At 32.4% G+C, this 144,179-nt stretch overlaps 5 protein-coding genes and 1 long non-coding RNA gene across 6 annotated transcripts; 2 read left to right on the top strand and 4 right to left on the bottom strand.

Annotated features, from left to right (window-relative positions):
- Positions 1 to 136: 136 nt before the first annotated feature.
- LOC127735167 (putative ammonium transporter 3) lies at positions 137 to 15,632 on the bottom strand. The gene is made up of 9 exons (XM_052245272.1): positions 15,219 to 15,632; positions 9,242 to 9,424; positions 8,854 to 8,934; positions 8,320 to 8,602; positions 7,390 to 7,461; positions 6,355 to 6,414; positions 3,094 to 3,170; positions 2,447 to 2,673; positions 137 to 1,002 (listed from the first exon to the last, which is right to left on the bottom strand). Exons 1-9 carry the CDS (start codon positions 15,325 to 15,327, stop codon positions 391 to 393), a joined length of 1,704 nt encoding a protein of 567 aa, XP_052101232.1. The 5' UTR covers positions 15,328 to 15,632; the 3' UTR covers positions 137 to 390.
- A 1,573-nt stretch (positions 15,633 to 17,205) lies between these two features.
- Positions 17,206 to 20,977, top strand: LOC127735157 (uncharacterized). Its single transcript, XM_052245258.1, has 2 exons — positions 17,206 to 17,257; positions 19,173 to 20,977. The coding sequence occupies exon 2, from the start codon at positions 19,180 to 19,182 to the stop codon at positions 20,836 to 20,838; it is 1,659 nt and encodes a 552-aa protein (XP_052101218.1). The 5' UTR covers positions 17,206 to 17,257; positions 19,173 to 19,179; the 3' UTR covers positions 20,839 to 20,977.
- Positions 20,978 to 24,024: 3,047 nt separating this feature from the next.
- Positions 24,025 to 43,376, bottom strand: LOC127735153 (peroxidase-like protein). The gene is made up of 12 exons (XM_052245250.1): positions 43,150 to 43,376; positions 40,718 to 40,953; positions 39,169 to 39,481; positions 37,357 to 37,568; positions 35,275 to 35,454; positions 34,854 to 34,893; positions 32,593 to 32,735; positions 31,381 to 31,485; positions 29,721 to 29,813; positions 27,885 to 28,593; positions 26,294 to 26,572; positions 24,025 to 25,978 (listed from the first exon to the last, which is right to left on the bottom strand). Exons 1-12 carry the CDS (start codon positions 43,152 to 43,154, stop codon positions 25,765 to 25,767), a joined length of 2,529 nt encoding a protein of 842 aa, XP_052101210.1. The 5' UTR covers positions 43,155 to 43,376; the 3' UTR covers positions 24,025 to 25,764.
- A 12,122-nt stretch (positions 43,377 to 55,498) lies between these two features.
- On the bottom strand, positions 55,499 to 86,192 carry LOC127735154 (peroxidasin homolog). The gene is made up of 12 exons (XM_052245251.1): positions 86,071 to 86,192; positions 76,186 to 76,421; positions 74,175 to 74,484; positions 72,588 to 72,799; positions 71,071 to 71,250; positions 69,934 to 69,973; positions 65,247 to 65,380; positions 64,237 to 64,341; positions 62,717 to 62,812; positions 58,565 to 59,273; positions 56,914 to 57,192; positions 55,499 to 56,580 (listed from the first exon to the last, which is right to left on the bottom strand). The coding sequence occupies exons 1-12, from the start codon at positions 86,073 to 86,075 to the stop codon at positions 56,385 to 56,387; spliced, it is 2,502 nt and encodes an 833-aa protein (XP_052101211.1). The 5' UTR covers positions 86,076 to 86,192; the 3' UTR covers positions 55,499 to 56,384.
- Positions 86,193 to 94,135: 7,943 nt separating this feature from the next.
- On the top strand, positions 94,136 to 107,678 carry LOC127735171 (uncharacterized). Its single transcript, XR_007998166.1, has 2 exons — positions 94,136 to 94,273; positions 107,478 to 107,678. It is a non-coding gene; the product is annotated as an uncharacterized LOC127735171 (long non-coding RNA).
- Positions 102,221 to 132,879, bottom strand: LOC127735164 (arrestin domain-containing protein 3-like). Its single transcript, XM_052245267.1, has 9 exons — positions 132,534 to 132,879; positions 127,199 to 127,271; positions 126,019 to 126,166; positions 122,015 to 122,117; positions 119,871 to 120,011; positions 115,870 to 115,985; positions 110,351 to 110,552; positions 106,595 to 106,749; positions 102,221 to 105,736 (listed from the first exon to the last, which is right to left on the bottom strand). The coding sequence occupies exons 1-9, from the start codon at positions 132,790 to 132,792 to the stop codon at positions 105,671 to 105,673; spliced, it is 1,263 nt and encodes a 420-aa protein (XP_052101227.1). The 5' UTR covers positions 132,793 to 132,879; the 3' UTR covers positions 102,221 to 105,670.
- Between the last annotated feature and the right edge of the window lie 11,300 nt (positions 132,880 to 144,179).

Here is a 144,179-nt window from a genome sequence, read left to right as displayed (position 1 = left end):
ATTTTTTCTACTGAAAGTTCACGGCCGAAGAAATTTAAATAACAACAAAAATTAAGAACCATAAACAAATTTTTATTCATAATAAATGACAATCATTGTAATATTTCCAACAATAGAAAACAATTCATTTCTTGGCTGACACATTAAACCTTTACTTTTATATTTGAAAAAAGAATGTAATGATAATAATACAACAAATAATAATATATCACTGTATTTACAGAAAAAGCAGTAATTTACATTCACAAAAAGAGAGAGAAAATATAAAAATTGATAATGTTTTAAAAAGCTATGAACCAATTAGTTTCCTTTAATAAGATGATAGTTTTTTCTAATGTACAACGTTAGATTCTTAACAGAATAACCCAAGACAAATAATAAAAAAAAATGTCATTCTTTGAATGCAGGATTGCACTGCCCACCCTCGACTTTCTTATCCCTATTCACGGATGCAAACACAACGGTTTTACGCGCTCTTTTCCTCGTATTTAGCTTAATATCTGCATCGTTCTTTCCATCCTTGTCAATACCTTTCAGACCATTGTTTTTTTGTAGACTTCCGTCTGCGTTTGTTCTACTATTTTGTTTCTGTTCGCATTTTTTGCGCACTTTATCGTCGTTATCAGTGGCCTCCTCGTCAGAACATTTGTTGATGTTTTCAAGAATAAGATCATCTGTGTCACGTGCAGGAATGTTGTCTGTAGGTTGATCAGGGGTTGAATTTACTTGATCTGCACGTGGGACGTTACCGTTACTTTTCTTAGCACGTTCTGATTTTTCCTTCAGTCTGCGCAATACTGATTCAGCATACTCTTTCACATCCGGCGGAAGTTCAACGTTGTGCTCACAATAATCAGCCCCATAAAGTTCTTCTTCTAAGGTAAGTCGTAACCCTATAGTCATGTCAATTAATTTGAGAACTATAAATGACGTCACCACTGACCATATGATGATTGTGACTGCAGCCATAGTCTGAACTCCAAGTAAGTAGAAACCACCTCCCTAGAATAGAATATATCATAAGGCACATTATAAATAGAGAATAACATTTGGCCTTTTCAATATGACGCTTGTATCCACTGTGCCCTTACTAACCCGAGACACTAATATACTAGTATTACAAAGAGCTCTGCTCGAGGGATTATATTGGTTAGTAATTTCGAAAAAAGCCATACATTATTCACGTTATTATATAAGAGATTATCATACGGCTTTTGTGATATCACATTCATATTAACCTGGCGTATTACAGGTTAGGGTTTGATAAAGGCCTGGCTAGATCATCACAGACGACAGATACAGCACAATTACCATCGACTGTATTACACATCCAAATTACTTGTATAAGTATATACTTCTGTGTATTAAATAGTGGACACCTTTTCATATATATAGACATAAAGTATATCTATACCTCTTGATATCTTTGGCTATTTATGTTGTATGGTTGATGACGACTCATTGACGCAATACCCACATCTTCTAGTCTTACAAATAAACGAAAGCGAAATAGTCTATCGTTGTTAGAAAAGAGTTATCATTAGTATTCACCAAGCAACAATAATTACATTACATGTATGTTTCATTATAATACGTTATTTCTATTGGCTTACAGCAATCTCGCGTCTTTCTGGAATTAACCTTCATTTCAAAATTTCAAAATGAAAAGTAACATTCATGATGACACGAGCTTCCATAATAAAGTGCACAGGTAAATAAAAGAAAAACTTGATAGAAATCGTGTTTTCATGATCCTAGCACAAAGAATTGAATGCTTCTTTTTGTAAATTTATTGGGTTGCAAAAGCGGAAACCGCGCTTCATACAAAATGTACTTCGATCAACGCTTTTACAACCCAATAAATTTACAAAAAGAAGCATAAGAATTGAATTTTCTCCGCTTTCTGAAGCTAGTGGTATATACCTGTAGTGATGAGAAATTCTAATAGTACCTCTAGTTATTTATCAATTAATGAATGGTTAGACGAACTTATGATGACTGTCCAGCAGTTAATATTACAAGCGTATTAAGGTTAAGCATATGTTATGGTTAATGGGTTACTTATGTGAACCATGATTTATGCTGGACCTTAAACCAGATTAAAAAAAAGTCCAGTAAAATAAAAACTAATTGTCTTTTTTTGTTATTTTTTTTTTTTTTTTTTTTTAATTTTTGTGTAGAAAATATTAAAAGTTATAAAACATATGTTTATGGAACATCAGCTGACTGTCGGATTCTGTATCTATTTCTTCATCATCAAATGTTAAATTTTGGTACCCGCAAAGTTAAGAAAATTACATGTAGATAATAACAATTATAAGGCCGATTTTTTTTCGCCGAACCTTAAGTGTAGTATAAAAGATCGTACAACTTAAAGAAAAACATTAAGATTTTAAAAGGACACATTTTAATTTTTTTATTAAGTTATTCAAATCCTTCACCTTACCCAGACTAGACCATCATGATGACTAAAACTGTGCTCAATATCATCTTTCAGTCCAAAGAGACCGCAACATAAAATTCCCCAAATGGAACCCATTAAATGAACTGCTACTGCGCCAACTGGGTCGTCTACTTTCATTTTGACTAGAGCTATTTGTCCAAAAGTTGTAACACATGCTCCAACTGCACCAATGAGGATAGCAGCCCATGTAGTTGTTACTGCGCATATACCTATAAAAAAGACATCAATTATTTGTTGTGAGTAATTGAAATTAACTTCAAGTGTCAACAAGAAATATTATAATACATTTTACTTAGTATATTTCGTTCCATACATTTTTTTAGACATCAATGAGAGGAAATTTTCAAACCCAAGGAGTAAGGCAATCTATATGTCACTCATTTTTCACACTTGCTAAAAACCGTTGATCAAAATCTTTCAAAACTAGATATTATATTTTGTAGAAAGTAAAAAGTTTAAAATAAATAATTGTTTTCATATACGAAATAAAAATGTTGACTAAAATTTTGAGACATAGAAGTTCAAAACTCCCAAGAATACTTTTATTTATTCAGTAAGAGATACCTCGGGGAAGGGAAATGGTAGTGGAGGGATACGTAGAGATTTTATCCAAGTTTGTCAAAATTTACCTGTTATACTGACAAGTGATCCAAGAATTCCATTCACTAACAATTGAACATCAAACTTTCTCTTGTGTAATAAGAAACTGTAATTAAACTGCGATGTTATTCTACTTAATATGATCAAAATCCAAAGTTATAATTATGCATCGAAATAAATCAACTTATAGTCAAAATCATTATATTATGCAGTGAAATGATATAAGTTATGACCAAATCATTATATATATACATATGTATGATCAAAACTCCGTTTCACACCCCACGAATTAAATGAATGGTGCATGTTTATTTCAAAGTCATATTGCTTGTTGTTTTGTGTTGTAAAAGTCCTACTGGCATGTAATGATAATGAAAATATAACCCAAGACAGTTTTAACGAAGAAATGTAATGGTATAATGTATTTTTTTGATAAAAAAATTCGCGTAATTATGAAGAAACATTTATTTCAAATTCTTTTCCTGACATACATTTCAATCGATATCTCAACAACAATTATGAAGCGGAAATATGGAAAGTGCAGCTGAATTAATAGAATCGGATAAATGCATTAAAAGAGCAGATATATATAAAGATCGAACTGAATGACACCAATTGATATATGTAAATACAACATAAATGGAATATTAATGGAGACATGCTTGTATCATTTCCAATCAAACTTTCAAAACAACGAATTCTTTGGAGAGACTGTGTATTGTGCTTAATCATAAAATTAACATTTAATTTTCCCTCTGCACTACTTTGTTCACTTTAATGCAAAAAAGTTTGCACCCTTGGAATTGCCAAATATAGTTTCTACAAACACCAGCATCAAAAGTAAAAAAGAACCCCTCCTAACAAAAAATAATTAAAAAACAAACAAACAAACAATGCTATTAAACAATAACAAAACAAAAAACAAGAACAAAAACAACAAGAAAACATTTTCTACAGTAATGCAGTACAGCTAGACGAAGTGGTATTTAGTTTGTGATAGCATTGGTGTTTTATTGATCAATTTCAGGATGAAGAATATGGTTAACGTGTTGAATCAAGAAACCAAAGTGTATTTTTTATGTTTTATAAAACAGTATCACACCTAATTTGTATATCATATATGCCCCTTATTAAAGAATAAACAATTTTCTGTCTATTTATTATATCTTAGATTTTAAAATAATGAAATATTCTTAAGTCAATTGTCTTGTTACACGAGAAAAATATATGACAAACACCTGAAGGAACTTTCTTCAATCAGTAATTTTGCATCAAATGAAGACAAGAAAATTCAGTATAACGTATGTAATTCTTGGTAATGAAATCCTTTTTTCTGCTGAAAATTGTTGAATATCTAATAGACAGACATTGTCTTCACAAAACTACAAATACATTTTTTGTACTTTATTACTTTTCGATAAGCGCAAAGAATGAGCTTTCGAATTTACACTAAAAATGTTTATATGTTTGCTGAGAAAAACAACACAAGATTTGTTTTTAGTGAACATTATTGTTATTGTAATTCTATGCTGAAAGCATTCTTCCTTTTTGTTATTTAATACTAGACACAACCTTTTCCTGTAGGTTCGATATCAGAACTCTGTGCTTTTTCATGCAAGCTGGACTACTACATGTATGTATTTGTCCTAGATGCAAGTTTTTATTTACCCATAGCTGTATTCATGGCTACTTGTCCTGTTTACAATTTTGCTGCAGGTAAATTAAATATAAATGATATTTAAAACCAATTAAAACAAATTTTAAAATTACTTATACGACATTGAAATGATAGTGTTTCGAGTCGGATCCAAACCGATAATTTTCCGCAATTTGATAAACATCCGAAATCGCTTGTTTTAAGGTATCTTCGTCAAATCTATGTCTCGCATCGGTAGGTCGATTAGTTAGCCTGGACTCCAGGCTACTTTAGAGAGCTTTCTTGATTATCTTTCACAATGAACGCTGGGAGCCTACGTTTTGAAGACTTAAAATGAGACGGAAGCCTGCATAATCAAACACAACCTAATGAAAATACTTAAATCGTCTGTGAAGTTAGAACATTCGATTTTGTTAAATTACAACAGTTATCAACGGAAAAAATATTAAAAAAAAAGAAATGAAAACAACACGTTATAAATTTCATGCGTCCGAGAAGCGCTTTTCTGGATCGGGATCGCTAAAAGCCAAATATTTGAAAGCCACGGATGTATAAAACCGAAACAATTGATGGGCTATATAACCAAAAGGACCTAAAAAATAGCAAAATTCATCCAAGGTCAACTTTGCCTGAGGGAGTTGAAGGCTTATTTTCTTCAAAATTTCAAATTTTATAAACGGACAATTTTAGAAAGGTTTGTTATAAAACATGTCAGTACCGAATTACCGACTACTGAGCTGATGATACCCTCGGGGACTGATAGTCCACCAGTAGCGGTATCGACCCAGTGCTGTAAAAAAATGAAAACAACACGTTATAAAGGTATCTTATAAACATGTTCAGTTTCAAAGTACAGACCACTGGGCATAAATACACATGAGATGATAACTTATGTGTATAAATGTATCAACAGTGGTGTAAAGACCTAGGTGTGAACAAAACCACCAACAAGATTGTGAAATACCTTTTGTAATTTTTCTTTTTTGTTCATTTGAAATTTGAAAAACCAACTCCATGTAGAAAAAGTTGAGATTTTAGCCCCATATCAATTTGCATTTAAGTGGTTTACGGAATATGCTTTTTACCACAAACGCAAAGCAGAGAAAATAACCGAAAGACGGAATATTATGACTCGAAATATGCATATCAATTTAAGATCATTTAATTCTGTTAACGAAAATGCTAAAATAAGTTTTATATTGGTTAAAAGCATGCATCTATTCTATTCTATTATGAAAGCATAGCAAAAGAAGCATAACATTTATATAATAAATGAAATGTCGTAATCTAGAAATCGATCAACCGTTTCGCATCATATATTTTAAGCAATGCAATTTTGTGATTGTGTAAACTTCCTTATAAAAATAAAATACAAAAGATAAATAAAAAAGAAAACAGTAATATAGTACAGAATCAAAATGCATATTATTGATAAAGTTCCTTTTTTATGTACACCGGGCAAAATATTGTGGAATTTTTCTTACACCACATATACTACACACTGTAATTTGCTTTTTAAAAGTTCGTTTTTAAATGATTAATATGCTTTTTAAAAAGTGCGTTTTCAAATGTTTAAAAGTTCATGCAAATGCAATCTACTCTGTAAACTAGTAGTAAATGAATGAACATTTACCTCAATAAGAAAGCCATAACGCCTCCACTACAAGATGATAAAATTGTCGTGGCAGCCGATCTGAAAGACAAATTGTAAAGAAAAGAAATATAAACTGTATGGAATTCTAATGTTAATTCTATTATTCTAAAAATCCGGATTAAACCCATTAGAATGAAAAGTTTGGTTTTTGAGGGGTGGAGGGGACTGATGCCTATATTCCCTAGCTCTGGCCTTGTTAGTGTAGGTAGTCTATCAAAAGGAAGGGATAAACAAATGTTTTGCGACGCTATACTATTTATTTAAGACATAGGTATATAAGAATAACCAAATTAATACGCAACGTCCTAGTTGTCATCCTACTGGCCTTCTAAATAGACACATAGGTTTATTCTACAATAAGCATATATCTGAATTGTGGTTGAAGGTGATTCTTCATATTGGTTTTTCAAATAAAATTTTAAAATTACGTAAAAAGAACAATTGTAATTGAATTGCAATGAAAGATAAGCTGGCTTAAATCATAGATACAAATGAATAAATACAATGACTTTATGATTGTTTGTTCTTAGAATATGGTAAAATGTATTGAAGTCGCTAGATTTCACCATTCTTATTAGTGCAGAACTTTGAAAATCGTGTTGCAGTAAAATGTAATATGTCAATAGAGCTTTCGAATTCTTTTGTGAAAAGAAAGACTTGTAAGCTACATTTCAAGTTAAAATATAAGCATTAATAAAGAAAAATAAAGAATAGTAGAAAAAACACCAACAAAGAAACAAGAAGAAAACACGGATTCATAAATTGTATAACATCATTTCTTTATTTTGATTGGTTGATAGCCAAAGTATTTGTCATGAATATCGTTTATAGTTTACCGCACCGTGGTAATGCACAAGGATGTGTTTTAATCCTATTTACAATCAGAATCATCGAGTTAATGTATTTTAGTTGAGTTTAACAAAGAAAAAAATATGCATAATAAGCACATTCTTTAACAATACATGGTTTTATGTTTTACTTTTCACTGATCTTTGGGTATGCATATGAAGTTACCTTGCAGCAATTTTCCACTTTCCTCCACTTATACCAAATGTACTACCACAGTTGAATCCTAACCAACCCCACCTAAAATAAAATAAACTTTTCTACAGGATTTTGTTTTCTATGAGAAGGACAAAAGGTACTGAGAAATGAGAAGAAAAGGCAAACTAGTTAAAAAGATTGTAGGTAATAAAAGACAAAGAATCTAAAATATGTTGTCATTTAATGTAATATTTAAACATGACACTGCACAAAAGATGATCACATTTTCAGATAAGCGCAATATCTCAGTAAACTTTGCACTTGCATGATGAACCTTTAATAATATGTAGTAATAGCTAAGTTGTTAAGTCATATGTACATACATAGTATTCTAAACACTAGGTATGGGTTTTTCTCATTGTCGATGGCTATATGGTGACCTTAACAGAGTTCTCGAAAAGTGTTGATCCGAAGTTTTAGACCACCAAAATTTTCAAAGGACCGACACAATTTTGGTATTTTGCAATAGCAATAATACTGAGGACAAGCATATTTTCTTCAAGGACCACAAGGGAAAAAAGATTTCGAGAACACTGGACCTACAATTGCTCCCATCACGTCATTTGGTGGATAGTTGTCTCATTGGAAATTATACTACGTCTCCGTATTTCATATAGTCCAACTGTATCATATGTTTATGTGTCTGTCCTAAATTATGAACTTTGAGTGTGGTCAGTTTTTGTCATACCTTCTTGTGCTTTTGTCATTTGTGGAAATTCGATGTTGATGGCAGATCTCAGATAGTCACTACTTTTCTAGATTCTGGGTGGTTGAGAGTTTGACATATTGTTTATTGTTGAAGACCGCTACTTGTCTTTCTTTTATTTTGATATGTCTTATTGACGTAAACATCCATTTTATTCAGATACATTTATTCTTTAATGAATGAAAAATTATCACCATAAAATAAACAATCCAAGAACAGCATTTACAGAGTTTCCATGTACAGTCACTTGGTCGTCCGAGAATCTTCCATATCTTGGTTTCACTATAATTGCCGCTACAAGTGCTGTCACACCTCCAACTAAATGAACCGGTCCAACACCTGCAACATCGACCACGTCCATTTGCTTCAACCACCCATTCTTTGACCATACCCAGTGAGCAGGGAAACTGTAAACAATTGTGTTCAGTAAGCAAAATGCAATGTAGGCAGTTAGTTTGGTTCTTTCTGCTATTGCTCCTGTTTTAAGAAAAAGATATAGAACAAATAAACATAAAAGCAAAATAAACAATGATAATACTTTATTGGTAATTTTTATGAGACTTGAAAAAACACAAACTATAAGGTTTTCACGTTGGTATATTCATAAATTATCATTATGTTTAGAAAGATATTCACGATTAAAGTTTGATTTACTCATATTTGATATGCGTAAAATAAAATATTCATAAAATTATAGCACGTGTTACACTGTCGCTGTGTAGCCTTACCTGATACTATAGTAGTAGCTGTTGTACAAAACGAGGCTTGAAATATGAATTTGGAAAACTCTGTTCCCATGGTTTCTTCGTCTAAAAATATATACCATAATAGCTAATGTTGGATATATAAATGTACTGTTTGAACATTCGTGGATTTTTTTCTGATTTAGTTTCCTTTTCAAATTATTTTTGTATAATAAATGTTATAACAACCACATTATGTAATATTTTAAAAACTTTAACCGTTACCCGAACGGAAGTAGTGCAAACTATTTCAATGTTAATAATTCCCATAAGAATATTACTTTACAAGGTAAAACAATCGCTTTTTACCACAACAAATTTTCCAGAATAAATTACAAGAAAAATACAACAGGAACAATGAAAATTGTCTTACCAGGGTCTAAAAAGAAGGACCCAACTCCTGTAAACCAATTAGCGCCTTTATCCGTCCCAAATGTCAGTCCATATCCTACGGCCCAATATGTCAGGGTGCCAAACACCACGTCTACCACATTCTTTATCATAATGTTTACCTCATTCTTTTTGCTGGACATACCACTTTCTAATAGTCCAAATCCTATCAAAATCAAAAATGGGTCTGAAATTCGATCTTATTGAAACATGTATATGTTGAGCTCAAAAAGTGGACTGAACGTGATGACTGGATAAAAAAATCTTTTATCATGTCTAATTAATTGGTGGTAACATATATTAAACATATTTGTCATACAGATTATGAAAATATTTTCGCCCCTTGTACCATGTAAAATGGCCGCATAAGTCTATTGTCTTCTAACCAGTATAAGAATTTATCAAAGATAACAAGAGTTAGCTTTGATTTACGCAATAACATCATCGATTTTTTTTTTATTGAACATTGAGTTTCAACAGTTTACTCTATAATGTGCTTATGAATTATTTATTCATAAGAACAAACCTGCCACTATGACCATTGCATTATTTTCCAATAAAGCCCGAGGACCTATAGAATGAAGACGGTTTAACTGAAATTAATGTAAAAGTTTGCCCCTTACCAAACATTTCGGAACCAGGATATCTGAAATAAATCCTAGCATAAAGTACCAATGACGTAAAAACTGTATCTCGACTACATATAACAAATGGATGTGTAAAAAGACGGGTAATGCTTCAAGCCATTCTGTTTGATTTGATTTGATTTTGATTTTGATTTTTGGTGTTTTAACGCCACTTTTATGCACCGCTTTTGGGCTATTTCTTGGCGGCCAGTTTTTATTGGTGGAGGTAGCCGGAGTGCCCGGAGAAAACCACCGACCTTCGATAGAAAAACTGACAATCCTAGTCAATTAAGATTGGAGTCGAGTGCACCCGCACGAGCGGGGTTCGAACTCACAACCTCAGTCATTCTGTTTGAATATATAAATACCAATGTAATAAACTCTGTGATTAAGATTATACACAATGTTGACTGCTGTACCCCTATTTTTGACATTTTTACCTATTATGTCTGTTTGTTTTGTTCACACATTGTTGTCAATACAATGGAATTTTATGCGACTGTCATACAAGTGAGAGGTTAAGCTAGCTATAAAACCAGGTTTAATCCACCATTTTCTACATAAGGAAATGCCTGTACCAAGTCAGGAATATAACAATTGTTTTTCATTCGTTTGATATGTTTGAGCTTTTGATTTTGCCATTTGATGGGGGATTTCCGATTTGAATTTTCTTTGGAGCTCGGTATTTTTGTTGTTTTACTTTTTTCTCCTAGCTATATCAGACAAAATATTTGTCCATTTATAGTGGCCAGCTTCGGGAAAAGATTTTTTTAAACGATTAGCAATATCTAGTATTTCTGACATAACCGTGTTTCAAATAGTGTATTCAAACTAATAAGTTCACCACACATTATATAAGATCGCAGTTGGGTTTTTTTCGCAATCTGAAAGATAACAAGCAATCCTTTCCTCTGACAAGTCTTGAATGTGTGAGTTTCATAAATTATATTGTTCTGGTTAAAATTGAAGATATGGAGTTTACGTCAACGAGACAATAATACGGAAGTGTCATACAATAAAGTTATTGTGAATTACTGATTACACAATAATACGGAAGCGTATTAGCGCCATATAATAAAGTTATTGCGAATTACACATTATAATACGTAATTCACAATCACTTTATTGTATGGCACTAATACGCTTCCGTATTATTTAGATCTTAAAACATAAAGTTACGGTATTTTTGATACATGTCTATTGATGAACAGCATACGTTGACCTTTATTTGTCTTCTTGTTTTATTGTGTTGTTGATTTGCTGTCTCGTTGACGTTAACTCAATATCTAAATAATATCGGCTCTATGTCAAGACGTACTTAAAATATAAATATCATACATAATACTTTATTTTTATAATTAAAGTACACCATTTCCTTAAACATAGCCATTTCTTAATTGATGTTTCTGAAACTTATTACTTTTTAATTTAAGTAGATGTTGGTTTCCAGTCATCATATAATATATCTAGATATAAATCTCTTTTTTCAATTTAATATGATATTAATAATTGATGGAATGATCAGATTTATCATGATGATCTCCTTTTGTGATTAAAAAATTAATTATAAACGAACTTAAAATCTTCGTTTCCCACAAGAGAAACATTAAATACTAAACATTGGATTGATATAAATTGAAATTAATTCAAAATTAAAATCACAATTTTAAGCTTCTTTTTCTAACGAAGGTCGACATACACTGTCAACCAGATATTTTCTTTTAATCTAATCAAGTAGAAAAAAACATTGGGATTTAGGAGGTTGACTAAAAAAGGAGTGGGGACGACCCAGGTCTAACATAAATGATAATAGACAGTAACTACACTGAGGTCTGATATGAATGATAATAGACAGTCACTACACTGAGTGAGGTCTGATATGAATGATAATAGACAGTCACTACACTAAGGTCTGATATGAATGATAATAGACAGTCACTACACTAAGGTCTGATATGAATGATAATAGACAGTCACTACACTAAGGTCTGATATGAATGATAATAGACAGTCACTACACTAAGGTCTGATATGAATGATAATAGACAGTCACTACACTGAGTATATCAATAGGTACTGACTGAATTGTGACACTTTGGTGACAATTGGCAAATTAATATGACCACAGCCCGGAACTTTATTTTTGAGGACCTCTGTACAGTACCAATGGAAACCTTTTAATCACGTGGGTTTCTTAAGAGGAATACCTTACATACGGGTTGTAACGTTGATGCTGATCAGCTGGCAAAATCATGGTCAAATGCGACTTAGTTATACTTTGAAGCATGTTTTTGCAGAAATTCACTAGTCCACTTTTCTATCCAAGTATGGTAGTATAGACTAGTGCTAGAAACATAAAATGAATGTTAATGTACCTACCAAACACACGCCTAAATTGTATATATACTAACTGTAAATATGAAATTGTGAACAATATATTCATATTTCTTTTCTTCTGGAGAACTGATAAACTATTTTTCTATTAGTACAGTACCTTGCTTCCAAAAACGATTTTTATAGACTTCCCACAGGCTTTATTGTGAAATGAAGTCCCTGGATGTGGTCATATTATTTTGACAGTTGACACCAAAGTGACACTGTTCAGTCACTACCTTAAGAGGAACATTTCTTCAGCCGGAACAATTCTCAAGACAAAACATTTTCAATACATTTGCCATAGGTGCCGATGTGAAGCTAAGTGTCTAGATATGTCTTGTCGGTGGTCATATTACTGTATCAAATGCCTTACAAGGACAATTTCTATGATTTTAGTTTCTTCTCACATCCACCCACTTTCAGTTTGAAAGAAGGTTCTCCGGAACAAAAAAAAATCAACATTTTTTCCAATGTTAACAGACCTCCATTGTTGATTACTGAGTAATGAACAGTGCAGCAACATGCAGTATAAGTATCACACTAAGCAACTGTCATTCTTATTTGGCTTTCGTTGTTGAAAGATTTGAATTTTATATATTTATACTCGTTTTTTTAATTTTATGTTCTTCCAAACTTTATCTTCCACAATCGCTGACTTATAAATAAACTAATCATTGATAGATAACAGGCTTAAAAGTGTGTACGCCAGACGCACGTTTCGTCTACAAAAGACTCATCAGTGATGCTCAAGTCAAACCTAGAGGCTCCAAAGAGCCTGTGTCGCTCATCTAGGTCTTTATGCATATTAAACAATGGACTCTCTCCAACATTTCAGACTAGAATATAATTCATGACAAAAATCTTTTTTTGTCGATCTTGTATTGCCGATATTTTTTTTTTCTGTTTTGTTTCTCTCCATCTTCTTTAGTTTTAAACCAAAAAACAAAAGAGGGTACACGATTTATTAGTTAAGGACAATCCCTCCCATAAAGAGTGTACTAACTGTATCGGCTAAATTTGACTTATTTGTAGATCTGGTCTTGTTGATCATTTTTGCGATTTACAGTGTCTATCCATCTATTTTAGTTTTCAAGATAATGGACACTAATTATTGTCACTAAAGGGCAAGAACTCCAACAATTAGTCGACTCACGATTTCACGATTTCAACCCTGTTGACTTGTATGTAGATCTTGTCTTGCTGATCATTTTTACCATTCAAAGTGTCTACCTATCTATTATCGTGTTCAAGTTGATAGGAAAAAAACATTAAAAATTGGCAAAAAGCGATATTAAGGAGCAATAACTCCAATAACGATTCGAATGAAGAATTCGGCACTCAAAATTACTTGTGTATCTTGTTATGCTGATAATTTTTGCTTTTTAAAGTAATATCTATCTATTGTAGTTTTTTAAAGATATCAGGCAAAACGCAAAAAAATGGTTAACATGGTTTATTAAAGGGCAACAACTCTAATAAGGAATCTTATGACGATATCTAAAATATTGGCTTATTTGTAGAGTAGTCTTGCTGAACATTTTTGCTATTCAAAGTTTTCGTTATTTAAGGGCAATAACTCCTATAAGACTATAAGAAGTCGTCCGATAGTTTTGACCGTAACAGACAAAAATTGTTCTTGGCTCAACATTCTGAACATTTCTGGCTCTGTCAGATTTTCTCTATCTAACACGGTTTTCAAAATAATAGACAAAACTTTGCATTTTGCCCCTATAAGCTACAGACAGGATCATCGGACAGATTTATTAACTAAATATCCCAATGATGACCAAGTTTGGTTATATTTTGCCAAGTAGGTTGAGAAGATTTTTGTAAAAATTAACGGACAACGGACGACGACGACAGACGAGGGACGATGGACGCCATTTGATGGGAAAAAATCGGTGAGCTCAAAAGCATAAAAGGCCAAATGAAATACGAAGGTGAAGAGCACTGAATTTCAATGACATCTTCCAGAGTTTTTAGTTGATACTGCATTTAAATTGTGCATCTGTTATTTCTAAAAAAAATTTTATCAAAGGGATATTTACAAAACATGAAGTTTGCCAAATACGCTAAAGAGGGAAATATTTTGCCTTCGCATCCCATCTTAAATCGTACGACTGCATTTCAATGAAAACTTACAGAGAATATTCTGTGCAGCCTCTATTTGTTTTTTAATTTCAATTTACGAAATTGCAATCGTCTTTCGCTTAAAACATCGAAGTATTATTATATATAATAACATCTCAGGGATTCAATTATATTTGCATTTAATTGGTCTTCTGCTTCTGAAAGGTTTTGATATATATATATATATATATATATATATTTCTCTTTAGGTGTAAAACTAGGTTTTCTGACCGTCATACTAGTTCAGTAATCAACACTAAGTTACATGTATCATTAATTCTATAGCACCATGTAAAATAACTATCTTGTCATATATTGCTTTGAATTGGTTGAACGGTATGTTTAAACCAGAAAAGTCTAAGTAAGCTATGATGGCTATCTTTTTCATTTAGTCTTTATTATAATCTAAAATATTTTAAGCTCTGTCTTATATTAGGACCATATCTTTAAAGTTGGGTATCATTTGCTTCAGAAATACTGGAGAAGAAGATTTGTGCGGAAGATGGACGGCATGGGATAATAGCTTTCGACCAAGTGATTAAATAATTCAAAAATTGTATTTATGTTACAAAGGAAGCGATAATAGAAAAATAAAAAACTAAACAAACAAGACACAAATTCATATGAAAAATCTTTACTTTAGAAACATTTGATAAAAAAGTGCATCGATAAAAACAGTCAAAGCATATATATACTACTTTATAAACATTCAGCCCATAATATAAAATTGACTATAAAGTTTATTTTAAAATAGACTCGTATCAGGTTTTTTTCTTTTAAGAATAAATATGTTGAATCTTGAATATGTTAAATCACACAATTACTAACCTGACTGCATTGTAAATATTATAAAAGAACTTGTTAAGATCCATGTTGCGTCATCAATCCAAGCTTCTATCTGTTCGTCGTGTTTATATACTAATGTTCCATTTGTCATTTTGTTTTTTGGTATTTGGATGTTCAAATATTTTCAAAAAACTTCAAATCATTATTACAGTCACATATATATTGCTGATTTACTACTTAACTGTATATAGATTAGTCGAGTTTTTCCAGATTTAATTTTTATTTTCTTCAGAAATATATCTGCAGTTCAGAGACGAGAATCGTTGATCTGTTATAGTTTAATTTGTAATCGATATGTGTTCAATAAGCAATAGATTTTCAAAGATAACCATCTTGTTATTATGAATTTTTAACACAATGAAACAGCATGATATAGCATGCAAGTCTTCAATTGATTTTATCTTTAAACGCTAAAGGGTACTTTCAAATAGTTCAGATGTTTCAACGGCCAGGAAAACGGTTTTAAAACTGGAAGACATTAAACTACAATAACGGCTCAAGTAATTCATTAAAGAGATATAAACATGCAATTCTAATTGAGTTTAAAAGTTATTATATATATATATAAACCTATAAATAATCTGAAAAATCGGACAGTTTCAATCCTCCAGCATTTCAGGACTTTGATTGGAAACACTTTAAAGGGTTTTTTATTTGTAGTGACAGAATTTGTTTTTCAACTTTGATGAAAAGCAAAGTATATTTTCATTGAAGTATAGGGACAATTTAATACTATCTCAATCGATATTGTTATATCAATTCATCTACTAATTTACCATAGAAACAACTATATTTTTATACTTCTCTTGTGAAACAACTCAGTTTACGAAAAACAAATATGGCAGACATGAACCAACGACAACCACTGAACAACAGGCTCCTGACTTGGGACATCATGCACATAAGAAATGTGGTGGGGTTAAACATGTCTGTCAGCGCTGAATTCCTCCTCTTACCTGGGACAGTGGTGTAACAGAGCAACATAAGAACAAACTGTAAAAATCAGACACAAAGCACCGATACAAGAGTTCTCGTAGTTACTGTAAGCTAGTTCAAAGCCAATTACAACTAATAAACAAATCATGTTTTCCCAAAGTATCTAGTAAAGTATCAATCAATACACATCCAGCAGATTTAGTATAAAGACGTCATAAACACCCTGAGAAACGCATGACCTTATGGAATGCCAAAAATATAAACTTATAAACAGTATCGACAGGATGTAGGATCATGAGTTCTCGTAACTGTACATATATAGCAATATATATGTAGTGATGTCTTTTTTTTTCAAAAACAAAATCAATGTTAGTACCGATACAAACAATATTTAAAGATTAAACTACTGTGTTAAATTGACAACCTTTAAGAATAAGTTTATTCAAAAGATCAATTATTTACGCCTATATTGATAATAACGAGTGGGTATAGAATAAATTGGTGTTAACGTAATAATTTGTAAAAAAAAAATGGAAATAAGAATATGAAATAAAAGAAAAATCCATTTTTTTAAAGATGTTTCCAATAAAAATTATATTGTATTTTAGGCCTTTTCGAAACATGTAGTAAATAACAAGTAGTTTTAAGTGTATTGTACTACGGTTATACTGATGTTAGAAAATGAAGGAAAAACCCTGGTGAACAAAAGGCCAGTAAATGCACATTATAAAGTAAAAACATTGATCCCAATGACATTCCTTAATGAAAAAGAAACAAAGCATCGTAATGAATTTTTCATCTCATGACGTCTGCTTAAGAGCGAATGCATCTTTTTTCTTTTAAAAAATACCGATTCAATCTTGTTAACTAAAACTGAATGACACTATAAAGAAGACAATTAAAATCGTTATATAGCTTATGTTACTTGTATCTTTTTAAACCGACTTTATTGAAATTTGTATGTCTATAACAATCTTCTGTATTTCTCAAAGAGAATCAATAAAATCGACATTATATAAACTTTCACAAGTTATTTCCCTTGGATATGCTTAACTGTACACACTGAGGTGTCCACCATCTAAAAGGTACTTTTATCCAGATTATTTTATAGATTCAGCCTTTCTGTTTGATATGATTTGCATTACATTGAAAAGTTCTTAATTTATTAACAGATAATGTTTGAATTATATATGAAATTATATTACATGTAAATGAAATGTTATTGATTATCCTTGTCACTGACCCAAATATGCAGTGTTTATACAATCTATTTATAACTCTACATAAACAATAACAATAACAAATCTGTTACGTAGAAATTATATACATAAGTAAACAAATAGTTTAAAAGGAATAGTCGCTAAATAAATCAAACTAAAGCATGTAAAGAAAGGTTAAAAGACAACTCTTTCTTGGCTTCAGTGAATAATAATACATGTATTAAGACAATTATTTTTTAGCAATGGGACTTGTGTCCCGGCTTAGATAATAGATGTTTGCTTTAGATATGCAAAAACGTTTTGAAACATTCTCCAGAAAAAAAATGATAGGCCAATGATTTTGACTATAATTAAAAGCAGGAGAAGAAATTCGCCCATAAACAACTGTTGAAGAACAAACACAAACATTGGCATGCAAATTATATGTAATTTACATGTTACTATCATTTTTATAAATAAATTGAAATACATGCTTTTTGGAACTTCATGAAAACAATGGTTGATTATGTCATTGGTTCCCCATACACAGCTGATTGGGGTTGGTCGTTGCATTATATCCAATTAAGAAACATACATGAATATTAGCAACCATTTAATCCCCTAAATGCATGAATCCCCCGCCCCCTTTTTCACCTTTTAGAACTCCGAGCAGGAAAATACGTAGGAAATTATAAAATTTATTTGTACGAGCTTGAGAAAAGAGAAAGCGAGGCTAGCCTTACTTTTTTTCCTGTTTCGTAGCGCAAATACATTTTCTTACAATGTAGTGTTTTATCCTGCAATTTAACATTGACGCTTAATAGTTGAGTTTTTTTTTCACTTCCTAACAATTGAATTTGTTTTTGAGTGAAATCAACGCGGACCGCAATGAGGACCCCAAATTGAACTGTAATTTATATATTATCGTTAGCTCACAACAGAAGCAGGATACCAGAAGACGATGAACTTCTACTATACTTTTATCGATTCATTATACCCGCAACCTATATTTGTACAGTAGAAAGGCCGATTGCAGGATAAAATATAATCTTCGAGCAGAGTTCTTGGGATTATATTGTTGTTTCGGGTTGATACGGATGTGATATTGAAAAAAAACATATGATATTGTCTATTTGTATTAGGTACTCACTATTTTTCTATAGTGCCCATCTTTCAAAAATGGTAGAAATACATTTTGCATATTAAGGTGCCCTAATTGATTTTAAACATTTGTTTGAATCACAGTCAGGATTAAAATATGTGTACTTGTTTTTTTTTTAAATGTAAGAATCTACCGACACCCCATCCCTCCACCAAAATTTCTAGCCCCTCCCTGATAAAATAACCGTAAATATCTGGCAATGACATACTTGCATTAGAAATAAACAATTATGTTATATACACAGAATTTAACTTCCCTCAGATACATGAAACGTTAGAATTTCCAAGGGATAAGTTTTAGTTAACTAATTTTGTTACTATAATCTGAGAAGAAAAATCTCATTTCACTTATCGGGTATTAAGGTTTTTTTGCGTCACTTTAAAGGGATCACAAATTTTCTTTTGTTCGAGATTGCTGTCACGTCTAATATGCCTTTTTGAGGGAGGGGACTTAAAGGATCATGTGCGTCGACCCATTTATGGCCATGTTGACTTTATATAGAACACATAATATATACCATTGTTATTTGATTTTAAAATTCAACATTATCTTATTCAAATGTCTGCTTTATAACTTCTTTCTTTCTTATAAGTTATAAGCTTCATTTATATCAATTCCAATGTTTTCTTTCCTTTGTAGAACTGCCATGGCAACATCAGCGTCGTCGTCATGTGAACCATGTTCCCAAAGAAATAAAATAACAAAGGCATTAAAATGGTGTAGTGATTGTGAAGAATCGATGTGCCAAACGTGCACCGATTGTCATTTGTCAATGAAAGCAACCAAACGTCATCACATTATAGATTTACAGGTCGCCCATTCCTGCCATTCAAATCCACTGACAGGGATTCAGTTTTGCGAGAAGCACGAAGGTCATCCTTTCGAATATTTTTGTAAAGACCACAATGCTTTATGTTGTCACGAATGTATGGCAACTAATCTGCATAGAGCCTGTAAGATACACACAATCAAAACATGTTCTAAACATTTTAAGACATCACAAACATTTAAGAATGTAGAAACTGTGATTGATCATTTTATCGAAACTCTAACAAGTATATCAGAAGATAGGGCATCTAATGCAGCCTCCATTAAAGGAGATGTCGAAGATGTAAAAAAGTCGATAACGAGGTTCAAGGCCAATATAGTACAACAATTAGACACGCTTGAAGTATCCATATTTGAGGACTTAGATCGTATGCAGGAAGAAATGTCAGTGAAATTAAATACTGAAAAAGACCAAGCAGAAACTGACAAGGAAGTAGTCAGTGTTTATAAGAAACAATTCCAATTCATGAGCCTCCATGGCTCCGACAGACAAGCATTCCTTTTCATGCACAAATTGAAAATGGCATTGCATGACTTGACTAATCAGCAGATAGGAAAAATTGCGCGGATGAGATCGCTATCCATAGAACATAAGATGCCAAAGGAACTCTTATCATGCTTGTCTCTTGGGTCTGTCATTCCAAAAGATAACCTTTGTACCGAAAAATTTAAACTTCATGTAGAAGATTTCAAATTTTACAAAAACTTTCATTTGCACAAGAAAGTAGACATGACCGGAATAGACAAAAAGGCGTTTATTACCGGTATGGCAGTGTCAGGTGATAAGCTGTTACTCTGCAATTGCGACTGGAATCATCACATGCCTCAAGTTCTTGTTTTCAAGAAAAGCGGAGAATATCTTGCCAACATAGAAGTTAAAGGAGCACCATGGGATATTGCTGTCCTACCACGAAGCGATCAAGCTGTAGTCGTTCTACCCAGCACTAACTCCATTCAGTTCATTGATACAATGAAACAGGTTTCTGGTAGGGAAATCAAAATGGCGGGAAGTGATGAAAAACGTGGCATAGCTGTAACAGACGACAAAATATTTGTGGGTGGAATGGATCGAATTGTATACATTTTAGACCACGATGGCAATTTGATGTCAACAATATTTAGCAGAGGTGAGAAATTTTGCTATCTCCTATCAGTCAGTAATTGCGATTTAGTGTATTCCGATTTTTCAAGTATTCACCGCATTAAACTTGATGGGTCAGAAGTCTATAGTTATAAGTCTCCAAATCTTAGAAACCCAAAGAAAATTGCAACAGACCAGCTTGGAAACTTATACGTTGCTGGAAAAGACAGCAATAATATACATCGCATAACACCTGATGGAACATTTTTGGACATTGTATTGACAGAAGAAGATGGCATTCATCATCCACGAGCTATATATTTTGACAACAGTAGCAACATGCTGTTCATGTCAAATCAATGTGGAAAAGAACTTCTGATTTTTAGTTGTACTTGACCTTGTTACTAACCTAATTGTTTATGGATTTTTTTTCTTTCTTGCATTATACTTTTACGTTATTGGATTTTTTTTGATTTTAGAATTGGTGCAATGAGAAACATATAACAGGAATAATAAAATGATATTAAATAATGGACTCTCGTCTTTTTTAAAAACAGCTTGTTCCTTTTTTACCTTCATACATTTTTGTTTTAGACATAAAGACTTGAAAATGGGTATTTGCGTGTACTCCGCTAAGCACGCGGCATTAAGGAGTAAGAGCAAAAACTAGTTGGGTCGGAGTCGGAATAATGTGTCCGGGTAGGATGACATGTCTTCCTGCGGACTGTTACCTTGTGAACTAGCATGTTAAAAATCCGTCTCAGCGTGTCGGTCTTGTACAAAGCAGGGATTAAACTCATACCACATTATCATGCTCTCAACCAGAATATGCATTTGATTTACCACTGGACGTTAAACAGCCATTCATCAATCCATCTTTTTTTTAGTTTGATCAAGATGTTCTATTGTTAGTTAGTTGTCGTTATCCCACAATTCTTTTTTTCAGTTTTCAGATTTTTTTCCCAGTAGAATGTTAGTTCACTCGTACAAGGCAAAATCTCATCAAACTCCTTAGACATTATGATTTGCGAGAAAGCTTTGTTTCGAACTGATCGGGTGATTTTCTTTGCGGCCTGCAAGGTTGATCCCTAGGCAACGTTATTCTTTAATGGTGTTCGCTTCTTTTAAGTCTCATTTGGTTATATACTAGCTCTGGTGTTTACTCATCTTTGGCTATCCAAATTGTTTCTTTTCAATTGTTCTTAATGAGTATTTCTCCAGAAAAGAGCTCTGAAAAATGGACACCAGTTTATTGTTGAAGACTGTAGGTTGCCCTCTAGATGTATTAAGTGAAGAAGGCAGGGGATGCCAAACAGAGTTCCACGATCGGAGGGTTAAACAGCAGGAGACTGTCTACCATTATACTATTTTTTTACAACTGCAAAATGCTCGGTTAAGAAGGGTCTATATTGGGAGTTCTCTTGTATCGATAATATCGCCTTACTTTTATGGAGCCTTAAGAATGTTGCCACATAGAGATTTAACTAAAAATAAATTCCCCATACATCCTACAAAAACTAGGGCATCTGTATACGTATATACAGAGAAATATAGAGTTTATGCTAATAAGACAGGAACCCAAAAAACCGAAGAAACCCAGTAATGATCTAAAGGATCTTACAGTCAACAACAATAAAATACACACACATATATATATATATACATGTATGCATTGAAACTAGGAAATTTAGATATCTCACCCTAAAATTGGTTCGTTGGTACTTGTCTTTTGCACTTTGTGTGAAATGAAACCGTAATTAAAATAGATGATTGCTCTTGGAACTTTTTATGCATTAGTCATTAGTCATAACTTGTATGCGCATCACTTATGTTATCAACCGAATGGATACCGCCTCAGTGGTCTCTTGCTCGCATCGTGTGTGGGAGTTCATGGGTTAGATCCCCGACTGGGCCGAACCAACGATTTCAAAATTAAAATGTTGTTGCTTCTCAGCCAACCACGCGGCATTTATGAGTAAGAACAAAGATTGGACGGCTTGGAGTTTTTACCGTTTGAGCTAGCACATCATAATCTTAGTCGGCCGAAAATAACACAGGGTATATATATATGTAGGACTCTGAACCGCGATGATACTCAGAGACGCGATGGTCACGCTGAGGTGCAATGGTTTGACGCTGAAGTGCGTTTTTTATCACGCTGAAGTGCGATGGTGGCATTGTGACGCTATCTTCTTGATAGCTACGCCGAAGTGCGATGGTGGTAACGCTGAAGTGCGATGGTCTACATAAACTACATTTTCAATGCTTTTCATGTCGATGTAGAAGTCAATTTGTATGTTAGAAGCAGTTTTCCAGGTTTTTAAGTTGGTAAGGTGCTTATAAATTTTAAATACTACGAGAAACGGGGAGGATTGGTGGATAGGGGAAAGTTAACCTTCTGTAGCGATTGTTTTAGAAATCTACAAAAGGTTTCTTTTTTATGTGCGGTGGAGTGTGACATTCTCTTAATACATACGGGTTCGCAGACAGACTCTCCGTATTATAATATTACGGTAAACCTGGAACTCACGAGAGGTACCAAGTAAAGATCAAATGTTAACGCAGAATTATGCAGATAATCAAAGAGGGCGATCTCTCATTTAGTGTGCAATTCAACTGTAATGAAGGACAGACATAGACAATAATGAATGTAAATTTATATACTAACTATTTACAAAATATACATGTACTTCTCATATGCATAATAATTGCACATCTGTAGATTTTGAACTAGCCATCATGGTCAAATAGACCATCGCACATCAGCGAACGGACCATCACACTTCGGCACAGAACATCGCACTTCAGCGTGACCATCGCACTTCGGCGTCCCCATCGCACCTCCGAGTCCTACATATGTATATATATATTCATATCTCATTAACAAAATATCGTCCTTGTAATATTTGCAGCTGAACGTTTAGGAGGCAGTAATGACTGAATCAGTCGACTGATCATTATCATTGAAACGCAAAGAGCAACAACAAAAATTTTAAAGTACAAAAGTAATATTTATTATTTTATCTTTTGAGAACACTTTTGAGGTCGTGAGAAAACATCGTCATGCCACAGCCAATTTTGGGATAAGAATGTTCTGGTCTTTGTAAATATTGTAAATCTTCTTACTAAAGTTTAATTGTCCTTTAAATGCAATTTGCTATATTAAAATGAATTTGATATAAACTTTACAACAATTGTAAACCATGTACAATACTACATATTATAGCACAGCGTTTCCTTGAAGACGAAAGCTATCCAGAAGAAAAGATGAGTATTGATATTTAAATTTTGTGGCGAAGTAAAAAAAAAACAACAATATATTCCTTTGAAAAACAATATACCAAATAGGCAATACAAAACTATAGTTCGAAGAAAGACGTGTAGCACAATGGCCAAAAGACTAAAGACTAACAGCAGTCCACAAAATATTTAAAAAAAAAATTTAGATTGAGCAACACGAATCAAACCAGTAAACGGGTTTGAACTCTATTGCTTCCGAATGTTCAGCAGTTCCTGTTTCACACAAGGGTGAAAGACATTGGAGGATTATCACAATCATGTTATCTCGGAAATATCAAGAAATATCTTTGTACAGTTTTAATATTTCATACAGTTTATCTTTTTTAAAAACGAAAATATTAGAAGTTTGTTAAGTAATATTCATTACAATAATTAATCGTACTGAAATAAGAAATCAGCAAAAGAAGAATCGAAAAACATGACTAAGCATACACAAAGAAAAATAATTGACAAATCGAATAGGTATGTTACGCAAATCATGATATAAAACACTGTAAAATATAGGTAAAAATTTTAGACTAAAACATTCAATTTGATTTTAACATATTCAAAACGTTTAGATTAGACCGACACAATTACTAAAGTTAGTTAAATAATGCTCATACATTTGAAATGCCACCCATCGTGATGCTCAAAGCAATCAAAAACCGGTTATCATGATGCCATAACTTTGAGAAGACAGCGTTGTGGATACAATTAAACATCCTTGGCCAAATGCGAAACAAATATTCCATGACTGTGGCGTCAGAAAAATGTGTTGCCGAAAAATTTACAATAAGAACCCCTGGTTTTGCAACTCCATTGGAAACAGTAAATCTATTTCATGAATTTTAATGAGAAAAATAAGCTGTTGAATATATATATAAACTGGGAGATATGTACTCCATATTATGGTGCCTTAATAATGTTTCAATACAGAAATGGAATGATTACAATGTGCAAATAAAAATCAGCTCGTTTGTCATAGCCATTCTGTCAAATATCTATAAGTCAAGATAAGAAACAGACTTCACTATATATTTGGTATAGTTTATTTCAAGTTGAAAGGGATAGTTGCGATCAACATACTCACCAAACTTTAGTTATTTAGTGAGAGACCCGTTTAAGTATAGGGGTAAAAGTGAAATCAAAAGATAATGCAGCTAGTTTCATTTTGCATTCTTTTTTTAAAGCCTCCGTATGAATTAAATCTGCGTCATACAACACGTCGACCAAACGTAACAAATGTGTTTTCAATGAAAACGGGATCTTAATAATGTCAGTTTTAGTGGTATCTATTATACATGTGTCTGTCCCTTGCTAACCGATATTTGTATCAACATTGTATCTTTTATCACAAATTGTACATTTTATCTTCTTATTAATTGTTTTGGTAAAAAATTTAGTGAGGCAATGAGGCAATGAAAGTTACGCTTCTGGTTTCGCTTTCAGCCCAGGAATTGAGACCCATTCAGTCACATTGAAAACAGTTTAATATTCATTGGTTAGCTAAAATAAGGTTTTTCTATGTCATATGTTTCAGTCTGGTTCACACAAAGCTGTCAGGTCACAAAAGGTTTCCAAAAAATCTAAGAGGAACCAAATGATATGATTTCCTTGCAACCAACACGTGTTTCTAGAATAATCTTTATCAGTTACGTGCTTGACTCAAAGATTGAAAAGTCAAAAATATAATACGTCAGGGAGCTTAAAAACCAAAGAGGTGTAAAAAGAAAAACCAAAATTATCTATGGTCAGCTTTGCTTGATAGAGTTACAAACCTAGTTTTAGCACAATTACATAATTCCTATTTCCCAAAATGTGACTTTATATCGTTACCTGTCTAAAATTATGAAAATTATAGTTTAAAATGAAAGTGGTTAAAATTAACAAATGATATATAAAGTGTTTAATCTTACTATAGATTTTTGAAAATAATTATCTCAATCTACTGTTTACAAGATGAAGAAACTAATGGCCATCGTGATGGTTATGAAAATGATAGCTTCCTCCATCTTAATGACCACCACCGTATTGACAGCATCATCCATTTCCTTCGCCATAGGGACACGTGTTTTGGTATCTGAAATCGTATCCTTCACATGGTTTCCCGCATTCATTTGTCGGAGGATTGTCACATGATCGGTATTGTTGTCTGGTACAACAGTTACTACAACAACTATCTTTCCAGTCGCTCCATCCACCATTCTTAGGGAAACAGATATCGAGAAGATCGGAGCAATTTCGAAATGGATTGCTGAAAATAGATTGAATTTTATTGGCTTAGAAAGAAAGGAATTTACTTTGCTATACACACGTGATTTCACATTGGGAATCCTAGTTTAAAAGAATAAATCAAATCAATACACAGTTTAGAAATAGGTTTTCTATACTGAAAACAATGCATGAACATTTTTTGAACATTATCACTTGATAACTACAAATATAAGGAAAGGTCAGAAACGTTTTCAAGATCATTTCAGCTGTTTAGTTTTTTTGTTGTCTTGTTGTGTTTTATAATGGGGTGGGGATTCGTGCTATTGTTAAATACGAACACTAAAAACTAACTAACCTTTCTGAAGGTTCTAAAAATACATCTTGTGGTATTTGTTCAATATTAGTATTTTCACATATTATCTTTGCCATTGTTATTGGGCGGAAACCTTCAAGTTCTTGTGGTGTAAATGGATGCGGATTCAGTGGAGTATTCCCCTCATAGAAGAATCTATCACCATATTTAAGAGCTCTAAACTGTAAAGCTAGTATACATGTAAATGTTGGCCCTAATCTGCTGCCTGGTAAAGGATCTTCCGATATACCTCCAGGAAACAAATCTATATCACAAGTGTATCTACAAAGAAGGTCATACATCATTTTGAGTTGTTTTTGATTATCAGGTATAAAAAAGTAAGATAGCAACGACAAAGAGATGTACAATTCTCCCGTTAAGAAAATAAAATGCTGACTAATTCATCATATGGGTAATTGTTATGATTTAATAAAGTATCAATTGTATCAACAATGATGTAGAAAATCCTATTTCTACACAATAACTGTCTTTTGTATAACCAAAGACACATCCAAACACAAAATCGATTTTGACCAAAGACACATATAAATTCCAAATTGATTATATAAACCAAAGACACATACAAATTCAAAATTCATTATAGCCAACAACACATATGCATGCGAATCAAATTTTGTATAATTGAATTAAAACAGACTGTGTATTATACATGTAGTCGTAATTTTTGATAACAATTGCACAAAAAGTATCGTGGGTGACAGTAACTTAAGGTATATACATTTTTTTAAATTTCCTATGAATTGATTTGTTCCTCTTTAGTGTGAAGTGTCATTCTATTTTGTACATGTGTGTGCATGAGTTCTTTATAATATAGTTGGTATGTTCAAAGGGATTATTTTGCTATTTAAAAAAAAAATACCATAGATATCTTCATTGTCTGGGCTTCTATTAGTTCGTGCTGCGTCCTTGTGTACGTTTTTGTAAGCGCTTTCACGTGTACAATTTTTGTGAAATTTAAATCAAAAGTTAATATCAGCAATGTCTTGGAAAAGTAAAAAAATCAGTGCCAAATACTATTTTTAAAGGAGTTATGTCCCTTGGAAATATAAATGATATGAAAATTGCATCGTAAGCGCTCTAAAGCCTACATTTTTGTAAAATTGATCTGAAATGTATATCATAGGTTTATATCAGCAATGTCTTAGTTAAAAGAATTCGAAAATCAGCGTTTATCTATTATTTAGACTTGAGTTATGTCTCTTTTTTAATGTAATTTATATTAAACATTACATTGTAAGTGTAAGTACTCTCATGCCTACATTTTTGTCAAATTTTTATGAAGTTTATATCAAAGGCATAAATCAGCAAGGTCATGGAAGAGTTTCAACCAACTATTTTACAGGAGTTATGCCCCTTGAAAAAAGAAATAGAATGAAAATAACATTGTTAAAGATCTCATGCCTACATTTCTTGTAAGATGTTTATAAAAAGTTTAGAATATTTATTTTTTTGGTTATTGCCCATGGGCAGATTAAATATCTGCAAAGCGGGTACAATGAAATACTAAGTGACTGTTCTTTTATTGGTTTAGAATTTCCAGCTTAGTTAATTTTATTACCGATGGTATACTTACGCATAAGCTTTATTCAGTTTTTTCGCGGCATTTAAACTATGATAAAAAAGACCACCTTCTACACCTGGGTTAAAATTGTCAGCTTTGACCGTTTTCCCTGTGCACCAGTGTAGCCACGTAGTGTATGGCGGAAGTCCATGATCACGACCTCGCTGAATATTGAAAGATGCCAAATCCCCGCCATTTCCTGCCATTGTTTCAAACAGTTTCCAAGTGATTTCTCTCGTCATCTTCTCGTCTATTTTTTGTGCGTGATTTTCATACATACCTCGTGTACAACGTTCTATTCCACTCGGTTCGTATAATAAGTCCGGTTTGTTCAAATGCACGTGAAGGTCAAACTCACTGTTGGGAAAGATAAACTTATCCCTTATTAAACTATGTCCCATTCTATATGCTGCCGTTGAAAATGAATTTCGGATCATTGGCCGCACGGTTGGGTCATAGTCAGTGAAATGCCCATCCCATAATGGTACCAAACCAAACTGTTCACGGATTTCCTCACTTAGTAGTTTTGGTAAAAATTCATTATAGGTGATGTGTTGAATTTCAGCCGCAACGTAGCGTCTAGTTTCCTCGAAAATTTGTTGTCCAGTCCAATTGTAACATTCGGGGCTATTTTTGAAATGCTGGGCAATTCGGTTGTGCTCTCGTACCCAGATAGTGTGTAGGGAACTGAGCGCGGGTTGTGTATTGGCCCGTACATCACCTGTGTTGTAGAGAAGAAAAAAAAATATTCAAAACGCTAAAGGGACTAGTTTTCTTGTTTTGCTTCAATTGTTATTATGTTCTAGCTTGATCTCAAGTAATCCACTTTGCATTTCAAATGTTATATAAATACCGACCTTATTAAATGAGCAACGCTAATTTTTAAATAGAAAATAAATTAAACTTAATACCATTTCATTATATAGATTTTTCAGCAAATTCAAATTATAATTTCCTGCAGAATTCACAATTATACTATTAAGTTTAAGACTTTCATAAAGAATCTTTTTCTCAATTGTGAATTGCCTATATCTGTGTAGCCTTAACTAAAACAGCATATTTTTAAATTCAAAGATTTTCTGTTTGGTAAAACAAAGGGAATCTTATAACTGAATTTAGATTTTCTTTTCTATGTTTTCCTCTTCAAATAAAGGCTATTTTCCGTTTTCTAATTAAGATGTATTATTTCTACATATGAACTTCATTACTTCTTTGTCAACCTTTACTTTTTAATTACCAGTTAGTTAATATATTAGCTTTTAATGTCCATTCTAATACTGTTTTCCATAGTCAAGTATTCTTACCAATATCTTGTTGATGCTCTGTGATTATCTAAATGTGTGTTATTTTTATAATACTAATGCATTGCCCATCAACCAATAACAATATTTGCAGTAGCGCCTAGCTAGTTTGTTAATTGTTTTTGTGTCCACTCCCGCATATGTCCATATCTGTACCTTCTAGTGCATTTAAAATATAAAAAGGGAACACTGAAGTTGACACTAGGGACCGTCTTATTCTGTTTTAAGATGCAATAACTTAGGGGCATGGATCATAAAGGTCGACTTTCCAGTAACTAACAAGATGAAAAACAGAAATAAAAAGCTGTATTTTGATACAAGTATATCTGGGTACTTTTGTCTCATACACATTGTCAATATCAGTTTTCCAATCATAACAAACAAAAGGTTAATATACTGATTGTTCTCTTTTTTAAATGTTTAATTCGGAGTTCGAACTCACATCCGCAGTGTTTGACAGGCTAGTAATTACTGTGAATGAATTACTTAGACCACTAATTAAGGCCCCTCATTTGAACATAAACATGTATTTATCGGTATAAAGTACCTGCTCTAAAGCATGCCTTATTCATATCCGAGGTACAACTAGGATCATTGAAGTCAAGTGGCAGCTTATCATCCGACGAAACCAACATCATTCCTGTAATCATAAAAATGTTTCATATAAAGTGAGCAAAGATATATTACTGGGCGACCTACATTTGCGCGAATTTTAATATGAAAGGCATCACGTTTGCGCGAAGAAATTGTATTAAGTTTGCGCGAATTTACCTGTAATTTACCTGAGTTTTTGCATGTTATCTCGTTGGTTGTTGTCTATCATATTTGTTTTTCGTTTATTGTTTTAAACATACATTGGAAATCATACCACATCTTCTTTTTTTCTATATTGATAAATATTTATTAGAGAAATCTTTATTCGTTTATATAAACACTACTTTTATGTGAAAGAAAAGTTTTGAATACAATGCAGTGAGTACATCGGTTTAAAAGAATAATTAAAAATCATAACTCGATGATAAGTCACATTCGTTAATGTTTACGCAATATTGCAGATTTCGGTCGCTAAAATCCATTCACTGGTTAAGTACAGCTTTTTTTTTCATTAAATCTTTCCTGTTATTACCTCAGTTTATATTTTGTTATCTTTTACAAAGGTTAAAATCCCCAATTCCCTTGATGAAGTGGACCTTAGACTTTTTTTGGTATTATTTGTTACAACTTTAAAATTCCACACTTTGGGTTCTGAGTGAATCGAACGAAAAACATGAAAAACGTAGAAAATTAATTCATCATGACAAATATCTCTATGAATACGATCAAGTGTCTGAAAGTTGCATTGAATTTCATTGGATAGTTAAGAAGGTAGATATTCTATACAATACTCCCTTTACTATATGTTAAAAAGCATTATTTAAAATGAAACGAAGGATCGTGGAAAGGCTTGGAAAAGTTAGTATTCTTCTTCAAGGGTACTTGCAAGATAGGAATTACTATCATCCCTGGTAAAGAAGAAAATATGAATGGTGATGGCACTCAAGCAGATAAATCACAACTAGACACAATGAAAATTCTGTTCTTTTGTATTTGAGAACCCTTCAAACAATTCAAAAAAAATAATCAAAATGAAAGGTGCATGCTGAAGTTTTATTCATAAATTTACAACTAAAAGGCAGTCGTTGGGAAACGGACAATGGATGCTTCACTATATCTTTGATTCTGTAATTGAATGACGACGTCTACTACTGTGTCTTGCGATATGTGCTAAGTCATTAAATTTTTTTTTCTGTTCAAACTTCTGTACCAACAGCATAAAGACCAAAAATGTACGGTACATTCGACTTCATTATTGTTGTTGTACTTAGCCTCTTTTTCAAACGAGATTTCCCCCAGCATGTGAACTACGTGAAAGAACAAGTGCAATCTGAAATTCGTTCATGCATTTTGAATTATACACATTTTACTTATATTACGAAAGTGTAGCTGCATAATGTATGTTTACATTTTATAGAAAAACCCTTTGTAATGTCAATAGAACAGACCGCAGACTTCACTACGGATACATACACATATTGTTATGAGCAATACCTGGAAACAAGGTACACCATCTGCAACGTCAATTACTGTTTTTTTTCAAATCTTTGTTGCTCCTGTTTAAACATGTATTCCAAATATTTCTATTAAGAGGGCACTTATTTATACTTAACCATTATCATTAGGGTCTTTCAATGTATTTAACTCTGCAACAGTAGAACCATAAACACCAGAACCATCGATGTAATGTGTCAGTTCATTAAACTGTTCTCGATAACCTGAAATATCAATATAATGTGTCAGTTCACTAAACTGTTCTCGATGTGTGTGTCCAGTCAGTCACTTCTTATATCTAGATACTATCTAACTGGTCTCCTTTTATATACATGTATATATACTTAAAAAGATTATTCTTCAGTTAACAAGAAATTACGAAATTGTTGTATGTTACGTTTAGCGGTTCAAATTGGTTTGACTCGGCCGGGGTTCGATTTCACGACCACCCGCACTCAAGTTGCTCAATAGATAAAAAAAAAACATTAATTCTACAGACATATGATATGAAAAAATCTAAATACATTGTTTACATCAGAAAAGTTTGTTTCAATTTTCATATGACATATATTATGATGAAATTACAACGTTAATATTAGAAAATTAACATTTACTCAGCTTTTTGTCTCTGGCTTTAAGATTATCCAAAAGCTTAGTTACTCTTATGGAACTGTTAAATGAAGTACTTTCACAAATCTATATAAATAAACATAGATTTTTATGCCCCACCTAGGGGCATTATGTTTTTCGGTCTGTGCGTCCGTTCGTTCGTTCGTCCGTCCATTCGTCCGTCTGTCCCACTTCAGGTTAATTATTTTGGTCAAGGTAATTTTTGATGAAGTTGAATTCCAATCAACTTGAAACTTAGTACACATGTTCCCTATGATATGATCTTTCTAATTTTAATGCCAAATTAGAGTTTTGACCCCAATTTCACGGTCCACTGAACATAGAAAATGACAGCGTGAGTGGGCATCCGTGTACTATGGACACATTCTTGTTTGAAACTACAATAAATAGAATTGTGGGTTGATTAAACGAATGATACTGACAAAATTATTGTCAATGAATATAACACTTATAAATTTCGTGCTTCCGAAGCGCTTTTCTGGTTTTAGCTTCATCAGGCGCTCAGACCTTAATATTTGAAAACCAAAGATGTATGAATAAGTAGAACGTTAAGAGCCAGAAGACCAAAAAGGGACCGAAAAAGAATGGTCAAATTCGTCTACGGTCAATTTTGAGATGGGTGTGTTATCAATGTAAAATAAAGATACCTTTCTCCTGTCTATGTCTTATTTTGCACGACAAGATTAAATCTACAAACTTACCAAAATTACAACCAAGGTCACATGCCGCTTGAGACCTGACAAAATTCATGCATCTTCTATTGTTTCCGAGTATATCCCGATGGTAAGGATCGTCACCAGGTATAGTAAACGTGAAGCAATCTGGGTTCCTGGGATTCTGTTGTCTACAATGCATAACGATAATAAAGGCAACATTCAAGTTAACTTTCGTCCAAAAACTTTTTTAAAGACTAATCATATGTTGTTGTTTTTCAAGGGTTAAACAAGTAAATTTACAGTTCTGAAGCGTTCAAATTTCGACAATTTCAAGGACATTACCCGACCTTGACAACCCTAAAAACATTGGACCTGCTTTGATAGTACTATAACTGCCCTTGAATTTTGCTAGATAACATTTTTGTTCGATATGGAGATTCCGTATATCGTCAAGTTATCGGAATTCCAATGGGGACTAACTGTGCACCACTTATTGCGGACCTGTTTCTGTATTGTTATGAGTTACAATTTATGACTAAAATCAGCAAAAATCCATCGAAACAACATCTGATACAAAAATTTAATAGCACTTTTAGATATTTGGATGATATATTGGCTCTCAATAATGACGACTTCAGTATGTACACTAAAGAGATTTATCCTGCTGAACTGACTTTAAATAAAGCTAATACTAACAATGAACACTGCCCTTTCCTGGATCTTGATATCTATATCTTTAACGGGAAGCTTAATACCAAAATTTATGATAAAAGAGATGATTTTTCATTTCCTATTGTTAATTATCCATTTTTAGATGGTGACGTTCCCTTGTCACCATCTTATGGTGTTTATATATCTCAACTTGTTCGATTCGCTCGTGTATGTAACAACGTATTTGATTTTAACGAAAGAAATCTCTGTATTACTGAAAAATTATTACACCAGGGTTTTCTATATCATAAACTAGTCAAAACGTTTACTAAATTTTATCATCGATACAAGGACATCATTTGTAAATATAAATCAACATGCAGACATCTTATACGTTCAGGTATTTCGCATCCAATCTTTTATTGTAATATTCTTTACAAAGCACAAAAATGTCGGCATTCACCACAAAAGCTAAAAAAACCTTTAAACAGACTTATTCAGAAGGGATATAGTTACGATACTGTTGTCATGATGGCATATTTTGGTATTAATATTGATTCACTCATAGAGTCTTTGCATCGGAAATAAACACATTTGTTCTAAAACCAGTTGTTGGCATGATACGGGTTATGTTCTTCTCATATATTTTATGATGGTATGATACTAAACCCCTAACGGGAGGGATTGTGCTTTATTTTCATATGATTAAGATATAATCTTTCAATCAGTTTAATTGAGGTCTGGAGCTGGCATGTCAGTAACTGCTAGTAGTCTTTTGTTAATTTATGTATCATTGTCATTTTGCTTAGTTTCTTTTGTTACCTATTCTGTCGTGACATCGGACTAAGACTTCTTTTAAACTGAGTTTTACTGTGCGTATTGCTGTGTCTTTGTTTTTTCAACATTGGCTAGAGGTATAGGGGGAGAGTTGAGATCTCACAAAACATGTTAAACCCCGCCGCATTTTTGCGCCTGTCCCAAGTCAGGAGCCTCTGGCCTTTGTTAGTCATGTATGGGTTATTCTAATTTTAGTTCATTTATATGTTTTGGAGTTTAGTATGACGTCCATTTTTGATGAACTAGTACACATTTTTATTTAGGGGCCAGCTGAAGCCCGACTCCGGGTGCGGGATTTTCTCGCTGTATTGAAGACCCATTGGTGGCGTTCGGCTGTTTTCTGCTCTTTGGTCGGGTTGTTGTCTCTTTGACATATTCCCCATTTCCATTTTCAATTTTATTGTTAATTTGTATATGCAATTTATTTTGCGTTTTTGTACTTTGTAAGCAGTGTTTTATGCTAAAAAAAACTATCTACTGTAATCTAAACCAGTACACAGCCATATTAAAAAAACCTGTGCTTTTTGTGGTTTAAATATAGTTGCGAAATTTTTCGAATAGAAATTTGCATTCTTTCAAATCTAGCTGTATATCTTAAAAATCTAATTACGTGTTGTGAATTTTGAATTATATTTTTGAAATCAAGTTGTGTAACTTGTTCAAATCTGAAAGAGTATCTTCCTGGTTTTTGGTTATTAATTAAGGAGGTTGTTTATTATATATTTTTCTCAAACTGAAGATAGATAGACAAGTATTTCAAATTAATTTATAGGTACCCCTCTAGAACCACTTGCTTTTGTGATTGCCTTAACACTTACCTATTAGGATTACAACAGTCTAAATTAAAAGGATATGCTCCTGTAATTGAAAGAATAAGAAAGTAATCAATGATAATTCGTAGTATGAAATTGAAGAATTATAGAATAGCGAATTCAATATAACCAGTGCATTTCAGCCCCCCCCCCCCCCCCCCAATAAAGACTAATCCAGAATCCCGACACATAGCACTGTTAGCACATACATATAATTATTTACAATCTAAAGCCATTATGGTATCTTACTAGAGGTTTATTGGCACCTAAAACGGCATGAAATATCTGCATCTTTTAAAAATTTTCAATGCTCTTCAACTTTGTTTATAACTGTTATGATTTGAACGCCGCTTGTGAGTTTCATGTTGACGAAACGATCTAATTTAAAGATAGTTAAATATAATACTGTTTAGGCAATTCACAATACCTTTAGATAAAGCTGTTTTTGTTATATCATGGTCCAGGAATTGCCCAAATGTCATCATATAGGAGCTAATTGGTGGATCCAGATCGGCAAGTGTGCTTGTGGTGTGTACAAAGTTACTAATCTCACGTGGACCCTCTAATGGTACATTCAGTTTGCCATATTTTCTTGGTTCTTGTGCTCCTACAAAAGAAAATGAACGGGATGCGTATTTTTAAATTTGCAATCATATTCTTATTTGTACAAAATGTTTTACTATATGACACCTATAATGGCCTTTTTTGTCTAAAATACAAGGCAAACTTTAGTTCACTTTTATGAATTTAAAAAGGTCTATCCCCTAGCCATGCATGTTAATGAGGATATAGTCTGTCTATGATCAGAATTGTATCAGGCTCAAGTCATCCATTCAAAATAAAAATAATAAGTCAGTTCGACACTGCTATTCGATTTGTAATATAAATATTATAAGATGTGGTCTAATGGTCAGCGTACGGCCTTCACCAATGAGCAAAATATATATCGCCGAGCAGCTAAAAGCATGCTAAACGTGCTTACACGATGGCTAAGGGTAGTACTACGTTCTTTTTTCAATACAAATTGAATAAAAACTTGTGGCCGGTTGATGGACTAAATTTATTTTAACTTGCATGTTTGTTTTTCTTTTTCTTTCGATACTGATTTATTTTTATATATATTATAATTTTGCCGTAAAAGAAATACTTATTTAGACGGATACACGATTTACAAAGCTGTTTCGGTTTTTAATTTGTTTCCTTTTTAATTCTTGTATTTTTTGCCAACAATGCAACAGTAATACCATCATTTAGCATTTTTTTCAAAGAGATCGAAATTTTAAAAACGTTTTTTTCGCTGAACCATATAAAAATAAGGAGATGTGGTATGATTGCCAATGAGACAACTATCCAACAAAGTTCAAATAAAGTGGATGTAAGCAATTATAGGCAACCGTGCGGCCTTCGACAACCCCATACCGTAAAGTCGACTATAAAAGGCCCCGACATGAAAAATATGAAACATTCAATTGAGAAATCTAACGGCCTAATTTATAACAAAACAATTTACGAAAAACAAATATTACAGACATGAACCAACGACAACCACTGAACTACAGGCTCCTGACTTGGGACAAGCGCATACAGAATGTGGCAGGGCTAAACATGTTTGTGAGCGTTCAACCCTCCCCTAACCTGGGACAGTGGTGTAACAGCACAACAAAACAACAAACTATAAAAATCAGTTGAAAAAGGCTTAACTCATCAAAGCAGAAAAGCATTAAACAAAAACACACATAGGACGTGGCAGGGTATTTATCCATCTCTCATTCCTATCAACAAAAAGGACACTAAGTACAGATCTGAGAGTACTTGCAGTTACTGACAGCTAGTTCAAAGCCAATAACAGATAAAAAAAATCATGTATCTAAGACTAAAATATCAATCAGTACACATTCAACATCCAATGGATTTAGTGTAAAGACGTCATTAACATTCAGAGAAAAACATGACCTTGTGCAATGCCAAAATAAAGGTGTCGACAGATTGTAGTACCGTTAAAGTGGATATGTGTATAACAAAGCTATTTAGTATGATTGTAATTTACTGATAACAAAATCAATATTTATACCAAAAGAAACAATATTCAAAGATCTAATTACAGTGTTGAATTGGTAACCTTTTAGAATAAGTTTATTTAAAGGATTGATAAGTTTACCCGGATCGTATATACATTTCCGGGCTCGGTAAACAACATCACCGTAAAATTTAGGATGTGCTATTCTATCTGAAATAAGTTTTTTACAGGTACAGCTAAACTTGCAAATCAAATCTTTGTATGTATGGAAGAATTTAGTAAAGGTTTTAAGTAATTTGTGGTAACGAAATCCCAGTGTTGAAGACTCATTGGTGGCCTTGTGCTGTTTTCTGCTCTTTGGTCGGGTTGTTGTCTCTTTGACGCATTCCCCGTTCCCATTCTCAATTTTATTGTGCAAGCACTATTTCCACTAAAGTAATATAAATAATAGAAACTATTTGATTGAAAACTAGCATATAAAAATTTGTGTACCATCAGCAAATTCGGGTTTTAAGAATCTGTCAAATGGAGTGAATGATTTCCCCCAATACGGATGGTCCAGGTTATTACACGATCCATCAATAGTCCGGTATTTCGCAGATGCGCTACATTCAATGAAACTAAAAGGACAGGGAAGATCTAAGAGTCTTGGATCTGGGAGTTCTGATATGAACCGATCTATCTGTGCCCTGTCTGTTTCTGACCTGCAAAAAAGGAAATTATATGTAAAATAAAGCGGTTCAAAAATTCTACTGTCTTTGTAGAGATCTGCTTACTGGTCTCCTTTGGGTCAACTTGTTAAGTATTATCTTTTTGTCAATCATTAAAACGATACCAAAATATTAGGAAAGAAAATATAAGCCCATAGGACATCATGCTCCTCGCGCACTATCACATTTTAATGCTCAGTAAACCGCAAAATCTTGGTCAAATATTTTACTGGCATATATATATCAACCTATTCACTTCATAACAAATACGTGTATGAAGGTTCAAGTTGATGTAACCACAAACTATCTTAGATTTTTAACTGATTTGGAAGGGAAGGCCGGGCGGACGGATGCACAGACCAGAAAACACAAACTACTATTATCTTTTTCTGGTTTGGTATCCAATATGTATTCTTGAAAAACTAAAAATGTATAATCGTGATTAATGTTTACTTATTTTTTCTGTTATTCATGTATTTATTGAAGAAGAGAGTTAAGAATAAAGACAGACCAATTTTTATGACTTTAAAATTTTGAGATAATGATGAGCATATATCTACAATTCATTATGTACTGTCTATAAACCCCGGATTAAGCCGCAAAAAAAAGCACCACCGGACTATAGGAAATAAGATTTTTTTTTAAATCCATAGGTGCTCAAGTGTTCTGAGGAGTTCAACACAATGAAGACTGTGTAGATTTTGATGTCTCAACGCTGAAAAAATTTTAAGTTTCAAGTTCAAGTCGAAAAACATATATATGTGTACAGATAAACTCGTTATCGTTGGCCACCGTAACTAGAAGTTGCACGCGTTGCCGTATTTAGACTAAGCATATCCCTATCGTTTTTCAAAGTATATCGAAAAATAGGAAGAAGGTTTCTGAAAAGCCCCCACATGTTACAATTCATCCCTGTCAACATGCCGTCCAAATAAAACATAAACTCATCTTAGTTACCATATCAATAAAAATTCATGTCAACACAGAAGTGCTGACTACTGTGCTGGTGATACTCTCGGTGAGGAAACCTCTACCAGCAGTGACAGCTACCCAGTGGTTGTAAATAAACTCATCATAGATGCCAGGCATAAATGTTATTACGCCAGACGCGCGATTCGAAGTAATTCCGTTCGGAGGTATTGTAGAAATGTGTGTCGAAAATATTAAGTTCATTCAAAACATTGAAGCGTATAGATACTAATTGATTCCTAGAAAATTATTCTTGGCATTGAATCTTTTAATCAAATTTGAACAAAGCCCAGGGGACATATTATACTACAGTGCCGAATTTACTGTAAAACTCGCTTGTTACAACTCATCCTGTCAATTTGCTGACCAAATGATATAAAGTCATTCTGTTCTGTACCTGAGAAAAGTGTGACGAAAATATGTGTTGGACGGACTGACGGACAAGATGATTGCAATATAAACCCCTTCTTTATAGTTGAGGTATAATTTTACATATTAAAATCTAATTATATCAATGGTATTTAACAGAGTTGAATTCGTTGCCGTTGATAAACTTGCTTTCAAATTTAGAAATTTAATTTAACATAAATGGTATTTTGTCTTTTGATATAGTTTTAATACTTACAATAATACTTTTGTACTTCGCTTGCCTCGTTGTAATTCTTTCTCCGTTGTTGGAATGGTATTTTGCGATGGAGTTGTCGCCTTTTCTTTTTCAGATGTAGTCATAGTTACCGTAGTATCTTTTCCAGATGTAGTCGTAGTTACCGGTTCTTGGTGTCTAGTGGTGATAATGTAATCTCCAGTTGCATATTCTATCGCACGATGCACAATGTCTCCATAAAAAAATCCTTGTTGGTGTACAACAACTGATTCCTTTCGTGTAATTAGATGTGGTCCAAACATTGAAGTCGTGTTACCGTCCGGCGTATCGATGCCTAAAAAATAGGATGCTTTCATATCGTCTGTATATAATGGTTGCATTTTTACTGTATCGACGAATTAATTCATGTATTATTTTTCAATAAAGATTTCTGACCTCAAATGCAGCAACAGCAATACTAATGCAAAGGTTTCTTAAATATTGATTATAAAAGTAATATAGATTATAACAAAGTTTATACTAAGTTTTTTTTTCAGAGATAAATAAAGACATTTTAAGAACAGCACAAAACTTAAAAGCTTGTTGTTTTGTACATAAGCCAAGACGTTAGTTTTCTCATTTCAACTGTTTTAAATTTTTCTTATATCGGGGACCCTTAATAGCTTATTTTACTCGTTGTTGAAGGCCGTACGGAGACCTATAGTTACATACATCTACGTCAACTGGTCATGGTGGATAGTTGTCTCATTGACAATCATACCATATCTCGATATTTGATATTAATCTTTTATGCAGTAAAATCATTTTTTAGACTTGGAAACAGAGATGTTTTACTGCATTCTTTTAAAAGTTAAAATATGGAGATGTGGTATGATATCCACGAAGAAACAAAGAACAACTACTTACATGTCTTTGTATGGCCCTTAAGAATGACAAAATCTCATACTTATAGTAAGCTTTAAAAGGTCCCGGGAAAACGAATTGTAAAACAAAAAGAGAAAAAAAGAAAACCAAAGTCCTGATTTAAGCTTCTTTTGGCAGACAAATGGCAACAACTGGACTACAGACTCCTTGCTTAAAACAGGTACATAAAGAATGTAACCAGGTTGATATAAAAATAAGAAGATATGATATGATTAAAAAAGAGACAGCTATCCACTAGAGACCAAATGACGTAGTTGTTAAAGAGAGGCGAAAGATACCAAAGGGACATTCAAACTGATAATTCGAAAACAAACTGACAACGCCATTACTAAAAAAGAAAAAGACCAACAGACAAACAACAGCACACAAAACACAACAAAGAAAACAAAAGACCAAGCAACACGAACCCCACCAAAAACTAGGGGTGATCTCAGGTGCTCCAGAAGGGTAAGCAGATCCTGCTCCACATGTGACACCCGTCGTGTTGCTCATGTTAGTACAATCCCGCTGATAAGTCTAAATCTACATGGAAAATGACAAAAGACAAAACAATTTGGGTTTTTGTTTCAATGGGTTGCTGTTTCTATTGGATTAAACCATGTGTTCTTTTATTCAGCCAAAAGAAATTTTGATATATAAAACTTACCTCTTTTTTGGGCATCTAAATTTCCTTCCATTATTAAATTCATTTCATTTTCCGAATCTTTTTTAAGTATCTTGATTATTGAAAGAGATGGTACTTTAAATGGTTCAAATCTCGTTGTTTCTTGTAAAAAGTGTCTCACAGGACCAATAGTAATTGCTTTCTGGATGCCATATTTCTCATTCAATATGTTTCCATTGGACAAAGAAAAGACAAGAATGGTCACAAAAACGGATTTCCTACAAACATTGTTAATAAGAATGTACATCTAATTCATTTTATTGATATTAATGAAAACGAAAACAAGTTCGATTACAAAATTAATTTAGCCTATAGAATGAACAACTCTGGTTTGGTGTCCTGCGAGAAAATGATTTTTCCCCGAGAAGTCTAATTTTTTTCGAGATGTTTGTTTACATTGCATGACTTTTATCCCCTGATGATATAAGTATTTATTATACATGATATTTTGTACTTGCAACCTTCCAATGTCGCAAATAAGTAAAGATAAGCAATTGTTTTTGAGGAACAAGATGTTTTAAGATATCTCAGCGTCAGTCCGAGTATCCCTGAACATCCAGGAATGTTCATCTGTGCATAGATAAATATAAATAAAAAGAACAAAATTGCAATAGACTACATTTAGTAAAACTCACAATAAATATTACATAATATATTTATAAAAAAATCAGATTTAACTTTGGGTTTAAGGGAAAAAAAAGATTTTTACTGCCAAATCACAATCTTTTGTACATTCTAGATATTCTTTCTTTATAATGACTGTAGAAAATACTTTTTTCTTATTCAACAACAAATTGCACTTCTGCTGTTAACAATGTTCTTCACTAGTCCAGCATTCTAGTACAACTATAGAAAGTACTATTGTAGAAACATAACGGCCCAAATGTTTTTTAAAATGTTCCCAAGTTCTGACATTTGCCAACTTTAGATATGTCAAAAAATATGAGTAAATTGTACGCAATAAGTATAAAGATGTGATTGATCATTTTGATATGTTGGCGAATAATTACCAAATTCGTGCTTGCAATCAGCAACACAACAGGTGTCACTGGTAGAGTAGAAACTGCTTACTATCTCGGAGCACCTGAGTTCAGACTCGGATTTTATTAGTTTGCGCCCCTCAAACATTAGTTTTCTGCTTTTTTTTATTGTTTTGAAAGTCGTCTGGTGTGTTAATTTGGCCACCTCCACCTCCACATCTGACCTTTTTGATATATTGAATAACTGAGAGCATAAAACAGGGTAAACAACTATATTGTTTGTTGGGTGAATGATAGATTTTAGGCCATACCAAAAAAAATCTCTACTTATCAATGTCAAACGTTGGAATTATTTGCCAATTCTATATTGTCTACTGTCCAGATTTTCAATCTTCAACCCTTGGGTGAAATATTAATGCACTCAAACTTCTAAATGTGCAATGATTTTGTATATGTCTTACCTTATTATCTTTTGTCTTTTTTTATTACACCAAACACTTAATTTGGCCAGAATTCACCTTGGTATCCATTTTTTAAAGGAACTTTTAACATAATAAAATACAAGAATGTGGGCATTGCTTTACCTCTTATGAACTGTTACATCTTTACAGATTAAAAGAAAAAAGATATTAACAATCTCAAAGACTATAAGTTCCACAGATATTTTATACATTATAGATTTAGAAATAGCCATTATTTTCCGGCGTTTACATGGAAAATATCACAGGAAGCTCAAATTCATGAAAAAAATATTTTGTATTGCTTGTTAGTCCAATGGTAGGCGTAAAAATTCCAATCTAAGTAATTGTTGCAAGAATAAGAAGAAGGCTTCTTTTTGAAAAGACGCAAAGAAATATTGACAATTTTCAATTTTTGTCGCCAATCCCCTACATACGTCTGAGCTATATATTTGTAAAAAAATACAGGAGCTTATTTTTGATAGCTAATATCCCAAATATTTGGAGATCAGTTTGAACAGGTATTTTATTGCACGTGGCATTTTTATATTTAATTAATTAAACCAGATATTGAACAATTTCTTAGATACTGTATATTCGTGGAAGTTGTTCGAAACATCAAAACATTATATACATTTCTTTTTATTATATTTTGTGCGTACCTTTCTTTTTTAAATTTCTTTTTGTTTTGTTTTGTTTTGTTTTGTTTTGTTTTGTTTTGTTTTGTTTTTTGTTTTGTTTTTTGTTTTGTTTGTTTGTAGAAAAAAACGAAACCAATGATCTTTTGATGTAGACAATCGTACACATCAACAAACTAACAAAACAGTTAAAGAATAGAACCCTTTGAATCCTGCATACTTACAGAACAAACAAATCATTCGGATTATTAATAAAACTACTTTAAAAAGAAATAACTATAATCATAATAATAATGATCTTGATATCAATAATAATTTTAAAGTCAAACATAACTTACCACATGTTCACGTTTTATATAAGACCGTTTGGACCGTTTTAACTCTATTTGAAATTCAAAACCATTTATACAGCGGCCAATTTATACTTATCTATTTATAAAACTGTAACGTCAAGGAATATGGCAGCCAGGCAGCACGAAATGTATTAATGCATCCTTGATAACTTCCTTGTAGGTTTCGGGCGACACCCTGTTTAATTCACCAGTCTTAGACCTAATTCTTTCATCAACTGTCGATTATACCCTTCTACCAAATGAGATTTTGAGTTCCTTACTTATTATATTCATATATATGTATATTTAAAAGTCATTACATAAAAGAGGATAAATGAACACGTAATTATTAATAAAAAAATATTAAGAATTCCTTTCCGGTACATTTGTGATCAGAACTGCATTAATGTTCGTTGACTGTAACATTGCAAATGGATATAATTCTTTTTTCCTTATTAATTTTGCATTTTATGTATATTTGTTTTCCCCAAATAGTTTTATATCTTAAAGAGCATATATTCTTCCATTATTGCAACATTATAGTTGAGATACAACAGCTTCATACTTCAAACTGTTGTATGGCATATCTGTCCTAGACTGTCTATGATGTCTTTCCACTAACTCCATTGGATGTGTACTGATGGATATTTGGTCCTGGATACAATTTTTTTTTATTAGTTTTTATTTGACTGGAATTAGCTTTCAGTAATTGCGAGTACTCTGAAATCGATATATATAAGCAAGGTCTTGCATGACCCGAAACAATAAATTTGTATTTAAGATTCTCATTTTTGTAGAAAAAACCATATTGAGACGATGTTTGCGATCCTATAATTCAGTATTGGGAAAAGTAGTGTAATACGTAGAAAAATAAAAAGTTTTTTTTATATCTTCAGAATGTTAAAGAATCCACATCTAATTGACACCTCTGGTTGAATATACCTCATTACAATATTTCTGAAAGCCATCTTTTACTGTATAAAGAATGCTCGTACGAACTTTATCCAGGTATCCAGTAAAAAGGCGGCAGATTTTCGTCATTCTTTTTTTATAATAAAACCAAAGGAGAAAAGGACGGATTTGTGATATTCTAAAATCTCCTCTTTCGTGAGTGATGTAGGGGTATATGTGTGTTTTCTAGTTTTGCTGTGAATTCTGAGTTCGTTGGTAAGACATACCAAATAAGTATTAAAAAGTAAAGATATTCAACTGGATTATTCTTAACATTTTAAGTTAGGAAAAAGCAGTGGCATCGACCTAAACTAAATATGGCCGACCATATTTTAATATATGGAAATGTTTAGTAAATTAATAAGACGGACACCAAACAAAACAAGTTCACCACAAGTAGACTTGTAATATACTATAAACAGAAATATACTAGATGGAAGACAAAATTGATGAAATAGTCTTGAAGCATTGAAAACCATATGTTCAAGAAAGTTGATTAAAACCTGGTTATGGCCATATATGCCATGGGGTAGAAACAAATCAGTGTTTTGCATGGTTTTAAAAATTCTTATGAACAGTAAATTTACAGAACATGACTGCAACAATAATATTCCCTGTCAGCACGGGACAGGTTGTGACTGGTTTAAGCAAAAATGGTCAATATATGAAATATCTGATAACAACGCCAATATTTCAAAGAGACTATAAAAAAATACTTGTCATGAATCTTTCGTAACGACAGAAGAAATGGTAGAATACACAATGGAAACGGGGAATGTGCCAAAGAGACAACAACCCGACCAAAGAGCAAAAAAAAGCCCAAAGCCACCAATTGGTCTTCAACGCAGTGAGAAAATCCTACACCCGGAGATGCTTCATCCGGTCCCTTAACAATAATGTATACTCCCGCTAACATGTTTAACCCCGCCACATTCTGTTTGTATGTGCCTGTCCCAAGTCAGGAGCCTGTAATTCAGTGGTTGTCGTTTGTTGATGTGTTACATATTTGTTTTTCGTTCATTTTTTTGTACAAAAATTAGGCCGTTAGTTTTCTCGTTTGACTTGTTTTACATTTGTCATTTCGGGGCCTTTTATAGCTGACTATGCGGTATGGGCTTTGCTCATTGTTGAAGGCCGTACGGTGACCTATAGTTGCTAATTTCTGTGTCATTTGGTCTCTTGTGAAGAGTTGTCTCATTGGCAATCATACCACATGTTCTTTTTTAATAGTTCAGAGAAATGGACGCCACACTAAACTCCGAAACAATACAAATAAACCAAAGCACACACGACTAACAAAGCCTAGAGATTAGAGATAGAGATATAGATATCAAGATCCAAGAAAGGACAGTGTTCATTGTTCTACAAGTTTTATTTAAAGTAAGTTCAGCAGGATAAATCTCTTTAGTGTATATGCTGAAGTCGTCATTATTGAGAGCTAAAATATCTTCCAAATATCTAAAAGTGTTATTAAATTTATGTATGTTGTTTCGATGGGTCTTTGCTGATTTTGGACATGAATTGTTATTCATAACAATATAGAAACAGGTCTGCAATAAGTGGTGCACAGTTAGACCCTATTGAATTTTCGATAACTTGGCGATATACGAAATTTCCATATGAAACAAAAATGTTATCTGGTAAAATATCGAGTGCTGTTATCATATCAAAGCAGGTCTAATTTTACATATTTTGTTTGTTTGTCTTACCAAAAATGACCTAAAAGAGTTCGAGAATATATATAATCACATTCTAAATTTTGAAATGCCCAGTCAATTAGGTATGTGATTTTTCTTAATGAGATTATGAGGCAAACTGGTATAAAGGTTAGTTAAATCAAAACTTTGAACAGACTCGGAAGCACAAATATGAACATGCAATTATTCAATTACTTCCAATAATTTTTGACTATTCAAAATTAATTAATTTCCACTATTTTCGCAGACCTTATTTGAAAATTAAATTACTAGGATTTTGATTTAACCAAGTATTCTTATAAGTCGAATAGACAGTTATGTAGTGGAACAATGGCTTGAAGATTAAAAAATCTATATTTGAAAGGTGTTTTGTGTAGCTTTGTAAATGTATCCATTTCACTTTTTTTGTAGCGTCAAGTCAGTAGCGTGTGCATATGGAGTTTTTATCTCTCAATTTGATAGTGTATTCCAGAGTTTGCGTTGCCTCTCATGATTTCCTTAAAGAGGGTTTCTACTTAAAATATGAAACTCTTGAACAAAGAGTTCCAAATGGTCAATTTGATGTCTATCCTTTGAAGTTTTTATGGACGTTATCACAAGTTGGTTGACCGTTATGGAATATCTATTTCACAGATGACGATTGATATGTTCCAATCGTCGGAGCCACAATTCCATCCTCTTTTTCCCCGAACGTGACCTACCAAATCAGACTTGTCACCGGGTTTGTACTTGAATGAACTACTCGACGGGTGCCACATGTGGAGCAGGATCTGCTAACCCTTCCGGAGCACCTGAGATCACCCCCGGTTTTTGGTGGAGTTCGTGTTGCCCAGTCTATTGTTTTCTATGTTGTGTTTTGTGTGCTGTTGTTTGTCTTTTGTTTTTTTTTTTTGCCATGGCGTTGACAGTTTATTTTCGACTTATGACTTTGAATGTCTCTTTGAAATCTTTTGCCTATCTTTTACGGAAGCCATCATGATTTGGTTGACTCTGTTTTAGGAAAACAATGAACGAGTAAAATTCACAATAAAAACTAACATGGGAATAGTGCTGAATTCTGTAAAGTAGGTATTACATACCAAAATTATATATCATTTAATGCTGTATCAAAAAATGCTCGCAGTATCTGAAAGCAAGGTTAGTGTTTCTTTCTATTCATGGTGAAATCGTGCTGAAAATAAAAAAAAGTGTCACAACATGGCGCTTTTGGCAGGTACGCATAGCTAAATAAAAAATACAACTCAATATTGTATTGACCGCAATATAATTACAAGTAAATATTGGTATGGTCAGGTCAAACACAATAGACTTCACAAGGAGATATATGATTTTATGCATCCTGAGCAAACTGATATAGGCATAGAGAAGTACAAATAAATAGTATCAATTACTTCACTTTACAATTTTCTATAATTTTGTCTAGGTATGTTACATCCATATTCACTAGGAAATGCACTACATCTTAATTAATGTTTCCTTATACTATTTCAGCAATAACTGTTTGCCGTATGAAGTCAACTTTAAAGAAGCGATAGCATAACAACTCATATTTTGTAAAAGTAAGAACAGAACTATCTGTAGCTATATTATAAAAAAAATGGTTAAAACTTCAGAATTTTGACCCAGACAATCTTTTGCTAATTTGATCAATGAGGGTAAATTATCGTTGAGTGATCAATTTGAAAATTGATTGTTTACAGAGAACATGTTATCTAATACACTTCAGGTTTAATTATCTATCAGGTGGTGATTCATCCATTCTGTTAAACTATATATTACTTTCTTCATTTCCTTCTATTGGTCTTGATGGTATAATGAGATATGTACCAATGTACGTTTCCCGGATATGAAATTTAAAATGCATTAACTTTTGTCTTGACGCAATCATATATATCTATATATGAATATTTGCCAACCATATAGGTAAATCGAGAATTTATATGACAAATAAGAGTGACAAAGGCTACTGTAATATTTGTTTCATATATATTGATATTGATGAAAATCCTAAACTGTTCATTAATTTGATTAGTAATATGTACTGCAAACCAAGCATTCCAGTTCTGTATTTTATATCCATGAAAGGGGAAAGAAGACTTCGACAGTGATGATGAAAAAAGACTTTAAAACATAATATTGTCAAGAGATGTCTTTTCTTTGTATCTTCATGTTATATATAATTAAGGAGGTGTGGTATGATTGCCAATGAGAGAATTATCCACCAAAGTTCAAATGAAGTGGATGTTAGCAATTATAGGCAACCATAAGGCCTTCTTTTAAGAATAAGTTATTGATGGAATATGTTGCCTTCATTTTACTAGATTCGAGGCGATTTACCGCTTGAAATATTGTACAGATACTGAATATTGCAAGATGTCCTTTAAGGTTGTTTGCTGCTGTCTCTTTGACATGAATCTTTCATCTTCATCTGCTCATTTGACATGCAAAGAAGAACATAACAAGCTGCTTTTTCAAATATCAAGCAATATGTTTTCATCAAGAAGTTAGACCATGCCACCAATAAATTGAGTCATTCGGCTCATTAGAAGATCAAAAATTTTGATAAAAACGGCTTATGTAAAACTTTTTAAAAACTTTTCAAATCTAGAGTAAATTTTGAATTATTAATGTCGGCGATACGTTAGAGATTACAATTACAGCTTGCATTTTCATTATCAGTTCGTCTATTCTTCGTTATTGGTGCGCAATTAACCCTTTCAACATAAGAGATATCGTATCAAAACTATAATAGTACGAGTTTTTCCCTTTATTTCAAAATTCAAAGTAAGATTATGCATTATAAAATATTACCTACTTTTTCAATAAAGTGTGTTGTTCAAGATGTTTTTTAGCTATTTTAGAAAAAAACGTTTTATGAAACCAACAGATAATAAAACAGAAAAGTTAAAACATCCTGCTTATGTTCTTTGTCTTGGCAGTAGATTTATAATGCTACTTATCAAAGATCCAGTATGTAACTTTGTCAAAACAATATTTTTTTAAATTCATTTTTAATATATCATGTAAACATGGTAAAGAAAAATGTTAAAATATAGCAATTAATTTATGTTAAAAATGAGTATGCGTGAATTAATTCATCGCTTCCTTAACTTGTGAAAAACAGACAAATATTATATTATAAGCATATTTTTCGGTCTGTAAAGAATGATAATCAAAGTAAAGGAAAACGTGATAGCATTAAAAAATAGAAAGAAGTTTAATATTTACAAATCCGGTATAAGAACAGGCAGAGAGCCAATATCCAATTCTTTGCAGACAAATACAAAGTAGGTATAGTTTCCGGCAGTGATCGTGTTTTTTCGAGTGAATCGATCCACTTTTTTCCAGAGAACATCAGGTTTTTTCGAGTGATATTACATGCGATCAGATCAATTTACTGCTATTTCGCGTATATAATAGTTTTATTCATGACTATTCATCTTATTCTGAATACTAAACATGTTTTGAGCACAAACGACTCACAATTTCCTTGAGCAACATTTCGAACTTTTTCTACTTTGTAACTGTAATTTAGCGAAAGGTAATATTATATATTCCTAATTCATAAGTAACAAAACATATTACCATGTTGATCAAATTTAACTTTTCAATTTAATGATAATTTTCTGTTCTGAAAACATTTAACCATAACCTTGCAGTGTTAAGATAAATTAGACATTACTGGATTCTTTGTAAAACTGTCTTTAGAACCGAAAACAGGGGACTCATAATCTTTAATATGCTTTAATATGATCCTTTTGAAATAATAATAAGAAAGATTTGTATACAATAGTGTTCCTCTCGTGTATTTAGTTCATGTATTTCACGGAGTCCCGTAGATGTACATTGGTAATTGTAATGTCTAGATAGAGATCCGCATTTTCATATTTTAAAGCACTGCATACTGATGGAAATGAAACTATCATGGTGTTTTATTGCTGTGTGACCAATTATGACAAACGCTTGATCATACTCCTCATCACAGTAGTAGCATTTGAAAATTGTTTTGTTTTCCATTCATTGAACAATGAAACAAACTATCATCAAGACAAATAGTCAATAAAACATTTAGGATGTATTTTCTGTTAAAAAAAAATACACATACCCGCTTAACACACGCAATGTACGTACGTCTCAATTCATTGTACTGCTTGATACTTTAGTCTGGGAAAACATGATTTATTTATTAGTTGAAACTGGCTTTGAACTAGCTTTCAGTAACCGAGAGTACTCTTATATCGATACTTTGTATCTATTGTTTTATGTTAGTATGAGGACCAAAAATTCCTAAAAGTTTTGCCAAATACAGCTAAGGTTATCTATTCCTGAGGTAGAAAAGCCTTAGTATTTCAAAAATGTAAAGTTTTGTAAACAGTTAATTTATAATTATGACCATGTCAGTGATAATTCATGTCAACACAGAAGTAAACCTCATTTTAAAAGAAGTCCGAGTCCGATGTCAGAATAGGTAACAGAAGAAACTAAGCAAAATGACAATGATACATAAATTAACAAAGGACTACTAGCAGTTACTGACATGCCAGCTCCAGACCTCAATTAAACTGATTGAAAGATTATGTTATTTGGAAAGATCAAACATGTCCAAGCCCGTGTAAATATGGTGGAACTATCCAAAAAGTCAACGCCCAGGTACACATGTTGTATCGATCCAAACATACGTATATCAATGACGATTCAACCAAATATTGATATCATACATTTAATATTCGTATTGTAAACAATATTAATGTGAGCACAGTCATATATATAATATATATATATATATATATATATATATAAAGAAAAGGAGATGTGGTATGAATGCCAATGAGACAATGACGAAGATAAAAGTAGATATAGGTCACCGTAAACCAACGACAACCACTGAATTACAGGCTCTTGACTTGGGACAGGCATTTAAAGATTGTGGCTGGGGTTAAACATGTTTGTAAGCCCTCAACCCCAATTAACTTTAAACAGTAGTGTTACAGCACAAAATAAGAACAAACTGCAGAAATCAGTTACAAATGTCTTTACTCAATAGATCGGTACGAAGCACAAACAAACTAACTAACATAAAACAATAGATACAAACTATCGATATAAGAGTACTCTCGGTTACTGAAAGCTAGTTCAAAGCCAGTTTCAACTAATAAATAAATCATGTTTTCCAAGACTAAAATATCAAGCAGTATAATGGATTGAGACGTACGTACATTGCGTATGTTAAGCGGGTATGTGTATTTTTTTTAACAGAAAATACATTCTAAATGTTTTATTTACTATTTGTCTTGATGGTAATTTGTTTCATCGTTCAATGAATGGAAAACAAAACAATTTTTAAATGCTACTACTGTGATGAGGAGTATGATCAAGCGTTTGTTATAATTGGTCACACAGCAATAAAACACCATGATAGTTTCATTTCCATCAGTATGCAGTGCTTTAAAATATGAAAAATGCGGATCTCTATCTAGACATTACAATTACCAATGTACATCTACGGGACTCTGTGAAATACATGAATTAAATACACGAGGTGTACGCTATTGTATACAAACATTTATTCTAAAACCAGTTGTTGGCATGACACGGGTTATGTTCTTCTCATATATTTTATGATGGTATAATACTAAAGCCCTAACATGAGGGATTGTGCCTGATATTCATATGATGAAGACATAATCTTTCAATCAGTTTAATTGAGGTATGGAGCTGGCATGTCAATAACTGCTAGTAGTCTGTTGTTATTTATGTATTATTGTCATTTTGTTTATTTTCTTTTGTTTCCTATTCTTACATCGGAATCGGACTTCTTTTAAACTGAGTTTTACTGTGCGTACTGTTGTGCGTTTTTTTTTCTACATTGGCTAGAGGTATAGGGGGAGGGTTGAGATCTCAAAAAACATGTTTAACCCCGCCGCAGGAGGCTCTGGTCTTTGTTAGTCTTGTATCATTTTTAATTTTAGTTTCTTGTGTATAATTTGGTGTTTAGTATGACGTCCATTATCACTGAACTAGTATACATATTTGTTTAGGGGCCAGCTGAAGGACGCCTCCGGGTATTGGAGTTTCTCGCTGCATTGAAGACGCATTGGTGGCCTTCGGCTGTTGTCTGCTCTATGGTCGGGTTGTTGTCTCTTTGACACATTCCCCATTTCCATTCTCAATTTTAAATCTTTCTTATTATTATTTCAAAAGGATCATATTAAAGCTTATAGATTGTTTATATCATTGTTTATTATATATTCCATTCAATTCAAAATTTATTGTCAATCGAAAATAGTACAGGGGCGGATTAAGTGATTTTGTTGGGGCCAGGGGGGGGGGGGGGGCTTGGCTGGTCCAAATCCTCTCTTAGTAGAATATTTGTGGTATATTGCATTTAACTTCTGTCCTTTTCTTTTCTTAACCCTATTTTTAAAACTTCAGGTCTCGCCACTGTAATATATATAAATCATAAACTATTATTTACTGTAAAAAATATTGTAGCATGAAATGATGTTGAAAAGATTATGAGTCCTCTGTTCTCGGTTCAAAAGACTGTTTTACAAAGAAAATTAAATTGAAAAGTTAAATTTGACCAACATAGTAATATGTTTTGATACTTATGAATTAGGAATATTTTATATAATATTGCCTTTCGCTAAATTACAGTTACAAACTAGAAAAAAAATCGTTTTTAAGCCCAAAAATGCTTTCTTTCTTATTCACATTTTCTTTGAAAAACCAGGACGTTTTAAATGTTAATCTCGAAAAAACACAGACAATGTAAAACACTGAATTATTAGTGAACTTCAAGGAAATTGTGAGTCGTTTGTGCTCAAAACATGTTTAGTATTCAGAATAAGATGAATAGTCATTAATAAAACTATGATATACGCGAAATAGCAGTAAACTGATCTGATCGCATGTAATATCACTCGGAAAAAACCTGATCTACACTCGAAAAAAGTGGATCGATTCATTCGAAAAACACGATCTTCGCCAGACACTATACCTACCTATGCATTTGTCTGCAAAGGATTGGATATTGGCTCTCTGCCTGTTCTTATGCCGGATTCGTAAATATTAAACTTCTTTTAATTTTTTAATGCTATTACGTTTTCCTTTACTTTGATTATCATTCTTTACAGATCGAAAAAAAACATGCTTATAATATATAATATTTATCTGTTTTTCACAAGTTAAGGAAGCGATGAATTAATTCACGCATACTCATTTTTAACATAAATTAATTGCTATATTTTAACACTTTTCTTTACCATGTGTACATGAAATATTAAAAATGAATTTAAAAAAATATTGTTTTGACAAAGTTACATACTGGATCTTAGCATTATAAATCTACTGCCAAGACAAAGAACATAAGCAGGATGTTTTAACTTTTCTGTTTTATAATCTGTTGGATTTTATAACACGTTTCTAAAATAGCTAAAAAAAATCCATCTTGTACTACTCACTTTATCAAAACAAATTTAGGTAATATTTTATAATGCATAATCTTACTTTAAATTTTGAAATAAAGGAAAAAACTCGTACTATTATAGTTTTGATACGATAGCGCACCAACAACGAAGAATATATGAACTGATAATGCAAATGCAAGCTGTAATTGTAATCTCTAACGTATTGCCGACATTAATAATTCAAAATTTTAAAAGTTCGAAAAAAGTTTTACATAAGCCGTTTTTATCAAAATATTTGATCTTCTAATGAGCCGAATGACTCAATTTATGGGTGGCATGGTCTGACTTCTTGATGCTTACATATTGCTTGATATTTGAAAAAGCAGCTTGTTATGTTCTTCTTTGCATGTAAAATAAGCAGATGAAGATGAAAGATACATGCCAAAGAGACAACAGCAAACAACCTTAAAGGACATCTAGCAATATAACCAAAACGGATGTCTGTGGATAAAGGCTCATCGTTGATTTTTTCGTAGCAAAGAACATTACAACCAGGGGCATTAGCTTCTTTTTCGCTTTGAGAGCACGGCTTTCTGCTGACTTGATTTTTTTCATCGTCGGTATCTGATGTGAGATCGTCTGAAAAAATATTTCTTGCCTATTCCACATCTGTGTTTGATCCTAGATATATCGTGGTGAATGTCAGAATTAAATTCAAACTGAACTTCGTACCCTTCAAACTTAAATTTATAAGAATGATCTGCTTTTAGCTTTTTCAAAATTTTATTAAATTTGCTTGCCGCTTCTTCTTTCAACTCGCGCTTTAAAATTCATATTCTGTTTTCTAAATAGTCCTTAAAAAGACCTAAAGTTGATTGAGCAACCTCTTTGGCTTGTTAATGCTCTTCATGAACTACTCATGATTCTCTACTGGTATTTGAAATAGTCTCTTCACTTTAAGAGTTTTCCATGCTAGATTGATTATACCAAAACGCAAGAAATTCCAAAAACCTCTTGCACACTTGACTGCAATGACTCGAATGCTTTTCACGACTTCTAAACAATCCGTGCATGAAATTCTACCCGTATTCTTTTATATCTGTCTGGGATAACATGATTTATTAATTAGTTGTAACTGGCTTTGAACTAGCTTTCAGTAACTAGATTAGAGTGCTTTGATTGCGTTGCTTTGTGTCTATTGTTTTAGGTTAGTTGTTTTGTGCCTCGTACGGTCACTACCGATCTTTTCAGTTAAGCCAATTACAACTGATGTTTACAGTTTGTTCATTTGTTACGCTGTTACACAATTGACCTAGGTTAGGGGAGGATTGAGCGCTCACACACATGTTTTAGCCCGCCACATTCTTTCTGTGCCTTTCCCAAGACCGGCGCTTGTAGTTCAGTGGTAGTCATTGGTACATGTCTGTCATATTTTTTTGGCGTAAATTATTTTGTTATATATTAGTCGTTAGTGTTCTCATTTGAATTGTTTCACATTTTTCATGTCCGGGGGGCTTTTATATCCGATTATACGGTATGGATTTTGCTCATTATTGAATAGCATGCGGTTGCCTTTGATTGCTAACATCCACTTTATTTGAACTCTGGTGGATAGTTGTTTATTGGCAATCACACCACATCTCCTTATTTCTATATATATCCAACCAAACAGACTTATCTATAAATACTATAAAAACACAACAAACTTGTATCAGTATATGTACAACTCTGATACATAAAGGTGTCTTATAATAAAGTAAGTTCCAACATATTACACGCTATCCATCTGTATATAAAATGTATTTTAATTATGTAATATTATGGATTTAAATAATATAGCTATATTTTAGAGGAATTTAGAATAAAAATTTAGTCAAAATTTCCCCGATCTTCACCCAGGACGGCCTCTATCACAGTACACTCCTAATGCATTTATTGGTAATTTGTTCTCGTCGTGAACATGCATGAAATATTTGCCACTAGACTTTAAGCAACCAACAATTAATTAATCAACTCTCTTGTAACACTTTATGTGTATGAGAGTTTACAATAAAGATTTAGAACTTGAAAAAAAAAAACTTGAACTTATAGGATAAAGACAAACAACAGTCCAAAGAACACTACATAGAAAACCAGACTTTGAGGAACACGAATCAAACCAGGAAATGTCTTAAACTCGGTTGCTTCGGAAGGGTCAGCAGTTCCTGTTTCTTACAATGTACACTGTACAACAGTGAAAGGCACTGAATGATTATCACAATCATGTTATCTCGGAAGTAACAAGAAAAATAAAATTACAGTTTTCATCATTTATACAGTTGATTTTATTTTTTAAATTGTTTGTTAAGTAATGTTCATAAAAATGAAATTAAGTGTACTTTGATAAGAAATAAGCTAAAGAAGAACTGAAAAAATTACTTAGCATACGAAAAAAAAAACAATTGACACAATACAAAACGAATAGGTATGTTACATAAATCATGATATCAAGCACTATGAAATAAAGTTTGGATTAAAACATTCAATTTGATTTATACTAGTAACAATTTTGAAACGTTTAGACTGATATAATTACTAAAGTTAAGTAGTATCACTCTTACATTTCGCTGTCAATCCAGCAATTGAGACCTACTCACACAACAGGCTAATATTCATTGTTAAGCATTTTTAAGGTTTTTCCTTGTCAAATCTTTCAGTGTGTTTCAAATATATCGGTCAGGTCACAATATGTTACCTGATAAATCTAACAAAGACCAAATGATATTTCCTTGCAAACAATACGTGTTCCTAGAATAATTTTTATCAATTACGTTCTTGACTAAAAGTTTAAAAAGTAAAAAATATATAAAACGTCAGAGAGCTTACAAACAAGAAGGGTTTTAATAGACCAATCAAAATTGTCTATGGTCAGCTTTTCCTGATGGAGTTACAATCATGTTTTAGCATACTTACATACTTTTAAAGTTTCACGTTAAAAAAATAACGTTTTAACGTTACACTTCTACAATTATGAAAATGGGTAACATTACCAAATGATTTACTTTACTAGAATTTTTTTAGAAGGGTTATCCTATTCTACTGTTTACAAGATGAAGAACCTAATGGCCATCTTGATGGTCATGAAAGTGATAGCATCCCCCATGTCAATGGCCACCGTAGTGACAGCAGCCTCCGTGTCCTTCGCCTAGTGACACTTGTTTTTGTATCTGAAATTGCATCCGTCACATTGTTTTCCGCATTCATTTGGTGGAGGATTATCACATGATCGGTATTGTTGTCTGGTACAACAATTACTGCAACAACTATCTTTCCAATCGCCCCATCCACCATTCTTAGGGAAACAGATATCGGGAAGGTCCGTGCAATTCATAAGCGGATTGCTGAAAATAGAAATTAAATGTCATTGGTTTCGATAGAAAGGAATTTACTTTGAGATATGCGCATGTGATCCCACATTTTATATTCTAGTATAACGAATGAATCTAATTAATGCACAGTGTTTGCAAAAAACCGAAAACAGTGAACATTGTCACTTAATAACTACAAATATGAGGAGATGCTAGAAACGTAATCAAGATCATTTCATTCAGCCATGTGTGGTTTTTCCTTCCTTTCTTTTTCTTTTATTTGTTAGTTTGTTAGTTTGTTTTCGTTTTTAGTTCAGGCGGGGTTCTATGCTTTTTTTTAAATACGAACTCTGAAGACTAACTTACCTTTCTGAAGGTTCTAAAAATACATCTAGTGGTATTTGTTCAATATTAGTATTTTCACATATTATCTTTGCCATTGTTATTGGACGGAAACCAACAAGTTCTTGTGGTGTAAATGGATGCGGATTCAGTGGAGTATTCCCCTCATAGAAGAATCTATCACCATATTTAAGAGCTCTAAACTGCAAAGCTAGTATACATGTAAATGTTGGTCCTAGTCTGCTGCCTGGTAAAGGATCTTCCGATATACCTCCAGGAAACAATTCTATATCACAAGTGAACCTATAAAAGGTAATATATATGTTGGTTGTTGATTATCAGGTACAAACAGAAGATATGGCATCAACGACAAAAGGTGTACAATATAGATAAGCAGCTGCTTGTACCAAAAACACGTGATACGCCCTTATAGTGTATATTTAAGCTCTTGTAATAACACAATGTGGTAAATAAAAGACATTTAAGGAGAAGCAAATGAAATGACGCTGTAGAAAAACATGTCTGAAGGTAGATGCTCTTAGGTGTATAAATATTTTGTCAAATACGACTATTAAAAGTTCCATAACTCTGGAATGACAAACCACAAAATTTTCAAAATCAAAAGCGAGTCAACAATAACAGTGTTAAGTTCAAAGCATACTAGTGCATGATATTTTAAAGAAAACCTTTTATTTATCTGAGCCAAAGTCGTACAACTCTAGAATGAAATTTCGGAATATTTTTGTTTTTATCACTTTTTTGTTATGTTCACCAATTATGTCAAATTTCAATCCAGGAACACTGAAGTGAGTGTGCGATATGTGAAAAAATGCCTTTATTTAAACGGTTAAAGTCCCAGTTTTCTGACGCATCAACGCCATTTTTTTCAAATTACAAAGGAGCTTTTCTCCATCAATCATAATGTTGTGTTAAATTACATGAAAATGGGTAAAAAATATTTGATTTATCGAACGAAGTGTTGACAGACGGACGGACAGACAATTATAAGCCATAATATGTCCTTCTTTGACGGGCGAATAAAAATACTAGCTATTATACTATAAGGGTAATTTGTAGTATCAATTGTATACATATATATATTTAAGTTCGTCTGAACCAGTGACAACTCTACGACAGATTTTATCCATCGGATCACCAGTGATGGTGATACAAGGCTGAAAACACATTCTGTATAATTCGTCTGAATAACAGCCCAACAATGTTAGATCTTTTTTCCGCAAATTTTTGTTCTTCCCTTGCCGGGATTTATAAATGATTATGTACACCATTCAATTTCCTTCGCAATTATAAGTCATCGTCATTTGTTTGATCAATGACACATGCAAATTCAAAATGGATTATAACCAACTGGAATCTTGCATAATTGGATCAATAAACAGAAATTTGTATTACAGTTGTATTTTTGATTATAACTGCACAAAAAGAATCCTGGTTGACAGTAAATTAAGGTATAATGTTTTAGTATCTTTTGTTCCTCTATAGGTAGTTTTTAACTACATTGTAATGCTTTGTCTTAGCTACCACTTCAGTCTTATGTTAGACGGATTTTTTATTTTTTTATTCTATTTGAATAAAACAGTTTACAATGATACCTTTATCAGGTTATTATTTTTCAGTTTTGAAAAATTTTGTTACTAATGGTTTAATTACTTACGCATAAGCTCTATTCAGCTTTGACGAGGCTCCTGCACTGTGATAAAAAAGACCCCCTTCTACACCTGGGTTAAAATTATTAGTTTCGACTGATTTCCCTGTGCACCAGTGTAGCCACGTTGTGTATGACGGAAGTCCATGATCACGACCACGCTGAATATTGAAAGCCGCCAAGTCCCCACCATTTCCTGCTATTGTTTCAAACAGTTTCCAAGTGACTTCTCTCGTTATCTTCTCGTCTATTTTTTGTGCTTTATTTTCATACATACCTCGTGTACAACGCTCTATACCATTAGGTTCGTATAATAAATCAGGTTTGTTCAAATGGACGTGAAGATCAAAAGCACTGTTAGGAAAGAAAAACTTATCTCTTATTAAACTATGTCCCATTCTATATGCTGCCGTTGAAAATGAACTTCGGATCATTGGTCGCACGCTTGGGTCATAGTCTGTGAAATATCCATCCGATAATGGTACCAGACCAAACTGTTCACGGATTTCTTCACTTAACAGTTTTGGTAAAAATTCATTATAGGTGATGTGTTGAATTTCTGCAGCAACGTAGCGTCTAGTTTCCTCAAAAATTTTTTGTCCAGTCCAGTTGTAACATTCGGGGCTATTTTTGAAATGCTGGGCAATTCGGTTGTGCTCTCTTACCCATATATTGTGTAGGGAACTAAGCGCGGGTTGTGTATTAACCCGCACATCACCTGTGACGTAGAGAAAAAAATAATATAAAAAGCTTGCGGAAAGAGTATTTTTTTTTGCATCAAGATAATCATTTTCTAGTACTCGATCATGTGCAATGTCTCATTGATTTAACCTGATATATTACAAATTAGAAAATGATAATTTTAAATTAGAAAATAAAATGAAATTTACTATTTCATTACATAAATATTTTATAATTGCATGCAGAATTCAGAATGCGAATGTATGCTTGTAGTTTTATAAGGATTTTGTGTATATATAAAAAAAAATATGGTATGATTGCCAATGAGACAAATCTCCACAAGATAGCCTTTATGTTTATACAAAGCCTTAATTACAAACAGAGAATCTTTTTACTGAATATAAATTTCCATTTCTATGGATTACTTTTCATATTCATATTGCGGAAAATCATACTAAAATAATACACGAAAAACCAATTTGACATCAACCATCGACAGCCGTTGAATTACAGGCTACTGCCTTAGAACAAACAAAGAACAAAGAATAAAGAATTGACCGGAGTTAAACATGTTTGTGAGGGCTCAACCCTTCCCTAACCTTGGGTAGTGGTGTAACACAAACTGTAAACATTAGAATTGAATTGGCTTGCTTAATCAAATTGACAAGAAGCACAAAACAACTAACACAAATATATAAGACACAAAGCACCTATCATTCGTAGCTACTGAAAGCTATAGATAAATCATGTTTTCCTAGACTTAAGTATCAATCAATACACATCCAACAAAACTTGGTATAATGACGACTTAAACAGTCAGAGAAAAGCATGACCTTGTGCAATGCCAAAATATAAATACATAGTATCGACAGGATGAAGACTATTCATGATAACAGAACATATTTTGTTACTAGTATGTTTTAATTTATGAAAATCATAGGATACTTCAAATTTGAAACAGAAGTTGAACATATATAATATACTAGTACTTGAATGGCCAATTTATACTAAAACAAAACACGTGTACATGGACTTTCTTTTAAAAAAATCCTTTATCTAATCAAAATTTTCAGAAATGTACTGCTATTGAATTATTGTCTTCCCGTACTCTAATTCCTCGATTGCTTTTCCGTATGCAGTGACCTTAACCACAAGACTTCTCGTTAGTATTTTGGGAACCGCAAAGCGCAAATGCGAGGGAAACCCATGATGAAAGAAAAGGTAAACAAACGTGAAAGTTAGATAGTGTAAATTTATTCTTAAAGAAAAAAAATTAATACACCAAATAATTTAACAACTGTTATGACAAAGTTTAATTAACAAATAGAAACGCAAGGAAAATAAAGAAACATCACTCTTTGCATGTCGATCCTCTCGCTTATTTCTCACGTGGTGCATGATTATTATTATGTGTTGATTTTTTTATTAAGGTGACGTTCGGTAAACGTCGGCAATCAAAGCAATTTAATTAGCAGGGAAAGTATTCACTTAATGAAATATTTTTGTCGTGTATATGAAATGGATTCGTAATAAATGTAAAAATTCGTGCAAAAAGGGCTTAGTTTAGCATATATACATACTTTTGTTCAATAATTTCCTTAACATTATAATTTTAAAAACTGGTTCCATATGACTTGAAAACAAATCAGTACCGATGCAGACAAAGACCTTATTACAGCTAAATTGATATCCTTTAAGAATAAGTTTATTTAAAGGATCAATGAGTTTACGTGGATCGTATCTAAATTGATGGGTTCTTTAAGAAAATCTTTGTAAAGATCAAAATGTGATATCCCATTTGTTGTAAAGTTTCTACAGGTTCATTCAAACTATAAATACAATCTTTGTATCTATTAAAGTTTTTAGTCATTTGTAGTAACGGAATTCAGGATTTAATCATTAATCTGGTATACAAGGATTACGTTTATTGAATTCTAAAACGTCAGTGCAGACACGGGCATAACGAATGAGTTTGAAAATATACACACAGTAAGAAGGGCAAAAGGAACATCACCGTCCAAATATAGGATAATAAAACATAGGGAACGCAAAATCGTCTGTTTTGTCGTAATTATTTTATATAGAGTTTCCCATGTGAAACTGAAATATCCAAATCTAGAAAAGGGACAGTTGTAGCTGTTTATTACTTAGATTTGTTTAAAATAAGTTATCTTTGGTAAATTTCCACAGTATAGTTAGAAAATTATTGAACATTAAAAGCAATATATAATTTAGCTAACGGTAAGTGTTATTAAATTTATCAATTAAATGAAATTTAGACATATCTTCAATGATTTTGCCAATTTTTAAGCATTTAATTTACCTTTGTGGTGCTTTATGATTGTCTTACTATTTTTATAATTATACCGCATTGTAGGCAACACAAAGAGTATTTGTAGTAGCGCCTCACCAGTTATTCAATTGGTTTTGTGGCAACTCCTGCATATGCCCATGAACCTTTAAATACATTTATAGTGGTATTCGGCGAATATCTAAAATGGACCGATGAAGGTGACACAAGGTGCCGTTTTATTGAGTTGAAAGAAACAAGTCATTCATGTAAAGGATAAAGACCTGATAGTAACTAGTAAGATAGGGGAAAAAACAGCAATACAAACTCTGTTCTTTTCATACAAGTATATCTCGGGACTATCATATCTTGCACATTTACCCAACACACAAAAGATTAATAAACTGTTTGGTTTTTTCAAACAAATTTTAAAGACAAATATACTAAGCTTTAAAGTATTCAGATCACAGTATCCACATACACTGTCAAATTATGGCATACATAAACAATTATACGTGGGATGATTGGTAGTTCCAGCTTTCTACACACACTGATTACAGTTAAAGAGTCTCGAATGTATGGAACAAAGAAGCAAAATACACTTCACAAACTCATGCAACAACAAAAATCTCAGACTATTAGATATTTTGAACTATGAAGAAAAGAAAAGTGTACGTTGTGAAAACTGGATTATTTGAAGAATAATAATTGATATTCAATAATAATGTTCGATATTAGAGATGTTATTGTTTTGAAATGATGTTGAAGTCGAATAGAAAGAGAATAACAAATGTATAGAACTTCAAGGTATGTTCACAAAAAAAATCCATTTTTTCATTTATACTTTTAGAAACAAGCTTATGTTTAACTATTTCTATTCAACACAACGTCAATTGACTGATATTCGCTTGTCTTGATGCATTCTCTTCGAAAAAAAATAGTTGGTTTGAACCAAATCTTACGACTTCAGACCCCACAATTGCGTACATGTTTAATATTTTCTATAGCTGCTCTTCAAAACACATAAATAAACAAAACATACAATTTTGAAATTATTCAAACTATTGATTCCTGGTAACAAGCCGCAATTTTTCACAGAGTGTATACCAGTGTTGCGACTTTTAAGATCAGTTCTGGTGTCTATTTGGACATGTATACAAATGCATGTTCGATAAAAAACTAAAACGTACCTGCTCTGAAACATGTCTGACCTACATCCGAGGTACAACTCAGAGTATTGTCGTCATCAAGAGGCAGCATATCATCCATCGAAACCATCATCATTCCTGTAATCATAAAAAAATGTTTCATATAAGTGAGCAAAGATATATCCCTTCACCCTCATACACTGACTGTATTTTAAGAGAAGGTTATCACATGCTAATGTGAATTCTAATCAGCACTCTGAAAATGAAAATTTATAACATATATACAATAGGTAAATCCTGCAATAGTGGTCGACTGGGATGAAGAGCTGGAAATTTGGTAGGCCACCGGGAAATGAGGATATTTACACATTCTGCACAGCCAAACTGAAGCTCCACTTTGGCAAGGGTTGTACTGCCGGTCGGAAGATGGCAGCGGTGTCCATATTTCTATACCCCTTGGGGTCCGCATCTGGTTAATTAAAAGCTGTGAATGGATATTGTCCATAAAACCCTTTCCTGATTTTACATTAGTTCAACTTTGTTTAAAAAGGATAATGACCCTATTCCTTTATTTATAAAGTGGGCCTAAAACGATTTTGATATTATCTGTAAATTATATCTTTACTGAAAGATTATGATAGAAGATCACCGACGAAAAAGCATTAAAAACGTAGAAAATCCTTTTATGCTTTACTTTAAGATTCATCTAATAACATCGAATTGTTTACTTTATACGTTTATAAAGGATTCCATCCGAAATAATATGCCGAATTCCTACATATATATCATCAAATGTCAGTGAGTATCATTGTTCATTGGCTTGTTAAGAAGGAGTATTACAATTAATGTTTGTTTTGCTCACACATTGTTGTCAATAAAATGGAAATCTATATGTTTGTCACACAAGTGAGAGGTTTAGCTAGCTATAAAACAGGTTTAAGCTACCATTTTTTACATAAGCAAATGACTGTACCAAGTAAGGAATATGACAGTTGTTTTCCATTCGGTTGATATGTTTGAGCTTTTGATTTTGCCATTTGATAAAAGACTTTCCGTTTTGAATTTTCCTTGGAGTTCGGTATTTTTGTTATTTTACTTTTTTATATACAATACCCGCTCTACTATGTGTTATGAAACTAGGAATTTTCTAATATTTAAAATTAATTTCAGCATGGTTGAAAGGTTTAGAGAAATTAATATATTTCCTCAAGGGGACCTGCAATTTCGGATATACTTTAATCCCTGGTTAAGAAGAAAATATGGATGGTAATGGAACCCAAGTAGATAAATCGCAAGTAGACAAGATAAAATTAAAGGTGCATAATGAAGTTTAAAACACAGTTATTGAGAGACGGAGAAGGAAAGATATACAACATATTTACTTCTGTATTAAAATTACATGTCTACTATGTGTATTACAGTCTATGCTAAGTCATTTTCGTTCACTGTTGGCAGGGATAATTATTATTTTTGCAAACCTCTGTTTATCCTGCTTGTTGGAAACACGGCTTAAACATGCTTTCAAAATATTTTTAAATGTATAACATTTATTCATATTTTACCATTATCAGTAGGGTCTTTCAATTCATTCAGTTCTTCAACAGTAGAACCATAAACACTAGAACCATCAATATAATGTGTCAGTTCATTAATCTGCTCACGATAACCTAAAATATTGCGTTAGTACTAAAGTAGGTACTTTTTCTGCAATCTCCTTTAATTTATTTAGTCTTCAACTACCAAGAATTGACTGCAATGCAGTATGATATGGTTTTTTTTTATCAGAGTCCATATTCATATGTTTAAGTATATCTCCATCTCAGTCACAACCCAGCATGAAAAAAGTTCTTTTGATAAATTGCCAATTGGTGAATATGTGACATAGCTGCAGATGGTACAATGGCACTGCATGGCAAGGTTGGTTAAATTTTGTTATTATTGACGAATGTTCTAAATGTTGTGTTTTTTGTATTGTTGACAGTTGTTTCTGAGTAGTGTATATAATTGTTGTTGACAGTTTTGACGAATATAATTGTCATTTTTGAAAGTTGTTGCTCAGTAAAGAGTTGGATGTGTTATTATTGCCAGTGTTTAAGAGTAGTTTATGATTGTTGATCTGTTAGCCTGTTTATATTATATTTTAGGTATTTATACGTCTTGAAAGAAAAATGTATTTGCTTAGAGGTAAGCATCTAAGTGTTGCTTATTAGCTAACGGGCATTTGAAGAAAAATCTAGATATATTGTTTACATCAGAAACGTCATTATTGAATGAATTAACATTTTTTTAGATGATTGGGCTCCATGCCATTTTTTGTCTCCGGCTTGACGATAATGCAGAAGCTTTCTTACTCCTATGAAAGTGTTAAATACTTAAACGAGTGTGTAAAGATGAACAGAGAAAAATGTTACACTACAATTCATTGATATGTGTATTAATGGATCAATTCTAATAATTATTTGACATCAATTGATTTTTCACAAATAATGCATTGTCACAATACTGTTAAATATAGATATTTTTCTCTTCTCAAGGTTTGATTTGCAGGATTAATATTATTATACAAACTTACCTAAATTGCAACCAAGGTCACATGCCGCTACAGATCTGACAAAATTTATGCATCTCCTATTAGTTCCTAATATTACCCGATGGTAAGGGTCGTCACCAGGTATAGTGAATGGAAAGCAATCTGAATTGTTTTGTCTACAATGCATAATGGTTGTAAGGATTACTTTATAAAAAATAACTATTTAGTTTTTTTTAATGATAAACAAGTAGATGTACAGTACTGAAACGATTACAGTTTCGAAAACTTGAGGACAATATCTGACCTTGACAACCCTAAAAACGACAAACAGATGTGTATGTGTAGTTTAAAATATAAGCATACGTGTCATCTTTAATTTCTTACTGCGTTGGATGGATATTGTGGATTAAGCTTCACCAGGAATCCTCAGAGACAAAGTCTTAACAGCAAAGTGCAGGATATATATTTTGAGTTATATAAATTACATGATGACTGTAAAGATCTGGAATAGTCAAAACCATTTAAGTCAACTTTTTATTAAAGAGGGGTTAGTCTCTTAGCGTTTGTACGATTCACCGAATTTTTCTGCTAAGAATGATAGAAAAAAAACCCATTTATTCTATGTGCATATTATCCCTTAATTCGTAAAGAAAACAAAATCAAAATAAAGCCAGTCACTATATAAATAACACATAGCTGAGAGGGTGATAGAGCAGATTGTTACCCCGAGAAAACATTGTCAACTGAAGATATCTGTCTCTTGTTATTTTTTGCTTGAAGATTTGAATGAAGGTCAATTTTGATATTAACATTCGAAATAAAAAAGAACAATATACCTTCATGACTTACTTTGTGGGATATTTAAATTAAAGTTTGTCATGTTATAGGTAAAATCACAAAATGTCTCATTTCAATACTTTTTGAATTTTCAAACGAAAACAGATAGTTTCGATCGACTTTTTTTGTAAGGCGATCCTCAGTACATAGGCATTTGAGTTAGTCCCTTTTTCAATTTTTTCTTCTAAGTTTGAGATAACATTCTTGAAGCAGTACACACTCGATTGCAAAAAACAAAAATGGGGTTCCATGTGCTTATATTTCAACTAAAAGCAATAACCCTACTGTTTAAAAATTAATACTTGAGGTCACATTTTTCATGTTGGTGCTAACTAACGTCGCGACTATATTCTTGATGCAACATCGTCATACAGTCATTCCCGCCATGTATCATATAATTTACGAATCATTTTCTTTAATTGGTATTTATTGATGATTTAAAAGATATCCTGTAAATATTTGCCCTCAGCTAAATGTCCGATGCCGTGATCGCAATTATTTGTAAGCTATTATTCCATGAGAAAAAAGTTAAACAACGGAAAAATAAAGTTGATTGCATTCATTTTACAAAATAACAAAAATGTGAATGTAATTACATTTATAGAACTAAAATATAAAGTAAAAATAGGTAATAAGGCTGACTCAAATATGTATTGATTAGTTTCCTAGTACTTTGAGATATTGTTTTCTCGTATGGGTTTTCACGAAACCTCGTAATAATGTTTACATCAATTATCATTAGCAATCAAAACAATGTTTCAGAGTTACTGTGAAGCTACCTAAAATAGCTGTAGTGTGAATTAGAGGGTGATGCACAAAAAATCCAAGGATCTGTTACAGTACATCCCATCTAAGTCGCTCTCCCTTTTGATTTTTACACTTTACATCAGTATTACTCAAAACTCATTCCTCGGCACCGGAGTTCACTCCAGTTTTTAGTGGGGTTCGTGTTGCACAGTCTTTAATTTTCAATGTGGTGTTTTGGGGACTTGTTTGTCTTTTCGTCGTTTTCTTTTTTTACCATGACTTTGTCAGTAATCGTCGACTTATGAGTTTTTAAAGTTTTGAATGTCCCTATGGTTACTTCCACCTCTTTTTTATATTAACATATATAAAGAATTGGTCGGACTTTGGCTTTTTGAAAAAAAGGCCAACATGAATACAAGTATATTGTTTAATGAATGGACAAAAAATGAAAACAACACTTAATAAATTTTATGCGTCCGAAGCGCTTTCCTGGATTTATCTCCTCGGGGGGTTGTGTCTGAGGTGCGTTGGAATGGTAAGCAGATTCCTCGCTCTGCATGTGGCACCCGTTGTGTTGCTCATGTAAGTACAAATTTGGTGATAAGTTTCATTCAGTGATGTCACATTTGAGAAAAAGAGGTCAGATTGTGGTAACGAAAACTGGAACATACTCATCGTCATATGTGTATCCGATATTCCATAACAGCCAACCAACACAAGATGGCGTTCGTAAGATTTTTAAAAGAATGACTTCAACTTCACCACTTGGAACCCTTGGTGTAATAGCTTACCTCTTATCTGCAACCATATACCCTACCGTTGACAAATTCAAAGTCTGGAAACCGTTGATAGCATCTGCTCCATTGGATTTGGAATAAAAGACATCACAGATACAGTTCTAGTACTTTGAATACTGGGGAGTAATTTACCATTAAAGTACGATCTTTAAATGTTGTCTGTATCGCTACTAACATTAATATTATATCCAATCCTAAATAATGGTCCTCCATCCTGTCGAAAATTATATTTTTGACTTTGCACAAGGTCATGCTTTTCTCAAACTGTTTATGAGGTCAATGTTGTAATGTGACTCTAAAATCCCCGGTTATTGGAGGGTTAAGCGCCTAGGAATTTGTTTAACCACAACAAATTATTTATGTGCCTGTCCCAAGAAGCCTATATTCTTGTGGTTGTCGTTGGTTGTTGTGTGCCATTATTGCTATATGTTTAATGAGATAAGCTCAAATCAGTAAATTTTGTCTTCGAATTGATTCACATTTTTCTTTGCCCGACCCTCTAATAGCTTACAGTATGCTTTGGGTTTGATCATTACTGAAGGCTGAACGGTGACCTGTAGTTTTTACATCCTTGTTCTTTTTATTGATATTTGTCTCTTTGGCAATCATACCACATCTAATTATTTTCGTCAACTATTAATTTCATCCTTAAACTTACCGACTATTTTCTCATCGTGAACTTTGCATTTCTATGCAACAAATTTCAACGCATCTGCAAACGGAGTTAATATCTCTCAGTTGATACGATATTCCAGGGCTCGTATTTTCATCAGCACCTATATATGGAGTATGTTTCTCCCATTTGATACGATATTCCAGGATTTGCGTTTCCAGTATCAACATAAAAATAAGGAGATGTGGTATGATAGCCGATGAGACAACTATCCATTAAAGTTCAAATGAAGTTGGTGAAAGCAATTATAGACAACCGTACGACCTTCAACAATGAGAAAAGCCCATAACGTATAGTCGGCTATAAAGGCCCCGACATTAGGAATATGAAATAATTCAATTGAGAAAGCTAACGGTCTAATTTATAACAAAACAATTAACGAAAAATAAATATGACAGACATGAACCAACGACAACCACTGAACTACAGGCTCTTGGTTTGGGACAGGCACATACAGAATGTGGCGGGGTTAAACATTTTGTGAGCGCTCAACCCTCTCCTAACTTGGGACAGTGACTTTACGACACAAGGGCTTCATCAAGATTACTTTGAAGGAAGTGTACTGCTTACAAGGAAGCCATTGTACTAAAAGTTATTCATAGTAAAATTGAAGTCATATCTTCGAAAGTTTTACGGATGCCTAAATGATTTAGTTGCCCACTACGGAATATCTCTGCCAAAGATGATCACCGATATTGTCCACGTGCTATAGCCACAATCCCGTCCTCTTTTCCTTAATTATGACACCACAGAACGCGACTTACATGTATCACCAAATTGCCATGAGCAACATGAAAAAATAGTTCAGGGATATCAAAATTGTGTATATTGTAGAAAATTATTGGAGTCTTATCTATTTGTAAAATTATCATCATCAATTTACTAACTATTTGATATTTTGAGAATACGCATTTTTCATTTGTTTCTGCGGAAATTTATTTTCATTTTTGTACACATTTGTATCATTTTGTGTTACAGAATATTCATTCTCATCAGGTCTTGTGCAAAGTTATTTATTTTCAGTTCTTACCAGGCCAAGTTATTCATTTTCAAAAATCTGTCCCTCTATTCCGACATTTTTTTTATATACATGGACTGGAAGCATTGATGCAAAAATGAGTTTGATTGAAATCCTGCATTTACTCTTAATTTATGTTTAAATGCTTTTCACCATCAAAATGATTTCAACCTCTGAATTGTGTCAATCTTGGCAACTAGATCTGAATGGAAAATTATACAACTCCACAACTATATTTTTTTTAAATTATGTGTGCCCGGCTGTTGTGACTTTTAAATCTATCTGGGTAATATTCAAGATCGACTTTTTCAAATCTAGCTGTGTATCTGAAAAATCTAATGGCGTGTTTTGAATTTTGAATTATATTTTTGAAAATCAAGTTGTGTGTTTTGTTCAAATCTGAAATCATATCATTCTCGTTGAGTTATCAGTGGCGTAGGAGCAAAATGAAAAGTGTGTGTGTGTGTGCGTGTGTGTGTGTGTGTGTGGTGATGGCAATAATAATATTCAATTATTTTGTCGGCTCATAAGTTGGGGGCGGGGGCATTGCCATTTTGCCCCTTGACTTCCACCCAGGTCTCTCAATTCAAATGTTCCTAAATAATTTAAGATTACCCGTGTATAACCTCTTACCATTGTGAGTGCCTGAACACTTACCTATCAGTATTACAACAATCTAAATTAAAAGGATATGCTCCTGTAATTGAAACAACAAGAAAGTGTTATTAGATGTTTCTTCACTTCGTGTTGAAGCTTAATCACTTGAGTTTTCCTCAATGCATAACATAACAAGAGTGATAGGCTATATATATTATTAAATAAAAAGGCTATGATAAAATTGTAAAAAATAGACTATGATAAAATTGTAATAAAATAGGCAACAATAAAATTAAAAAAGAAATAGGCTGTAATAAAATTTTAAGATAAATAGGATATAATAAAATTATAAAATGAATAGGCTTTTCAAAGAAAAGGAATATAGAAAAATATTCAACGAGTGACCGAACAACACATTAATCCACGAATGTGCGTAGCCCATCTGTTAAAATAAATTATTAGCGTTGATCGGTCATGAGTTAAACATTTCTCGATAGTTGAACTCTTGGATAAGTTTTTTTTTTTATTTCATTGACATCAAAACGAATTGAGTTTGAGTAGAAAAAATAAAATTCCTTGCATTTTCTACTTTATTTCAATTTTAAACTCCATAATCATAATCAATGTAATAAAAAAAAATAACTGGTCTTAAGTGCAAAGGAAATTTTTTTCCATCCGTTTTTGTCCGATACATTTTTAGTAATTACTCTTACCAGATATTTAAAATGTTCAAAGGACCAACAAACATCAATATTTACCATGAAAACATGGCGGCTTACCTCTTTCTTTATATGTCCATTAGTTCAGATAAAAGGGCTTTCACCCCGCTCATTGAAATTTTAAGAATATATATATTTTCATTGTTTAATCATCGCCTTCAATTACATTTTGATTAATAATATTCCGTGTCTTATACATCGATTTGTTTTCGGTTTGGTTTGTTTTTTATTGATACTTCGTCAGAAATGATAGTTTTCAGTTAAGATACTTCTTACATTGAAAATAAAGATAAGGAGATGCATATGGCAGTTAATGACGAACAGTAAATCATGTAAAGACCTTATGCAGTTCAGTTATTCGAGAGAAACCATGGTAAAAGCAAACAGAAGATTTGATATACCTGGGAGTCAAACCATTTAACAGTTAGGGTTTAAAGATCATTACACAAATTGTTAAGGTAAATCATAAGATTATTACCTTTGGCTAAAGCTGTTTTTGTTATATCGTGATCCAGGAACTGCCCAAATGTCATCATATAGGAACTAATTGGTGGATCAAGATCGGCAAGTGTACTTGTGGTGTGTACAAAGTTACTTATCTCACGTGGACCCTCTAATGCTACACCAAGTTTGCCATATATTCTAGGTGCTTGTGATCCTTTAAAGGAAAATGAACATGATGCATGTGTTTGAATTTGCAATCATATTTTTATATGTCTTAAATGTGTTTTTTTTTTAAATGACAACTTTAAATGGCTATGTGTCGAAGGTTAATAGCATAACTGAGTTTGACATTTACTGCATATAAAAATACTATCCCCTAGCCATGTCTGCATATTTTTTTTGTTATCAGAGTTGTAAAGACTCAACTCTTACATTCGATATTAAAGCGCATTCAAGTCATTGCAGCCATTTGATATCTGAGCATGTTAAACATGAATACAGGCATGGGTACGATGTTTTTAAATATAATTTATGTAAATGTGTATGACGGATAGATCGCGACTAATATTATTCCGATGTGTATCTTTCATTTATATCATCTAAGTATCAAACGATTAAAAGTGATATTGAAATATATAAGATTTTTTTATTTCTATATTGGTAACATTACTTGTTACTAACAAATTTATTGCTATTAACATTGATCTTTTTCCCAATTTTATTATGTTCTCCATCCTGTTGAAACTTATATTTTGACTTTGCACAAAGTCATGCTACTCTGAGACTGCTTGTGACGTCACTGTTTGTATAAGGTTTTGGAATTTCAAATATTTTGGCCTCGAGCATCACTAAAGAGACATTCATTGTATAAATACGCATCTAGTGGAACACAATTGGTACCGTTAGTGTTCTCACTGTTAGCATTCTAAAGTAGATAGCAAAGTATATTTGTTTTTATTTTGTAGGTGGATTGACTCATTGAAGTATACCATACACATCCGTTTATCTTTTTAGTACTACCGTCTATTTGTATTCACTTATTCTACTTAAAAGAGGTAAAAATACTATGTACTTATTTTACATATTTTAAATGCTAAAGTCATGAACAAACATCGTTTCTTTTACTTTTAAATACTTGATGGTCGCGTTTGCCTTGCATCACGATTCGAAGCTATAGGTTTCATTCAATCTGTTACGAAAGAAAGTAAAATTGCCACACGTTTAACCTTTCTAAAAAGGTATGGAGTGCCTCGCAGTATCATAATTTAATGAAGCAATAATTGTTGATTGGGTCTGGAATACCCATACTGCTATTTCATTCCTTTTTTTCCGTATTTGATATCTTCTCCTGTCAGGGGCATGTTCCCAATTCTATATCTTATCTAGCCAATAAAACTATAGGCACATCATAAGACAACCAATTAGAACCAATATTTGTTAAGTAATTATTTCAAGATGGCATGAATATCATTTGAAACTAATAGTTTCGCACAGTGATGCGATGCAAATATAAAGCATTTGCTTAAAAATGCAATTCAAGATATTGTGTACCATCCTGATATTCTGCTTTTAAAAATCTGTCAAATGGAGTAAATGATTTCCCCCAATACGGATGTTCCAGGTTATTGCAGGATCCATCAATAGTCCGGTATTTTGCAGTTTCGTCACACTTTGTAAAACTGAATGGACATGGAAGATCTAAGAGGTTAGCGTCTGGGAGGTCTGAGATGAACTGATCTATTTGTTCTATGTCTGTTTCTGACCTGCAACAAAGAAAATTCTAAGAAAAAAAAAACGATCAAAAATGTCTTATCGTTTTTTAGAGAGCAGTTCTCTATTGGTCGATTTGTTAAAAAAAATCTTTGTGTCAATCATTAAAACGAAATTAAAACTAAAATCAAAACATCGTATAGTTATTAGGCAATCCTGTCAAGTTGTTGATACCAAGTCGTCATTTTGTTCAGTAGTACAAACAATGTACTTGAGAAATGATTGACCAAAGTATTTATTTAAAACAACATGTGATATGATTACCAATGAGAAAACTATCCGCCAGAGTTCAAATGACAATAGGTCTACGTACGGCCTTCAACAAATAAGAAAAAGCCATATCGGTTGGTAAGATATAGAAGACCCCGACATGACAAAATGTAAAACAATTCAAACGAAATTTTATGTACAAAATAATTAACGAAAAACAAGTGTGTTAAACAGCAACCAACAAAAACCACTGAATTACACGATTTTGGCTTGTCCATGCTTACTTAATATTTAACTAGTGTTTTAGTTCAATTTCAGTTAGAAAAGTTCACAGATTTATAGGTCATCGATTTTTTCTAGAATAAAATCCTTGTCCTGAAATAATCATTAAGCTGCATAAAAAAATTAAATGTTTTATAGGTAAGGTTGAATATTTAGTTTTTGGTAAGTGTACATTAATCTTATTATTTTCAACAATTAAACAAAACATTGATGAAAACAATATCAATTTTATCTTATAATAAGATTTGAGTAGATAAGGTAGGTTTTGTATAAAGAAAAAATCGCAAAAATATCCAATATTAAAATCTAAAATAAAGAGGACTTTCTATAAGAGAAATTAATCTATACATCAGACTTATTTACTTTTCTATCAAAGTTGATAAAATTGTCATTCATAACTAGGCAACTTGAGTTCTTGATTCATTTTCAAAAAGTCTTGACTTATCAGATCGACACAAAGCACACAAAAACAACTAACAAAAAAAATAAAGATACAAGACAAACAGACAAACAGACAAACACGAAGAGTTTAAAGATATGTTTAAATTATAATTTAATATCATAGTTATTGTAAAAAAAATTTATTGTTTTAATCTAGCCGCTTTTGGTACCAAAGTTGAAAAAGTCCATGTTCTAAATTTGCCAGATAATGAAGCATCTGAATAGTTTTCCTAGGGGAAAATAATGCTAGATATATTTTACTAATTCTGGACTCATTTCCATAAGAAAAGTGTTCTTGACACTTACTTTTTTTTTCATTCTGAACAAGAAGTTATTTACCTAGGAAGCAAAGTTCAAATTTAAATTCACATTTTAAAATATAATTAAAGTAAATGTTATTTTGTGTTTTGCTATAAACTGAATACTAGTACTTACAATACTTGTTCGACACTTCGCTTTTTTCTTCGATGACTTATCTGCGTTGTTGTTGTCACGGTGGTACCTGGTGTTGACGTAATTTCCGTTGTGTCTGTTACCATATTTGTTGGACTCATTTCAGGTGAAGTTGTAAATACCGATGTTTGGTGTCCAGTTGTGAGAGGGAAATCTCCCTTGGCATATTCTAGCGCACGATGCACAATGTCTCCATAAATAAATCCTTGTTCATGTATTGAAACTGATTCCATTTTTGTAATAAGATGTGGTCCAAACATTGAAGTCATGTTGCCATCGGGTGTGTCGATGCCTAGAAAAAAAATGTAGATGCGTTTCTATTAAATCGACTAATTCATGTATCACTATTTAGTAAAGATTTCTGAATCCAAATGTAGCAATAGCAATAAAAATACAAAGGTTCTTTAAGTATTGGTTAGAAAAGTAGCATGATATATAGCAAGTTTATTAACTAGTATGACCACTAGAAATCTGAAGTCAGAATACATTGTAAACATGCTCCTGAGAAATGAACAAATCGACACGTTGAACTGCAACACATTTGGGTGGGGGCTACTACGAGTTTACTATCAATTTTTAAAAGAACACGTAGATTATGGTTGAAAGTGTCATTATATCTTGGAATCCTATGTGGAATGTTTATCGTATGTAATACATATAATCTATAGAGCATAATCTTCAATTTGAATGCTCAGATTTAAAAAAAAAAGAAAAAAAATGTTTACCCGCAATAACCATGATAACATTCGACTTGTTTTTTGCATAGAAAAAACGGACCTGATATTTACCTAGATATTAAGCATAACAGGTTCCAAAGCGCTTTGAGTTTATATCTCCGCTAGATGCGTTGACTTTTAAGCTTGACCTGCTATTAAAGTTATTAGGGGACGAACATTTAAATTTTTGGGGTTGGAGGATTTTTTGTCGATTGACTTTTCATTTTCATCTGTTGCTACGTATGTTTTTTTTCTCAAGCGGCTTTAACACGTCCTGGGAAAAACATAATGTGAATCATTTCAAAAGTGAAAGGACTGATTTAAGCTACTTATGGCAGTCAATGACAACCACTGCACTACAGAATCCTTGTATGGAACAAATACATATTGAAGAATGTGGCAGGATTAAACACTTTTGTAAGCACACAACCATCACCTGAACATGAGACAGCAGTGAAACAGCACAACATAATAGCAAACTGTAAAAACCAGATCGGTACTAATCACAAAAACAACTAAAAAAATGACAAAACACACAATTACCGATCTGCTCTCAGTCACTGAAAGCGTGTTCTAAGCCCAATGTCAATATATTAATACACCATGTTTCCATGACTTAAAAATCAATCAGTACACATCCAACGAACTTGGAATGTAAAGACGTCATAATCATTATGAAAAAAGAATGACCTTGTACACTGCCAACATATAAGTATCGACAGGATGCAGCACTAGAAGTGTTAACAACTGGAAAGCAACTGTATAAGTATACATTAAACCATAGAAAATCAATGTAAGTATCGATAAAGACAATATTTAAAGATATTACTACAATTTTAAATTGAAACCATTAAGAATAAACTTATCCAAGACCAATAAGTCTACATGGATAGTACTTCAATTTACGAACAACGTAACCGAAAGAAATTAGAATTTGACATCCTTTTTTTAATTAGATCGCTATAGTTTAAACCAAATCTTTGTGTCAAAAAATTAAGAAAAGGTTTATTGCAATTTATTGTTACAAAATCCCTGACTTAATAGTCTTTCGGCTTTACATATCTTACGTTCTTTGGAATCAATGACATCACTTTAAGGTAAATCCAGGAAAGCGCTTCGGACGCATGAACTTTATAACGTTTTATTTCTGTTTTCATTTTTATAGACACGGTCGTGAATACCGAAGGCTGAATTCTGAATAACTGTACCGTCGGGTTGATCTCTCTTTTGTGTGTTCTTTTAATCACCTAAAAGCAATTTTTATATATAAAACTTACCTCTTTTTTTCGCATCTGAATTTCCTTCCAATTCTAACTTGTGATCATTTTCCAATTCTATTTTAAGTTCTCTGATTATAGAAAGAGATGGTACTTTTATTGGTTCAAATGACGTTATTTCTTGTAAGAAGTGTCTCACTGGACCAACCGTCATTGCGTCCAGCATGCCATTTGTCTCATTCAATATTTTTCCATAGGACAATCCCAAAATTAGAATGGTTATACAAACGGATTTCCTACAAAATTTGTAATTGAAATGTGCATTTAATTTATTAAACTACAAAACCAATAAAAGTACGAAAAATAACCGCCGATTACTAAACCTGTAGTAATAACAAAGTTGGTGTGGTATCTTGAGAGAAATTGATTTTTTCCAGAGAATTTTGTATTTCTCGATGTCTGTTAAGGTTGCATGTCTCTATTCAAAATATCACTTTTTTTTATCTTGTGACATTTATAAATAAATTTATTGGAAATAAAAACTTTTTTGACTACACAGTAGATAATCATTGAGGATTAAGTAATATCTACTGTGTAGTAATTTTATCTGGGGATTAGACTTTGCCAGAGCTGATTTCCAACTACGTGTTAAATTTTAAAGATCTGAGGAAGGTCCATTTTTGTTGAAAGTACAGCTATATTTCAGTCAGAATGCCAAAGCAAAGAACAAAAAGGAAAGCTGCTCCCGGAAATTTGACTGAGGCGACAATTGGGGATGTTTTTGAGATTGAGACTACTGCTTTGCCGCCATTAAATAGATCCAGGGCAAAGAAACGAAGGAATACAAGGACGCAACCGCAACGAGCTGATTTGCCGGACAATATTATTATGAGTTCTTCCAACAATAATCATCATACCAGTCCATCCGCTAATGACATTGCTGAAGCATTATATGCAAATTGCACAGTTCCGGCATTCAACTAGTAAAGGACAATAACGTGATGCCGACCAGTGAGATTTCAGCCATACTGAATCCTTCATCACAAACTGGTCATGCAAGCTCAGCACAGTCTATGCAGATTCCATTTATTACAAGTATACCACCATTGGCAACTATACAACATGACAACAGTGATGACCATGACTCATCATTAGCATTATTTCAGCCACCCTTATCATCGGATCCGAATGTAATACCTGGTGAGCAGTTCCACTCAAGCTCTGCTAATGTAGACACTCCCTATGCATGTCGTATGTCAAAACATTCTATACCAATAGATTTTCATGTTAGTTGTAAGCTAAAAGATGATGTTTGGGCAGACAATTATGTGAACTTTGCCTTTTTGCTGCCGTCTAATATTGAGGAAGATTCCTCAACTTTGTTTGAAAATTTTAACATCACTATTTCAAATAGGAAAAGCAAAAGGGAGCTCCAATAAATTCATCAGTGGATGAATGCTTTTGACATATTTATGTCCATTTATTTAGGAAATTCTTTGAATTCTGCTTTGGCCTTGATAAAGTATGGTTATACTATTCATACTATTACACTATTCCCCTATGTAAATCATTGGGGTTTCAAGCAGCTAAAACATATGATGAGAAATTTAGAAGGGTTAGAAAAATTCTACATTTGAGATGGGATACCATAAATGACGAGTTATGGAGGTCTGTATCTCTGACTAAACGGTCTAACAGTGTTACGTCTCAGGAAAGGAGCTCCTTTATGAATACCTCCAACAACAATTTCAGTTCCCCATCGGCTATTGTTGGGACTTCTGTAAGTCAGGGGAGTGTACCTAAAAAAAGCTGTAAACTTAAACACCAGTGTGTCCATTGCAGCAATAAACATTGTACCCTCACTTGTACATAGGACCAAGTTAAACGAGCAACCTCTGCCAAACCTTCCTTCTCCGGTAAAAGTTCATGAATTGAATAAATATTTATCGGGTTACAATCAACAGTTGAAAGAGAAATTGATACATGGTTTTACACATGGGTTTTCAATAAATTCTTCTTTTTCAAGATCTGAATTAAATTTTCCTCGAAATCATAATAGCGCCAGAGAAAAATCCAGTTGCAGTACAATCAAGAATTTAAAAAGAATTAAAGTTGGGAAGTATTAAAGGTCCCTTCAAAGATGCACCTTTCCCTAATTTTGTCTGTTCCCCTTTAGGGTTAGTTCCAAAGAAAGAGCCAAATTCATTTAGATTAATTCATGATTTGTCCTACCCTCAAGGAAATTCAGTTAATTCTGGTATTTCTCCAGAATTTCAGCAGTGCAATACCAAAATATTGAGACAGTTATAGAATAAGTCCAGTTGTATGGTTCACGGTGTCTAATGGCTAAAAGTGACATTAAAGACTCATTTCACTTAATTCCTATTTCAGAAAAGGATCATCATTTATTAGGATTTCAGTGGGATAGTAAATATTATTATGACGCATCTCTACCAATGGGGGCATCCTCGTCCTGTCAGTTATTTGAAGCTTTTTCATTGGCACTTCAATGGATTTTAAATGAGAAATTTCACATTCATGGGGTATCTCACTTACTTGATGATTTTTTCTTTGTAGGAAAGTTTGGTACTAATAATTGTTTGACAGCATTGCACACTTTTATGAGCCTTGCTGAGAAAGTGGGGGTTCCCATAAAATGGAAAAAAAACAGAACTCCCAACAACCTGTCTTGTAATATATGGGATTGAAATTGATTCCGTACAGATGGTTGCTCGTTTACCTGATGAAAATATTCAAAAAAATTCACTATTACTCAATAAATACAAATGTAAACGTAGTGTTACTTTAAGAGAGTTTCAGTCATTATTGAGTCTTTTGAATTTTGCCTGTGGGGTCATTGTTCCAGGTAGAGCGTTCTTACGCAGATTATTTGATTTGACTATAGGCCATACATCTCCACATTATAGAATAAAGTTAAATTCTGAAGCAAGACTATATCTTAAATTATGGGATTTATTTATTAAAGATTTTAATGTCAAATCATGTTTTTATATGACAAATGGATTTCCTAAGATGTTGCGAAACTTTATTCAGATGCTGCTGGGACAAATGGTGGATTTGCTGCTGTTTTTGGCAGTAAATGGTTTGCAGGTGAATGGAGATAAGAAATTAACCCATTACAATAAAAGAACTTTTTCCAATTGTTTTGGCAATTGATATTTGGGGTTCATTTTTAGCCAACCATAAAATTTAGTTTTTAACCAATAATGCAGCGGTTGGTGCAATTATAAATAAAACATCTTCTAAAGAAAAGAATATTATGAAATTGGTCCGGAGATTGGTACTAGCTGCTTTAAAATTCAATATTCATTTTCGAGCTAAGCATATTCCTGGAAAGACCAATGTAATTTTTGACCTGTTGTCTCGTTTTTTTTTTTTCTCAAAAAGTTCATCGGATAGCTCCATGGCTAAATCCTTCTCCTGTGTACATTCCACCTCAATTTTTGAATCTGTAACTGCATGAACTGATAAACTCATTTATTTTTATTTTGTCGAACATGCTGGACTTACTAGTAGAGGTCAACATGGTTTGGTCTGCAGTCCATTGTACATTTTAGTATATTTGGGTAGAGGTCAACATGGCTTGCTCTACATTTGTTTTTCATTCAACATGTCCAATACATGGTGTTTTGTGAAATAAATATATTTTGCTCGTTTTTTCTATGTTCTCGAATTTTTAGTGAACATTTTTACATGACTATTATTAACAATTTGTTTTTATTTTCACATGTATTTTCGTCTATATGGACAGTAGAGTTCAACATGGCTTGCTCTGCATTTAAGTGGTCAGTAATGGCTTATTTTCCTTAGCTTTATATACTGTCTTCCCTAGTTCTGGACAGGGAGTTCTCCTGTGGGGATCCCCTTTGGGGATTTTTGACATTTTTTAAACCCCACCTTAGCTTTTTAATGTCATTGTCATTTATTTGCTACTATTGATATTGTTAATATGTCATTCTCAATTAATGATAAATTTTGAATAAATGACATTTTGCTCAACTTGAGTTTTATAGTAACAGCAAACTTAGCTCGGCCTTCCTATAGGTTTGTTGAACATCATCTTGAGGAACCTTGGCTGTCAAAAATAAATTTATTTGAAATAAAAACATTTTTGTCTGCAAGTTCAGATAATCATTGAGGATTAAGTAATATCTACTGTTTAGTAATTTTATCTGGGGATTAGCCATCTGGGGTCTAGGGCATTATTGTACATCATGAGTGTAGAAACTTTATCTCCCGCCTGAGGCCAAAGTATGCTATGGTCAAATAACGAAGTGGATTAGCCAGTTATTGGGAGGGACATTAAGATCAGATTATTGCATGAACTTGGACTTGCAGTCATTCAGCTAATTTCTCTGAAAGAAGAAACATCTTTTATTTGAAACTTGGAAAATATTTTGTAATTTTCTCTATTCAAAATATCACTTTTTTTATCTTGTGTTATTTTTAAATGATATTTTGTAATTTTGGTCACTGACGAATTTGCTTATTATTATGTATTCTCAACATTGCAAAGTTGACAACACGTAAAAAAGAAGCAAATCCTTCAGAGACTTAAATGTTTTAAAATTACAAAAAGAAGCATTCAATTCTTAAAAAGTGCTACATTCATATTGACATGGACTGGATTTGACCTCATTAGCAACGCTCAAAAAGTCGAAAGCTAAGGTTGACAAACCAGACAATTGGAAAAGAAACAAAGTCAACAATCAAGAGATATTGTATATTCATGGAAGGTTTAATTGAAACTTAAAATCAGTATATACCTTTACATATATACACCATGTATATCTGATTATTTTTTATTTTTTGTTTGTTTGTGTTTTGTATTTGACTTTAGTTTTGTTTATTCATTTTCTTTTGTTTAAGTATTTGTTTTTTTCTTTTGCTTTCTTATTTTCAGAACAACAAATCTTCGGATTATTTATAAATCTACGGAAGCCTTTTAGGGCCATGCTAATTTACTTTTTCCAATTTGATATAACAAATTACTAACTTGATATAACAGATTATCAATTTGATATAACAGATTATCAATTTGATATAACAAATTATCAATCTGATATAACAAATTATTAATTTGATATAACAGATTATCAATTTGATATAAAAAATTATGATAATTTGATATATCAAATTACTTATGAATGGATTGTGGTTTTCCCCTTTTTTATTTGACATAAAGGATATATAAGTGAAATGCTAAAACTATTCAGAGATAGAGACCTGAATATTTTTGCATTGCTCTTGATATGCGATCCTAAATCTATAACAAGTTTGAGCTTTCTAGAAAGCTGTGGACTGCTTCGCTCTATCTTAATTTAAGGTAATATATGTGCATGTGGTTGTTGGTTTAGCATTGGAAATGTGGTATTTTTAAATATTGATTTTGTGCGTTATACACCCATGCTTTTAAAATTTTGTTCACTTTACTTGTTGAAAATTAAAAAAGTTAAAAATCGACACGACTCTGGAGGTGTGCCTCTCTGTAGGTGTGCCTAGATTGGCAGAAGTTATAAAATACAGATAATGCATTTTTGTAAACATTGTATAGGAACATTGTTTAGCAAAACAAATCGTGCATATTGCAAAATTAACAAAGCAAATAAACACGTATTACTAATTGATATTTTAATATTGAATTTCAGTGTGCAATATATGCATTATAAAAAGAACATGAATTAATGACAGTTGATCGGAACTGAAATACACATAGTTAATTTTCCGACATTTGATGTCTTATCCTGAGACGAGAAAATTCCGTAATTCTTTATCTCATTTAAGCCAATAGCTGTTGCTGTATCTCAACCGCATCATAAAGCAACCAATCAGATTCTATATGTGATAAGTAATTATTTCAAGATGGCGTGTATGTCGACTGAAACTAATAGCTCCGCACCGTGATGCGAAGCAAATACACAGTTATTAAGATTATACACGTGTGATTTGTTCAACGGAAATAAAAACTCCAGACGTATATATCCGAGCATCACGGGACGACACAGTCAGCTATAAAAGGCCCCGAAATGACAATGTAAAACAATTCAAACGAGAAAACTAACGGCCTAATTTATGTACAAAAAATGAACGAAAAACAAATATGTAACACATAAACAAACGACAACCACTGAATTACAGGCTCCTGACTTAGGACAGTCACATACATACAGAATGTGGCGGGGTTAAACATGTTAGCGGGATCCCAACCCTCCCCCTAACCTGGGACAGTGGTGTAACAGTACAACATAAGAACGAACTATAAAAATCAGTTGAAAGAGGCTTAACTCATCAGATGGATAAAAATACAAATACTACAAATACAAGTGGACGTGGCCGGGTACTTGTACATCGAAACAACAAAAATTAAGACACTAGGTACAGATCTGAGAGTACTCGCAGTTTCTGACAACTAGTTCAAAGCCACTAACAACTAATAAAAAAAATCATGCATCTAAGACTAAATTATCAATCCGTACACATCCAAAATCCAATGGATTTAGTGTAAACACGTCATTAACAGTCAGAGAAAAACATGACCTTGTGCAATGCCAAGATACAGGTATCGACAGATTGTAGATCCATGAATGTGTATATGTATGTAACAATAATATTTAGTTTGCTTTTAATTTACTGATAACAAAATCAATATTAGTACCAATAAAAACAATATTTAATGATCTAATTACAGTGTTGAATTGGTAACCTTTTAGAATAATTTCATTGAAAGGATCGACAAGTTTACCAGTATCGTTTCTAAATTTCCGGGCACGGTAAACAATATTGCCGTAAAAATGAGGTGTGCAATCCCATTTGAAAGAAGTTTTCTACAGGTACAACCAAACTTCAAAACCAGATCTTTATATCTGTGGAAGAATTGAGTAAAGGTTTTAAGTAATTTGTGGTAACGAAATCCCTGGCTTAATAATTTACCAGTAATACATAGATTACGTTCGTTAAAATCAAAAACGTCACAAGAGACACGGGCATAGCGAACGAGTTGTGAAATATAAACACCGTAAGATGGTGCCAAAGGAACATCACCATCCCAAAAGGAAAAATTAACAATAGGGAACGAAAAATCGTCCCTTTTGTCGTAAATTTTAGTGTGGAGTTTCCCGTGTAAAACCGAAATATCTAAATCTAGGAAAGGACAGTTGTTACCGTTTAGATTTGATTTATTTAAATAAAGTTCCTTTGTGTAAATTTCGGTAGTATATTGAGAAAATTCTTGATTATTTAACGAAAAAATATCATCAAGATAACGGTAAGTGTTGTTGAATTTATCAATAAAATGCAATTTAGACGGGTCTTTACTGAGTTTGGTCATAAACTGTGATTCATTACAGTACAAAAAACCAGTCTGCTATTAAAGGGGTGCAATAAGTGCCCATAGGAATACCTACAACCTGTCGATAAACTTTGCTGCCGAAACGTACATAAATATTATCAAGGAGAAAATGAACAGCTTCAATCATCTCATCACACCTCCAGTAAGTATATCTAGCACATTTACCTTTCTCATTAGAGAAGAAGGCTTTATATATTTGCATTCAGATTTACCAAACGACCATTTAATTAAATAGTCAAATTTTTGTTTGATAAGATTGCGGGGAAGTGTAGTGTAAAGAGTAGAAAAGTCAAAACTGTCAACAGAATCAATAGGACCATCAAAAGCACGTAATTTATCTAAAACATCCAAAGAATTTTTTACACTCCAAAAATAGTTAATTGCACTATTTTCATATATTTTATTACACTAGTTTATGATAAGCTCTTTGATAGAAGTTAAGGAACTTGTTTAAAGCACTGAAAGATTAGTTGTAGAACACTTACTAGAGGCCGAGATGAAACGATATTTTACTGTTTTTTTGTGTAGTTTAGGTAACCAATACATAGTAGGAACCTTCAAATGTTCAGCAGAAGCCTTAAGCTGTGATGTGGTTATGATATGTTTGTTAACTATATGACTCTCTGTGGGGTGCATGGACTTGAATGTAGATGAATTTACTATTTCATTCTTAAGAATGTCCGTGTCGTCCGTGTAGTATTTACGGCATACCACCACCACATTGTTGGCTGCTTTGTTGGCCGGTACAAACGCAAACCGCTTTGAAAGTTCTTGAAGTTTATTTCTTATTCTGGAAATAGGCGTATTATGTACTCTATTATTTACTTCTAAATTATTTTCAAAATGTGATTTTCTATTATCTACCACATTCATACATTTATTTAGATAAGAATCAAGAGATGTTTTGTCAGATTTTTCCCGTTTACACCAATTTTTACAAAACGAGGAAAGAGCATCTTTGGTGACCTGACGACACTGTTTCCAATCTATTTTAGATGGAGGACGATATTTTGGTCCTTTTTTCATAAAGTGTTTAACCTCTCTGTCCTGGACGATTTTGAAGTCACCCGTAATAACATGGCCATAGGGAACATATCTAAACTTCGACGATTCACAGTTTCAGTTAAAGGAGCATTATTTTCTACATTGACGTCTGATGTTACCGGCGTATAATTAAAAATTAAACTTCTGCTGGGTTTTTTGTATGTGTATAAAATAATAGGTGGTTCTGTGTTATCAAAATAGGGAGGTATGAAGTTTTGAACGGTAGTCATTAAATATACTAGATAAGTTGATAAAATCAATACCTCTGCTTATATATTTAATTTTTAGAAAATGACGTTTATGATCTTCAGGTTTGTCGATACGCGGGAACAGCCTATGGTGGCAAAAAGCTGTAATTATACGCGAATATTCATACAGCGGGCTGAAGAAAGAGATGGTGTCACACTCCTTGAAAATATCATGTAATTTACTAATTGGTGTTTGACCCAGTTTACATAATAATTGATGTCTACCATTGTTTTTAAATATAGATAGGAGATTACCAAGTGTATAATTTATACGATGTTTAATTCGTTGATTTCGATTGATACGTTTGATACGAGACCTATTATTTCGTTGTCTTTAATCCATAATATTCATGATATCAATAGAAGTTGTAGATATGTTCCCTTGTCCAAGTATATTGTCATTTAGACCCAGGGGATATGCTGTTTGAAGTCGTTCAATCCAAGACAGTTCGATAATTTTACGGGAATCTTCAAATTGTTTATGCGATTGCCCTTGTTGTTTCTGGATCGTTTCGAGCGGTAGAAATCTAATAAATTTAGTATTGTGGTTGTGTTTACCTAAATGTTGATAAATTATTTATCCTTGCGTGTTCCTATGTTCCTAGAAACACCAATATCTCAATAGAACTATTCATTTCGTTCTGACTTGAAAATGTGCAATATAAATTAATTCTTTTTCTCTATAATATTCGTTCGGTCTTAGACATCAGGTCCCATGTACTAAAGAGAAAACTAGTCCTCAAAACTGCCTCAAATAAATGATAAAAGGGGAGAAGGAGGGTTTCAGAAACATTAAACCTGTTAATAGAGTTTGAATATGCATTCAATGAGATATTTGTTACTGGACATCAGATAAACAATCAATCAATATAAAAATGCGCAATCTTCCAATCAATCATTATAATGATTAAATCATACTATTGGTAGAGAAATTCACAATCTGTTATATCCAATTGATAATTTGTTATATCTAATTGATAATCTGTTATATCAAATTAAAAAAATGTTATATCAACTTATTAATTTGTTATATCAACTTATTAATTTGTTATATAAAATTGATAATCTGTTATATCAAATTAATAATTTGTTATATGAGATTGATAATTTGTTATATCAAATTGATAATCTGTTATATCAAATTAATAATTTGTTATATCAAATTAGAAAAAGTAAATTAACTTGGCCCTAAAAGGGTTCCGTATAAATCTACTTAAAAAAGAAAAAGTAGTAGTAATAATTTTAATACTATTATTTTCAATTTAAAAACCAAACATTACTTACCACATATTCACGTTTTATGTAGCACCGTTTGGACCGTTTTAACACTATTTTGAAATACAAGAAAATTTATAATGCAGCCAAATTTATACTTATTTATTTATAAACTGCAACGTCGGGAAAATCCCATGCAGCACCAAGTTAATGCATGCACCCTTAATAACTTCCTTGTAGGTTTTGGGTGACACCCTGGTTAAGTAATTGGTTGATTATACCCCACTATCAAAATAGATTTCCTAAATTATTAAATTCATATACTTACATTTATATTCAAAAGAAATTATACAAAAGGGAATAAATGTACATGTACTATTAATCACATAGAATATTTACGCATAAAGATTCTTGTTTTCTCTTTAACTGTCTATTTCATTTAACGTTTAATTGTTTTCATCGCGTAGTTATGTCTTAGAGAGCGAACATTATTCCATTACTGCAACATTACAGTGGAGATATCAAAGGCCCATCAGTTCAAGTTCATACTTCACACTTTTTTTTTACAATGAAAACAATTTAATTACTTAGAATAACAATATACATATTTTTTTGTATTAAGTTTCCCATGTGATATCAGGCTTATAATACGGTACGCCAGATGAGTGTTTCGTCTACAGATGACTCACCAGTGCCGCTCGAATCATAACAGATGAAAAGTTAAATCAAATAGAGGTTGAAGAGCACTAAAATCCAAGTATCGAAAAGTTGTGCCAAAAACGGCTAAGTTTATTTATGACTGGGGTGTAGTAAAAATCTTAGTATTTCGAGTAAATGGTAATAAACAGTATGCAGGTTTACTTAAAATCTACATATCCATGATATTATAAAGTGCTGACTACTGTGATAGTTTTGATTTCTAACAAAAGATCGCTCTATTTAACCTTAATTTGTAGTTTTGATTAAAGATGACTTATTGCTTCATTAACGTATAATACCGAATTCAGTACAAACGACACGATTCGGTGCACGGTATATAATAGGAAATTTCCATCATTTGATATTCATAAAAAAAAAATGTAATTTGTCATAACATAGGATTTTTTTTTTGGGGAGGGGGGGGGGGGGTGTTCGGTTGAGAACAAACCTTTTCGTCAACATTCCAGCAGCGCAGAATAAGACACAAGTATTATTTTTGTTGGGAAATCACACTCAATAAACAGAACGATAAGCAAATGAGGATTTACATTTAATTTGGAAATTATACATATACTCCAACAGCATTTACATTGCAGGACATTAAGATCAATTATAGATGTGTTTTATGGTACTTCAGAAGTGTTACCAAAAGTGAAAAACTAGATTTTCTGTCAATCTACTGGATAGCCAGAGGCAAGTAACATAACTAACATTGTTATATTGCTGGGTTTGGTATCGATAAACTGTCTGTATGAGATATTTGAACATTGGTAAACTACTGTTGCTTAATTGTAAATTTGATAAATGCCCCTCGTTAAAAAATGACCTTACACTCAGCGTTTTATTGCTATGTATGGCAAATGTTGTACGAAGCTATTTTCCAACATTGCTACCATATATTATATAAGCAGTCGATCCTGGTTTTTCTGCAAATGTGGAAAAACCCTTTCTATGCAATCGTGGAAACTAAAATATTCCAAGCCTAATTGAAATATGATTTTACTTTTCCACCTCTTACACTAGTATTTGTCATTCTTAAGTCTTGAAGTATAGATTCTCGGTACTGATGTTGTTTATCATCTTAATTACGTGTTATAGTGTTCTTTTCATTTGTCCTTGTACATTTGTAACCTTTACTGTTTAGTCCATTTTTGGTAATATACTTTTGGCGTGGCTCGGTACTTGTACATCCCGCCATTGTGTTATCGTGCTATGGTCAATTTTGTATTCTTGTCTTTCATTTTTGTACTTTGTCTATAGAGTGTCTATGTGCCATTTTGTTATTCTTTTTTTCAAATAGTTATTTGTTTTTATAGTGATTAAGATTATATTACAATGTTGACGGCTGTACTCCAGTTTTTTACATTTTTACATATTATGTCTGTTTGTTTTGCTCACACATTTATGTCAATATAATGGAATTATATGCGACTGTCATACAAGTGAGAGGTTTAGCTAGCTATTAAACCAAGTTTTATCCACCGTTTTCTACATAAGGAAATGCCTGTACCAAGTCAGGAATATGACAGTTATTTTCCATTCGTTTGATGTGTTTGATCTTTTGATTTTGCCATTTGATAAAGGAATTTCCGTTTTGAATTTTCCTTTGAGATCAGTATTTTTGTTCTTTTTACTTTCTAACTTATGTAGTATCGATTTCAGTCGTTCTTCCTTGTGATTCAGGTTTTGCGTATGGAGTATACCCCTGCTAATGAAACCCGCATATCATTAACATGCACGAGTGTAAAGATTTAATTGAGATATGTAAACGCCATACAATGGAGTTGGTATGCCTCTGCTTGGAAATGAGAAGTTAACAATTTGAAAGTTGAAATCATCCTGTTTTTCATAAATTCTAACTTGAAGCTGTGTCAACATCGAAGAAAAGATCAAGATATGGAGCGGAACATCTAATTTGGTAGTATCCTTAATCTCCAGTTCACTAGGATATGTGAGATGCAATTACTCACTCAATGTTGGTTATTGAGTGACATCAATATTTATTAAAGTGAAATAAAAACTTTGCAAGGTGTTTTTCATTTTGTATGAATTCTGCTTTATATTAGTACAAAAAAGTTAACCAGGAGGGTGCACAATAATTACCAATGGGAATACCGGTTCCATCGGTGCAAATGTGACAATTTCATTTTCATGTAGCTTCAATTCAGTACTGCATGCGTATGTAGTTTGTTTTTATTGTATGTTTTACTTATTTATTTGTTCTTAATGGTAATGAAGGATTGTGCATTCACGTGGAGTTTATTTTCAAGGAGAAATAGTATAAAAAGTTAACTTTTAAAAAAAAAAAGAAAAGAACAATCTGTAGCTTTGTCATTAAGAAATGGAAAACTTCAGAACTTTGACCCATTTCAGACAATCTTTCGCTAATTCGATCAGTGAGGATAAGCTAACGTTGATAAATTTTACAAAGAACAAGTCGTCGAAAAACCTACACATTGAATGATCTATCAAATGGTGATTCATTGATTCTGTATATGTGTATGAAGTTTAGCTATAAACTGTGATGCATAACAGTATACAGTGAGCATAACAAATCTTATAAAAAAAGAGGTAAATACCATATACTTGACATATACGTTATATCCAAGATGAACAAAATTATTATCAAGATAAAAATCAGAAATTATTAACAGGTGTATATTATTAAATGTTTAACAGAAATAGTAACTTAACATACGTTTTCACTAAATATGATAACGCTTCTGTTGGCTGTTGTGAGAAATTTTACAGAAGAACCCAAATAATTATTGCTGAGCGTTAACTAATTTCTTATATGAAACGAAATTTATTAGGTTTCTTGTTTAACGTAAGATTGGTTGATTGATCGATTGTTGGTGTTTAACGCCCCTTCTTTCAGCACTCTTGGCTATATCGTGGTGGCCAGTCTTATTGGTGGAGGAAACCAGAGTTGCCCGGAGAGAAACACTGACCTTCGGCAGGAATTGAATGTAAGAAGCAAATACATTATACAAAAATATAGTGGTAAACAATAGTAGTTTTTAGTTCAGTCGTTTGTTGTCATCAAATGTCATTTCGGCAGTTACTGTTTCAAAAGTCTACTGAACACATTTCCCAGATCGTAATTGACTACAAACTAAAATCAAAACAGTACAGAATATACTGAATGACAATACGAATAGAACAGAACAACGTATCGAATTTACCATCTAGTCTAAGTCAAGTCCGCGTGACTCCATTTCGAATACTGTTAACTAAAAGATTGAAAAGTGATGTCTTTTACTTGTACAAAAAGGAAAACTTCTTGTATTTAATTTGTTCTTAAAATTTCCTATAATTGGTCTAAATGGCATAATGAGATATATACCTAAGTACGTTTCCCGGATATAAAATTTAAAAAGAACTATCTGTTGACTTGACGCAATAACATATATAAATGCATAACCATTTAACTAAATCGAGTATTTATTTAATGAGTGAGAGTGATAAAGTAGAATTCAAAAATTTGTTTCATATAGATGAAAATTAAATTAAACTGTCCATCAACTTGATAAGAAGGAGTAATAAATTCAAAGCATTTAAGCATATGTACAGCAAACCAATCATTTTAGTTCTCTAGTTCTCTATTTTACATCCATGAAAAGGGGGGAGAAGATTAAGATAGAGATAAAAGTATATATTAAACTCTGACACATGTTCAAGGGTCTGTAACTGCTTAATAGCCTTGTCAGGGAATGTCTTTCGTTTGTATCTAAATGTAAATGTCCTTTTGGGAATGAGATGTTGATAGCATATTTTTGTCTAGATTTGGGTGATTTAGCCCTTTACATATTATACAGATACAGATGTCCTTGAGTTTTTTGTTGCTGTCACATTGGCATGTACTGTACATCTCCATCTGCTCATGTGACTTTTATGCAAAGATGAATATAAAGGCGCCTTTTTGAAATTTTAAGCACTATGTATTGTATTTAGTTTTTTTTCTTTTCTTTTTGATAACTGTAGCTATTTTTCAATTATTGTGAAAGAGGTTATGCCATTTCACCTATAAATTGGGTCATTCGATTCATTAGAAAATCAAGTAGTTTAATAAGAACGGGTTTTGTATAAAGTTTCAAAAGTATTTAAAACCTTTTGAAATCTTGGAGAATAGTTTTAATAATCAATGGCGGCACTCTATTAGATAGCACAATTGCAGTTTGTAATTGCATTATCTGTTTGTTGATTCTTCGTTGTTAATGAGGCTGAACTTAGCACAATCAACCAATTCGTAAAAAGGAGCATCGTATCAAAACTGGTATCGTATGAATTTTCCTCTTCATTTAAGATAGGATTATGAATTTCAAAATATTACCTAAATTCAATTTCTAGAATGTCTACAAATATGAAACCAACAGATGATAAACAGATTTTTTTTTAATCCGGCTTAAGAACCAGGTGTTGACGGTAGATTTATTGCGAAAAGTACTTTTCAAAGATCCAGGATGTAACACTCTAAAAGAATTATTTTTTTAAAGGCATATTGAATAAGTTGTTAATAATCGCGTTGAAGATATAGCAATCAACCTGTAAAAAAATTAGACGTGAAGAATTCATTGCTTCATTAACTAGTGAAAAACATATTAATATATACACATAGGAATATATTAAACTTTAATGTTTTCCTTCTGTAAAGAAAGGTGATCAAAGTAACGAAAAACATCATTGCATTAAAAATGAAAAAAAAAGTTTTATATTTACAAATCCGGTATAAGAATAGGCAGTGAGCCAATATCCAAAGCTTTGTAGACATATAGTAATAATTGTGAAGCGTCAATTTAAGTAGTATCAAATTTACTGGGATACAGTCCTACAACTATGCCCAAGAATTTGCATCAAAATGATGTTGGATGGAAAATCAGCTTATCACCAACAACACTTAGAAAACACAAAATTTTCAAATAAATTTGTCACTCCAATTATTAGTTTGTTAGTTGATGAATACCAGATGTTTAGTTCTCTTGATAATAGGTGGTAATTGTTGTATGGATGAATTAATAGTTAATACAAATGTGAATATTTAGTTAATTACAAGTGTAAACATGTAATACAAATTAAAAATTATAAGAAGACAACTAAAAATTTCACAATTTTTTTTTTTAATGTGTAGGGAAATATAACATCACAAACTTTCCTTCATCCTTTTTAATATTTAATTTCCATGAGTAGTTTTTAAAATGTTAAAATAATCAAAATTTCAATTAATTTCATTGTTCCAGAACAGGAATGGTAATATCAGAAACTGGACACATTGTGTATTATCATCTCTACTGTTATTACAAACTCAGTTTTTTTGTTTTAAACATCTGTTTGTTAAGTATTATTATCTGACCCTTTATCAGCATCAGGTGACAGATTTACATCTTTAGTTAACCATTTTATAATTGAGAGAAGATATGAAAATTTCAGTCTGTAGGGTTTGGATGCAAGACTGGGATATACGAGATTAAAATACTCGCTGAAATGAAGGTTATTAAAACATTAAGACATTATCAATAAATCTGAACGTAAAATCAACTTTTCAAGATGCTTTTTTTTTTTAACTTAGCCAATCATCTACTGAGATCATCGGCAACCACACGTTAAGTTTTGTTTAACAATGGGTCCAGATAAATTGCCAAAGAACTAGAGAAAAGGGCTTGTGAGCACTGAAGGGTGAGGACTGCTTTCGTTTTTCGTACTTAGCAATTGAACACATTTAGGCAAATTAGAGACTTTAAAATCCTTTGTTCATAACTGTTCATTTGTATTGAACTTTTTTATATCACAAATCCACACACCGTGTACAACTAAAGTATTTTTAACATAAATGTGGATAGTGTCCACATGTGGACACAGATGATGCCCCCGCTTGCATATCATATATTTATAAATGGACATAACTGAAGAACGGTAAAAGAGACGCTACCCAAATTTGCACTTGATCTGAGTTGTGTGGTAATAGACATTGTGTGAAAGTCTCATAACATTTGGTTGAGGCTAACTTAAGTAGAGAACAGAAACTAAAATTGCAGCATTTTTTCTATTTGTAAACACGCATAACTCTAGAACGTTTGTGTATAAGTTTTATAACACTTGGTTGAGACAAACTAAAAAATTCAGCAATTTTTATGTTTATAAAGGGACATAACTCAAGAAAGGTAAAAGTGTTGCCACCAAATTTCGTACTTAATCTGTATTATGTAGTAATAAGCATTGTGTATAAGTTTCATAACATTTGGTTGAGGCAAACTAAAGTTAGAAAACGGAAACAAAAAATTTGTACTTGATCTTAGTTTTGTGGTAATGAATATTGTGTATAGGTTTCATAATGTTTGGTTGGGGCAAACTTGAAATACAGAATGGAAACTAAAAATTTTGCAATCTTTCGATTTATAAAGGGGCATAACTCAATAATGGTTAAAGTGACACTATCCAAATTCAACTTGATCTGTGTTTTATCATTGGAAGTCAAAATTAAACATTGCATAGTATAAAGCATTGATTGTTGTTGATTCAACTATAATCATGGACAAAGGAAGATAACTCCAATTTTAAAAAGTACTTGATATTTAGAAGAAAATAAAAATTTTGCATTTTTTCCATTTATAAAAGGGCATAACTCTAGAACGGTTTAAGTGACGTCACCAAAATTCAAACTTGATCTGTGTTTTGTGGTAATAAGCATTGTGTATAAGTTTCATAACATTTTGTTGAGGCAAACTTAAGTTAGAAAACGGAAACTAAAAATTTTGCAATTTTTCCGTTTATAAAGGGGCATCACTCTAGAACAGTTAAAGTGACGCCACCAACATTCAAACTTGATCTGTGTTTAGTGGCAATAAGCATTGTGTATAAGTTTCATAACATTTGGTTAAGGCAAACTCAAGTTAGAGAACGGAAACCAATTTTGGGACATATGGACGTACAGACGGACGTACAGACGGACAAGGGTTGGGCAAAACCTAAGAAATTTTTTTTTCTTATTGTTCTTAAAAATGTCTTTATATTTTAGAGAAATAAAGGCGTGAGTACAAATGCAATGAAATTTACGATATAAGTAATATTTCAAAGGGACATAACTCTTTTAAAAATATTTGATTGGCACTGATTTTCGAAATTATCTGAGACATTGCTGATATAAAACGGTAACCTATCATATAAGTTTCATAAAAATCTGGAAAGAATTGTACACGTGAAAGTGCTAACAAGACCGAAGAGACTCGACTCATGGACAGTATGTTTATATCAGATACACTGAGTTGTGTGTGGGACAATAAATTGGTTGACATTGGCTAGATAGGATCTAAAGAATGTTCACCTCGTTGCACTTTGTTGCTTTAAGTAGGAAAGGTGGTAATAAGTCCTGGAAGATATAGATATCAAGCAAGTAGCATAAGAGTTTTGATTGCATTTCTCGAAATCTGTACATGAAAAAAATAAAATGCTTCGCTGGGCGCAGCTTGATACGACCGCAGAGGTCGAACCCTGAACAGTTGGGGCAAGTATGGACACAACATTCAAGCTTGATACAGCTCTGAATTTGGATTGTGATTAAATATTTGACACAGCATAGGTTTCTGACACAGAAAGAATGTGGTCTAAGAACTTGAATTTTTTTAATTTACCTATTATGGTCCAATGTCCAAAATCAAAATACATGGTTAGATTCAGCATATCAAAGAACCCCATATATCCAATTTTTGTTAAAATCAAACAAAGTTTAATTTTGGACCCCAACTTGGACAAACTTGAAAACTGGGCCCATAATCAAAAATCTAAACACATGTTTAGATTCAGCATATCAAATAACCCTAAGAATTCAATTTTTGCTAAAATCAAACTAAGTTTAATTTTGGACCCTTTGGACCTTAATGTAGACCAATTTAAAAAACGGGACTTAAAATTAAAAATCTAAATACACGGTTAGATTTGGAATATCAAAGAACCCCAATAATTCAATTTTTGATGAAATCAAACAAAGTTTAATTTTGGACCCTTTTGACCTCAATATGAACCAACTTGATAGCGGGGCCCACAAATAAAAAATCTAAATTCATGGTTAGATTCAGCATATCAAAGAACCCCATATATTCAATTTTTGTTGAAATCAAAAAAAGTTTAATTTTGGACCCCAACTTGGACCAACTTGAAAACTGGGCCCATAATCAAAAATCTAGACACATGATTAGATTCAGCATATCAAAGAACCCCAAGAATTCAATTTTTGTTAAAATCAAACTAAGTTTAATTTTGGACCCTTTGGACCTCAATGAAGACCAATTTAAAAAACGGGACCCAAATTAAAAATCTAAAAATACAGTTAGATTTGGCATATCAAAGAACCCCAATAATTCAATTTTTGATAAAATCAAACAAAGTTTTATTTTGGACCCTTTTGACCTCAATATGAACCAATTTGATAGCGGGGCCTACAAATAAAAAATCTAAATACATGGTTAGATTCAGCATATCAAAGAACCTCATATATTCAATTTTTGTTGATATCAAACAAAGTTTAATTTTAGACCCCAATTTGGACCAACTTGAAAACTGGGCCCATAATCAAAAATCTAAATACATGTTTAGATTCAGCATATCAAAGAACCCCATATATTCAATTTTTGTTGAAATCAAACAAAGTTTAAATACTGGACCCTATCTTGGACCAACTTGAAAACTGGGCCCATAATCAAAAATCTAAACACATGTTTAGATTCAGCATATCAAAGAACCCCAAGAATTCAATTTTTGTTAAAATCAAACTAAGTTTAATTTTGGACCCTTTGGACCTTTATGTAGACCAATTTAAAAAACAGGACCCAAAATTAAAAATCTAAATACACGGTTAGATTTGGAATATCAAAGAACCCCAATAATTCAATTTTTGATGAAATCAAACAAAGTTTAATTTTGGACCCTTTTGACCTCAATATGAACCAATTTGATAACGGGGTCCACAAATAAAAAATCTAAATACATTGTTAGATTCAGCATATCAAGGAACCCCATATATTCAATTTTTGTTGAAATCAAACAAAGTTCAATTTTGGACCCCAATTTGGACCAACTTGAAAACTGGGCCAAAAATCAAAAATCTAAATACATGTTTTGATTCAGCATATCAAAGAACCTCATATATTCAATTTTTGCTAAAATCAAACAAAGTTTAATTTTGGACCCTTTGGACCTTAATGTAGACCAATTTGAAAACTGGACCCAAAATTAAAAATCTAAATACACTGTTGGATTCGGCATAACAAATAAATAAATGTGATCAAAGATTTTACAAATCTAATGCGCCATACTGTGCAATTAAAGATTTCTTCTTGAAATTTTTCAATATTTGAAATTTGAAAAAAAAAAAATATTTGAAGAATAATTTTTTTAATTTCTGAAATCTGAAATGAGAAAAAATTGACCCCCCACAATTTCTTTTTATCCCCCCCCCCTTTTTTCCCCCAAAAAATTCTTTCCCTCAAGATATGGTCATAATCTCAATTCAAATTTCCAATGGAGTTGGCAACCATAATTACCCATTTAAATTTACCATAGTGCTAACTTAATCTATTTTATAATAGAATTAAAAATATAGTGTCAAATCTTTCATATGGATTTTTTTGTAAAAAAAAAAGATGCAACATTTGCAGATATTTTTACTGGTCTTCCTTTATAAATATGCATTTCTTTAAACATAATTTAAAAGCAGTGTAAGGGAAGTAACCAAAACGTTGTATTTGGATTACCTCCCTTACACTGTTTTAAATTATCTTTATTGTTCATTAACCATTACTTTATACATAATTTAAAAGCAGTGTAAGGGAGATAATTTCAATGATGTATTTGATTTATCTCCCTTACACTGCTTTAAATTATGTTTTGTACTAAAGTATTTGTCCATTAACCAGGACAACCTTGTTTTTCCCCCTTTTTTGCCCCTAATTCCTAAACGGTTTGAGCCATAACCCCCCAAAGCAAATCCTAACCATCCCTTTGTGGTATGGAAACTTGTAGTATAATTTCAGAGCGATCCATACACCGTTCCACAGTTATTGTCTGGAAACTAGAAAATGCTTATTTTTGGCCCTTTTTTGGCCCCTAATTCCTTAACTGTTGGTACCATAACCCCCAAAATCAATCCCAACCTTCCTTTTGTGGTATTTAACCTTATGGTCAAATTTCAAAAAGATCCATTTACTTAAACTAAAGTTAGAGTGCGAAAACCAATGTGTCTTCGGACGACGACGACGACGCCAACGTCATACCAATATACGACCACAAAATTTTTTTGCGGTCGTATAAAAAGTTGACAAGAAGGGGTGCATAACTGGCATAATACAATTTGATTGGACATTATGCTTCGCTTAACAAGAACTGTCCAAGCCATTAAAATGATTTATAAGATGATCTTCCATTTAGTTTGTGTTTCTTCGTGTTTTTATTTTTTTTTTATTTGTTATAGAGGAAATATATATGCATGCATGTATGTACATATATGAATGTATCAGAAACAAATTTCCTTTGAGGACTGCCACTACAGATTTAACATCTAAATGTAAATTAACTTATATTAGTCACATTATCATTTTTATATCTATTGTAGTGGATTGATGAATCTATGACAGTTAAAAGACCAGTCCAGTGGCAAATTAAATGCACATTAAGAGAGAGAACATGTTGATATGATCTGCTGTGTACCAGACCAACACAGTCATATTTTTAAACTGCCATTTCACAAGGTAACCGTACAAAATAGATGTCACCTTTCAAATTCCTGAACACATTATTCTGACTGACTGGAAACCAACTCAGCTGCTATTACTCCTAAATGTCATGTGCTTAGCAGAGAAGCACCAAACACCGATTTTCAAGTCTTAGGTCTAACCTGGCTTGGGATCAAAACCAACAACTTTTGACACTCCAGGCAAGCACTCTACAAGAAGGTCACTGAAGAAGTTACTGGCTTGACAGTGAAGCACAACTATAACATATCTATTGAGGAACCATCAAATAGCTATACAAGCAAAACATGATAAATCACTTCTTTTATTTAGCATAAAAATCATGCTTTTTGTCCATGAGACACAACATGACAACATACATTATTCTTATATATTACAACATTAAATTCAATTTATCATGTATTAAAATGAAAACAATAACAACTTATATAAAGTAAGTAAGTTTTGTTTGGAATTGTCTAGATGAGATTCCAGTTATTTCATATCGTGAGATTCATAATAAAATTAGACAAATTTTGTCAGAACTATTGAAAAAATTATCTACTTTATTCAGAGACAAATAATTAATGAATAATTTTAAGAATGCAAACAGATTTTTCTACATTTGTTTCAGGTTCCAATTTTTTTTAGTTATTCAGGGTCATTTTTTTTTTGCTTATAAAAGTTTCAAGTTTTCTGCCAATGGAAAAACGATGACATCATTATAGTCTTTGTTGTTTCATTGGAAAAGAGATACTTCCACAGCAAAAATATAACAGATATAACTACCACTATTTTAGCTGACATTTGTCATTATTTAAAGAAACATCTTAGAATATGAATCAAACTTTACTCACAATTTATAAAAAAAACAACATTTCTAACTAGAATTTGATTTCAAAACTTGAATGGCATTTTCAGTAGGATTTTGCTGGTAAAAGTTTTACAATAAATTATTCATTAAATATCTTATTCATATAAAAACTATTGAGATCATTTTATGAAGGATTTCATTATGAATGTCACTAAATGGTTAAACAAACATGAAACTATGTATCAGTTACTACAAGAGAAACATATAAATACTTTGAAATATCACTATTTAATCTATAACAGTTAACATATATAAAGATTGCACTTATTATCACAAAAAAAAAAAGAGACTAATAAAAAAAAAAAATCAAACTTAATAAAATATAAGCAAATTTGTATTTCCTCTCAACTGAGCTAAGCACTTAAATTAAAAACTTGTTTATACGCTCTTAAAAGTTGTTTGGAAAACGAGAAATCAAGATTTCAGCATAGAAACAGACTTCATTTAATATCTTTACAGCTGTAGTTACTTCAAATAAGGGTTCTTTAGGATGTCTTGGATGTATAATAAACAGAAAAAAATATATTCCAAGACTTGAGAGGAAATTTGTCTTTTTTAATGGTAAATGGTGCTTACTATCATAGATTTTAGACATTTCATTCCATTTTTTTCATATATTCTATGGTAATGAGATGGTAAAATTTTCCTACTTAATAACCATAAGTTGTTCATTTGGTTTATTTAGGGTCTTCTTTAGAAATGGATTCTAAAAATTTAACAAGTTAACTACTAAATATCTAAATTGGGTCATTTACATTGACAACAATCAATTACTGGCCAAATACTAAATTACAAGCTAGGTTTCATATAACTTTGAAATTTCAAATGAACACATGATTTTCTGTTTTCTGACATGACAAAAACCAAATCATAAAAAGTTCATGACTTTACACTTGACTGAAGGGCTAAATGAATATATAGCTACATATCATGTGATGACATAAATTATACCATACAACAGTCATGCATGTTTACAAATATAATGTACACAACAAACATGATGAGGCTTTCTTTTAATCACTCATAAGTATATATCATATACTCATACAGATATTATAGGAAACTATATATGCATTTGCTTTGACAAAAAATCAAGGTATATACTCATACAGATATTATAGGAAACTATGCATTTGCTTTGACAAAAATCAAGGTATATTGGTTTAGGTACAAATTGTTCTATATAATATATTTGCAATAGTATTCATTTAATAGTTTCTTCTTTTCATTAGGTAAAGCATATCCAATAGGGTGTTGTCACAAAGTTGCATATAGTATTTTAAAGTAAATGCCACTATCAATACATCATAAGCAACATGTAAATCTATCAATAAATCAATTAATGCCTATTCTGAGCAACACGACAGGTGCCACATGTGTTGCAGTACTGTTGTTTGTCTTTTGATCTTTTTCTTCTTTTGCCAGGCATTGTCAGTTTAGTTTCGACTTATGATATTGAATGTCCCTTTGGTATCTTTCTTCTCTCTTTTATCATCGTTTTATTATTAGTATGGAGATGTAATATGTTTCATGCAAAAATAAAGCAATCAGTGCATTTATAAGAGACTAATTTTTGTTGTTAACACAAAATATTCGATATCAATCACATTTTTATTGACCTTAAATTGAAAAAATCTGCATTACTTTTTTGAAGAAATACATCAATTTTATAATTTACAATAAATATGATACAATATAAATAAGCTTTGGTCTCCATTCTGCAATATTTTCTGATTGCTGGTTCTTAACTACAATATTAGTTTTGAAAGCATATGTTTCAGAGGCTTTATGGTCAAAATTTATCAAATAGGTCATGAATTGGCATACATGGTTAGGTTTTGGTCAACAGCTCTAAATATGGTAATATTTGCAAACATATAATTAAAAATAAAATGCTCTGCTGGGGCGCAGCTTGATACAACCGCAGAGGTCGAACCCTGAACAGTTGGGGCAAGTATGGACACAACATTCAAGCTTGATACAGCACTGAATTTGGATTGTAATTAAATATTTGACACAGCATAGGTTTCTCACACAGAATGAAAGTGGTCTAAGAACTTAAAATTTTTTAATTTACCTATTCAAACCATATCATTATTATTTGCTTTTATATATAAATCAGAAATAACCAATTTAAAATGGAAAATTTTAAAGAAAAAAAAATCCCCCCCCCCCCCCCCCAATTTTTGTAACCCCCTTATGATTCATCACCCCCAAACTCAATCCCAGCTTTCCCTTTGTGGTATGGTACCTTGCAGTACAATTTCATAAAGATCCATACACTTACACACAAGTTATTGTCCTGAAACTAGAAAAATGCTTGTTTTTTTGCCCTTTTATGGCCCCTAATTACTAAAATTTTGAGGGAATTACCCCCAAAATCAATCCCAGCCTTCCCTTTGTGGTATGGTACCTTGCAGTACAATTTCAGAGAGATCCATACATTTGAACACAAGTTATTGTCTGGAAACTAGAAAAATGCTTATTTTTGGCCCCTTTTTGGCCCATTATTCCTAAACTTTTTGGGCAATTACCCCCAAACTCAATTCCAGCTTTCCCTTTGTGATATGGAACCTTGTAGTACAATTTCATAAAGATCCATACACTTACACACAAGTTATTGTCATGAAACTAGAAAAATGCTTGTTTTTTGCCCCTTTTTTGCCCCTAATTCCTAAAATTTGGAGGCAATTACCCCCAAAATCAATCCAAGCATTCCCTTTGTGATATGGAACCTTGTGGTACAATGTCAGAGAGATCCATACACTTACACACAAGTTATGTCTGGAAGTTACAAAAATGCTTATTTTTGGCCCCTAAATCCTTAACTGTGGGTACCATAACCCCCAAAATCAATCCCCACCTTCCTTTTGTGGTATTGAACCTTAAGGTAAAATTTCATTGAGATCCATTCACTTAAACTAAAGTTAGAGTGCGAAAACTAATGTGTCTTCGGATGACAACAACGACGACGACGCCAACGTCATACCAATATACGACCACAAAAATTTTTTTGAGGTCGTATAAAAAATGGATTGAGACGAATGATAATTTTTTGTCTCTCTCAACAAAGTTGAACGAAAGCAATGTTTGTGCAAATAGTATGGTAAAACATGTCCACTCAAACTTGTGACCATCAAAGTTTGCAGTTTTTGTACACATACACACATGTGGTGATCTCTATAAATCATTATTATTTGGCTATTGAACCACAATTTCAATGGATTGATTGTAAGCTTCAACATACCACCACAGCTCATTACAGCTCAAGGGGTTTTAATGGAAGCTACAAGTATGTAAATACATTTCTTAATACCAATTACAGCTTAGGCACCATAGTAATATATACTAACAATATCTATCACACAGAACAATATATATATTTAGATATATTTAAAATTTGGATAAAATAGTGGCTATATTAAAACTAGTCATTTATAAACAGGTAATTTGAAATAACTTCCATTAAAGACCATTCTTGCCACTAAGATATTTATTTGACTGATAAAATGCCATATACAAACTACAAAACATTAGTATTTCTTTCAAACTAATTGGCTTTAACCTTTAACAATAATTAGTGCCAGTCTTTGTAAGAATCAGGCAATTTAGAAAAATTTCAAAACATGGCTAAAAAAAAAACCACTGACCTAACCATCCTATTTTGGAGTTACCCTCATCCTGAGTTAGAAATAGTAGGTCTTTAGTTTCTGCATGTCTGCTAATTCAAGAAATCTCTTTGGTAAGAACGATAGTAAATTACAGAGTTAGCTCCCCTTAATTGTTAATTTCTAATGCATTTCAACCAAAATATATCTTGAATTACCAGAACAGGAAAAGGAAACAAATGTTATATTCATCCACAATTATGCAATTTGAACATAAATTAATGTCAACTTGAGTGAGTTTTTTGGTAAAATTCAAATCATTTGTCATGTTTTCACCACTGCCTGATTCTTAGACCGATTGTTACTTAATATGATGTAAAAATGTTTATGGCAAGATAAAAATGACTTCAAACAATGAATATGAAAAATGTTTTAAAAAGCAAAACATATCCAAAAATAATATTTTAATTCTAATAAAAAAGAATTTTGACATCATACATATGAGAGTTGTCTTCTGTCAATATATATCATTTCTGTACTTACTAGTTGCATATCAATCCTGTCATACATATTTTAGCATTGAACATCAAAATGGTAATCAATTGCTCACACTGATTCATTTAAATTTACCAAATGCTACCTACAAAATTGATGAAGCTGAGATCAATATTGATCATGTAAAACAGACTTATTAAGGCAACGTTACCTTTAAGTACTGGCCTAATTAAAGGGGGAAAAGAGGAGGGGGTGCTTGCCACTAAAGGAATTTTGGTTGATAAACATTGTTTGCTCTTGATAAAATAACAGAATTGACCATTTGCAAGAAAACAAAAAATTTAACAGAATATTTACAGTATAAACATCAAGTATAAAATTCAAATCATTAAAACTGGTAACAAATCATTAAACAAACTTGAACAGAATTAATTCTAATGTTAATGGATTGATTATTGTCTACTTTATGCCACTGTGCCATACAAAATCCAATTTGTGAAAAGGATTCTAATTGAAGCTACATGCAGGTATTTAAATTTGAGAGTGATAGGTTTGGTCACTAGAGTAAATGCATTCAACAACTTCAAATATGGCAGTATTCTGTAACACAAATCTATCATCTATTTAACCCTCATACATCCTTTATCAAAATACATATTTATTGGCATAAATTATCATTGGACAAACAGCACCTTTTTCTTTATAAGTAGGTGTGAAATTCAAAATGCTTAACAACTACAGTAAATTCTGAAATAAATGTAATGCTATTGTTCACACCAACAATTCAATATTAAGGATGTTTGCTACTCTTTGTTTCAAAATAACAAGCTTTTTAAAAGACTGCTATAAATTGGTAGTATATAAATAAAGGAACAATAAAAGCAGAAAAAAATGAAGGGTCCGTGTGCTTGTTTTCGGATATAAGCCATTGAAAATTTGGCAGGAAATGATTCTCTTTAGATTTTTCATACATTTAACATTGGTACCTTTTTTCTTGACTATGAAAAAATAACAAGGATTTAATAAGATTTTCAAAGATGGCATTTTAAACTATATGTAATCAAATTATGAAAAGAAAAGTAGGGGTTAGTGGGCAAATTTTTTTTTTAATGGCACTACACGGATAAAACCAGAGGATTCTGAATATCTGGCAAAAATTCAAAAACAAGAGGAGCGAACATCCTTTACTCATAGTATTGCTTGTAGCAAACTACTACAACATGTACACAAGTTTCATTGATTTGGTTTTAATGTATGCTATTGAATATTTGTAATATTTAATTTATCATCTCACTGAAAAATATTGTATAGAAATTAATTAATTTTACACTAGATTGTTTACAACATACAATATTTTCATGACATTGCCTTCTATCTATGTGTATTGCTTTTTCAAATGTACTCTTAATACCATTAAACCCATAATAGCCTCAAATATATCTGCATCAAAATTTTGTATTATATTTATTAAAGGCCAAGTGTAAATTACATTAATACTGTAATATTAGGGCATCATGCAGTATAAGATGTCTTACATTAAATACTTTAATCTGTTTTGGTTGTTATTTCATGGAATAATTTATTTAGAAAAAAATCAATCAATTTCTGTCAGAAAAGACATTACAAAAAAAGCTCTTTTACACACACAATATAATACTTTCATTACCTATTATAGACGGTGGAATTAACAGTGGTTTAGTCTTATCACATATTACTGTAAGGCCAAGTAATATTCCTTTTTCTACATAAGTACAAAAAAGCTTTACACAGGTGCCATTAATAGCTCTAAATTATGTTATCTTGCCATTTCAAAGTTTTGCCATTCAAATAAAAGTGCTTTTGCACCATAACCATCTTAAAGGGCAGAACCCCTGTGTCTTGCCCGCTACTGCTGCTTTCAGTGTAAAAGTGTAATGTTGACTATCAAAAACTAATTCCATTTATCAGTAAAATACTGAAAAACTAAAAAAAAAACATTTTTTTTCTTCAAATGCCTTTTTCTTAAACTTGAAGAATTTTCAATCCAAGTATCATAACATTCTATGAAGCCAAGGTTTAACAAAGTTACTGATACCTAAACAATTTAATCCCATACTGTATGAAAAAAAGGTCTAAAAAATAAATTTAATCCAATACCTAGGGTAAAAGCTAACTGCACAAAAAAAGTTCATCTAATATTAAATAATGGAAAAATGGAAAAAAAAAAAATCTTTAAACATTATATCATTTATATCTGCATCATAGTTAAGCTTCTGTCCCAAGTTTCACAAAATTCCAAGATAGTTCAACAAAGCTATTGATATCTATAAAACTTTAACTCAGAACTGTTTCTAAATGTAAACTGCAAAAAAAAAAAAGTCCTTTTATCAGTAATGTATTGAAAAAAAAAATATTTAAATTTTATTTTGGATCATGAATAATCTTCTGTTCAAGTTATTGATGTCTGAAAAAACTTTAACCTTAAAATGTATCCTAAAGTGTACTGCAAAAAAAAAAGCATTAATTTATCATGCGAAAAAATAAAAAACAAATATTTTCAAAATTTTGCTCTGGATACTGCACTGTCATCATAAAAAAGTTTCTGCCTAATTTTCATAAAATTCCATGAGACTTGAAAAACTTATTGATGTCTTAAAAAAATTTATCCACTGACTGAACCTAGATGTTGATGAAGCTGACAACAGAATGTGAGATTGCTGTCTTTTTTTTTCGCAACAAAATGTTGCAAATTCAACAAAAGGTGAATAGTATGCCTCATAGAATATCAATTGTACTTGTAATCTTGGATGATAGAATATTCTATTCTAAACAAAATTCACCAATATAACATTGTATAAGTACAACAACCCTTTAATATAATATAAATACAATAGACTGATGGATTTACAGTGGTTTAGTCAATCCATAAAACAATCACATACATAAATGATGTATCACATTACAATAGTTGTAATTTCTTTTGTGTGATAAATATGATTGGTTCCTCCTTGACATATCTTTTACAAGAAAACAGTGTGAGCTCTGTCCACAATGTAAAATTCTGACAACAAATTGGCGAACAACCTGAGACCTGAACATAAAATTTATATCATCAAAATAAATATATTTCCACTTCTTTCCAGCTGTAGTCTTTTAGGTGGACATTCCTCCATTTTTTTAATTTTTTTTTCGCTGATAACAAATCCTCCATTTTTTTTTTTTTTTTCGCTGATAACAAAACTGTCATTTGATAAATGTTAACAGGCACTGCTGATAAATTACTGACATATTTGTCATCACCGATCAATGTTCCGAGGCAACCTTCTGGGTACATCACATAAACTAATTGGATGGGGGTCCTCCTGAAAAAAGCAAAAAGGACGCTTTGTAGCTATGATATAAACCTATAGAATTGTGAATGGAAATGTGGAATGTGTCAAAGAGACAACCCGACCAAATAGCAGAAAACATCCCAAGGACACATGTGTCTCTCACATGAAAATCTAAATTTTTTGTGAAATCCTAAACTTTCACTAGTAACTTCATTTTTATCAAATGATTTAATGCTAATATTAATTGTTTACAGAGTAAACAATGTCCCCAGCTGATATACTAGAATTTTCAAACCTACCTACATTTCCAAACAGCCTTACTCCCCAAAAAAATATTAGATCCATCCTTTTTTTCAAATTTCATTTAACTTCCATTAAAAAATGTAGGCACAACAGCACTTCAAATGATGAATATTCATTTTATTTTACATTTCTTATTATTGCAGAGGAAATAAAACCTTTCCCCAGAATCAGTTGGAGTTTACCTGGCCATTTAAATTTATGCAACAAGAACTTTAAGGCAATAAATACAATAGCTTATTGCTCTCTCTTATTCAATCTCCTACAAAAATAATGGATCAGCAATAATTTTCAAATTCATTTGAGATATTGCTACAACATAACTTCCATTTAACTTCAATATGAGAAATGTGGTTGCCAGAGCATTTCCCATTTTGATTTTCAATATAATTAACACTTCAAAGTGCACAACTCCCCCAAAATATTTCTGATAAAAAGCTAATTTTCTAACTTATCTGATATAATGTAGATGAAAACCCCAGACTTTAATTTCATCAAACTCCCAAGAAATGCAGGCTAAAACTCTTATAACGAAAGATGGAAAGATGGACATCAGCTTATTCTTTATATCTAAGTAAATATAAGTACCTCAGTATAAGTAGGTGGTGGTCTATAATTATATACATAGTTATACATTGGTGTATATGTTAGGTCTCCCATATTACATGTGTTTTCATCATCATCGTCATCTTCATCATCCAATCTAACAGCGCCACCTACACTCTCATGATAAGTTGGTGGGTCTGAAAAAAAAACAAGTTTATGTGCAATTTTCATATTAAGACAAAAGTATGCAGACTTATATAGTAGAACAACCTTTGGTTTCTTGTGGAGAGTTGTCTCATTGGCAATAATACCACATCTTCTTTTTTATATTAACTTCTTAACAGTATAGTACCAAAACTCCAACCAAGGGGCAATTTCTGTCATTTTGAGATTACTTCAAAGTTAGGATTGTTTTTCAAACATTTGATTTCATACTCAATTCAAAGCATCAACTAAGTTATTATTGACGGTCTCACCGAATTTCCTTTCTGAAGTTTCTTACCTTTTTTCTAAAAATGTTCAAGAACAATTTATGGACAATGATGGAATGCAAGGGTTTAAAATGAAATAATTTGGATGACTTAAAACCATAAATTTTGACCACCCTACTTTTGATTTTTTCAAACTATTGAATTCATAGTCGATTCACAGCATCAACTAAGTTATTATTGATGGTTTTACTGCATTTACTTCATGAAATTTCTTACGTTTTTCAAAAATGTTTAAGAACAATTTATGGGCAATGATGGAATGCATCAGTTTAAAATTGAAATGATTTTAATGACTTAATAAAATGCTCCGCAGGGCGCAGCTTGATACGACCGCAGAGGTCGAACCCTGAACAGTTGGGGCAAGTATGGACACAACATTCAAGCTTGATACAGCTTTGCATTTGGATTGTGATTAAATATTTGACACAGCATAGGTTTCTGACACAGAATGAATATGGTCTAAGAACTTAAAAATTTTAAATTGGACATTCACCAATTATGGTCCAATATCCAAAATCTAAATACATGGTTAGATTCAGCATATCAAAGAACCCCAAGAATTCAATTTTTGATGAAATCAAACAAAGTTTAATTTTGGACCCTTTTGACCTCAATGTGGACAAAGTTGATAACGGGGCCCAAAAATCAAAAATCTAAATACATGGTTAGATTCAGCATATCAATGAACCCCATATATTCAATTTTTGTTGAAATCATACAAAGTTTAATTTTGGACCCCGATTTGGACCAACTTGAAAACTGGGCCCATAATCAAAAATCTAAATACATGTTTAGATTCAGCATATCAAAGAACCCTAAGAATTCAATTTTTGTTAAAATCAAACTAAGTTTAATTTTGGACCCTTTGGACCTTAATGTAGACCAATTTGAAAACGGAACCAAAAATTAAGAATCTAAATACATGGTTAGATTCGGCATATCAAAGAACCCCAATAATTCAATTTTTGATGAAATCAAACAAAGTTTAATTTTGGACCCTTTGGACCTCAATGTGGACCAATTTAAAAACGGGGCCCAAAATCCAAAAACTAAATACACGGTTAGATTCAGCATATTAAAGAACCCCAAGAATTCAAGAATAAAACCCCATTGAAATTGGTCAAGAAATAAGCAATTTATACGAGGTATCTTCTTTTGCACAATACTGTGCAATTAAATATTTTTTGCTATTGCACAATACTGTACAATTGACAATTTCTTGCTATTGTGCAATATTGTGCTATTGGATATTTCTTGCTATTGCGCAATACTGTGCAATTGAAGATTTCTTGCTATTGCGCAATACTGTGCAATTGAAGATTTCTTGCTATTGTGCAATACTGTGCAATTGAAAATTTCTTGCTATTGCACAATACTTATTATATAATAATTTACACATCCTGTTTGGTGTGTATCTCCTACCATATCATTATTATTTGCTTTTAAATATAAATCAGAAATCACCAACTTAAAATGGAAAATTTTAAAAGAAAAAAAAAAGGGATCTATAGACTAATACTTAAGTAATAGTCCATTAACCAGAAAAACCTTGTTTTTCCCCGCTTTTTTTGCCCCCAATTCCCAAACGGTTTCGGCCATAATCCCCAAACTCAATCCCAGCCTTCCCTTTGTGGTATGGTACCTTGCAGTACAATTTCAGAGAGATCCATACACTTGAACACAAGTTAATGTCTGGAAACTAGAAAAATGCTTATTTTTGGCCCCTTTTTGGCCCCCAATTCCTAAACGTTTCGGCAATTACCCCAAACTCAATTCCAGCTTTCCCTTTGTGATATAGAACCTTGTAGTACAATTTCAGAAAGATCAATACACTTACACACAAGTTATTGTCATGAAACTAGAAAAATGCTTGTTTTTTGCCCCTTTTTTGGCCCCTAATTCCTAAAATTTGGAGGCAATTACCCCCAAAATCAATCCCAGCATTCCTTTTGTGATATGGAACCTTGTGGTACAATGTCAGAGAGATCCATACACTAACACACAAGTTATGTCTGGAAGTTACAAAAATGCTTATTTTTGTCCCCTTTTTGGCCCCTTATTCCTTTACTATTGGTACCATAAACCCCAAAATCAATCCCAACCTTCCTTTTGTGGTATTGAACCTTGTGGTAAAATTTCATCGAGGTCCATTCACTTAAACTAAAGTTAGAGTGCAAAAACCAATGTGTCTTCGGACGACACCAGACGACGACGACGGCAACGTCATACCAATATACGACCACAAAATTTTTTTTGCGGTCGTATAAAAACCATAAATTTTCATCACCCTAACTTTTGATTTTGAGAAATGAAATTATTAAAGTTAATCATAAATCACAAGTGATTCCAGATTCATATACAGAGTTCGATCTGCTTATCAAAAAGCAGGAAATCATAGTATTTCTTTATTCACTTCCTTTAAAAATGTTTGAATATATAACTGATAATAGCTTCATTCGTTTAATTTGGCAAGAAATCATTTTTGCATCTTACATCTTTCGAATCTGGTGAAGACACTTGGACGCATGCGCATTATAAAGTAAATAAAGCACATGTAAAAAATAACTTTACAAAAAAATTTAATAAAAGTTTGAATTTTAAATCTGAATTGGCGATCGTCTTTGCTGAAAAGTGATTAGATAATGAAGTAACTTATCATGGAATAGAACCCACAAAATTGACTCCAACCTTCTGTGTGTGGTATGGAACCTTGTGGTACAATTTAATAGTGATCCATTGACTAATACTCAAGTAAAACCTTGTCCCCCCCTTTTTTGCCCCTTATTCCTGAACATTTTGAGCCATAACCCCCAAAGTCAAACCCAACCTTTTCTTTGTGGTATGGAACCTTGTGTTTCAATTTCATAGAGATCTATAGACTAATACTTAAGTAATAGTCCATTAACCAGAAAAACCTTGTTTTTCCCCGCTTTTTTTGCCCCCAATTCCCAAACGGTTTCGGCCATAATCCCCAAAGTCAATTCCAACCTTCCCTTTATGGTATGGAACCTTGTGGTACAATTCATAGAGATCCATACACTTATACACAAGTTATTGTCCAGAAAACTAGAAAAATGCCTTTTTTGCCCTTTTTTGCCCCCCAATTCCTACACAATTGGGGCCATAACCCCAAAATCAATCAAAACCTTCCTTAAGTGCTAACGAACCTTGTGGTTAAATTTCATAAAGATCCATTCACTTATACTAAAGTTATTGTCAGGAAACCAAATGTCTTCAGACGACGACGATGACATGATAGCAATATATGAACGCAAATTTTTTGCTGTCTATAAAAAAGGCCACTTACCATCAAACGGTGGGGGAGGTGTGATAGTTTCTCTATAAGGTGGAGGTACAGGTAAGGTTGTCCTGTTTTGGTAGTCTGTAAATGTTTCATTGAAGAACCTGGTACTTGTGTATCTAGTTGGTCCTTGTCGAAAGGGCACTGTTCCAATCACTATAGGTAGATGTAATGTCAGATTATAAGCACCAGGTATATGTAATGCCACCTGAAAATAAGTTCAACAAGTCAAGAATAACAAATGACAATTGTGACTACTTGAGAAACAAGAAAAAATCTATGTTTTTAAAATCTGGCTTCAGTCAGTAATAAAATGCTTCGCTGGGCGCAGCTTGATACGACCGCAGAGGTCGAACCCTGAACAGTTGGGGCAAGTATGGACACAACATTCAAGCTTGATACAGCTCTGAATTTGGATTGTGATTAAATATTTGACACAGCATAGGTTTCTGACACAGAAAGAATGTGGTCTAAGAACTTCAATGTTTTTAATTTACCTATTATGGTCCAATGTCCAAAATCAAAATACATGGTTAGATTCAGCATATCAAAGAACCCCATATATTCAATTTTTGTTGAAATCAAACAAAGTTTAATTTTGGACCCCAACTTGGACAAACTTGAAAACTGGTCCCATAATCAAAAATCTAAACACATGTTTAGATTCAGCATATCAAAGTACCCGAAGAATTCAATTTTTGTTAAAATCAAACTAAGTTTAATTTTGGACCCTTTGGACCTTAATGTAGACAAATTTAAAAAACGGGACCCAAAATTAAAAATCTAAAAACACGGTTAGATTTGGCATATCAAAGAACCCCAATTATTCAATTTTTGATGAAATCAAACAAAGTTTAATTTTGGACCCTTTTGACCTCAATATGAACCAATTTGATAGCGGGCCCACAAATAAAAAATCTAAATACATGGTAAGATTCAGCATATCAAAGAACCCCATATATTCAATTTTTGTTGAAATCAAACAAAGTTTAATTTTGGACCCCAATTTGGACCAACTTGAAAACTGGGCCAAAAATCTAAAAACATGTTTAGATTCAGCATATCAAAGAACCCCATATATTCAATTTTTGTTGAAATCAAACAAAGTTTAATTTTGGACCCCAACTTGGACCAACTTGAAAACTGGTCCCATAATTAAAAATCTAAACACATGTTTAGATTCAGCATATCAAAGAACCCCAAAAATTCAATTTTTGTTAAAATCAAACTAAGTTTAATTTTGGACCCTTTGGACCTTAATGTAGACCAATTTAAAAAACAGGACCCAAAATTAAAAATCTAAATACACAGTTAGATTTGGCATATCAAAGAACCCCAATAATTCAATTTTTTATGAAATCAAACAAAGTTTAATTTTGGACCCTTTTGACCTCAATATGAACCAATTTGATAGCAGGCCCACAAATAAAAAATCTAAATACATGGTAAGATTCAGCATATCAAAGAACCCCATATATTCAATTTTTGTTGAAATCAAACAAAGTTTAATTTTGGACCCCAATTTGGACCAACTTGAAAACTGGGCCAAAAATCTAAAATCTAAATACATGTTTAGATTTTGCATATCAAATAACCCCATATATTCAATTTTTGTTGAAATCAAACAAAGTTTAATTTTGGACCCCAACTTGGACCAACTTGAAAACTGGGCCCATAATCAAAAATCTAAACACATGTTTAGATTCAGCATATCAAAGAACCCCAAGAATTCAATTTTTGTTAAAATCAAATTAAGTTTAATTTTGGACCCTTTGGACCTTAATGTAGACCAATTTAAAAAACGGGACCCCAAATTAAAAATCTAAATACACGGTTAGATTCGGCATATCAAAGAACCCCAATAATTCAATTTTTGATGAAATCAAACAAAGTTAAATTTTGGACCCTTTGGACCTCAATGTGGACCAATTTAAAAACGGGGCCCAAAATCCAAAAACTTAATACACGGTTAGATTCAGAATATTAAAGAACCCCAAGAATTCAAGAATAAAACCCCATTGAAATTGATCAAGAAATAAGCAATTTATACGAAGTATCTTCTTTTGCACAACACTGTGCAATTGAATATTTCTTGCTATTGCGCAATACTGTACAATTGACAATTTCTTGCTATTGCGCAATATTGTGCTATTGGATATTTCTTGCTATTGCGCAATACTGTGCAATTGAAGATTTCTTGCTATTGCGCAATACTGTGCAATTGAAGATTTCTTGCTATTGTGCAATACTGTGCAATTGAAAATTTCTTGCTATTGCACAATACTTATTATATAATAATTTACACATCCTGTTTGGTGTGTATCTCCTACCATATCATTATTATTTGCTTTTAAATATAAATCAGAAATAATCAACTTAAAATGGAAAATTTTAAAAGAAAAAAAAAAGGAAAAAAAGAAAAAAAAAAAAAAAAAATCTCCCCCCCAAATTTTTTGAACCCCCTTATGATTCATCACCCCCAAACTCAATCCCAGCCTTCCCTTTGTGGTATGGTACCTTGCAGTACAATTTCAGAGAGATCCATACACTTGAACACAAGTTATTGTCTGGAAACTAGAAAAATGCTTATTTTTGGCCCCTTTTTGGCCCCCAATTCCTAAACGTTTCGGGCAATTACCCCCAAACTCAATTCCAGCTTTCCCTTTGTGATATGGAACCTTGTAGTACAATTTCAGAAATATCCAAACACTTACACACAAGTTATTGTCATGAAACTAGAAAAATGCTTGTTTTTTGCCCCTTTTTTGGCCCCTAATTCCTAAAATTTTGAGGCAATTACCCCCAAAATCAATTACAGCCTTCCCTTTGTGATATGGAACCTTGTGGTACAATGTCAGAGAGATCTATACACTTACACACAAGTTATTGTCTGAAAATTACAAAAATGCTTATTTTTGGCCCCTTTTTGGCCCCTAATTCCTTAACTGTTGGTACCATAACCCCCAAAATCAATCCCAACCTTCCTTTCGTGGTATTGAACCTTATGGTGAAATTTCATGGAGATCCATTCACTTAAACTAAAGTTAGAGTGCGAAAACCAATGTGTCTTCGGACGACGCCAGACGACGCCGGACGACGACGACGACGACGACGACGACGACGACGACGACGACGACGACGACGCCAACGTCATACCAATATACGACCAAAAAATTTTTAATTTTTGCGGTCGTATAAAAATGAAATTCTCTTAATTTATCATCATAGGATCACCTGCCAACTGGTGACTGTTATAGACATACACATACACCTTCATTTGAAAGTTGAAGTCTGGTATTGAAACTTTATACTTGAATAACAGTCATTCAAGAATCATATCATGAAGCTTAGCTTATTTCAATAAAAATAAATGTATTGCAAAAGTGTTCATACTGATTTACTTAAGTATTTGAGGAGAAGGCAAGTAAATTGCTCTAACTAATACATGCATGAATGTATGAAAAATAAACAAATGCTGCATATAATGACATTGTGATCTGTTGCCTAACTTTATCATGTTTAACAAACACTTTTATCTTTTTCAGTGAATGGTTATTTGGATCAGACATGGAGTAGTCATAATTAATTAAAGAACCTTTGTGAGCACGCTCACATACCCCACGCCCCAACATTGTCACTGGACAAACAAAATCTCACCAGATTAATAAGTTCAAAGTCAACTGATAAAAATTTTCTTGTGGATATGCATATTTACAAATTATGTCCTCATTAACTACAAAGTTTCATGAAATTCTGTTGTGTGGTTTCAGCGGAGTTGCGATAAACTGTTGCAGTAGTATATTGAGGCCACTAAGTTCAAAGGGGCACAACTCCTAGAAAAATAATTTAATCATAATCTCCTGTCGTTATGCACATCTACATAGTATATCCTTATCATCTACAAAGTTTCATGAAATGCTGTTTTGTGGTTTCAGAGGAGTTGCGATGACAAACTGTTGCAGTAGTATATTGAGGCCAATAAGTTCAAAGGGGCATAACTCCTACAAAAAGAAACAAAAATTGAATCATAATTTCCCATCGATATGCACATCTACATAGTATGTCCTTATTATCTGCAAAGTTTCATGAAATTCTGTTGTGTGGTTTCGGAGGTGTTGCGATGAAAAGAACAGGACTGACGGGTCAAAAACATTTTACCCTCAGCAACTTTGTTGCGTGGGGTATAATAATAGTAATCAGTTGGAAAAAAAAATAAATTCTATCTAAATTAGGTGTTCATCTTCAATATGTAGTTCATCAATGTGCAAATTTTGAATAATGTTAAAATAAATCTGAAAGAGATAGAGATTACACAAATGTTTTCCCATATACTAGTACATATATATATATATATAAACAAGTCTAAATTGAAAACAACGTTCAAAACTATGATTGCTTTGGATAAAAACCGCAATTTTTATACTTGTGCATGTAAAACAAATTTCTTGGAAGAGGGGTCTAAATACAGCACAAACAACATTTTCCAAAAGACCAAAAAAGTGAAAAGAATATTTTAACCAAACGCATTTGACTAGCAGGTCGAACAACTGATGTTCTTAAACCCTGCTGACTGCCATTGGCGATTGCCAAATAAAAGGATCATCAGATGTAACAAAATGGATCTTATAATAATTTATTACCAAACAGAAAACAATAAACTTGCGGAAAAGATGGTATACCACAAACATGAGGTGCAAAAATTTGTACACCATATCCAGATTTCGACAATTAATGTCTCTTCAGTGATGTTAGGAATCAAAACAGTATTTGGAAGGCCATATAATTTACCTCAATTTAGGATAGACTCTTGAATTTTGAAAGAGTCGAAATAGGATGAACGGATCATATAAACCCAAAGGCAAATATAATACAAGCCCAAACGAAACAATATAAACAAGTCTAAATTGAAAACAATGTTCAAGCCTATGATTGCGTTGAATAAAAACCGCAATTTTTATACTTGTGCAAGTAAAGCAAATTTCTTGGTAGAGGGGTCTAAATACAGCACAAACAAGATTTTCCAAAAGACATGGCAAAAATGATGGAAATTCCAAAAATAGTTAACTTGTAAATAACTAAAATCAGTTCAAAATAGAAGCACATTGTCAATCTATGTTTGAATGAAGTTAAAGAAAACTGCTGGTGTTATGTGTGACACAAATAATGTACCCTTTAAATGTTTCAGGCATAGTGATGCAAGGAATGAAGGACTGAGTTGAACAGTTACTAGACCAGCTCTCTCCTCTGGTATTAAAGAGTTATAACACCTAGTGATTAGTTAGTGTTTCATGTTACTCTCTAACAATAACTTGAAACTAGAGGATATTTTACAAACTGGTGTCCATGCATGCACAAAATAATTTTCCAAAGGTTGTAGCTTGACTTTAGAACTAAGCTACACCAATATGTTCATGTTGATGCTAAAGAAGTTTTGACGTTCAAACATTATGGCATTCCCAACATCTATATATCAATATGACAATTTGCCTTGTATCATTTTGTATATAACACTAATTAGGTCTTACTTTAATATAATAGTCAACTTTCATGACACAACAGTTAATAATAGAAGGTGAAACGGCAGGGATCTTCAACAGCTGCGAATCCCAACTTCCATGTGATTGGGGAGCAACTGGCAATCCTGAAAACATAAATATTTCTTTTTTTATATTCTATTAAATAATCTTACATGCATTTTCATTTGTTTCCATTCGTTCGATGTGTTTGAGCTTTTGATTTGGCCAATTGTTAAGGGACTTTCCGTTTTGAATTTTCCTTGGAGTTCGGTATTTTTGTTGTTTTACTCTTTTCCATAGTTTAATTTGCTTCCCTTATATTTTTATCTAGTTGTCACCCTGAACCATCACACACAACAAACTTGTAGGGTACATTTATTAGCTTATATAATTCATTTTATAGTGTTGACTACAGTCATTTTGAAAGGGCACCAACGAAATAAACCTTGAATAGATATTTTAAGCTGATTTTTATGTGCATTCTAAACATTTAAACTTTAATTTGTCAGACAAACAATTTACTGCATCTTTATATGTATAAATGCACATAAATTTTACATTTTTTTAGATGTTCAGATACAGCTCAGCATACTGTAATTGTGTGCAAAATTTCATATGAATTCAAGAGATTGCGTGTTTAAAGACATTATAATTTTAATGCTAGCTAAATTTAGTCGGCATACACCTTTAAAACTGTAAGCTGATAACTATTTTCTTTAGAATGTTTTTTTCAAATAGCTAATAATTGTCAGTTCAATAGTTCAACCTATAGCTAACACTATTGACACCAGAGTCATCTAATGATCATCAAACTTAGTACAGATTAACCAGTTCCTCCTGGTGATCGACCCGCCTTCTCGTGTGGGCCTGGACACTTGATACAATGAAAACATGTCATGGATCAAGGGTTTTTATTGGTGCTCTATGGATGTAAGTAAATCAGCTCGTAGCTTAATGTTTTTGAGATTGGTAATTCCAGAGCTAATTCGAAATGATAAATTGACAATTTTATTGACGTTAATGAAGCCATTATAGAGCAATGGAAAATATCTTTTCCAAATTTGAGTTGGAGTTATTTCCCTTTAGCTGCCATATTGTAGGGCAAACAGATTGATTTTCTGATTTGACAAACCAAGTTTTAACATGTGGTACAAGGAAGTCAGATAAAATTTGATTTGAATTTTGTGTTTTTAACGCCACTTTTAAGCACCGCTTTTGGGCTATTTCGTGGCGGCCAGTTTTTATTGGTGGAGGAAGCCGGAGTGCCCGAAGAAAACCACGACCTTCGATAGGAAAACTGACAATCCTAGTCAATTAAGATTGGAGTCGAGTGCACCCGCACCAGCAGGGTTCGAACTCACAATCTCAGTGTTGACTGGCTAGTGATTACAGTAGTAACAACTTAGACCACTTGGCCACCGAGGCCCCAGTCAGATAAAAGGTCCTTACTATATCATAGTGATGAAGGGTTAAAACTTAAATAAAAAAGACATGAAACAATTTTTTTAAAGTCTAGCAGTAAAATTAGAAGTTGAACTTGGTTGATTTATGTAGGAATTTGTGTACATTGCGCTACAACATGGCAACAAAGGGCAACAACTCCAGCTCAAATTGCATGTCAGTGTTCCAGCTAGGTCGTTTTCACAGGGCGGCCCGCCCGCCCTTTCCCGAGTGCCGCCCTGTGCCCTTTTTACAGTTTGCAGGGCGCCCTTCCTTTTTTGAAGATCGATTGGTATATTATTTTGTTCGTATTGATATGATCAGCCAACTACGAAAATTTACCTGGCAACAAGTATATGACTTTGTTTACAACCCCAAGCTAATCAACGGTTACAACAGGTGTCATAATCTGTTGTTATAGGAAATCCGTTTATCGGATGGGTCATTTAATGATCATCAACATTAATTCATTCAAATAGAATCGGTCAGTCGGCATTTGTCTTTGAACTTGAAGAAATGTTCATACAACTTGGGCACAATTAGCAATGTTTACCGTAGTTTCATGGAGAAAACGTAATTGACAGAAAGTCGAAAATCATAATCAACTCGTTAAAAACATTGCTCTTATTGTTTTCCGTGAAATAAATAGCAAATTAAGACGTATTTTTCATTGACTGCCTTCATTTTTTATACGAAAATAACAAAATCGGCCGCCATATTGTTGATCGTATTTACATCTTCTACGTACTGTTTATTATCCTCCAAAGAAGGAGCACACCCAAATAAAGAAAGATAACTCAATCTTATTTTTTCCTAGCATTGAGTAACCTACTAAGATATTATAAAATATGTCTTCATACTTCTGGCTTTAGAATTTATATGTGTAGGTGTTTTGAGTTATGGGAAAAGTTAAAGAGGGTCTTAGTAGCAGGGTTGGTAGGGTGCCTTGGTCATCTTTTCTTGTATTTTTTATTTTCAATCCAAATTTTCACTGTTCACTATATCCTAACATTGTGCATTTACAGCTGTTTTGTGCTGTATTGCCATTAAGCACAGAAAAGGTAGAAAGGTGAAACTTGTAAAGTGTGTCAGACCATAGAAACAGAATGAAGCAGGACATTTTTCAAAAAATACTGCATATAAAGCTTAACTGTGCCAAGCAATGATTTAAAACTTTTGTCACAAGCTGCTTGATAAGTTTTCAGCCTAAAAAGTAGAAAGATAGTTTTTCTCTGGGCTAATGATGTTGTTCTTGTATATTTATAACCAGTGATTCAATGAACAAACAATGTTTGATTATAATCTTTATCAAAACATGCCCTTTTCATATTATCATATCACGCGTTAAATGCCCTTTTTCAGGATTGGCACCCTGCCCTTTTGAAATCCTAGCTGGAACACTGCATGTTAATGGAAAAATATCTATATAAAGACTTAATTTTTTGGGTTTAGTACAGAGCATCAAATTTTTTTTGAATTTGCACAGAACTCCAGAAAGATGCTTACCAGCTTCTAGCATTATTTATCAACTGAAGAGTACATTATCTATCTGTAAAAGTTTGCAAAAGTACAGAATATATTCTATGTTTAATTTTCTATATATATACAGTCGAACCTCGTTGTGTCTAACTCGGTTGTGTCGAAAACTAGGATGAGTCGAAGTAATTTCTCGGTCCCAGTAAAATTCCTGTTTGATCAATGCATAATTACCTCTGATGAGTCGAACTCGTTGATTCGAATACTCGGTTTAGTCAAGTAAATTTTATAGTCCCGTCGATGTAAAATTCAGGTAAATTGACCCCAATGACTCGAAGTTTGAAAGTAAGAATTTTCAAAAGATGCAGACCTAATGATAAAAATCGGATGTATTTCTTATGTAACCTAATCATTTTCAAAAGAGATTAAAGCTGATTAACATACTTGTTTGTATAACAGTTAAAATGACATGTTTATGGTGACCGGTAATTAACACCTTTGGTTGATCGTTCAGGCGGAATGTTAGTGTGCTGAACATTCTTCACATCAGATAAAAACAAAACGAATTTAAATGACCCAAGCAGAGATTTAATGAATCCTTAGATTTAAAACTCATTAATTACAATAAATAAAAGGATTAGAACAATTATGATAAATTCATGATAATTTAATGTAAAGCAGACGACCTCTGGCTCATCAGAGACCGTTCATAACTTAATTCGTTCCGCGAGTGATTTCATAATTTATAGTGACTGACCTTTGTAAATATTTGTGTAGACTGTTGATTTTATTTGTGCATGATTTGTATCTGTACTTGTGTGTTTAATTATTATGAAGGACCAAAAATGGAGATTGAATACACAATCATAAAGTGTCATATCGAAAAAAAGCACACTGTTCATTGTATCTAGTTTACACAAATCATACCGTATTTCATGCATTCCAAATTTATGACGAAACACTCGACCTCGGATGAGTCGATCCTCGGATGTGTCGAATACTTTGGTCCGGTCCCTTCGACTTCGACACAACGAGGTTCGACTGTATATGCATCTTATTATATCCAGTATGAATATTCATGTAATTTATCTAACCTGTCAATACTGTGAACTTTGTCCTTCTGACCCTTGATTTACCATTGGCAAAGAAAGCTTGTGTTTGATACAAAGTAGCCATTGGTATCACTGTCCGTGATGAGTGGTTCTCAAACTCGGCAGAGATAGCTATGGACTCTCCTGTAATGTAATAACATGTTCATTAGATTACAGTCCATCATCTTAGGATCAAATTCATTTCAGATCTACAGGCAGAAAAATACAATATTTGACAAATAAATGCATTTTCAAGGAAAAGGGGTTGTGAGAGTTTTTATTTCATCTTATAAAATTATCATGCATTAAACTTTAAGATCTGAAAATATTGTACAAATATGAATAATGTGGATACTGTAAAGTAAGACATTTTTTCCATTTTTTTTATTATTGCGAAAATTGCAATTGGAAAGATTTAGAAAAAATAAAAACTTGCATTCTAAATTTGATAGTAATATTTCTATCCAACATTTCCTGAAATCTCGATATTGAATAAAACATTTCTGTCCATTGTTTAACTATCTTAATTATGAGCACATGCACAAATTTCTGAATATACAGTACAATGGTGCATCTACCATATATACATGGGTATTAGGTTAATATAATGAATCTTGGTGAAAATAAAAACCGGTGAATGTGGGTCATTCACACACTGAAATATGAACCTTAGGTTAAATATGACAGGGTTTAAAATAAGACTGTTATCATCTTGACTTTAATCACCCTGTTTTATACTGTAGATCACTAAACATCAGCATGAGTTACTTTTCCATTTTATTAAACACAATTTGGTGTACATTAGTTGTTTTCAATGTAGAATCATTAGTAATTTGGTGTACATTAGTTGTTTCATCCAATACCATGAAGGTATGACAAAACAAAACTTTAACCAACCACTGAACCTTAATGTTGACATCAGCGATGATGACTGAATTTAAAATCCCTATGTCTCGCTTCCATGACAAAATGATGCAGGCCTAACAAAAACAAGTAGTTACATGACTTGATACTAACTTGTCATTTAAAATATCAGAAAACAGAAAGTAGGTTCCTCGCACATCAAAACTTATCACTGTTAAGCTGCATACCAGATATGAAGTCCTTCTGTTCAGTAGTGTTGGAGAAATGTGTGACAAAAATATTAAGTTCATTCAACATATATTGAAATAAAAGAAGAATGTGTCGGAAGAGGTGAATGACCCCGCTCAACCTTTGCAATTTTCCAAGTTAAAAAGGGGCATAACTCTAGAACGGTAAGTGACTCACTGCCCAAATTCAAGCTCTGTCTGCATGTTTTGTTTCGGAGCATTGTGTATGAGTTTTATAAAATTTGGATGAGAAAAACTAAAGATAGTGTGTGGAAACGAATATGGGACGGACAAAAGGACAGAAGGTCAAGGGTAACACTTATTGCCCCCATTGCCTATGGCATGGGCATAAAAACTGAATTATCTGCAAACAGGAAGTAGGTGTCTGACAGATCCAAAAAAGTGTCCACAAGAAACAACTAATCACTGTTAAACTACTGACAAACTGTGAAGTCATTTTGTTCACAAGTACCAAAGAAATGGATGACAACAATAGTTGTTAGACAAACAGACGGACAAGTTGTTTGCAGTATAGCCCTCACTCCTAGATGTGGGGTATAATATGTTTACTCATCAAAGATCTGCCATCAACACTATTTTTTTGGAGAAAAAACACTTCAATATTAACAAAGACAGACAAAGACTGACAACGTTACTGGCTTGGGACAGATTCATTCACTCGTGGCAGGGTTTAACTAGTTTTTTATTACTTATTCCTCCCATAGAACAGTTGCTTAATTTGCAGGAGCAAAAGAATTTTTATATTAAAAGCCCTAAATTTGACTGTGGTCATGTAGTTTCTGAGAAGATTGTTTAGTAAAATAAATAACAAAGACAAAGAATATATCAACATGACAAGAGTAGCTAACATTGGCCAAACAGTCAGGTGAGCAAAAAACAGGTATAAAAAAAAAGTAAAATCACAAAAATACCGAACTCTGAGGAAAATTCAATCGGAAAGTCCCTAATCACATGGCAAAATCAAATGACAAAACACATCAAACGAATGGACAATAACTGTCATATTCCTGACTTGTTCAGCTTGTTCATTCTTACCAGGACAATAACCTCTGCGATCAGATCTTGCTGTCATACTAATTGGTCCTGAGGTACACATCCAGCAACATAAAGTCTTCTCTATACTGCTTTCAACACATAGCTGAAAATACATTAGTATAATTATAAGAGTACTGTAAATTCAGAAATCATTGCGTGCATTTATATTGGGATTTTTGAGGAATTGGCAAAAATGTGAGATTTATTATTGTGATTTCAGGTAAATCTGCATACACTTATATGTATCAGATATCAGAATGGGAGTTCTTATTATTGCGATTATCACTCAGTCACATTATTTGCAATAATATCTGAATTAACAGTAATATAACAATGGCACCTTCAAATATACGTAACTTTAAAATATCAAAATAAAAAGTCCAAGGCTACAAGTAACAAATGGAAAACATTCAAACTATCAGCTAATTGAATAGAGATCTAAAGGAAATGACAGCGTTTTTCTGCAGTTTGTGTATTGATGTCTGAAAACTACTTAAGACATAAATTCAAGAGGCATTAATCATTGTGTAAGAAGGAAAGAATTATTAATCAAGTAATTAAGTACTACTCTACTATATCACATGAAGCTAGGATTTTGAGATATATACAATGTATAATTATACTGATATGACTTAATTCTTAATTGATCTTTATTAAGCGTTTCTCTAGAAATAAGTCCAGGTTATACTGTATTTATTAATACTGCCATATACATAAACCAATTAGAGCTACTATTCCCAGTTACTCTCAAAAGGCCTAATCTTTGAAAATAAGATCAAACTCAAGGCCTCAAGTTCTGTAAAGGATTTGTAAAATCAAAACCAAATAGGCACACTATTCTGCAAAATACCTTCACAGGTCAGTTGGATTTCTGGAAATTTTTAGATTAGACACTGATTACAATGAAATGAGGTCCTCAATTTCAATTCAATGTTTGTTATTAAAAAAAAATTAGTAAGGGTTCCGCAAGCCCAGTGTCTTGCCTACTTTTGCTGTTAGTCGCAGGCTCAACAAAAATGTGGAAAAAATTATTAAAAATTTTTCTCTAGATACTGTCTTTTGATTGTAAGAAGTTCTGTTCAAGTTTGGTAAAAATCCAAGAAGGTTTATGAATCTAATAAATGTTTTAAAAACTTTAACTGCAGACTGTACGTAATGTTAACTGGAATGAAACTAAGTCCATTTATAAGTAATATACGGAAAAACAGGAAATAAATTTTTACAAAATTTCCTTCTAGATACTATCTTTTGATCATAAACAAGCTTCTGTCCAAGTGTGGTACAAATCCAGAATAGTTTAAGAAAGTTATTAAAATTTGAAAAACTTTAACCACAGAGTGAATGTAATGTTAACTGGCAGAAAAACTAAGTCCATTTATGAGTAAAATACGGATAAACAGGATTTTTTTTTTACAAAATTTACTTCTGGATACTATCTTATGATCATAAACAAGCTTCTTTCCAAGTTTGGTTGAAATGCAGGATAGTTTAAGAAAGTTATTAAAATTTCAAAAACTTTAACCACAGAGTGAATATTTGTGGACGCCGCCGATGACGACGCCCACGGAATGTAGGATCGCTATGTCTCGCTTTTGCGACAAAAGTCGCAGGCTCAACAAAAACCATTATGAACAGTTTCCATACATCAGACTGGGTAGAATGATTTATTGTGTTATTGAGGACAGAAGTGTTTTTGCAAGCATGGAAATACCGGTAAGCAAATTCTTTACCAATTACTTTGTACAAAACCAACATGGTGTTATCTTATGGTCTCTTTTTTTAAAGATTTCTGCTGATCACTAATTTACAAGTGTTCCGTGTTTTGGTAAAGTTTATCATTTACTAATCCTTCAATTTCAGTTATAAAATCTACTGCACATTTAGGATAAGTCACAGAACAGATGTTTACAAACAAGTTGGGGTCAGTGATAACTGTTAAATTTCGACCCCAGTATTTAACGCCCCAGACATTACTCCTCAAAGTGGTCAATACTGGCAAATATTGGTCGATTGAATATTTTATGGTGGTTTTTTACTATTTATTAGGAATGTCAACGAGTACTCGAGTATCGCTCGGTAGTACCAAGTATCGAATACCAAAATGATACTCGACTAATTGGTTTCTTGTTAGAATGTTGTTGCCTTCTCAAAGAAATAAATATTTTTATTAAAAGCGCATCCCGGGAAATTAAATATTAATCGAAATAAATCAAAATCAAAATACGTTCCAAATGTTTGCGTTTAATTGTCATTTAAAATTCCTCCAAACAGAGGTAGGCTATGAACAAGAACACCTTTTCCAAGGCTTTCACTTTTGACTAATCGTGTTCAAGTCATTCCACTACCTCTGTACCGTCAGAGCAAATATTTTCATCAGCAGGACTTTTAGTTACGTAACAAAGTTGAGAAATCGATTCGTCCCAGAAAAAGTTAACAAGATAATATTTCTAAATAAGAACAAATTCGTTGCACCCTGTGTCGACCCTCAGAAAATGGTTAAAAGCATCAGTAAGTTCTAATCATCACCCCTTTGTTGATCATTAAATGTGTTTCTTTACGATTCCCAAATACTGTTGTTTGAGTAATCATTTTTCTATAGATGTTTATTAATTAATTGACTAGATTATTGCCAGTTTACATAATTAGTACATGTAGTAAATGAGCTATTAATGGTATAAAATTCCTCGGAATATTATCTAGCCAAGACAAGACAAGACAAATACTTTATTAAAGTCTCACCTTATGTACATACATATAAAACATAGATATATATAAAATGGAAACAACAGCGTATACACAAGCCACTCCAAAAAGAGTTTTGTTTCCATTTTGATGATGTTTTTCCGATCGAGTACTCGAGTATCCCTGGGTAAATCCAACGAGTACTCGATTAGTAAATCTTCACCAAGTTGACATCCCTACTATTTATTGAAGTAAAAACTTGATAAAAAGTAAGATATATTTAAACTTTTATCTTTTGCATGTTTCAGCTTTAAATAAATGAATAAGTTTGAAACGTTTTATTCATTTTTAACACTTCTATAATACTAATTTATTCCTTATAAGTTATGATATTGCATACTTTAGATAAATAAAAAATTGACATTTTAATTATTTCAACATTTATAAATCAAGATATTTTTTATTTCAAATGTTTGATTTTAACTGGTAAATAAAATTACAGGTAAACGAAGTTACAGGTGTCTTATGACGTATCACCTGGTATTGCTAGGTGTGAAAATTTAATAAATAAAACAACAGCCACAATAAATATTGACAAAACATGGGTTGAAAGTAATAAAAGTGATATTTGAAGACTTCCTTTAACAATAAAATATTTCCTGTCAATTCAACTGTGAGACAAAAATCTTCTTCATGCATGAAATGGAAAGTTTGAAGGACCTTTACTCTTATGGCTTCTATAATTTATGGTTTCAAACTAAAAATAATATATAATGTTGCATAAATTTTACATACACATAGTACAACCACCTTGACATTAAACACCAAAATGAAGCCTAAAAACTCTATTAACAGTAATTGACCAGGTAGGGTGGTTTTTATAGTTATGTCCACTCAAAATTTGAATCGACCAGTATTTGCCAGTATTTACTGCCAGCATGGTCACTACTAGTATTGACCGCTTTTTTGCCAACCTAGGATAACTGAAAGGTGTGTTTCAAACATTGTTTTTTTTTTGTACAATAACAGACACTTGTTATTTCAACACAATTCATGAAAGGAGGAATTTCCCACAATAACAGTATGCCTGTTATTTTCTGTAATTACTTGTTTAAGTTAGACCCTTGACTGCTTTTGTAAAAGTGCATAAAACTTTCTTGATGCAGGAGACTTCTTCAACTTATGTGAACAGCACTATCTAAGAACCACATCCTCAGCCATTTCAGGTCCCTAAATTTGAACAGCAAAAAAATATCAGTGTCAATAACACACACCCATACTATATTTTTTATCCTCTGTATATTATATACCAAAATACAAACCTGATATTCTGCTTTGTTTATGTCTATTGGACTAATGACTGTAAAAGCTTTCTTAGTTTTATGGTTGAATGACCAGGGTTTATCCATCTCAGCCTTTAGCCAATATCGTATACTGCCATGTTTTCCCTCAAATGATGTTGCAATACCTCTGAAAGTGTATCATTCGTCACATTTATTTTTCAACAAAAGACAAAAAGTACACATTCTTAGTCTTTAATTAGTTCCTAATCAGAAAACCATATATGGTCATGTGCAAAATGTGCATATTACCTATTAAAATAAAAATATAAAATATATTAAGTCTTTTCTGTATGGCCAATATGCAAGTTTTACATACATTTGCAATTGTACATGCAAGTTAAGAATTTAATACATAATAAGGTGTAAATTTTTAACGATTGACAATAACAGGGATAAATTATTGAAATTCCAGCCACAAATATTACATGTGTACTAGCAAAACCAAAGTGCAATTTATTTTTTATTGCATTGTTAATTCTGTTTCATTTATTCGCATGTCAGATTATAATTTTAATATGAAATGAAAGCCAATAATATGATACATAATTCTTGGATTTTTATAGATTTTATATGTATACAGATATGCACATCATCTATGCAAATTCATTTGATTATATTTTTTTGTGACTTATGTTGGCAGAAGCAAAACATGCATCAATAAAATTACAATGTACATGTACATGCAATGGATCAAATGTAGGTTAACATTGATTGTTCACTGTTGTTTGCACATGGATTCAAATACCTATAGCTACTTACCTATCATCTTTGTCCGTCGTTGGACATAAAGCCGTAATGGGTTCAGATAACATAACCAGTATCCTAGTTTATGAAACAACTAAAATTTTCATAACCATAATTGTTATACATGTATGTAAATATCAGATGTTGAAATAACACAGCTATGCGTATTGATAAATTAGTACACTGCAAATATATGCATGTCCAATTTCACTAAACCTGTCGGACCTGTCAGTCCTGCTACCAGATTTCCTTAGGTCCCTCTATTTTGAGTTTGAGTCTGTCCTTTGTCTTACAGAAAAAAAATGGTTTGACAAACTCTAGCATGTAAAACAAATATTGCTCCAAGAGTTGACCCAGCTGTACAAGAAGCATATATGATAAAAGTTAAAACTATCCAAATTCAGATTTAACATACCCCATCTGCAAATCAAAGGAGAAACTGAACTCATGTCTTCCTTCTGTCAATGTATCTCTTCCTTCTGACACTTCTACAAAATATTATTTCATCTGTAAATATTTCAATACAATCAATTAAGACAAATTTCATACTTTATTTTGTTAAATGTCATGAATGTTGATGTACTTAGTACATGAACAAATAATATCATAAAATAACCTACAATTTTAGGCCTGCCTAGAAAACATTTTTTATGAATGAAAGAAATCATCGAAAGTATTTGACACTGTCACAGTACAAAAGACCTAACCAATCACCATCACCTGACTCCGCCGAAAAAGATAGATGCAAATTACAATTTTATTTTTGCTGTGAATTGTGATAATTTTTTATAGTGACATTGTTTTGAAGTTGTGCAAAGTGTTCATTTTTAATGTGAAATTTTAGATTTTTTTCAGCTTTCAGTCTGGCATAAGATTACCTTATAGGTACATGAGGGTGTGAATGGGGGTTTACAGAATAGAGAATAATGGGCAAAAACTATAAAGAATAGAGCAAAATGGACCCAAAAAATAAAGAATAGAGAAACAAGAGTGCACATGCTGAAATGTCTCGCCTGCTTTACTGACCATTGATTTTATGTTGAAAGTCTTAAAGATAAAGGTTTTACTAAAAAGCATTACAGAAACTTAACATTTTTAAAGATCTATGCAATGAGGTCAAGGTCAGGTTAATCGTGTCATCCGGAAATATACACCTTATAATTTTTTAATACACCAAATATGACCTATTGCGTATGCTAATTGAAAAACAGACCAAAACACAAAAAATTTAACATTGATCAATGAACCATGAAAATGAGATTAAGGTCAGATTATACCTGCCAGACAGACATGTGCACCTTACAATTATTCCATACACCAAATATAGCTGACCTATTGCTATTAGTATATGAAAAACAGACCAAAACACAAAAAACTTAACATTGACCAGTGAACCATAAAAATGGAAACTTCAAAATATGTTTTATTGCATAATTTAGCTTTATCTTTCGTTTCCCTATGAGATCATATTCCTTCCTAATGGTTTTCACGGAATGAAATATTAAACGTTTTTGTTCCATTTAAGAAATCAAGTGTGAAAAACACATCCACTTAAAACAATAAAGAACTGCAGTGGTCATGAGACAGCCATTAATCATGATAAAAAAAGACACTAATCCTTTAATTAATAAGCGGTATTTCAATTTCAATATTTCTCAAAAGACCACAATTTGCAGTTAGTTTATCTATAGATGTTTTTGTAGTCTCCTCCATTGAACAAAATTGTTTTCCCGCGGACAATTCACATTCTAATTTCAAAATTTCCCAAACGATCACTATTTGCAGCTCGTTTGACATAGTTTCGTCACATTATTAATAACTTTTCAACAAAATGTTTCGATAAATCCGTTGATGAATGGGGATTCATTCTGAATTTATTATCCTCTTGTCACTTCCCGTTTTCATTTAGTTTGAAAATCGAAAGTAAACATGATCTAGTCTTGATAAATTTAAAATATACTGTCATTTTAATCGTTCCAAGTTCATGAAGTTTATAAAAAATGAATTCCTAATATCGATTAAAACAATTTTTACAGGCATAATGATTATGCAGTGAAATAGTCGTTACAATTTCATTTCTGCTGTGATTCCTGGTTTTAAAAAAGAGGAATCCAACTATTGTTGTCAGAGTGTCCAATGAAAATAACTGAAGTGAAATTGTGAACTATATTTCCGGATCCTTCTTCTAATCTTCATATTTAAGCATCACATCAGTAAAATCATGCAATAACTGCCTACATTTGTAGCATGCCTAAAGCCTTCAAAGATCCTGTTCCATGAAGGACTTGGGCATATGTATAGCTAGTAATATACATTGTACGTCCTTGGTCCCTTACTGTTACTCAAAATAAGGTTGATTTTCATCTCATGTAAAAGTGACTAAAGCCCTCAAACTTTAGCTGAAACCCCTGCTATTTACATAATAAAAGACAATGTTTGACGTGCCCTTTTTGAATTATCAATCAGCGTGCTAAAGTTCCCTTTTCGTAATTGGCTCCCTGCCCTTTTGAAATCCTAGCTGGAACACTTTTTGAGAAACGGACCTAATCATGTTACTTTAACCTTGATCACTGATCCATGAAATGAAGTTGATGTCAGGTGAGGAGCTAAAATATAAAGAATAGAGAATAAAGGCCAAAAATATAACGAATACAGAAATGAAGGACCCCTCTCCCATCCCCATCCAGACCTTTGAACATTAGACTTGAATGTTCAAGACCACAGGCAGACATTTTTACAATAACACAAAATTTTAGTTTTCATAAAAGGTAATGAAACCTACATTTGTATGTACATATTTGTTAGGCATTGTTTACAGTAAACAATGCCTAACAAATATGTAGGTTTCATTCACTTCTATGAAAACTATAATTTTGTGATAAACTGAAATAAACTACAATAAATAGCTTCGCTGAGCGCAGCTGGATACGACCGCAGATGTCCAACCCTGAAAAGTTGGGGCCAAAATGGACTCAATATTCACGCTTGATATAGGTCTGAATTTGGATTGTAATTAACATGATTAAATTTTTGACACATAATAGGTTTCTGACACAGAATAACTGTAGTCAAAGAACTTCAAATTGGTAATATGATTTGAATTTATATTCAATTTTTTGCTTTTGTGCAATACACTATGTGAATTGAAACCCCCCCACCCCACCCCCCCAAAAAAAAATTTTACCCCGTTTTTTTGCGTTTGTGCAATACACTATGCTGTTGAATATTAACCCCAAAAAAAAAAAAATATTTGAAGAAATGTTCTTTTATAATTTCTGAAATCTGAAATGAGAAAAATTGCCCACCTCCAATTTTTTTCACCTCCCCCTTTCCCTTATTCCAAAAAATAATTCTTGAATATGGTCAGTATCTCAGACAATCTTCATTTCTTAATACATAATTTACAAGCATTGTAAGGCAGGTAATCAAACATTGTTATCTAAATTGATTTGGATTTTGATTTGAATTACCTCCCTTACACTGCTTTTAAATTGTCTCAATCGTCCTTTAACCAGAAAAACCCTTGTTTTTCCTCTTTTTTTGCCCCTAATTCCTAAATGGTTTGAGCCATAACCCCCCAAAGTCAATCCTTACCATCCCTTTGTAGTATGGAAGCTTGTGGTATAATTTCAGAGAGATTCATACACTTTAACACAAGTTATTGTCTGGAAACTACAAAAATGCTTATTAAGGCCCCTTTTTTGGCCCCTAATTCCTAAACAGTTGGGACCACAACCCCCAAAATCAATCCCAACCTTCCTTTAGTGGTTATAAACCTTGTGTTAAAATTTTATTGATTTCTATTTACTTATACTAAAGTTATTATCCGGAAACCATCTGTCTTCGGACGACGCTGACGACGACGACATGATACCAATATACGACCAGAGTTCGCGAAAATGGTCGGTCCTGTCAGTCCTATCGGTCAAAATGAGGCTTGGACCAGTATTTTGAAGGCTAGTGCCGGTCCCGATGACCGATGTAAAAACGGCCGTTGTAGTGCATATTTCGGCACTTTTTTACATCGGTTATTAGATGTACCGCAAGTGTTTCCAATAAGTGTTTACATCGGTTATCAAATGTACCCGCTGCCAATTTCCATTACTGGTTCAAGGATTTATTATAAACAAACCAAAGCGGCGATTTACAATGGCCTTCTAAATTTGTTCATAGAGCCATCCCTGGCAAACAATCGGCGATTGAACCCTTCAATGGAGCAAACAAATACTGTAACAGCCGAGAAAGCGATTCAGATGATGAAATGGATAGTGAAGATGACTTTAAATAAGAATAATCAGAAGACCTGAACTGGTCCTTCATTGTTAATTTGCCTGTGGGTGCGAAGAATCAAACTAATATTAATGAAGTTATTTTAAATATGTTATTAATTTTATTTCAGGATAAAATTGACAGATTTTGTAGGACTGGCTAAAATTGTGTAGGACTGACAATTAATCATGCTTTGTCGGTCCCATGACCGACGGGTCGAAATAAGCTTTCGCGAACTCTGTACGACCAAAATCTTTTTTAATTTTTGCGGTTGTATAAAAATGTATCTACAATACAAGTAAAAAATCACTGAAATTCTCTGATATGTAAACAAAATTTCTGGTAAAACATTGAACCCTATGATAATCTTATAGTCTTTCATTTATAATTTTTATTATTTATTCATATTCAATAATGACATAACAAAGAATAAGAATTTATGTTGTAAAATGTTAGGCAACAAATAATGCTTGAAGTTGCTCTAAGGACCATGAGAAGTTTTTTCGTATGACTTCATTTATTGACAATGACAGTTAATTAACGAATTTGTTGTATTTTACTCTTTTTAGATGTTTTGAGAATATATGTTCAAGCAAACTAGCATGTTTCATTTTTTCCTGGGCCTATTGTAACTCGACCATATTCTTTTATTAGTGAAAGCCTGGGTAGTTTGTATTGGAAAACATACGTGTACTCTGGAAAGCCTTACCTGATTGGATAAAATATCTATATTTAGTAATTTACTAATCAGAATGACTGACACATCTAATGTTTGTTTTGTAGGAAAAGTTCAAAACATAAACAATTTACTTCCTAGTTCTGATTCGTTTTATAAATAGCGTAAATAAGATATTATTAGACATTTCCTCACATAAAAAATGTACAGAAATAATTTTTTTATTAAGTGAAAGTAGGAAGGCCCTTTACATTGCATAAACAGCAGAATTCTGCCGACTACTGGCTACTTTTGAAAGCACTGACACAAATGTTTCAAATCCAGACCAGCTATAGACCAACTTCTAGCTCTGCTTTATGAGTCAGCTTAGTGTTGGCATATATGACGTCATTGAACGACTCTTACTGTGGCATAAAAATTGTTACCCCTGTAATGTACGGGAAAATGCATTAAAGTGAAAGTAGTCTTATTAAACAAGTTTATGAATTTTGTAGAACAAACCTGTGAACAGTATATCTAACCAACGAACCAAATTACTAACTAGCATAATAAATTACAGGTCTACATCAAACTTAATTGACATGTTTTGCAGTAGATAATTTGACTCGCTGACGCATAGGATATGAGTTTTACATGTTTTAAGAGAAGTCATTTTCTTGCAGACTTTAAACTACACAGGGAATCTGACTAACAAGGCATCAGTTTGGCATGGCCTTTACAAGTTTATTGTTTAGGCCTCAATCTACACTGGTACAAACGACCTGTATCAGAAATAGTTTCACCTGTTCACTGACAAGAAAATTACCTCCTCCGAACAGAACTTGTCTTTTAAAGAAATATTCCACTTCTGCATTATAATGTTCAGTGTAAGAACCAAGACGACTGCCTGTACTTCTTGATTCTGTCCAGTGTACCTTTGCAACCCCTCGCATAAAAATGCGCAGAGATCTCATTTTCATGTCGCCCTTCAGATCGACGACTACTTTCCCGCATACTTTTTCGCCTGGGTGGAAAACAGATTTGTTTCCCGCAAGTATGATTTCAAAACATTTCAGTTTTCCCATTTTAACACTATATTGGATCGTCTACAAAGAAAATAGTAGGTATTTGTCCCGGAGTTTGTTTGTCGAGCGACATTTTGTTTTCCCCAATCACTGCAACCGGAAGTAAAACAGATGCTGGAAGTTGACCCATGAAGATATTTGCGCGGGAAATTTTAAATTGGTCAATGTTGATTTATTTATTATCAATATTATAAAGACAAAAATAACAGTGGCGTAGCTAACCTTAAGCCAACCGAGGCAACTAACCTCGTTAAGTAAAAAAATATTTAAAAATAAATTTAAAACTATTCTTTATAATCTTTTTAAAAATTTTCACAAAATGCAACAGACTCGCTACTAAACGTTACTAAACGTTAATATACCGACTTGTATCGTCTTGTTGCCGTTGTTGATTCATACTCTTTGCGAGTTCAAGACTTATGGAAACATTTACCTCCCCTCATTGGAAATTCCCACCCCTTTGCGGTAGTTTTCAGTAATCTAAATATAATCAAATATGTCGGAGTCAAACTTCGGAAATAGACACAATTGAAGAGGAAAAATTTTAATCCTACCCAAGCAAGGTAGATAATGATCCAACGCACGAGCCTTCCCCGATCGAATCACTTGACAATTCAAAGTAACTAAAGATTAATTGTGTGAGGATAATTTCTAGTATACTACTGACGAGGGTCTGGGTAAGGTTTACAGAATACAAAAAAAATGCTGTGAAATTATTTTAAACTTAACAGAATATATGCTTAAATATTAAAGAAAGGAAAATCAAATTATGGACAAAAATAATTAAAAATAAATATTTGAAGACCCCCATTCAAACCCTCAGTATATCACCGGTAACGTCTAAAATTGAAACACCATTGTGTGTTGACATTTTTCCCTACGTCTGGGACTATTATACTAACGGGTAGTGCTTCAATTAGTACACAGAGTTTCCTTGACTTTGATACAAATTAAATTAAAATATACATTAATCAACATGCACAGAAAATAATTTGTATGTTGTTCTCAAGTTGTATTCTAGCTATTTCAAATTAATAGTTTTCAATAGCAAGGAATTTTAAATATTTGAAGGAGTCATTGATTTCCAGCGACATATATACTATATAGTGTATGTTGGTTAGTTCATACATTTGCCAGTTTCTGTATAAAAATTTCAACCAATACTGCTTTCATCTATTATGAAGTCTTCAGAAAAACGTAAATGTTTCCGTTAGTACTTCACCGGTTGTCACTTTCACAATGGGAAAAAGTTCAAAACCATGTAAGCATTTGAAGACCTTCCAAGAAATATCAGGGCGAAACACAACCAACATGCAGCATGTGTTTATTTCCTAGTTTATCAATAAATGGTGCAAGTGTGATGTCTGATAATGTTTCTAGTATTAAAACCCGCATACAGCAAAACCAACCAAGAGCATATTATCATCATTGCAGAGCGCACGTTTTGAATCTTGTTGTTGCGTCCACTTGTAAAGCGGTAGCTGAGATCCGGAATTTGTTTGATTCTGTACGTCAGTTGTCGAAGTTTCTTGGGATTAACAGCTGTATTGTTGACTTGCTGTGTCATTAAAGTATACCCCATATCCATCTCCTTTTATTCGTAAAGAATTTACTATCTGGGAAGTTCACTGAAAGGATGGAGTCATTCAATTTGAAATCGTGCATGGTAAATGTATTTGAGAACATTTATGTATTCATCTGAACCGTTGATTAAAATTATGATGTAGGTACCAGTAATCAACTAATAATAATAAATCTGTTGTATAACTTAGTGTAAGGCATATCAACATTATCATTATGAAATAGAATAAAACAAATACTATTAATCTTAATAGATTCTTCTTGTTCAAATTGCAAAACCTCAACAGCTTCTGAAGGCGAGGGGAGGGGGGGGAGTATAATATAAGAATTGTCTGTCAATATAATAGGACAAAAGTTATCCAACTTTCTATTGAATTAAAAACATTTTAAATCATTATACAATAGTTTTAATAACGTTATTCAAATTCATAATTCGATTTAGAAGCCGGATACAAATCAACCTGATGTATAGTAATACCTCAGAAATCAACACACCTTGAAAAACAGGGAATAAGATGCAGAGGCGGATGGGCAGAGGGAGCCCCCATATGGAGCTACATATATGATTATAGCATAGTAATTTTACATGTCAACCACAAAAGTTGCCTAGTTTGCCCCTCCCCCTTTTTTCAAAATCCTGGATAGAATCCGCGAGATGTACTCGAAATGGAGCGAGAACGGGTACGTTGACAGGATAAGCCCCTCCTGCTCTATGCATACAAACTAATATAACTTCGGATGGATTTTATACTTACTGAGAATCTTCGGCTATAACACGTGTATCGATCATGTTCAAGACTGATCAGTGGCGGATCCAAGGGGGGGGGGGGGTGTTCCGGGGGTTGGAACCCCATTTTTTGACGATCAATGCATTTGAATGGGGACATGTATTTGGAACCCCCCTTTCTCCTGGATTGGAACCCCTTTTAAAAATGGCTGGATCCGTTGATAATAAATTAATGGTAGGCATACGTTATAATGCAAACTGGGTGAAATACTTGGGTATAGTATCCTAACAAAATTTCAATATATTATGTCTCAGAAATACTAATAAATAAATAACACAATATTTTTAAAGAGTGTGGTACTGTATCATCTTCAGTTTATCTATGTCGGAGTGTACGCAGAGAGTTATAGCTTTGTGTCCCCCATAAACTGTTCTCTATTACAGAAAAACACGAATATAATAAAAGGTGTTCTCTTAATATATATGAAAGAACAGAGTTCCAATGTACCCCTCGGTGCATATATTTTATCTGCCTAAGGGCACTAACTAATAAAAAATTTAAAACAATTTATTAAATATCTTACAAGAAATGTAGGCATTAGATCGCTAAAAAATGTTATTTTCCATATATTTATATTTCCATGGGGCATGACACCTGTAAAAATTGTTTGTCGGCACTCTTACAAAACCTTTCTGATATCAGCCACTGATATAAAATTCATAAAAATTCATAAGAAATGTAGGTTTGAGAATGCTCACAATGCAATGTTCAATATCAATTACATTTCACAGAGACATTACTCATGTAAAAGAAACAGATCAGCACTATTCTTTTAACTCACCAAGATATTGCTGATATCAACCTATGATATGAATTTTCATTAAAACCTACAAGATTGAATGTGGGTGTGATAGGGCAAAAATGCAATTTCTAATATAACTGATGTTTCCGAGATGCATTACTCTTTTTAAAAAAGTTTGTCTTCAATGATATTCGAATGTCCGAGTCATGGCTGATATCAACCTTATGATATACATCCCTTAAAAATCCAGCAAGGATTTTCAGATGAGAGCGCTTTCAATCCCGGACGGACGGACAAACAGACGATCGGACGCCGGGCATTTGTTTGTCCCCAGCAACGAATCCCACGAGAGACAAACTACACTATCAGAGGTGTTGATTTAATGGACTTATCAAGAATAAATAATTAGAGAAATAATAACTACACTGTGTATATATAACTTCATATTTTTTATAGCATAGAACCATCCATTATTTGGTATAAGTATATATATATATATAAAAAAAAAGAATTCTAATTTGTATTTGTACGTCGTAACATCAGATACATAGATATATATATATATATATATATATATATATATACTGCTAAATATACAGTCATTGTTGAGTTGACGGTCCCAATTCGACCTTGTTATCATCTTGATGCTTTGGTCTCTGATGGGTGATTGTGATTGTTAATCATACCACATCTCCTTATACTTTTATATCATTCAGTTTCACTTACAAAAAAAAGCTACATTATACCGTGTATTTTTATCAAACAAACTTTCACAGAATTTATAAAGGCGATGTTCTTTTTTGAAATTTCTATGGGACCAAGTACAAGGAAATCTGTTGAACTGATTTGTTGTAAAATTTGTTGTATGTTACAGACCAGTGTAATATGTTAGAATGAAAAAACCACTTTATAAATTTTATCATCGTGCGCGCGCATCCGAAGCACTTTTCTGGAGTTACCCTCATTTGGGAACGCTCAAAGCCGAATATTTGAAAGCCAATGAATAATTAAGAACTGAAATAGTTGAAAAGCTATTTGACCAAAAAGGACATAAACAAATCCATTTTGAAACCTTAGTTTCTAAATGATTTTTAAATTTGTAAACGGACAATTTAAGTAAGGTTGCCATAAAGTTAAAGTGCTGAAAGCACGTTTTAACAGCGTCAAATGGTTGTGTTACTGTTCAAACTGTAATCTTCTTGTGTGTTTTTACGCACCAACTGTTTATTTCGATGATTGAAGATAACATAAAGACAAAGATAGATATAGGAAGATGTGGTATGAGTGCCAATGAGACAACTCTCCATCCAAGTAACAGTTTATAAAAGTAAACCATTATAGGTTAAGGTACGGCCTTCAACACGAAGCATTGGCTCACACCGAACAGCAAGCTATAAAGGGCCCCAAAAATTACTAGTGTAAAACCATTCAAACGGGAAAACCAACGGTCTAATCTATATAAAAACGAGAAACGAAAAACACGTATGAACTACAAAAACAGACGACAACTACTGTACATCAGATTCCTGACTTAGGACAGGTGCAAACATTTGCAGCGGGATGTTCATTTTTTCCACATTTTTGTATTTCTTTCAAAAAATTCTGGCAAAACTTTCAATGAAAAATTAACCTTGTGTAATACTATTAATGTTATTTAATCAAATACATTCTTGTTATAATGCAAAAATATGCTGTTCAAATATTCATTCATTTCTTCATATCCAAATCCCGTTAGTTATTCGCTACTTGCAATATCCGTACATACACTTTCTAGAACAACAATTCCAGGAAGAAAAACAACGGGCTCCATACCGCCTGCAGTGAGGAGCGCGTCTCTCGCGGCTACAAAAAAAAAAGAGAATATTTATGTACGATTTCTAACCAGTAGATACAATTAAAAAGCAACGTGGAGTAATGCGTCTGTCTAAAAACGATCCAGCATCACAATGAAACCAGAACGTGAGTTTCTGTTATGATATAATTGCTGTCTTCTTTTGACTCTCTCTGTTTTTAAGTTTCCGAATGGTTTTTTATTGAAATAAAAAAAAAATGGAGATGCCTGTGGTACGAATGCCAATGGCATAACTATCAACCAATGTCTTAATGGCGTGGGTGTTAGCAAGGGCACTATCCCGCCTTCAACAATGAAAAAAAACCCATGACGTATATTAATTATAGCAAGCTATAAATCCTCGACGTGATGAACTGTAAGAAAGAGCTGCGTCATAAGCGCATAATATGCCCGTCACTTTTTCAACGAATAAAGTTCCATAACTCCTAAATGTCATATCAGAAATTTATAAAAAAAAACTAAAGGGAGCCTATTTTATTAGATATAAACCAGTCACCAAAGTTTCATGAAAACTGCTTAAATCATTTTTGAATCATTGTCCGAAAAACTTCCCCCCTTTTTATAAATAAAATCCAATAACTTGGAAACAGAAAATCTAAAATTTATAAAAATCAAAAAGGAGCTTACGTCAATAGATATAAACAATTCACCAAAGTTTAATGAAATTTGGTTAAAGCGTTCTTGAGTTATTGTCCGAAAACTAGAAAATCACCCCTTTTTATAAATAAAATCCAATAACTCGGAAACGTATAATCTAGAATTTATAAAACTCGAAAGGGAGCTTACGTCAATAGATAAAACAATTCACCAAAGTTTCATGGAAGTTGGTTAAAACTTTTTTGAGTTATTGTCCGACATGTTGACGACGGATGGATAGACGGGCGGACAGACGGCGGACGGACAATGGTATACCATAATACGTCCCGTAAACGGGCGTATAAAAAAATTCAAACGAGTGAAACACCGACCTGATTTATATCAAAACAATGAAAGAAAATCAAATTTGACAGACAGCAACCAACGACCCCCACTGAATTACGCGCTCCTGGTACAAACGCATAAAGCATATGATGGGGTTAAACATGGTATGAAAGCTCACCTCTCCCCAAACCAGGGAAAGTGATGTTACAACACAACATAAGAACAAATCGGTGTGAAATGGTTGGACTCATCAGACTGTCACAAAGCAGAAAACAAAAATTGCAGTAAGAGATAACCTAAGCAAGGTAATGTTAATATTTAAGATAAGAAGTTTGATTTGGCATTTGTCATGTGCATAACATATTATCCTTCTGTTTTACTGTATTCAAATAATTACAATATAGATGGGGTATATAGACATATTGTGCTGTGAATTGTACGATTCAATGGAACTTTTTTTAATCTATATTTTTATTTTATCTCCGTGAAAATAAATTAAAAAAAAATATTTTGATGACGCTGCCTTCTTGCGACCCCCATTAACAATTGTATTCAATCGTAAAGTAATTACCAGTATATTGCTGAAAGACTTCTTCAATACTCTAAATTAAAATGAAATGAGCTAATATAAAAGCCGAGGTTTAGCGAGCTATAAAACCAGGTTTACTCCACCATTTTCTACATAAGGGAAATGTCTATACCAAGTCAGGAATATGACAGTTGTTTTCCATTCGTTTGAAATGGTTTGAGCTTTTGATTTTGCCATTTGATAAAGGACTTTCCTTTTTGAATTTTCCTTGGAGTTCGGTACTTTTGTTATTTTACTTTATACTCTATAAATTAAAATAAAATGTTATACCAGGCCCCTTCGTTGAATAGTTTATATTTCATATCGAACTTTCTTTTCATCATCAAATACATACCTTAGAAGACGATTTCCAAGCATTTCTTCATTTGCTGTGCTAGCTAAAAAGGTTAAAAAATAATAGTAAATAACTTCTTACTATTGAAATAAACTAGCAGACAGCTTATTGTTATAACGATTTTATATAATTATCTTACAAATAAATTAATAAACAAATCTAATGGTTAATATGCTGATTGAGTAAATGTTCAAGAAAAAAAATGAACAGTTCATGATATTTTAAAAAAGGAATGAAATAAAGCATACATATTAATGCGCCAATGCTAAATTCGACTAATTTTTCCATTGCAAAGACACCTTTTAAAGAAAGTCAATGACTTCTCGGTAGAAAAAATGTCAAATAAACAGTTATTACAAACAAATCAGTTATACTACTGACAACAGCTGCAATAACAAATGGATCTCGTTACAGCAGAATTCATTGAGTGTGTAGGTTCAGGTATAATCTTTGGTTAGCTTGCTTGTTTGTTGAACCGTGAAGTCATTATTAGGTTAGGTATACTACCCTCCTTTCTGAGTAGTCTAGTCCTACAGATAGATAGATTGGTTATCTATCGGACTAGTCTACTCTTAAAGGAGGGTAGTTTACCCAACCTAATAGTGACTTCATGGTTCAGCTAGCAAGCAAGCTAACCATAGATATTACCTTTACCTACACACTCGATGCATTCTGCTTTAAGTCTTATTTTGAGATTACTGACTATAACTAAAAGTACAATCTAGATCTCTATAATGTTAATTTCTAAAGGTGTCAGACCACCAATTCAAATTCCCCATCTATTCAACCAATCTTTGTAATTTTTACAGCTTTCTAAATATGTTACCTTATGTTTAACTTCATAGAAACCAGGTATATCCTGAATTATGCATGTACAAATGTATCATCTACATGCCAATTTTCAACCTAAAGTCTTGTAGCAAAATTCTACTGTTCGGAAGTCAAGTACTACTAAAACAACCCTAGTTTTCTGGAAATCTTAGATAAGAATACTATGGAGAGCATTAATCGTCAATTTTAAATGCAAACACAGGGACAAGTAAATTTTGGATCAAAATGGTCTACATATATTTCTCTTTCACCGAAAGTTTCGTTTCTGCAAATTTGTTTGTTACTTTAAGTAAACAATGGCACCAAAAGCACTATTTTTTGTCAGGGAAGGGCTACTTTCAATATGTTCTAAATTGGAGAGGGTGAATAGGTGATCTGATACTAATCGCGATGTAAAATTCCGCCAACCCTAGATTATATGATTTTTGTGTTACTTACTTCCAACGAAGGCTAACAACAGACAAAGAACAATACAGACAGAAACCTTCATGACGCTTGTTGACTGAACGCTAAAAATGAAAAAGAAAAATTAATAAGACATGATCATAACGTCTGCTAAAATCAGTACCAAATAAGGAGATGTGGTATGATTGCCAATGAGACAACTATCCATCAGACCAAACTGTTTTTGAGTTTGTAATTATTTATCTAGAAGTTGTAAAACTAGAAGTGCATTTGTAATTTGAATACTATTATATTTAATTTACAAAGTTTTACACGAGAAACTAAGAGTGAAAACACCAATGATTCGAAAATAAAATTTATTTCCACAGTGGCAGTATTTTTTAATTTATATTTGCTACAAAATTAAAATGTTAATGTAACCAATGTATCGGCTCGTTATCATTGACCTCTGCAACTGTCTTGACTTAAGCCTTGGGGCGGAAATTTATACATAGCACGACCGCGTCATTATTCATTTACCAAAGATTCAACTCAAATTGACAGGGAAAAGTTATATATGTACTTATATGTCAAAACAATGAATGGGTATGGGGAGGATTCTATGTACATACTACTAAAAAGAGATAGAGAGGTATACGACAGTGAGATTGCAAACCAACCAAACAAGAAAACGCCACAACTTTTAGCAATGTCAATAAGGTCTTAGATTCGGCTTAAGTGGTTATCATTTATAAGAGCAACCTGTTTCTCATGCAATCAGCCAACTATGTACAAATAAAGCTAAAATACTTTTTGTTTTGTATTTATACAAATAAAGTCTTGTAGTATTCAGTTTCTGTGTTAATCGAACAGTAATGTTGAAATTGTCGTTCACAAAACTGTAATTTTGTTCTCTCTTTGAAATAAGAGAAAAGCTCGGCGAGCCTGTTTCTAAAACTCGCACAAATAGATTCTATATATTCCTACAATGTACATATTTTGCAGTTTTGTGTGTATGTTTCTGAATGAACACATGCAGAGGCAATCGAAAGAATGATAAAATGAAGTATTCAAATAAAACTTATCATAAAAACATGTATCAACATTTCAATAATACAATAAGCATTGTAAATCGTTGAAGAAAAGATAAAGTCAATCACGGTTGGAAACAATGAGACCTACGTACTTAAAAAAGGGCAAAACTATATTTGTTCCTTTGATTCCGCTAAATTTTCATTAAACAATTTAAATAAAAGAAACAACAAAATAATCGAGAACAAATATACTTACAGTTTACTATGCTAGGAAACAGAAGGAGCAGACACACATTTGGACAAACATACTTGCTTTTATAGGAAAAAGTGGCGAAAACATGTCAATGAATTTACTAATAAAAAATTGTTTGTTTGTTTGTGGTTGCACGTACTTACGATAACAAATGTAAACTTAATGTTAAAAAGACTAAATTGGTAATTATGATAATTTTGACATTTAATTTGCACCAAATACATATCAGTTAATTTGTTAATTAATGTTATACATTGGGAAATCCCAAACCAAGATTCCCATCGTCGCCACTTTACTTTGGTCCAAAAAGGTTATATTTTTGTCAAGTACATATTATACAAGTATATATATTGAATTTCTAAAATCTGATACCAGATCGTTATTTGCTACGCTAGACGTGCGGTTCGTCTACATAAGACTCACCGTTGGCACTTGAACCAAACAGTTGGATTGTCAAATCAAATACGAAGTTGAAAGGCATTAAAAACCAAGAATTCTAATACGTTGCGTCAATATGACTTAATTAATCTATACCTGGGTAGAAAACGTTTTGTTTTACGAATAATTCATCATTTTTAAACGAATTTACAAAAACGGCCATACACATGAGTACTAATTACTGGGATTGTGATACCATCGAGCCCATACCTGTATTTATTGTCGAGCCTGCGACATTTATGTCGCGAAATAAATATCGCGAAAGCGAGACATGGCGATCCTAGATTCCGTCGTCGGCATTTTGAAAAAGAGAGGCGAAAGATACCAAAGGGACATTCAAACTCATAAGTCGAAAATAAATTGACAACGCCATGGCTAAAAAAGAAAAAGACAATCAGACAAACAACAGTACACAAAACAACGTAGATAACCAAAGACTGAGCAATGTAATATTTATTTTCTGATAAATGGACTTATTGTTTTTTACAGTTAACAAGTAGATACAGTCTAAGGGTTACGATTTTTTCAATTGTTGATTGGTATGAAATTGATATGGGACATATTAAAACCAGGTATTCTTCACTTATTCTACATATTTTTTACCAAATATAATGGATTTATAAAAATAAAACCAGCAACCTAAATACCAAAAAGTATTCAGAAAAAATAGTCTAAGATAATAAAAAATGTCAATGTTACATTCCAAAATAAAAACAGACAACTATCGAAGTAATCTCCTTGCTACGGACTTATAGGGTGTGTCGGGATGGAACTTTTTTGTTTTGTATACTCAACGGTAACTTTTTTCTCTGTCATTAGAATAAAAAAAAAGGCTTCACTAATAAACGTACTTATACATCAGTACAGAAAAGGCACTTTATTCTTTGATATTGATATTACAGACGACAATAAAATTATAAAATACTATTAAATAATTGTTACTGAAAATAAGCTCAAAGTAATGGAGCTAATAATTTAAATCCTGCTTTCCTAAAATTTAGTATCGGTCAATGTACCCCGTGTAGCAATGTCAAAGTGAAACAAAGTGAAGCACTATCTTGTGTAGGAAACATCAATTTGTTTATTTTCATATATGTATATGGTAGAAAAAAATGTTGAATGTTTTTGAAATCGACAGGATTAATGTTATTGTGATCATTTTTTTTTCGAGTGTATTTTGACTCCAGTTTAACTGAAAATTGAATAACTTCATTGTATTTTGACATTTATTTGTCCACTTTTAATGTTAACTTCTAATTTATTTATAAACACTTTCACTATCCTGACCATTCCATAGTCTCTATGAAAGTCAGCATATATATATAGAAAATCATTCAAAAAATGATTCCATATTAAGTACACCATATCGCCGACAAAGCGAGATTTGAGAATTGGGAACAGGTATCAATTAGGGATGTAACGAAAAAATTGACGGCGTACGTATTTTGTCTATTCCGAGATGTCGTGATATCATCAAATTAAAATGATTTAATACCTCTGTTCACACCGTGTCTATAGATGGTTTGTTATCCTCTGTTTATAAACCTTATTTCAAGAGGCCAAAAACACTTCCGTTACTGATTTCTGCTAGCATAGAATGTTTTTTAATAATAATGGACATTGTTAACCATAGGCTAAAC

The sequence above is a fragment of the Mytilus californianus genome, unplaced genomic scaffold (genome assembly GCF_021869535.1).
Source record: "Mytilus californianus isolate M0D057914Y unplaced genomic scaffold, xbMytCali1.0.p SCAF_3, whole genome shotgun sequence".
Lineage (NCBI taxonomy): Eukaryota > Metazoa > Mollusca > Bivalvia > Mytilida > Mytilidae > Mytilus > Mytilus californianus.
This window is presented reverse-complemented; position numbering and strand designations above follow the sequence as displayed.

What these genes read in the sequence shown, in the direction of transcription:
- LOC127735167 (XM_052245272.1), bottom strand. Translation starts at nt 15,327, where the DNA reads ATGACAAATGGAACATTAGTATATAAACACGACGAACAGATAGAAGCT. An exon ending in AGCTACTACTATAGTATCAG is followed by an intron (nt 8,603 to 8,853) that starts GTAAGGCTACAC and finishes TTCTTAAAACAG; the next exon opens with GAGCAATAGCAGAAAGAACC. An exon ending in CTTGGATTGTTTATTTTATG is followed by an intron (nt 7,462 to 8,319) that starts GTGATAATTTTT and finishes ATTTTATTTTAG; the next exon opens with GTGGGGTTGGTTAGGATTCA.
- LOC127735157 (XM_052245258.1), top strand. Translation starts at nt 19,180, where the DNA reads ATGGCAACATCAGCGTCGTCGTCATGTGAACCATGTTCCCAAAGAAAT.
- LOC127735153 (XM_052245250.1), bottom strand. An exon ending in GACTGTTGTAATCCTAATAG is followed by an intron (nt 32,736 to 34,853) that starts GTAAGTGTTAAG and finishes TATGCATTGTAG; the next exon opens with ACAACAGAATCCCAGGAACC. An exon ending in TAAGGCATGCTTTAGAGCAG is followed by an intron (nt 28,594 to 29,720) that starts GTACTTTATACC and finishes TCTACAACACAG; the next exon opens with GTGATGTACGGGCCAATACA.
- LOC127735154 (XM_052245251.1), bottom strand. An exon ending in TTCAGATGCGAAAAAAAGAG is followed by an intron (nt 74,485 to 76,185) that starts GTAAGTTTTATA and finishes TTTTTTTTCTAG; the next exon opens with GCATCGACACACCCGATGGC. An exon ending in GATTGTTGTAATACTGATAG is followed by an intron (nt 65,381 to 69,933) that starts GTAAGTGTTCAG and finishes TATGCATTGTAG; the next exon opens with ACAAAACAATTCAGATTGCT.
- LOC127735164 (XM_052245267.1), bottom strand. Translation starts at nt 132,792, where the DNA reads ATGGGAAAACTGAAATGTTTTGAAATCATACTTGCGGGAAACAAATCT. An exon ending in ACAAGTTCTGTTCGGAGGAG is followed by an intron (nt 127,272 to 132,533) that starts GTAATTTTCTTG and finishes AATATTTTGTAG; the next exon opens with AAGTGTCAGAAGGAAGAGAT. An exon ending in TCGCAGAGGTTATTGTCCTG is followed by an intron (nt 120,012 to 122,014) that starts GTAAGAATGAAC and finishes ATTACATTACAG; the next exon opens with GAGAGTCCATAGCTATCTCT.